The 116,908-nt window shown below is 58.3% G+C and overlaps 4 protein-coding genes across 25 annotated transcripts; 2 read left to right on the top strand and 2 right to left on the bottom strand.

Annotated features, from left to right (window-relative positions):
* Nucleotides 1–17,210: 17,210 nt before the first annotated feature.
* On the top strand, nt 17,211–28,781 carry MAFK (MAF bZIP transcription factor K). 6 transcript variants are annotated; one of them, XM_082360052.1, is made up of 4 exons: nt 17,211–17,348; nt 21,311–21,503; nt 25,220–25,299; nt 26,136–28,781. In XM_082360052.1, the coding sequence occupies exons 3-4, from the start codon at nt 25,264–25,266 to the stop codon at nt 26,568–26,570; spliced, it is 471 nt and encodes a 156-aa protein (XP_082216178.1). In that variant the 5' UTR covers nt 17,211–17,348; nt 21,311–21,503; nt 25,220–25,263; the 3' UTR covers nt 26,571–28,781. The 6 variants fall into 6 exon arrangements, with proteins under 6 accessions (XP_082216178.1, XP_082216176.1, XP_082216181.1 ...); XM_082360051.1 differs by lacking the exon at nt 17,211–17,348 and adding an exon at nt 20,578–20,809; XM_082360050.1 differs by lacking the exon at nt 21,311–21,503 and having other exon boundaries at nt 17,215–17,348.
* Nucleotides 28,589–42,738, bottom strand: TMEM184A (transmembrane protein 184A). 8 transcript variants are annotated; one of them, XM_082360040.1, is made up of 11 exons: nt 42,576–42,738; nt 40,761–40,846; nt 38,694–38,791; nt 38,339–38,594; nt 35,558–35,723; nt 34,964–35,054; nt 34,778–34,853; nt 34,577–34,668; nt 33,634–33,803; nt 32,964–33,161; nt 28,589–32,147 (listed from the first exon to the last, which is right to left on the bottom strand). In XM_082360040.1, exons 2-11 carry the CDS (start codon nt 40,833–40,835, stop codon nt 31,888–31,890), a joined length of 1,482 nt encoding a protein of 493 aa, XP_082216166.1. In that variant the 5' UTR covers nt 40,836–40,846; nt 42,576–42,738; the 3' UTR covers nt 28,589–31,887. The 8 variants fall into 8 exon arrangements, with proteins under 8 accessions (XP_082216166.1, XP_082216167.1, XP_082216168.1 ...); XM_082360041.1 differs by lacking the exons at nt 38,694–38,791; nt 42,576–42,738 and adding an exon at nt 41,855–41,935 and having other exon boundaries at nt 38,339–38,515; XM_082360042.1 differs by lacking the exons at nt 38,694–38,791; nt 40,761–40,846 and having other exon boundaries at nt 38,339–38,515; nt 42,576–42,732.
* Nucleotides 42,739–46,711: 3,973 nt separating this feature from the next.
* PSMG3 (proteasome assembly chaperone 3) lies at nt 46,712–48,720 on the bottom strand. 2 transcript variants are annotated; one of them, XM_082360056.1, is made up of 3 exons: nt 48,650–48,720; nt 47,768–48,005; nt 46,712–47,207 (listed from the first exon to the last, which is right to left on the bottom strand). In XM_082360056.1, exons 1-3 carry the CDS (start codon nt 48,712–48,714, stop codon nt 47,055–47,057), a joined length of 456 nt encoding a protein of 151 aa, XP_082216182.1. In that variant the 5' UTR covers nt 48,715–48,720; the 3' UTR covers nt 46,712–47,054. The 2 variants fall into 2 exon arrangements, with proteins under 2 accessions (XP_082216182.1, XP_082216183.1); XM_082360057.1 differs by lacking the exon at nt 48,650–48,720 and adding an exon at nt 48,205–48,643.
* A 44-nt stretch (nt 48,721–48,764) lies between these two features.
* On the top strand, nt 48,765–116,510 carry LOC309613338 (uncharacterized protein). Of its 9 annotated transcripts, XM_082360049.1 has the most exons (8): nt 49,282–49,541; nt 52,438–52,512; nt 55,138–55,203; nt 104,700–104,866; nt 107,089–107,218; nt 107,318–107,373; nt 107,556–110,281; nt 111,257–111,356. In XM_082360049.1, exons 1-7 carry the CDS (start codon nt 49,398–49,400, stop codon nt 108,022–108,024), a joined length of 1,107 nt encoding a protein of 368 aa, XP_082216175.1. In that variant the 5' UTR covers nt 49,282–49,397; the 3' UTR covers nt 108,025–110,281; nt 111,257–111,356. The 9 variants fall into 9 exon arrangements, 1 of the variants encoding a protein (XP_082216175.1); XR_014235656.1 differs by lacking the exons at nt 49,282–49,541; nt 104,700–104,866; nt 107,089–107,218; nt 107,318–107,373 and adding an exon at nt 48,765–49,275; XR_014235654.1 differs by lacking the exons at nt 49,282–49,541; nt 104,700–104,866; nt 107,089–107,218; nt 107,318–107,373; nt 107,556–110,281 and adding exons at nt 48,770–49,275; nt 112,093–116,510 and having other exon boundaries at nt 111,257–111,383.
* Nucleotides 116,511–116,908: the final 398 nt, after the last annotated feature.

The following is a 116,908-nucleotide window of genomic DNA, read 5'->3' as shown; positions in this document are numbered from 1 at the left end:
CGATGCTAACCCATACGTGCTGGAACTTCAGAGTCCTCTCCCATTTGTGGGTCAAAGGGCAGGTTCTGGGTCCCCCGGTGGGGTCCAGGAGGGAGCCCAGCGGCCGCGAGTGGGCAAAGCCGGCAGAAGGGCGGGGGCCCAGGTGAGGCCAGGCCCTCATCAGAGCAGCACGGAGGGCATCCACCAGCCTCAGTTTGCCGGCCTGCGCAGTGGGTCACGGTGATATTCACCAGGTCTGCTCAGTGGCAGAGGACTTGGGGTCCATGCTGAGACCCTCGCGTCCTCCTCTTACTGGGGGTCTTCATGCCGTCCTGGGGCTCTGCACCCCGCCACTTGCAGCGGGCAGCCTCCCTCGAGGGCAGCCCTGACGGCTCCCTGCAGAGCGGAGCGGGGTCCCTGCGCGAAGGGCGAGGTGCTCCTCACAGACCAAGCGCGTCAGAAAGGCAGCATCGCAGACAAACGAAGCCGGACGTGGGCCAAAGCTGTGAAATGGATTTTACTCAGTAACGACTGCGGCGGGAAAAGCGCTGCGTTTTAAAGGGAGAAGGAGGGGGTGGGCCCAGGTGAAAACTTGCAGCCGGTGACGTCTGGGCGTGACGCTCGCGGACCGAGGCCACCAGGGGCGTTAGGGCAGGCGGCCTCACCGACCTCCAGCCACTGAGACTCGGTCCAACAGCTCAGGCCGTGCTTGCCTGCAGCGTGGAGTGCAGAAGGGCCTGACTTCTGGAATGTGTTCCTCGTCCCCCCTCCACCCTGAAGCCCCCACCAGCCACCATCCAAGGTAGCGCGCCATCTTGGAAGCTCTCCCACCCATCGCAGCGTGGAGTGGAGACAGCCCTACCCAAATTGCAGACGCGGGAGCAAAATCGTGATTGTTATTATTGTAGGTCACTAAGGTTTAAAAAACCTTTTGGGGACATAATTTCAAACTTATGGAAAATTTGCAAGAATAGTACAAAGAATTCCCATATATCCCTCACCCTGTACCCTAAAGGTTAACGTTTTACTATCTTTGATTTATTCATTTCTCTCCGTTCAGATTTTTTTTTCCTGAACCATTTAAGAATTGCAGAAGAGTCCCCTTAACTCCTAAATTCTTGAGTGTATATTTTCTAAAAATAAGGAATTCTGTTATGTAACAACAACAGTACAGTTATCAAATCAAGAAATTAACATCAAAACAATACTCTTCGTTATGCTAAGGGCTTATTAAGACTTTGTCGGGACTTCCCTCCTGGCACAGCGGATAAGACTCCATACTCCCAATGCAGGGGGCCCAGGTTTGACCCCTGGTCAGGGAACGAGATCCCGTGTGCTGCAACTAAGAGTTCGAGTGCCACAACTAAGCCCATGTGCTGCAACTAAGGAGCTGGCAAGCCGCAACAAGGAGCCTGCCTGCCACAAGTAAGACCTGGTGCAACCAAATAAATAAATAAATATTTTTTTTAAAAAAGGATTTTGTCAGTTGCTCCTATAAAACCCCTTATGGCGGGAGGCCATCCAGGACCCTGCAATGCACTCCGTTGCCGTACGTCCCAGAGACCCTTTCGTCTACAGCAGTCCCTGAGTCCTCCTTGTAGTTCACGACCTTGACAGGCCTGCTTCTCCAGGACTGCTATTCTGCAGAATTCCCCTCAATTCGGGTTTGTCCAATGCGGCCTCATGAATAGGTCCAGGTTATGCACTTTTGGCAGGAATGTCGTGGTGTACTAAATTCTTCTCTGTACATCTTATCAGGAGGTACATGATGTTAATTAAGCCCATTACTGGCAAAGTTAATTGGATTACTTGGTTAAGGCGGTGCCTGCTGGATTTCTCCTTTCTCAAGTTACCACTTTGCCTTTGTAACAAAGAAGTGCATGAGAGATAAGTGGAACATGCCTTGAGACTGGACAGATGTCTTCTTCCCCCTCAAACTTTTTTTTTTAATTTTTATTTATTTTATTTTATTTTATTTTTGGCTGTATTGGATCTTTTGTTGCTGCATGTGGGCTTTTCTCTAGTTGCTGCGAGCGGGGGCCACTCCTTGTTGCAGTGTGCAGGCTTCTCACTGCGGTGGCTTCTCTTGTTGCGGAGCATGGGCTCTAGGTGCATGGGCCTCAGTAGTTGCGGCACGCAGGCTCAGTCGTTGTGGCTCGTGGGCTCTAGAGTGCAGGCTCTGCGGCATGTGGGATCTTCCTGGACCAGGGCTCGAACCCGTGTCCCCTGCATTGGCAGGCGGATTCTTAGCCACTGCGCCACCAGGAAAGCCCCCCACCTCAAACTTTTACCAGCTCAGTTTCAGCGCCCTGGATGGCTCGAACCAGAATCAGTGATGATGATGATGGCGATGGTGGTGATGATGATGATGGTGGTGATGGTGTCAGTGATGATGATGGTGATGGTTATGATGGTGGTGATGATGGTGGTGATGGTTATGATGGTGGTGATGGTGGTGATGATGATGATGGTTATGATGGTGGTGATGATGATGATGATGATGGTTATGATGGTGGTGATGATGATGATGGTGGTGATGGTGGTGATGGTGATGGTTATGATGGTGGTGATGGTGATGATGGTGGTGATGATGATGGTGGTGATGATGATGATGATGATGGTTATGATGGTGGTGATGATGATGATGGTGGTGATGGTGGTGATGGTGATGGTTATGATGGTGGTGATGGTGATGATGGTGGTGATGATGATGGTGGTGATGGTGATGATGATGGTGGTGGTGATGGTGATGATCATGGTGGTGATGATGGTGGTGATGATGATGGTGGTGATGGTGGTGATGATGATCATGGTGGTGATGATGGTGGTGATGATGATGGTAATGATGGTGGTTTGTGATGATGAGGATGAGGGTGATGGAGATGGTGGTGATGGTGGTGATGATGATCATGGTGGTGGTGATGGTGATGATCATGGTGGTGATGATGGTGGTGATGATGATGGTGGTGATGGTGGTGATGACGATCATGGTGGTGGTGATGGTGATGATCATGGTGGTGATGACCGGGAAGAGGTGCTCTTCTTTCCCTTATTCTTTCTGCATTCCTGAGCTGGCATTCTAATGTCAGGAAGAGCTGTCATGTCTTCTCCATTTATTCATTTATTTTTCCCATCGGTTTGGACGCTTGGCTTCTTTATTCAGCAGATCATAATCCTTTGCTATTACTATTTATGTGATGCTCAGATTGTCCTAGGTTTGGTCAGCCGGGGCCTCACCCAGCTGGTTCCTGTCTTCTTTCGATGTGACTCTTGAAACACTTCCTTGCTTCCCTCCCTTCCTTACTTTTCAAAGCCACTAAGTTTTGTGGTTGTTTGTTACACAGGAATGAATAACTGATATAGATGGCTCAGAGGGAGGATGGAAAGAGTGAAGGATAGATGAAGGATGGAGCAAGGGAGGTGACACTCAGTGAGTGGAGAATGGTACCCGCCACCTGAGAGGGGAAGACAGGTGGGGGGAGGGACACAGGGGTGGGCGGACCGCTAGGGGATGAGTTTGGGTGGATGCGTCAAGAAATGCCCCCTCTGCATCAGCCTCCTGGCGGCCTCCCCAACCTGCCCCATCAAGGCTGCCCCTGGTGGCTCTGGAGAGACCCTCCTTTCAAACCTTCGAGTGGGAGCTGGGCTGAGGCGGCTGCAGACAGCTGGGTTCTAGGAAGACCGTCAAAGGGAGCCATCAAACCAGGGCCAGATTCCAGCAGAGACTCTGCCCAGTGCTGGCCTTCCTCTGGGGGGCGTCCAGCCGGCCCCCATGCTGTGTGAACTCACTACCATTGTGGGGAGGGGGGGACGTCTAACGAGAGGCTCCATTCTGTGAGCTGTGCCCAACCTCTGACCCAGCCTCCATTCCTAGGATTTGACCCCAACTGTGCAGAAATGTAGGCTCCAGGTTGATCTTCTCGGAGACCCAGTGTCCAACCGCCTGGACTGGTCCGTGCAGCCATGGGGCCTCCAGACAACACACTTCTCAGAAGCTTCTGCAGAAGGACCAAATGGCCCCTTCTGTGATGAAGCAGCCCAATCGGTGGTGAAGGGAAAGAAGCCATTCGTGCACCAGGATGTAGGAAGTGACCACATCTGTCTCGAAGTGGGAAAAGTCTGGAATGAAACACACCCAGTGGTCCCCATGGTTACGGGGGTGGGCGGGGCAGCCATGCAAGCCGTCCTCTCTGTGTGGTTCATTTTTGCAATTATGTGAATGTCCCAGAAAAAGAAGTTTCCATTAGGGAATGAAGAGCAGTGCGCTTGCCCTGTGGGATCCTCCCGCAGGGGCCGCCCAGGTCCCAGCCTCCCTCTCTGTCCCAGGACGGGACAGGCATGGTCCAGGCTGGCATTTACGGTGCGGGTCCCCCCCGGAATGCTTCCTCCATCCTCTTTCTCACTGGACACAACCTCTTCTTCCTTCCAAACCCAGCCTCCCAGCTCAGTCGCTTCCTCCGCGAAGTCCTCAGGGGTTCCCCTGCCAGGGCAGGTGGCGGCCACTCTCCTGCTGGTACCTTCCCACAGCGATTTGCACGCCTTTGCGGCTGTGCTCAAGAGCAGTGCCCCCGAGAGGCAGCGCCTGGCCCTCGCAGAACACAGCCTGCCTGCCTGCCTGAACTTTCTGGGCAAGCCCCGAGGCTGGGGTCGGGGTTATGGAGGTCAGAGGTCAAGGGGTAGATGGAGGGATCTTTCCCTCGGGGGATTCTGGGGCAGCAGCAGGCCAGGGACTCAGATGCACAAGCGGCATCGGGGGACTGTCCCCCACGACGCCGCCCGTCCACCCGGAGGATCGACCGCGCCTGGTCCAGGAGAAAGGAAGACGCTGCAGAGGGGCAGCGAGGGGCCACCAAGCAGCCCACCCAGGATTCTAAGTCCAGTGGGGCCCAGGAATCTGCATTCCACAGTCTCCCCGAAGATGCAGGGTCTCCAGACCTCCCCGAGACCCCACTGCGTTAGCTTCCTGGGGAAGCACCTCAGGCCGGGCGGCAGAACCACAGACCTTTCCGCACCCAGTCCTGGAGGCTGGACGTCGAGGTCAGGTGTCCCAGGGTCGCGCTCCCTCCAAAGGCTCTGGGGGAGGGTCCCTCCGGCCTCTCCCAGCTCCTGGGGGCCCTGGGCTTCTGGGCTCGGGCCGCGTCCTCCGTCTCTGCTGCCGGCTTCCCAGGCCTCCCCTCTCTGCATGTCTCCTTTTCTCTCGGTGGATTTAGGGCCACCCTAACCCAGGATGATCTCAGCTCGAGATCCTTTCCCAAATTATAGCCACAAAGACCCTATTTCCCAACAAGGTCCATTGCCACAAAGACCCTATTTCCCAACAAGGTCCATTCTGAGGGTCCTGGTGGCGTGTGTTTTGGGGCCTCCTTCCCACCGACGGCACCGCTTCCCCTTCCATCCCACCCAGCACCCCAGCCTTCTCGCCGTCTCTGGGACACACCAGGCTCCTGTCTCAGGGCCTCTGCTCGGGCTCTTTCTATGTCAGGAAGCCCAGGTGCTGCCATCCTAGCCCCCAGAACCACAGCCCAGCCCCCTATGGGAACTGCTGCCCCCAAAAGCTCCCTTTAGAACCCTCGCCGCCCCCGAGATCCTATGACTTACCTACCGGTCTCCTTTTTAAGGCCTGCTTCCCACCTGACTCAGCCCCCAGCAGCACCTGGCCTGTGTGTCCCCTGCCCGGTCCAGGGCTGCAGGCCACACTCAGTCATCGTGGGCGGAGTGAGTAGACCAGGTGTGCAAAGCCCCGGAGCAGAGGGAGACCCCAAGCAGAGAAGCCATGATGGTCGGGAGCTGGGTTCAGCCTGGAGGGACACGTCCAGCGGGCAAGCCCAGGCCTCTGACCCCTGCAGTCCCAGGTCATCTGTACTGTGACCCGGAGCCACGCAAGAGCCCTGCCCCCCAGGCTCCGGACCTAGCGACTGCGTGGGGGGCACGCACGTCCGCCAGGCCCCCCGCGGCTCCACGGGGGGAAGGAACCCACCGACGCCAGGGCTGGGGTTGCCGCAGGTGGGAGTCAGAGGTGAGAGGGACCAGCCCAGGCCCCCAGGGGGGTGGGTGCGGAGGGCCGGGCTGCAGCTGTGTGTGTCTAACGTCCTCTGGGCAGGAAGCAGCTGCTCCCGGCTGGGGACCTGGGCCCCAGGCTGGGCTCAGGCCTCCTTGCCCGGGTCAGGGGTCCCCAGCCCAGCCAGGCCCGGCCCTTCCCAGCACTCACGGTGGGGGGAGTGGGACTTGGGTACCCCCTGGAGCAGCCACAGAGGGGCCGGGGGCTGGTCGGCTCCCAGCTACCTGGTCTCCTAAATTTAGAAACTGCCTCACGCGCACTGGAAGCCCCGTCAGCCTGGTGACTGGGCTTCAGCGCCATGAGTCAGTGCTTGTGGGGACTCAGACACCCGCGGCCGGGCAGGGGCAGCTGGGTGCCCATCTGCTCTCACGTGGAGCATTCGGGAGTTTCCTCCGGGAGTGAACAGTCCTGTCCAGAGCGCGTGGCCCTGGAATCTGCCCGTGTGATGCCGCTGCAGGGAGGCCGGGCCGGGAAGACGGGTGCCCCGGGCGCCCCCAACCTGAAGCCGGCTTTGGGGGCCAAGAGCTGGGACTGTGCCGGGCAAATCCTGGCCGGGAGCGGAAGCCCCAGGGGCCGCCTCTGGCCGGAGGGGGGGAAGCGCTTTCCAACAATTGTCTGAAAATAGAACGGGCTGGCTCCCGAGGAAAGGAGTCCCCTGCCACGGGAAGGGAGCACATGGGAGCAGGAAGCCTGCCGAGCAGGGAGGGGCCCCAGGCCTCCCACCCCAGGAGGCCCCGAGGCCTCGGTTTCTCGCTTGGGGAAGTGGAGCTGAGGAAGCAGGCCTGGGGTGCAGCCCGCCCCCCGCCCCCATGCGTCTCGCATAGGGCACGCTTCCTGCCAGGCCCCAGCTGTGTCGCTGCTCGCCCCCCTCATCCAGTGGGGGCCGGAGGCCTGGCACACTCTGCGGAGTTCAGCAGTCCCCCCACCCGAGCACCCAGGCCCCCAGGACCAGGCTGCGCACCTCCCGGGACGAGGCTGAGCCCAGGGCCCACTTCTGGTGCAAAAGCAGATGCACCTCGGGACACAATCCACCTTGGGACACGCTGTTTCCACGCCTTCCAGAGACCGCGAGGGGGCAGGAGGCTCGTGTCACCCACAGAGAGCAGGGCAGAGAGGAGCCAGGTGCCCTGAATGGGGAGCGCGGGGGGTGCTGGACCTTTCTTCCTGCAGAACCCTGAGGTTCCAGGGAGCACAGTTGGAGAACCAGTGCAAGGGGACTAAGGAGTAGGGACCCCCAGGCCCAGCCCCACCCTGCCAGCCAGCACCTCAGCAGATTCCAGGCTCCCCGGAATGGCTGAGGCCCAGCAGGAGGGGAGGGAGGGTATTCGTTTCCTTTGTTGTGGTGGCTGAGGAAGCCCCAGGGGCACCCAGTCAGCTGTGGTGGGGAGAGGCGGTCAGAGGTCAAGGGCATGGGGCTGGCAGAGTTGGGGTCACTGGGGTCACGGCCAACATCAGGGGGGATTGAAAGGGGGCCTGGATGGGGAGGGTCTCTTCTCCAGGCACAGCACTTCCTCTGGGGGCAGCAGACGGAGACCCTCAGTCCCAGCCCCGCCTTCTCTCCCATCCTAAGGCTGGTGCGGCGGGATGGAGGGCACCGCGACAATGACCGCGTCCCTCCCGGCCTGTCCGGGGCAGCCCTGGTTTCACCTCTTCCGTCTCACTGTCCCGACACGCCTCAAAATCTCCCCAACATCGCCGGTGGGGTGGCTACGCAGGATTTAGTTTCCTTGTTTGGGTTTGTCAAGCTTCCTGCAAAGAGCATACATTAGGTTTGAAATTAGAAAAATACCCTCAAGCACTTTTTTAAAAATAAATTTATTTATTTATTTATTTATTTTTGGCTGCATTGGGTCTTCGTTGCTGCAGGCGGGCTTACTCTAGTTGCAGCGAGCGGGGTTTACTCTTCCTTTCGGTGCACGGGCTTCTCATTGCCGTGGCTTCTCTTGTTGCAGAGCACGGGCTCTAGGTGCGCGGGCTTCAGTAGTTGTGGCACGTGGGCTCAGTAGTTGTGGCTCGTGGGCTCCAGAGCGCAGGCTCAGTAGTTGTGGCGCACGGGCTTAGTTGCCCTGCGCCATGTGGGATCTTCTCGGACCAGGGCTTGAACCCGTGTCCCCTGCATTGGCAGGCGGATTCTTAACCACTGCGCCACCAGGGAAGCCCTCATGCACTTTTCTTAAAAGCAAATACATACATAAATAAAAGTCCCAGAGATTCTAACACACATCCCAGTCCCACTTTTCCCTGTTGACACTTTTCTTTGAGAAGCACCGCCACAAACTCATACTACATCATGTGTTCGAACTTTGGCTCAGAAATTAGGGACAGATATTCCCATGTTGTCTTGGTCCACCATGACGTTCTCAGGCTTAGGAAATGCCAGCCAATGGAGGGAGAGGAGGCCCAGCCTCCAGGTGGGTGACATCCAGACTGCATTGGTCATAGGATGGATTATTCACAGCTCGGGTTATTCTCTCTCCTGGTCCGGGGCTAACTCGGCTCAGCTGGGCGGTTCTTGTGTGTGTGCATGGGGGGGCGGGGAGAGGCAGGTGCAGACAGATGGGCTGCAGGCATCCGCGTTTCGTCTGGCCACAGGCTGGGACCTTCGCAGTGGCACCTGCACGTGGCTTGGGCTTCCTCACTGCATGGCACCGGGTTTCCAGGTCAGGAGGTCTGAGAGACAGAGCCAGGCAACACAATATAGTAAGAAGAATGTGTTTGGTCTTCTTCCAGCATTCCTGGCACAGAGCTCAAAGCCCTTGGAATTTCCTGAGGGACAGGGCTGTCTTTGGTTACTCCTAACAAGCCCCTTTGGACCACACCTGAGTTTATGCTAATGAGATGACTCAGGGTGGGGCCCCTAGTCAGCTGCTGGTGGAACCAACCATGTGATGGGAGGGTTGGAACTTTCAGCTGCACCCCACCCACCCCTGACTCCGAGGAGAGGAGGGGCACTGGAGATGGAGTTCAATGGCCAATGGCCAGTGTGGCTGGATCGATCTTGTGTACATAAAAAACCTTGATGAAAACTCTAGAAGGAGAGATCCTAGGAGCATCCGGGTTGGCGTACACAAGGTGTGCGGGGAGGGCGGCTGCTCCAGGAGGGTGTGGAGCTCTGCACCCCAACCCGGCTCTGCACACGCCTTGCCTTGTGCACCCCTTCCATTAGGCTCTTCCTGAGCTGAAGCCTCTGCGATGCACCTGTCCTGAGTATAATGATTTCCTGCGTTCAGTGCTTTGTTCATATAGTGAATTATTGAACCTGAGGTCGGGTTCATGGGAACCCCGGAATTTGTAGTCAGCCAGGTAGACTGTGGGGAGCCTGGGGACCCAGGGCTCAGAACGGGCACCTGAAATTGTGGGGGGACCTCGTGGGACCGAGCCCTCACCCAGGGGAGTTAGTGGTGGAGTTGAATCGAGTCGTAGGATGCCCCGTTGGTGTCGGAGAGTCACAGGATTGGCTGGTGTTTGGAAGAACCAAGCAGTTCCTTTTATGACCTGCCTGGACGGCACGGCACTTCCACCGTCCTCTGTGGGTCAAAGCTGTCACGAAGGCCTGGCCCGGTTTCCTGGGAGAGGACACCCGCTCCACTAGTTGGAGGACGATGTTTTTGGGGCCGTCCCAGGGCACATGGTGCTACAGTCGTGAAATCGTGACTTGGCGATTGGCCCACCGCTGACCACGGCATCCGGTAACGAGCCGTGCCCGTGGGTTGGTGGACGCGTGGGCTGTTTCAGTTTGGGGAGATTACGAATAAGGCCAGAATAAACACCTGTGCACAGGCCTGTCACTTGGACCGACTTCACCGCACCCAGATACCCAGGCGTGGTTCTCTGTCCTCCTTAACTTGGAGATGACAAAGCTGTCTTGCTGGGTTCTTCAGCGGGGGTTGGGGGGGGGTGGCTAATGAATGCATCTAAGTGCCTCACCCTGTGTCTGGGGCAGAAAAGGACTCTAAGCTCAGCTATTAATATCCTTGTTGTTGTGGGAGGGTGGGGGGAGACATGTGACTTGCATTTCCCCCGAGCAGTTCCTTAACATTTTGTGCTGGATGATTCTTTGTTTGCTGGGGCCGTCCTGTGCATTATAGGATGTTTAGCAGCAACCCTGGCCTCGACCCACTAGACGCCAGTAGCAATTTTTTTTCTCGGTAGAACAGGGGGAAGAACCATTCAGAATTTACTCTTACATAGCCCACAGCATCTGCAGGGGAAACTACAGGCGTTCTCCGCAGATCGCACATACACAGCATTATTGGCTTCACAGGTGAGAGAGCCTCTGGTGTGTTCTCTGTAACAAAATCCACATCACCGAGTAAACAGGTACCATTATCGTGTTCACTTACGATTCCAGAAGGAAAGGCACGATTTGGCAAAAAAAAAAAAAAAAAATTTTTTTTTTTGGATCCTAAAGTCAAGTGCAATTATTGAGAGACGCACTTCTGATAACAGTCTTCGTCACTTCTCCAAGCTGTGACTACCAAGAATACAAAAACGTGTCCTGTCTCGGCCAAGTGTCCCCCAGGCCAAATCATCCTAGATGAGAACCCCTGCCCTCCAGCATCTCTAAATTCCAAGGGCAGGAAAGGCGTGTTTATTTGCAGAATAAAAGGTGTGTCTCCTGGGGTGAGGGAGGGAACACAGCACGGGCCTGTACCTGGTAAGAACCTGGCATCAGAGCCGTGGTCACTGCTGGCCCCCACTCGTTGTAATTCACAGGGTTTGGGCCCCAGGCCCTCAGACAAGGGAATGAGCAAGTTCAGTGACACACTGGTGGCCACGAGCACAAGTTTGCCATCACCTGGGTCTCAGGTGTCCCACCTGGAAAATGGGACCAAGTTGCATCTGTGTAGCCGTGGGTACCAGTTTGAGGAGTGGCTGCAGACCCCAAGAGCAGCTAATATGCCCTCTCCAACTGGCCGGCCGGCAGTTGATGGGCTGGAAATATTAGGGGGAACCCCACCTGGGGGGGGCACTTTGCAGAGGACACTGCTGTCGCTGGCAGTCGGGCAGGGGGTTGCAGGGGGAAGGGAGGTTAGGAATCTTGACAGAATTGTTCTCAGGTTGTGACTGGGAATCAGCTATATTACTTAACAATACATGAACATACAATAATCATAATCATGATAACGGGAGTCTTTTCCTTTGAGAACAGTTGGCCTTTTACAAAGAGCTCCCCTCCCCCCATGTGAGCCTCAGTCAATCCTATTCCCAGTTCAAGGGTGCAGAGACAGGCCCAGAGATAACCACACAGAGGAACCTTTGGAAGCCAAACTCTGCTTCCTCCCTCTCCAGGGCCCCTTGCTCCCCTCCTAGATTTGAGATGCCGAGGGGCCCCTTTCCCCTTGGCTAGAGGAGGAGGAGACCCTTTCAAGACTGAGGGTTCCAGACCAGCTCCTGCCCCAGCCATGCCGACCACCTCCTTCACCCCAGAAGCCAGGAGGGGATGAGCAGGCAGAGCCTCCCAGCCACCCCCAACCCCTGCCACAGCCCTGCTCCCCGGCGGAGGACCAGGCTGCAGGAGCACCCCCAGGAGGGGCCTTGGCCCTGGGGAAGCTTTCCCGAGGGAGGGACCAGGGACGGCTGCAGCCCAGCGGGGCCCTGAGAGCAGGTGCGTCGGTGGCACTGTGGAAGGCCAAGGAGGGGACCTGGCTCTGCCCGGCCAGTGCCCTCCTCCCCGAGCCTCACGTCCCCCATCCTCAAAGGGCAGATGTGGTCAGCGCTGGGCAAGGGGAGAGCACCGCTGGCCGGGCCGAGGGCAGGAGTCATTTGTTCTTGGGTCAGCAAACATCCCCCAGCAAAGGCAGCCCCGTCACAGGCGTGGGTTGCCAATACCGGCCCTTCAGTTCCTAGAGAGCCCCGCTGGCCTGCCCGTGGAGGGGTGGGGCCTGCAGCAGGTGCCCCATGGCCCGGCCCATCCAAGGTTCCAGCCCCCTACCTTTCTGGGGTCTGGGGCTCTGGGGGCAACTGTGGGGATCCTGAGGGGTAGTAAGTGCTGGGAGCCCCTCGCGGCTAGAGCTGCCCCTCACCTCCCTGCTGAGTAATAATTGATCTCGGGGCCCCAGTGTCCCTCCCTTTCCCTGGACCTTGGCCAGGGCCACCTGAGTCTGCCCACGGCACGCCCGACCTCCAGCTCTCTGGAAGGAGGGGACGGGGTGGACCCTGGGCCGGGAGTGGGGCCCAGGCTCCTCCCTAAGAACCAGCTCTGCCCAGCTGGGCGATGGGCTGGCCTGTGTACCCCAGGCGTGGGCCCTGATGGTCACAAGACTCTTCCCAGGGCAAAGAGGAGCCGAGTATCTGGGTAAGCAGTGCTGTCTCTGCCATAAAGTGGTCAGAAAAGGACCATTTATGAAGGCCAACCAGGGTTAGGGTGAGGGTTGTGCGAAGGTCTTCACGGCCATTTAGAAACTGCACCCTCACACCAGTCCTGTGAGGTCGGCATAGTTCCCTCCATTTTATTTCATTTTTAATTCGATTCTGTAGTTTTGAAGAGCTAATACATTTCACGGTCTGGCAGTCAGAATGACATAAAGAAGTTGACACAGCAATCTCGTTTCTATCTGCGCCCCATCGTCCCCCAACGGCCAAAGGCAACCCTTTTCCTTAGTTTCCTTTTTATCCTCCCAGGCTTCCTTCTGCAGGTACAGACATGAATACAGTCGCTGGCCCTCCACGGATTCCAAACTCTGAGGATGCTCAAGTCCTTTACATAAAATAACACAGTATTTGCATGAAACCTACGCACATATACTTTCAATCATCTCTGGATTACTTATAACATATAATACAAGTGCCATGTAAATAGTTGCCAGTGTGTTGCAAACTCAAGTTTTTGCTTTTTGGAACTTTCCAGAATTTTTTCCCCCAAATATTTTCAGTCTGAGATTGGTTGCATCCCAGGATATGAAACCCAAAGGTACAGAGGACAGACAGTATACATTTTTATATCCCTCCCTTCCTTACACTAAAGGTAGCACATCACACCCCCAGTTCTGCACCTTGATTTTTCATTTACAACAGACCCCGAGGTCTTCAGTGTCAGTGCGTGGCATTCTCCTGCATTCCTTTTACATGGCTGTGTAGTACTCTGTCATACAGGTGTCCCACAGTTTATTTAGCTGGTCCCTTGATGAGGACAACTTGGTGGTCTCCCATCTTCCTTTATTATAGCCGCTGCCCCAATGCTGAGCTCGTACACCCCCAAATTCACATTTGACCAGGTGCCTGTGTGGCACAGATTTCCAGGAGTGGGATGGCTGGGTCAGAGGACAAGTAAGGTCCAAGGTAAGTATGGAAGAAGCTGCCAGATGCCCCTCCTGCACCTTCACCAGCAGTGTACTCAAGGGCTCTTTCGCCCAGCCCTGCCATCAGAGGAAGTGGTCTGCCTTTTGGATTCTGACAGATGAGCAATGGCGTTGCAACCTCATTATCACGTGCATTTTCTCTTATGACAAACATCTTTCCTGTGTTTGTCATTTAGATGTCTTTTTCTATGAAGGATCTCTTCGTATCCTTTGGTCCTTTTTAATATTTATTTATTTGGGCTGCACCAGGTCTTAGTTGCGGCACATGGGATCTTAGTTGCGGCATGAGGACTTCTTAGTTGTGGCATGTGGGATCTAGTTCCCCAACCAGGGATTGAACCCCAGCCCCCTGCATTGGGAGCACGGAGTCTTACCCACTGGGCCACTAGGGAATTCTCTCCTTTGCTCTTTTTTATTTGTCTTTTTCTTTTACATTTCTAGGAGCACTCTGTACATGAGGAAGACAGTCCTAGTCTATACTTTGTGTTGTGACTTTGCTTATGGTGATTTTTGCCCTAAATTACTTTATGTGTCTGGATTTTTAATCATGATTAGAAAAACCTTTCCCCACTGCAAAGTTTTAAAGGAAGTCACTCACGCATTCTTCAATATTTTAATGCTTTTTTAATCTTATTTATTTTTATCGTGGTGACATACACATAACGTGATATTCACTATTTTAACCATTTTCAGTGTTTCAGTTCAGCAGCATCAAGTACATTCGCATTGTTGTGCAACCATCGCCATCCATTTCCAGAACCTTTTCATCATTTCATGGTTTCTTTTTTAAAATGTTAATTCTTTGATCCATTCAAAATGTATAATACTGCTGTACCGTGTGGGTAAACCGTGGACCCAACTTTATCTTTTACTAAATGGTTATCATGTTGTCTCAACATCATTTATTTAAAAAGCCCATCTTCATTTGATTTTATCAAGCCCATTTTATTTTTTTATTTATTAAAAAAATTTTTTATTTTGTATTGAAGTAAGTAGAGTTTATTTATTTATTTATATTTATTTATTTACTTATTTCTGGCTGCGTTGGGTCTTCGTTGCTGTGCGCAGGCTTTCTCTAGTTGCAGTGAGAGGGTCCTGCTCTTCGTTGCGGAGCACGGGCTCTAGGCGCGTGGGCTTCAGTAGTTGTGGCACGTTGGCTCAGTAGTTGTGGCTCGCGGGCTCTAGAGTGCAGGCTCAGTAGTTGTGGTGCATGGGCTTAGTTGCTCCGCAGCATGTGGGATTTTCCTGGACCAGGGATCAAACCCGTGTCCCCTGCATTGGCAGGCAGATTCTTAACCACTGCGCCACCAGGGAAGCCCCGGGGTAAGTAGAGTTGCTTAACAATGTTGTATTGGTTTCAGGTGTACAGAAAAGTAATTCAGTTATACATACCCATGTATCCTTTTTCAAATTCTTTTCCCATTTAGGTTATTACAGAGTACTGAGCAGAGTTCCATGTGCTGTACAGTAGGTCTTTGTTGGTTATCTATTTTATTTTTTATTTTATTTTTCAAAATATTTATTTAGTTAGTTAGTTGGCTGTGCTGGATCTTAGTTGCAGCATGCAGGATCTAGTTCCCTGACCAGGGATTGAACCCAGGCCCCCTGCATTGGGAGCACAGAGTCTTAACCACTGGACCACCACAGAAGTCCCTGGTTATCTATTTTATTTTATTTTTTTAAACATTTTTAAAAATTTACTTTTTATTTATTTTTGGCTGCGTTGGGTCTTTGTTGCTGCATGCGGGCTTTCTCTAGTTGCTGTGAGCAGAGGTTACTCTTCGTTGTGGTGTGCGGGCTTCTCATTGTGGTGGCTTCTCTTGTTGCGGAGCACAAGCTCTAGGCGCGTGGGCTTCAGTAGTTGTGGCATGGGCTCAGTAGTTGTGGCGCACGGGCTTAGTTGCTCCGTGGCATGTGGGATCTTCCAGACCAGGGCTCAAACCCGTGTTCCCTGCATTGGCAGGCGGATTCTTAACCACTGCGCCACCAGGGAAGCCCCTGGTTATCTATTTTAAATATAGCAGTGTGTACACGTCAGTCCCAAACTCCCAATCGTTCCCTCCCCAGCTCCTTCCCCCCTGCCTCCCGTAACCATAAGTTCCTTCTCTAAGTCTGTGAGTCTGTTTCTGTTTTGTAAATAAGTTTGTTTCCCAAGCCCATTTTACAGTCGAGGAAACTAAGTGAACCGATGCGAACGGCTCCAGCACAGGTGTGATCTCTCTCTCCCGGGTCCACCTAATGCAGCCTCTCCAGGCCCCACTTTCATGGTGTTGATGAGACTATTTAGACAGTGCTCTTAGCAACCAAAGGTTATATGAAGAGACTGCAGTCCAGTTAGGGAAACGAGGACACTGAGGAGAGAGTCAATTACCCTGATCACTCACTGTGGTGTCCTGCTGAGAGGGCCACAAAGCAACAGCCTCTGAGGACAGAGGGTGTGGGCTAAGGGAAGGGGAAACACCTTTCAAATTCCGGCTCTGAAAACATCCTGGAGAGACGGGCTACCGCTGCTGCCGCTGTGTTTATTGGCAGCTGCTCCTGTTGAGGCCGGTGGCAAGCTCCAGCATGCCTGGTTGCCCCACGAGGCCAGGGCGCCCCAGGAGAGCAGGTTGCTCAGAAGGAAGCCCACCCGTGGTACCGACTGCAAACGCAAGACCCGCAAACCTCTCGGCACTTTCTCCCATTCCCTGAGGGGCCTGAGAGGGTGGGAGGCCTGCCCCCCTCTCCCAGAGCCTCCGCATTTTTCCCTGTTCTCTACTCAGAACTCAGACTTGTGGCCTCATCATTATTCCTGAGAAGGATCCAGGAAACGTCCAGGGGCTTGGCCTCCCACCCAAGCGCTGGGGAGGGGGAGTGGGCCAGGCCGTGTGACCGGACGGGTCACCTCCCCAGCTTTGTCCTCCGTCTGCAGCGCGTGGAGGCGCTCCTCTCCCGGGGTGGCCCTGACCTGAGGCCGGGGCACCATGCTGGTTCTGCCTTTGCTGGGTCTGTTTTCCCGTGGCAACCATCAGCTGGGCCTTAGGTGGGCACTGTTCCAGGGGTCTTGGACCCCTAGACATAGAGGCTATGGGTTGAAGCCATTTATCACCATTTTGTGTTGTTCTCTTTCCAATAGAAGAGAAATAGTTCTCTTTACTCATATCTTGGTCAAGACAGGAAATCAAAAGATAGGGGAGCCTATCAGGAGGGGACTCCAGGTGCCCTTTCCTCATTTGTGGGGCCGGCCTACCCCGCAGACAGGGAGGTGTGTGTGTCCCTGGACCCATCTCCTCTTGTGATAAGACCACTAGACCGTCCCCAGACACGGGCTTCCGCTGCGACCACTCCTGGGGAGGGCGGGGTCTCCGAGGGCCCTGGTGAGGCTAAGGGATGCGCGGGGGTGGGCGGTGGGGTGTTTAGGGTTAGGGTTAGGGGAGGCCAACTGGAGAATACGGATGTGGAGTCCAAACAGGAGCCTGCCCTTCCCCAGAGCTGAGAGAGGGCGAGTTCGAGGGAGAATGGGGGTGCTCCCGGCTCGGTTCGACGTATGGGGACGACTGCCGCCACGTGTGGGGCGCAGCGCACGCCGGGGCCGCCACCAAGCAGCGCGCACTGCACCTGCGGTCATAGGTACCGCCAGCCCGCCTTGCACAGGTGGGCGCGGGGGCGGAGCCTCCGGGTGGTAGGAACCTTGGGGCGGGGCGTCGGCGCGCGTCGGCGGGCGGTGCCTCGGGTGGGCGGGGCGCTGGCGCGCGCGCGGCGGGTGGGCGGGGGCGGTGCGCGCGGTGGGCGGGGCGGCGTGACGCGCGCCGACGCCGATCCCGGAAGCGGTGTCAGATGCTGGGGAGCCGGGCGGGCGGGCTGGCGGCGGGCGGCGGGCGGCGGGGGGACTTGTTGTTCTTCGCGAAGTCCGAGCCGGAGCGCGCGGCGGAGGCGGTGGCCGACGGGGAGCGCGAGAGTGATCGCGAGCGCGAGGAGAGCGCGTGCCCGCGAGGAGCCGCCGCGCGCCCGCGCCCCCCGCGCGACGCCAGGTGAGGAGCTGCCGGGCAGGGCTGGGCCAGGGGCCTGGGGCCGGGGGGCCGGGCGGGGGGCGCCAGCCGCTGAGTCACGGCCCCCTCGGACCCGTGACCAAATTGGGCCGGACCCCGGGACCCCTACCCGGCTGGCGCACCTGCCGCCAGGTGTCCCGTCCCGAGCGCGCCGCGCGGGCTGGGGGCCTTCCTTCTGGGGAGGGGGAGCGCGCCCCCGACCCCCGACCCCCACCCCGTGTCCGGAGGCGGCGGGCGCAGGGCGGGCCGGGAGAGGGCCGGGTGGGGAGCGCGGCGTTCCGGCGGGCCCGGTGCCCCCTCCCGGCTCGCCCCACCTGTTTTGCTCTCAGGCCCCGGAGATAAACTCCGGGGGAAGCGGGGGCCACGTGCCGGGGAGCGCGTGGCGACCGGGGCGACTCGGGCCTCGCGCACCTGGGCGCTGCCCGGCTCGGCCGCGCGGTCCCGCCCCGGCGGCGCTCAGGCCCGGCCTGCGCTGCACGCGCCGGGGTCCCCACCGCGCCGAGGGTGGTCAGGGCGAGGAGAAGGGGCCTCGCCGACCAGGTCGCGGTCCGAGCAGCCGACCTGCCGGGGTTCACGGAGGGAGGCCTCGGTGTGGGAGCTTGGGGTGGGGAGGGGGACGGCGAACGCGTCACTTCCCGAACCCCATGGCTCGCGGCTCATTTTTCTCTGTGAATGGGGGTCTCCATCCCTTCTAACTGGAAATGCGGGTCCTTCGGTGCCTCTTCCGAGTTCAGGACACAGATGATGTGTCAGTAGTCTGCCTGCTTCCACACACCTTCTCCGGAACCCGGGAGGGAGGGAAGTGTTGGGCTCTGGCCCCGGGTCTGCGTTGGAAAAGCACATCGCTTTGCCCTCCGTCTCCTGTCTCCCGTTGTAGTATCCTCACGCGCCACGTGTCCTGGAGTCTTCACCCAAGCGGCACTTGCCCACTTTCTGCCCACATTCCCGGAGCACTCGGTGTTCGGGTTGCTGGAAGTCCCCTGATCCCTTTCGTGTGTTAATGATTACGCTCTTGTTTACCTTCCCCACGGCCCTGGTAGCCCAGGCAGAAGTGAGATCTTCCCCCTAACAGTTCATTCAGAGTTGACCAGCACTCACCACCCCCTTGCCAGGTGCCTGGCCTCACTCGGGGAGCTCCCGCGACTCGCGTGCCCACACCCAGCCCATGGTGACAGATCAGTGGCTCCCCCGCAGTGTGGCTTGGCGGCCCCACTGCCCTCCCCTTGCCCCTTGATTGGCATTGGCGAGGTTTTGCCCGCACAGCGGTTGCTGCACAGGTGTCTTAATGAAGTACGGCTGTGTGCCATGTGTGCCGTCTCTGGAGCCCGGTCTCCAAGCCTGATGTCTTCAGGTGATGGCGCTTTTTAAAAAAGTGTTTGTCTAAACGGGTGGGAGGGCCTGGGAAGCTGAAGGTGGGCTGTGCCATGGGTGGGGCACACCTGCAGCTTGTTGCATCCTGGATGGTTGACACCTTTCTGAGAACTTCTCTCCCTGGGTCCAGTAGGAATGTTTGATTGAGTCTGAGCTCGGTAGAGGGTGTCTGCTCTTATGACTTAAAGCTAGATCTCTCGCTATTCCAAAATAAAACATTTATTAACTCAGAACCACAAGTGAGGCTTCTCCCCAGAGCGCATTTGCCTCTTGTGCTCGAGCATAGCTGGCCTTTAAGGGCTGGCTTCCAAGTTCAGCATCGCTCACTTTCAAGGTGGTTGCTAAAAATGGGAGTTGAATCGAGGCTACTGGGGAAGTCGGCTCCGGGGCTTGCTGCGTTCCAGCCCTTTCTCCAGCCCTGCAGCTGAGGCTGCCTCCGAGCGAGCCAGGTCATTTTCCGGACCATTCTTTGTCCACCGCGGTGCGTTCTTTCACTCTGGGCTCTGCCATAGCTGCAGAGTTTGTTTACAATCTCGGGCAACCTAGAATTCCTGCCCGTGTGCTGGCTGTTCCCGAGTCTAAAGGTTTCTGGATGGACTTTCTGGATGTCGGGTCCAGTCCACACGGGAAATGGAGCCCCGGCCAGCTGGGAGCGTCCTCTGTGTAGCTGCTCCTCAGAGCAGTAAACAGTGACTCACGCTCCCCTCTGCTCCCCGCCTCCCTGTTCTCTGCTAATGGAAGATGCGTTGCTCCGGTATTTACTTTTGCTTTTTATAAGTCACAGACTCGTCATGTTTCCTCTTTCTTACAGTTCCAGGAAATTGAAAGTGTCATCTTAAAATTGTAGGATTTTAGAGCAGGTAGAAATGAACCTGTGTGGTCTCAGTCTACACACACACATACACACACACACACACACTCCATTTTATGTGAGGAAACTGAGCCCCGAGCCTCCTCGCCTGCCTGTGGGGCGGGGTCCCGTGTCCGGGGTCTGTGCAGCACCTGCCTGCTTTTCTGCGCTGCCCGTCTGGGTGCCCTGGGCCAGGGGGCAGAGAGGAGACGGGGTGGAAGCCGCCCCAGGCCCCCTCGCTTCAGTGCAGTGCTAACACACCTGCTTATGCAGCAGACCTTTCACCTGCCAGGAGTGGGGGGAGCAGGTAGGTAAGAGGGTCCCCTGCTCTCCATCCAGCAAGGGAGGCAGGGCTTGGACAGAACGACCAGGTCTTGGGCTCAGCCCTCGATGTGTGCTCAGGAGGGGGCACCCACCTACCACAGGGAGGGCAGGGGAGTCTTTCCGGTGATGCCAGGGTTGGGGGAGGGGAGGGCAGGGGGCTTGGAAGTGGGAGGGTACCCAGCACAGATTTGGCGGGGGGGGGGGAGGCCTGGCACGGCAACAGGTGGTCAGGAGAGAGTCGGACTCGGGAGGGACTCTGGGCAGGGGGGCTCCCTCTGCCTGCTCGGGGGGCTGCATCTGAGGGACCGAGATACGAATCCAGACGAGATGCAGGGGGCCTGAGCCCAGGCGGTGCTGTAGGGCCGGAGCATCTACAGGGTGATGCAGGCCGAGCCTAGCAGGTGGGCATGGAAGGAGAGGTGAGGCCTGGGGGGCCATCATCACCTGAGCTGGAGACCCAGGAGGAGGGCAGGTGTGGAGAGAGGGTGAGCCTCCGGGGCCCGTGCAGGCTGTGGGTTCTCCAGGGGCATCCGTGGCTGGACTTGGAGGTTGGGCTGCTTGGAGCCCTGCATGGCACAGCTGGGCTGGGGGAGAACAGAAGCCAGAGGGGGACCCCCCGGGGGCTTGAGGGGAGCAGGGCCTGGCCTGAAGCTGGGTGGCAGGAGCAGAGGGGCACGGGGCGTGGCGGGTGCGGGGCAGCGTTCGGCCTGCTGTCAGCCCAGCAGCTGCCTGAGTCACCTCTGGACGTAGCCAGGATGACACAGCTTCCTCGGGCTGCAAAGGCAAGGTGACCAGACGTCCTCCGAGGCAGGCAGACAGTCACGTCTTGCCGGAGGGCGGCCAGCCAGGGCCAGCCTGGAGGCCGGGTGCGGGCCGGGCTGGTGGGGTGCTCGTAGAGGTGCGGCAGGACACACACCCAGTCTCGGGGAGCTGGGGCCGGGCGGTGGGAGCCCTTCTGGTTCTGGGACCTGTCTTCGGCTTGTTTGTTCGTGGGATGAGTCGATATGTGCTTGTTTGGCAGATAGGTGCCCGCCGTGCGGCCAGCCAGAGGGGCATTCGGCCTGGGGTCTCTCGTGAGAAGGTCCCCAGCCCCCAGAGCGGGGGCAGCCGCGTCACGGTGGCTTCTGGCTTTGGGGTTTGCTCTCGGCTGTGGGAGTGGGAACCTGCCCTCCCTCCTCTGACCTGACACCCTCGAGGCCTGGGAATGGAAGGGCTGCTCTGTCCGCTTGTCTTGGGCTGAGGGGCACGGCACGGGCTGGACAGGAGCAGTGTTTCGGGGGCCCACCCTGCTCGGTATCAGAGACGCGGCTTCTCATGCTCAAGCTCACGATCTGGGCAAGCGGGCTAGTCGTCCAGTCTAGGCGAGAATCTGAAACTCTAAACCCTCCTTTGCTCCTAGGTAATCTAAAGCCGGGGCTGTTCGGGTGGGTCAGTGCTCCTGTCAGCCGCTGGCTTCCCTGATGGAGAAAATGTCCCCCGGGCCCTGGACCCTGGCCCAGCCCCACGAGGGCCGGAGCGCACTGGGGAGGGCCAGGCCGTGAGTCACCTCAGGAGCTAGGTCACAACCGAGGAAGGGATTTGCGAGAGGGAAGGTAAGAAGTGATCCTGGCCCAGGCTCACCTGCCTTCTGGAAGATCAGTCCTGAACTGTCAGACCTGGCCTACCTGCCCTGCCCTGTTCCTAATGGGCCCGGAAGGGGAGGGACACCCCAGCTCCCGAAGGTCCTCCAAACTCTGCGGTCACCTGAATTGCCTCCATCTAGGCTGCTGGGGTTCCCTTTTCCTAGAGAGGAAGCCCTCTTCCGTGTTCAGCTGTACGTGAGAATGGAGTTTCCGGCTTTGGGTTGAAAACCAGCCTTAGTTAGGCTGACGGTCTCCTGGAAGGTGCTCTAGGGTAGAAGTGCTGGCTGCGCGCCGTCTGGCCCAGCAGCTCCTTCAGGGCTTGGGGAGGGGGCGAGCGGGGGGCAGCCCCGCCATCCGGCTCCCAGTCTAGCGCTGGCCACCGAGCTTCGGGGGTGACCCCGCCAGGACGAGCCCGAGGGCTCTCTGCACGTGGCGTCGCCAGCTTCCGTTACTCGGCGGCTGGGACGCAGTGCCCGGGCGTCCTTGTGCGGGGCTGTTGGAGAGGTGTGTGGGGTGACCAGGCTCCGACGCGGCAGCGCTGGCACTGAGCACCCCTGCCCATGCCCGGCTGCTGTCTCCCACCCCAGCCGGCTTCCAGCCGGGTTCCAGCCGAGTCCCAGAGACCAGTCCGTCCTGTGTGAGCTCTGAGGCCCATGAGGTTGCCTGATGTTCCGTGGTTCACAAATACCCTTTTAGGGCGGTTGTTTCAAAACCAGTCGTTTTATAAACTCTTCTTCACACGTACAAAACTCTTCTCCGAACCTCTTTCCAAGAGCGAGCTGTTGTTTTTCTGAAGTCTGAAGTGACGTGAGGTCAATACTTTGTGTGTTTTGGGTGTTGGGCGAGAGGTGAGTAACCGTGCAGCTCCTACCCCTGCACCGAGTCCGCAGCAGGGCCCCTGCCCCGGGCCTGCAGCCCTGACTTTGGTGTGAGCCCGTCGGGCAGGCACCGGGCCGGGAGGAGCAGGTCCCTGAGGAGGGGGCAGAAGCCAAGGCAGTGGGGTCACGATGCTGAGCAGGGCGCTGGGTGTCTGCTCCCGCCCCGGACTTGCCACCTTTCCCCAGGGCGGGGTGCTGGTACAGGCCCTGCAGCCCGGGGGGTTGAGAGCACGGCCCTCGGCCGGAGTGTCTCGCGGCGTCACCTGCGTGGCCCAGCTGAGGACGTTTGGCACTGGGGCCCTTGGTTCTGATCTCCTCGTTTTTCAGAAGGGAAGATCGAGACCCACAGAGAGAAGGGGGTCTGCCTCGTCACCCCCAGCGGTGACCGGCCCCTCGGCTCCATGTTTACGCGCGTTTGCGCCATCTGCTCGGACGCAGAAGGCCTGAGAACTGGGGAAAGCTCCGAGGTCAGACCCCGGCCGGGACCCCAGCCGGACCGCTCTCCCCCGTCTCTGCCGAGGCTCCTCGCCCGTGGTCCTGGGCCCCAGTAGCCCGGGTGGTGGACGAGGTGGGCTCAGAGCCGGTGGACGTGGCCTGAGGGTCTGCCCGGGCAACCTTGACCTGGTGGACAGGGGCGCCTGACGCTCGTGGGACCTGTGCAGAGGGCAGGGGGCCGAGCCCACTGGGTGCTGAGGCCCAGGCCTATGTACATGCTGGGAATGGGCGACCCACCAGGCAGTGTCACGGTGGGCAGGTCCCCAGGGGAGGTGTCCCTGCCCTGAAGGTGCCCGGGTCCCGGCCAGGCCGGTACGTTACTGAGGGTCTGCTCGGGGTCCGAGCGGAGGGCCCCCCCCCCCACCACCCTTCCTTTTCCCACCGGGTAGGAGCTGGTCCGGGTGGGTGGGCGGGGCCTCAGTCTGTGGGAATGTGAGCCCAGCTCTGTAAACAGCTGGTGACTCACCGCCCAGCTATGCCCTGGCGTGCTGGGAGCGAGCTGGAATGATAGCGGCTCCTCCTCGCTCAACGTGGAGAAGTTTCTCATGGCCTCCCAGCCGCCTGGCCCACCAGCCCTCCCGGTGGCTTCTCCAGCCCAGCGTTGACCCCTGCACCGGAGGGAGGGGTGGCCCGTGGGGCACTCTGGGGTCTCCCCAGATGCCAGGGGTCAAGCCACCGTCAGGAAGCAGCTCTTACTTCCCTACTAGGATTGCCCCGAGTAGCGGCTGCATGTCTGTCTTAGCACACATGTAGCTGCGAGGAGCACAGAGGGGCACGGCTCCCCCCGGAGGCCATACTGGCCCTGCTGCCGTCCTGCTCTCCCGCACCAGCGCCCTGGAGAGTGGCTGTGTTGCGGGGGGCGACCAGGGGTCCACAGGCCTGGGTGCTGAGACCCTCTGGTGGTGAAGGGTGGCGGGCCGCGGAGGCAGGGTGGGTGGGTGGAGGGTCCAGGCAGTGCTACAGCGAGGGTCTCAGGGCTGCAGGGCAAGGCCGTCCACCCAGGTCTCCCTCACCTTGAGATGGAGGCTTTGCTGTGGCTCCACCTCTGGCCCCAAGACCGTCCTTGGGTGTTTCTCTGACGTTCTCTCTGCTCAGTTCACCTCGTCTGGCATTTGGAACTTGGGGGGCAGACCCTGACCCTGTAAGCTGGCAACACGGTGCACCAGCGAGTCGGGCCGGCTCCTCCCCATGCCTTCCCCAGCCGCAGGCACGAGGGGCCTGCTTGTTGCCCCACAACCTGTGCTGTCTGCTCAGCCTGCCCCAAGCCATTGTTGCTGTGGGCTTCTCTGTTTCCATGACGACCATCAGGGGTTGGCTACGTCCCAAGGTCGCCATGGCAACTATCAGAGGGGAATCATGCTTGGGATGCTTTGGCTGGCTTTTTCATGAATGATTAGAATGTGTGACACAATGCAGACGCGAAAAGGAGAAGGGCGGGCGGAGGGGCTGGCGGGCGGCAGGCGGTGGCAGAGACGGCTCCCGCCAGACGGTCAGTGAGCTCTGGAGGCGGTGGCTCCCACCTCCCCTGGTCGCAGGCTGGCTGGCGTAGGGAGCCCCCGCCCACGCTCTGGGCCTCAGGTCATGGCTGTGGGGCAGCCTAGGTGAAGGCGGTGATGTCACAGCTGCAGTGCCCTTGGCGGAGGTAGGTCTGCTGGGGAGGGTGGGGCCTGGCCAGGGCGGGCGCGGGGCTCCCCCCACCCGTAATTGGGGTGAGCTCAGCAAGCCAGGGGCTCCCCACCTGGCCTCTCGGGGGGCCAGGTGGGCCCAGAGTGATGAGGTCTTGCCAGGGCAGGGGCTGTCCCTGGGTCCAGTGGCGATTCACAGGGGCTAGGTGTGGCCTTTCGGGAGGGGGCTTTGCTGCCGCACACTTGGACCCCTGAACGTGGCGTCCTGCCACAGGTGCAAACGTCTAGCTCGGGGCCGGAGGCAGAGCAGGAAGCAGCCGCTGCTTCTGCCCGGTGCCAGCCCACGGCGCTGGCGCTCATGGCCCAGGCCCAGTGGGTGGGGGCAGCGTGGGACAGCCGTGTGGCTGCCAGGCCCCAGACAAGGTGTGTGCAGGCCACTCTGCGGGCCGCTGCTGGAGTTGGGGGTGTGGCCAGGTGTCCTCCCGGGCCCCCTGGGCAGCGGCTCAGGCCCAGCCGGGGTGCCCCTGCTTTCAGGGTGCTGCGACTGCACAGTGCAGAGCGGGGAGCTGAGCCTCCTCGGGGCCTCGCTGCAGGGGGTCGTCCCTGCTTTGGGTCACCTGTGACCGCAGCTTGCCCTGTGCCCAGCCAGGAACTCATCACACTCGCTTCTGTGCTCTGTGATTTTCAGTTACCATTTCCAAGCGGTTCTGTCCGGGTGACTGTACCCAGGTTATGACGACTAATCCCAAAGCGAACAAGGCGTTGAAGGTAAGGGGGTGGGATGGGCACAGGCCCGAGAAGGTCCCTCCCGGCCCCCGAAGCCCCTGTCCCAGGACCGCCCTAGAGTTGAGGAAGGAAGTCTGTCACCGGGTGTGGGGAGGGGCCGTGGGCTGGAGGAAGTACCTTTGGGAGAAGTGATGCCAGAGTCGGGGGCTGTGGCCTCGGGAGACGCCGGCTCTGGCGTCTGGGGGTGGAGGGGTGGGTGCCTGCCGGCCAGGACGTACTTATCAGCCCAGCCCCGGACGTGGGCAGGGTGGCGTCTGGTCCCGCAGAGCCCCTGGTGGGGTGCCCGCGAGCGGGTGCTGCAGCTCCGGGCCTGGCGCCGTGAGTCCGCGCCAGGTGCTGCCTCCCTGGGGCTGGCCGTTTCCCCGCTTAGGAGCAGAGCTGGGTCTGGCCAGAGTCGGCTCTCTGTGCATCTGTGGGCTGTGCGCTTCCAGGCCCCTCCTGGGGTCCCGCTGGGTCCATGTAGCCTCGTCCCACCGGCCTTGGCGGGACCTAACGGGCCTGAGGGGTGCAGGAGGAGGGCTTGCCGTCAGCCCCGCACCAGGCACTGGAGAGTCTGGGGGCGGCACGGCCGGGCCGTGGCCTCGTGGGGTTTGGGTGACGGAGGGCGACCGGCTCTCGGCCGGGCGTGGCCAACGGCCCCCCTCAGGGGACACCCTGCCCCGTACCGCGTGCACGCTGCTGGGCGACCCCGCGGCGCCCGTCCCGTTCCCGGGGTGGAGGGCGGGCCGGCCTGGGGCGCAGAGGGGAAGGGAGCCGAGCCCTCGCGCTCGCGGCCTGTGTTGCCGTCCCCGCCCTGACCATGCGCTGCGGCCCCACAGGTCAAGAAGGAGGCGGGCGAGAACGCCCCGGTGCTCAGCGACGATGAGCTGGTGTCCATGTCGGTGCGGGAGCTGAACCAGCACCTGCGTGGCCTCACCAAGGAGGAGGTGGTCCGCCTGAAGCAGCGGCGCCGCACGCTCAAGAACCGCGGCTACGCGGCCAGCTGCCGCATCAAGCGCGTGACGCAGAAGGAGGAGCTGGAGCGGCAGCGCGTGGAGCTGCAGCGGGAGGTGGAGAAGCTGGCCCGGGAGAACAGCAGCATGAAGCTCGAGCTGGACGCCCTGCGCTCCAAGTACGAGGCCCTGCAGACCTTCGCCCGCACCGTGGCCCGCGGCCCCGTCACGCCCACCAAGGTGGCCACCACCAGCGTCATCACCATCGTCAAGTCCGCCGACCTCTCCTCCAGCTCCGTGCCCTTCTCGGCCGCCTCCTAGTGCCTGGCTGAGGGGCGGGGCCCCGGGGTGCCGGTCGAGGGTCCCATGGGGAGCAGACCCCTTCACACCGGAGTCAAATCGCGGACCCGTGCCGGGCTCGGGCCGTGGCTGGAAAAGAGGAGGATCCCGAGAGCCCGAGTGCCAGCTGCTCTGCACACGCACGCGCCCACGCGCCCTGCCTTCCCCTGGGCCCTGCCGCCTCGCCCAGGGCTGTTGCCAGGGCTCTGTCTTGCGCTGGGGGAGTTGGGATGTGTGGAGGGAAGGTCCTTGGGAGGTTCCTGGCCAGACGTCTTCCGCCCCTCCCACGAGCAGCACGTCCGTCCCCTGCTCGGCCCCCCAGCCGGGGCAGGACCCCCTCACCGCCCTGACTGCCCTTGGGTGCCCCAGGAGGAACCGTGCCCCAAGGGTTCCGAACACCCCAGGATCCTGCTTCAGCCTCAGCCAGAGGCCTGTGCCCCGTGAGCGGGTGGAGGAAGGGCTGCATGTGCGTGAGAGCGTGTACGAGCCTGTACACACGAGTGTGTGCAAGCACGTGTGCACGTGGACCTGTCCTCCCGTCAGTGTGCCAGTAGCTCTGGGGGCCTTGGGGAGCGGCTTGTTAATGGGGCTCGGGCGAGCCTTGGGTTTTCCCCTCTGTGTTGGGTGACCTAGGGCTGGTCCCCGTCGAGGAGTAGCAGCCGCCTGGCCGGGGAGGGGCGCCCTGGGGCGGGCGGGCACGTTCTGTGTGGAACAGGCGTGAAGGTGGCGGCGGTAGCCGCAGGCACGGGCCGCGGAGCTGGGCAGTGGCGCCTGTGGTCCTGCCTGTGGGTCCTGCTGCTGGAGGAGATGAGAGCAGGGAGAAGGGTGGGGTTGGAGAAGGAGGAGTGTGGATGGTGGGGGGAGGTGACGATGGGGGCGGCACTGGGCTGGAAAGGTGGCAAGGACCAGCTGCCGGGAGTGCTGGGACGGGAGTGCCCGGACGGTCTGTCGGCAGAGGACACGGGGACTCTGCAACCTTGGTGCTTAATCATTGCCTGGACCCTTCACCCGCTCTTCCTTTCTGGCACTCGGAGCCACTGATGACTGGGGGGGGCCTTTGCTGGGGTGTCCTTTCCCAGAGAGCCGCTGCGGGGCTTCTCACGTGGCTAGGCAGGGGCCGCCCCTTCCTGCCCCACCTGGGAGGATGCCGGGGCTGAGGGGCAGGCGGCCAGTCCCGAGCCCACCACAGGCCAGAAGCCCTGGGCTCCAGCTCGTGGTTTCCTCTTGGCTTGCCTCCCACCATTTAGTAAGCCCCCCAGCAAGCTGCAAAGCCCCTGCGCAGGGTGCCAGCCGCCCCGGGAGGAGTGGGGGGAGGGGGGAGGGCGCCAAGGGCTACAGACAGAAAGCGTCCCCCTGTCCTGGGAGAAGGCGCAGGGTCTGGGGCGTCTGGGTCCTTCCAGAGCCACGGCCGGTGTGTAAAGAAGCTGTTGATACCATAGCCATGGTAGGTAATCCACATTGGATATCAATAAGGACCATGGGGATATTTAAAAGAGAGAAAAGTATATATATATATAAAATTATATACACATTTTATCGTACAGATTTTCATACCTTTTCTTCCTATTTGATACTGTAAGCCTCTCTAGGGCAGAGCTGCCTGGGAGTGTGGGTGGGAGTGGGACCACCGCCCGCACCTGGCTTCTCAAGTTGGCCGCTCGCCGCCCACCGCTGCCCTTGGGCCGCGCCCCAGCCGGGTGCCCCACGGGGTGGGCGGGCAGGCGGGCGGCCTGGGCTCTCCGAGCACCCGATCCCGCAGCCTCCACTGCCCGGGACCAGGCCTGGGAGACCAGCGTGATCCCTCCCCCTCCTCTCAGAGCGTTGAAATTTCATTGTCACAGTTTTAATATATGGATTTTTTAATTTAAGAAAACAGGCACAGCCCCCTGGCTGTGGGGGCTGGTTTCCCGTCCCCCGTGCTTCCGGCTCTCTCGCCGTCCGGGCGACAGGGCCCTGCGTAAGCCCCGCTCCCGTTTCCCGCACCTCTGGCCACTCAGCAGTTTCATTTCAATATTTATTTTTGTGCTGCTTTTATCATGATATAAATTATTGAGAAGAGACCCTATGTCGTGGCCCCTGTGGTGTGACGTGCGGCCCACGCCCGCCCGTCCCCTCCCGGCCACACCTAATTTATTGCTGTACATCTCTGCCGTGACGCTTTTGTACCTTTCAATAAAGAGTTTTCTGGTTTCACGTTGTCTTGCTGCACGGTTGGTGCTTTGGGCCAACCCTCCCTCCTTCCCCGGCCCGGAGGGCTGTGGGCCGCTGCATGCGCCCCCCCCCCCATCCTAGCCCCCGTGGCTGTAGCCCCCCTGGGGGCGGGGTCACCGTCGGATGCTGCTCGTGAGTGGGTCTCCAGGGCTGTGCGAGGAGGGCTCAGGCAGGTGGAGGCAGGCGGGCTCCCTTTCTGAGTGGTGGGTGGAGTTCCCGAGGCCCCTACTGCCCTGATCAGGAGCCCCTGTCGGTGGACGCGGCCCCCCCCTTCCCCGGGCGGCTCTCTTGGCTGGGGCTCTAAGGTGAGCTCGCAGCGGGTGGGAGAGATGGGGTCTGCCTGGGTCCGGGGGCAAAGCCAGTAAGCAGACTCTGCTGAAAGCCAGAGCCAGGGGCCCGGCCAACCTGGGCCTGCTGGCGGGGGAGGGGGTGCCCTGTCCTCGGGATGCTGCCCCCTTCTTACCCCACTGACCTTGGAGGGTCAGGTGGGTCAGCACTTGGCCTTGGCCTCTGAAGGAGGGTCAAGCTTGCAAGGAGGTGTGCTGCTTGTTGGGGGTTCTGAACACTGGCAGCCCTCCCGCCCCACCTCTGCCGGGCTGACCAGGGTGGCACCTTGTAACCAAGGGCCTGTGCTTCAGCGCCAGCCACTGGGCTTGAGCCCCACCCCCAGCTTCCGTGTGGCCTCCGCCGGCTCCTTCCCCCCAAGTCCCCGAGCTCCCTTCTGTGGAATCAGGTGCGGGGACGGACGCACTCGGCACGGCGCGGTCACTGTCACCCCGAGCTGCTCGCTCGCTGTCTTCCCCCAGCTGAGCAGACCCCCGCACCCCGGCCTGCTGCTCCCGGGAGCCCCCTGGGTGTGTCCCTGAGACCAGAGCTGGCAGCAGCCTCTGGGTGCAGGCTGGGGAGGCACAGACCCTGACCGGCTCTGGGCTCCAGGGAGGTTGTTAAAGGGTTCCTGCCCCCAGGCCGCTCAGCTGCTCTGGGGGCCGCCACCCTGCGGCTTGGACCGCTGGGGCCATTTCACAGGTGAGAACACCGAAGCCAGAGCATGTGGGTGAGACAACCGGCCTCCGTGGCCACCCCTGGCCCCACGCAGTGCGGCCTGGAATCCGGAGCCAGGTTTTTGTCAGAGACGGAGAGGTGGCCCGCGGTCCCCTCCTCGGAGCACCCACGCTTCCCCGTCAGCAGGGCCAGGCCCGTGAGGCCGGCAGCCCCTCTGACCTGCTCTGAGGCTCTGTCCCACCTGCAGGTGTGTTGTCCTCACTGCTTGACTTTGTTACGTCAGAAGAGCCTGGCCACGGGCAGAGGGGCCTGTGGGGCTGGGACCAGTGGGCAAGCAGCCCCTCTTGCCAGCTCCGTGACCTCAGCCAAGTGGCTCAACCTCCCTGGGCCCCGGCCACCCGCCCGGGGCTGTCGTGAGGATTGTGTGTGTGTGGCATTGCTGGCCCGGTCCTTGGCACACGGCGGGTGCTCCCAGAGCGCCAGGCCCGCCTGAGAGCACCCCAGGACCGCACGCTGTGTCGGGGTCTCCGGAAGGCGGCCCTGGCCCACATGCCCTCTGGGTACACAGCCTTGGGCAACTCAGGCCCCAAAGCAGGGCGCCTCCAGACGAGGGCCTTGGGGCAGCACCGCCTCCCCTGGCTTACTGCAGGGCCTCTGCCCTGCAGCCTCCAGAAAACCTCCCTCCTGGGTCAGCGGGTCTCTGGGGGCCCCGTGGCCGCTCACAAACCAGCTGACAGACGTGGGGGCCCGAGCTGGGCCTGCCAGCCGCAGAGTGCGCGGTAAGGCAGATGGGGGGCCTCCCAGCTGGCGGCAGGGAGGAGGCCGGCCTATCTTATCAGGCAGCTGGGCTGGGCCCTGGGAGAGGCCGCGGGCCTTGAGTCCCGTGCCCCAGGCCCAGGGAACAAGGGGACAGGGGTGACCCCACTCTGCCCTGGAAACCGTAGGCTGGTTCCGGCCCTGCTGAGTCTCTCTGAGACCCTCAGCGCCTTTCCCTCTCTCCCTGGGTGACGTGGGAGCCAGCGGCCGGGAGGCGTGGGAGGTCGTGGCTGGGTGGTGCCCGGGCCTTCCTGCCGCAGCGCTGCCAGCTCCGCACACCTGCCCACGGGCGCACCACCCGGCACCTTTCCCCGGCTCCCGCCCCACCCTACTGAGCGCCCCAGACACACTGGACGGACCAAGGCTCACAACCCGCTGCCGCCCCCTCCCCACGCGGGGCCCCCCAACGTCCAGGGCCCACCCTCATTCCCCCTGTCCTGTTCCACCTCCTGGGTCCCAGGCTCCCGGGCACCAGCCCCCTCCTCGGGCGGGGCTGGCACCGGGCCTTGAACTGGGGAAGCCAAGGCTCCGGACCGCACAGCCGTGCGCACGGCGGGGCAAGCCATTCCGGCTCTAGTCCGAGCTTGTCGCCTGCCCGCTCTCAGCTGCTACTGTGGCCCGCGGCCCCAGAGTGGACGGGGGCCCTCCCCGCTGCACCCAGACTTCGCACGATGGGTCTCATCTGTCCGCCTCACTGTGGTCCATTCATTAGGGCACTGACCCTGCAGGAACACAGGCCACTAGAATCACTAGAAAACCGAGGCTGTTTAGGCATAAATAAGCGCAGTTCACCAGGAAGCCAGAGCCGCCCACCGGTGGCCCCGGCCCCTCCCAGACTCCCAGCAGCCGCACCGGCCCTTCCTCCACGGGCCACCCCCCTCCTGCACTCTGCGGAGCCCTCCCGCCTGCAAGCCCCGCAGCTCCGGGCTGCCCAGCCCTGCCCGGGGGCTGTCCATCCAGGGAGGCCACCTGAGCCGACGGCCGAGTGAGCCTGGCAGGTCCCTGGGCTTGTCAGGTAGGCTCAGGTGCCCTCTTCTGAGGCCGAGGGCCCACCAGGCGATGGTGCGGCCCCGGGGCGCCTGGCAGGGCTACCAAGCGACCCGCTCCGCTGGCCAGAGGCGGGATGGGCAGTGGGCTCCACGGGCCTAGCAGGAGGCTCCCAGGAGAGGCCTGACCTTTGGCAAGACGGTCGGTGGGTGAGGGGCCCTGTCCTTTCCCAGCGGCCTGGACCACTGACCCCAGCCAGGCGGCCGCGGACCTCGGGGCCCCCCTACATCTCCTCCGCGGGGATCAGCATCCTCTTCTCCACGTTGCGGCTCTTCCTGCCCCCGCCGCAGCCACCATCCATGCCAGGGTGGGTGCTGGGCAAGGGGTCCCTGCCCTGGCCGGGTCCCGGGGCCTCGTGCGTGGCCTGCTGCGTGTACTGCTGGTAGGCGGGCGAGAAGTTGTGGATGGCGTCCTGCACGATGTCCTGCGGGCTCACGGTCTCCCTGAGGCCGCTGGAGATGCTCTGCATGGGCGCCGTGGGGGCTGGCGACAGGCAGCGGGTGGGCTGGGGTGCTCCCTGCGCCCCATCATCTCCCCCCGTGCACCCGGACCCCGGGACCTGACCCTGCTCCCCACCAGCCTCGGGGCTGCCCGGGGCCGGGGCTCCTGCATCTCCAGGCCCTGGCTTCGGCCCGCAGAGGGTGACTCCTAGGACCCCAGAATCCCAGCCCAACTTCTCCACCCCAGCCCAGCACTGGGGCTGTCCCAGCCCAGAACCCCTGCCAGGGGTGGCAGAGAGAGACCGCCGTGAGCTGGCCCCCATCTTCTCTCCGCCCTGCTGTGAACCCTTCACACCCTCGGCCACTCCAGGATGACCGGTCCAGGCTCAGGCCACCCCTACCCAAACGGGCCACTCTTTAGGGACACCAGCACCAGCCACCCCTTGGCCTCTCCGGTCAGGCTGGTCCAGGCACCTGGGTATGGTTGCTGGGACCCCCCAGGCTCAGGCGCTGCGCCAACCCCCTATCACCGAGGGACTCTGGGGGGCCCAAACATCAGGTCCAGCCCATCTCACTCAGAGTTCAGCCCGCCTGCCCGCCGGCCTGCCTGGTCTTTTCCCCCGGACCACGTGCACGTGAGGCACCTGTCTGGAGCTTGGGTCCTCCGTGGGGCCATCTCCCTGCCCATCAAGTCGACATTCCCAGGGCCCGTGGGCGAGACGGGGGAGAGGGACATGGTGCTGGGGGACCCGGGGAGGGCGGGGCTGGTCAGGCCCACCTCAGGCCCACCCTGTGATGGTCCGGGTGCACCAGCGCCACCTTCTCCACCCCCGCCCGGGGCTGGCGGGGCCCCGAGTACCTGGCGAGCGCTCTTTCTTCTCCGAGTACACCTGGCAGGGGAAGGCGTAGCGCAGGGCGACGGAGGCAAAGAACATCTCGATACAGATGGCGAGGTTCTGGTAGCCGGCGGCCACCGTGCCGGCCCCCACCCTGCTCCCCTCGATGACCTGGGCCTCAGGGAGGACCCCACACCTCTCCAGGATGGCCAGCAGCATCCCTGGGGGGTGGTGATGGCCACTCAGGTGCCTGCCCCGGACAGGAGGCTGGACTGCAGCCAGCCCCAGCCAAGAGTCCCCCTGAGGCCGGCCTCATGGGCTTGGCGGGGGTCTGCAGGGTCTGAGGTCCAGAGGGGCTGGGAGCCCCCAAAGCCGGGGCCTTGGCACAGCGGACATCCAAGAACTGCCCGAGCGCCTGTCCCGACCTCTCCCTGGCCCCACCCCTCACCGTCCCCTGAGAAGTGGGGGCTGGCGGTGCCCAGAGCCTGGCCCAGGGCCCACCGAGGACAGGGCTCCACCGCCCCCCGCATGGCCTCTCCCCCACACATCGGGCCAGACCTGCCGGGTGGGGAGCCCACCGTCTACCCCCCGCCAGGGGCTTGATGGCCTCCCGCTGAGAGGGCCGCCTGCTGACCCGGCTACAGCTGGGGGATCTCTCTGGGCTCCAGCCCCTGCCTCAGGAGCCCCACCCACCCTGCCAGAAAGAGAGGAAGATGACGGCCTTGATGGTGAGGAACTTGAGGACAGGCTCAAAGGGCTGCAGGAGCTCCCTGGTGGCGAAGTAGAAAAGGAACAGGGCGTAGAGGGCCAGGCTCACGGAGGAGTTGTAGATGAGGGTGACGTAGAGGTAACCGCTGTGGATGCTGGGGGCCAGAGCCAGGGCCGGTGGTGAGGGTGGGCCCACGCCCCCGTGCCCTCCTCACCCTCCAGCCGTGCCATCGGCCTGGGCCCCCAGCCTGGGCACGGGCAGTGGCGCAGACCTGGACCCTCCCTCCAGGGCCTGCAGATGGCACCCTAGGGGAGCGGCAGAGGAGCTGGTTGCAGGGCGTCGCCTCCAGATCAGGGGGGAGCCCTGCTGGCCCTCCCCTCTCTACCCTCCCAGGCACGGAACAGCCCCCTACGTCGTGGACCCACAATCGTGCGCGGGTGCTTCGTGTGCATGTCCACGGTATGAGCATGTGCACATGCTCACTGTGTCTTCCCATGTGAAAGCACGTGTGTCAGCACATGTGCATGTGCATGTGAGCGTGAGTGCGCGTGTGCACACGTGAGCATGCGTGCGCATGCGCGTGAGGAGTTCGTGTGGACCCAGGGCAGGGGCACGGGCCAGCGCAGAGCTTGGCTCCCTGGGCCCGAGCGCCCTTAAATCCACGCTTGCCCTCCAGTGGCCCTGCTGTGGGGTAGCGCTGGGGAAGGAGCCCATCGCTGCCCGGGCCGCGAAGCCCTGGAGTCCCCAGGGCACATGTGTGACAAGGGTCTGTTTGCCATGGCCTTGCCCCCGGCCCTTTCCCAGGAGGAGGAGGGGGAGGGGATTTGGCCCCTGCTGAGCCCTCTGCTGGGCCCTGCCTACCTCCCCCGTGCCCCCCAGGCCGGGCCCGCCCACCCGCTCCCCGCCCGCACGCCAGCCCGGCCTCACTTGAAGTCCCCGTCGTGGTATTTGCCGAACGCCTGCAGGACGATGGTGACCAAGGCCATGATGGGCTTCACAATGCAGAACTGCAACGTGGCCTGGGGGTGGGGGAGGAGAGTGAGGGGACGGGGGAGGGGCCGAGGAACCCCCAGCACACTGGGCGGTGAGGGGCGGTCAGGGGGTGGCTGGGAAGGGCCGGGCACTCACCTGCTTGCAGAAGCGCAGAAACCCGATGGAGTAGGACATGCCCCGAAGGCAGCAGGTGCCATAGAAGCAGCTGGGCCTGGGGTGAGGGAGTCCCTGAGGTGTGTCCCTGGAGGACACACCCCCAGACTGGCCTGGCTGCCCACCCTGGGCGTAGGGGTGCCTGGTGGGCTCTGGGGAGACGCTCACCGGATGGGTTTTCCCCGAATCTCAGCCATGATGGCACTCTCGCCCCCCAGGTACTGGAAACAGAGGCTCAGGAAGCTGTAAATGACAAAGGCTGCAGAGCAGGGGTGTGGGCAGTGAGCCTGGGCGGTCCACGAGGGCACCCGGCCTGCACGAAGGCTCCCTGACCGCTCAGAACTCCTTGGCGCCCATTTCCTGGAAGACGGCTGGGGTTCAGCTCACGCAGCAGGACCCACTCCTCACGGGGGCTCCCGGCCGGGTTCTGGGACCACACGCCATCCCTGGTGGGGGTGGGGCCTGCAGCAGTCACGGCAGCTCTGACGCCCCCCACCCCGTCTGGGGCCCGTTCCCCCCGCAGGCTCTGGGCAGGCCCAGCTGCAGTGTCGCCCCCAGCTTGGGAGCCTGGGAGTCTTGTATCGTTAGCGCCGCTGATCCCGACTGTCCCGCAGGGGCCTCGCTAAGCCAGACTCAGGCCTGGAGGGTGGGGTGCCCCGGGGCAGGCGGGGGGAGTGCAGGCGCCTGGGAGCCCCTCACTCGGCTCCCCCTGCCAGCCCAGCTTGGGGCCGCTCTGGGCCCCGGGGAGCCAGCTGTGCTCACCTTCGTAGCAATCCCGCACGGAGTCAAAGTAGACGTAGTGCTGGTGGCCCCCCAGGAGGAGGAGGCTGAGCCAGGAGTCGAAGGCGTAGATGGGGACGATGAAGAGCAGGCGGATGATGTGGCGCTGCTCGCTGGGGACGGTGTAGGAGCGCAGGTGCAGGTAGATCTGGGCGGGCGGAGCAAGGCAGGCCTGGGGGACATGGCCCACCCGCCACCCAAGCGGGAGGAAGCAGAGCGAACCTCCCTGGGCCCTGCCCTTAGCGGACACTCCGCACTGGGAACGTGCATTCACTCACGTGCTCATTCATTCATTCATTCATTCAACGAGAATTTCCCCTGGGGCAGGGGGATGGGTGGCAGTCACGGCCCCCTCGTGGACACGACTGGTCTGGAGAGCAGTTTGGCATTTTGACACGGAGGCATTAAAAGGGCTGATACCCTTTGACCCTTTCTAGGGATTTATCCCACGGAACAGATTTATTCAGAAACAAAAGTAGGATTTGCGTTCAAGGACGTTCGTTCGTCGTAGGGACACACACGAGACCCAGCACGGTGGTGGGGCCCGTGACCGAGATGCAGCCATGCAGAGGGCTACCCTACAGCCCCGAATCGCCAACGTGGGGAGACGCTCCGATAGAACGCAACCGGTCACATCAGGATGACAAACCGAGCAGGACCCAGGTGTGTGAAAAAGCAGGGTAAAAATGAAGGGAAAGACATCCCTGGACAAAAGGAAAAGATGGGTGGTTCTCACGTTTATCTGTATGCCTTCCTAGATCGTCCACATTTTCTACGAGGACAAAAAAAAAAACAGTGACAGGGTCTTTGGAAGGAAGAGGCCCGGGGGGGCCGGGCAAACAGGTAGCTGGCTGTAGTCCCAAGCAACTCTGGGAGGCTTCCCGGAAGAGGTGCCATGAGAGGAGGTGGAGAGAGGGCAGGCAGAGGGCAGGCTGTGTGCAGAGACCCAGCTTCTTAGGGCCCAGCACGGGGAGTGGCGGGGGCAGCCTGGCGTCAGAGTCAGGCTCCTTATCAGCCACTCCCTCCCCAGCTGGTGCGGCAGAAGGGCACGGCCTGACCAGCTATCAGGAGACGGACTTCTGCTCCTGGGCTGGCACTACCTGGCTGGGGGCCTTGGCAAGCCACTGTTCTCTCTGTCCTTGGTTCCCTGTCTTTAAAGTGAGGGTCCAGTCTCTCTGTCCCATTGGGCTCTGAATGGGTGGGGAGGGTGGGACTCCTCCATGGGAGTGCGGGTGGGGGCGGGGAGGAGGGTGAGGCCTGGGAAGTGCCACCCACGGGGTCTCCATCAGCCCCGTCCAGGCTGTGGGCTGCCCAGGACGCTGGGCTCCAAACACACGTGCCCAGCTGGCACCCAGAATTACAAAAGGTCAGGGCAGGAGACAGAGGACAAAGCCAAGGCCCAGACTGTGGCTGGAACTGGCCTGGACCCAGGGCGTTGGGTGCCCGTCCCCCTTGCTGCTCCTTGTCCCACAAATCACAGCCGACACCAGACCTAAAGCCATTCTGCCACCAGGGAGGAAGGCACGGCTTCCCTGCAGATGCAAATGCACCACCCCCCTGTCCGGTCTACCTGTCCAGATGCTCCAGGGCAGCTTGGTAAGACTCAGGGCAAATGCTGCCTCCTCCAGGAAGGCCTCCCGGATGGCCCCAACAGGAAGGGACCTCCTCTTCCTGCCGCTCTCAGCTGCACCTGGCCCACTAATATACTTGCCGTGTCTCCCTTATAGTCTGGTTATTTGAGGCCACACCTGGACACGCACCACACGGCAGGCGGCTCTCACTGAGAGGGTATCTGCCGCCACCGCCCTGCCTCGGAGGCCTCTGGCCACCTGCTTCCCTGCCAGCCAGTCTCCTGACCGCCCCCTGCCCCTGGCTCACCCCGCCAACCCAGTCCCTACGACAATGCCAGCCGAGTCATCCTACGGGGCCGCTCTGCTCTCAGCTCCCCCCAGCGACAGCCTCCCCCCACTCCCCAGCAGCCCCGGGCTGAAGGCCGAACTCCCGCGAGATGTCGGAGCCCCTCCTACGGGTCCCAGGTGCCTCCAGCCCAGGCAGCCCTCTCCCCCCGGCTCTGCTCGTGTCTCTCCGGTGCAGTCCTGGGCTCCCGAGCCCCTCCGCTGCCTGAGATACGCGGGACCCCACTGCCCAGCCCTGCACTCGGGCACCACCTCCTGTCACCCGCTCCCTGGCTCCTGCTGCCAGGCCTGGCGCCGCTGCGTCGGCGGGCTGCCTGTCTCCCCAGCTCTGGGCCCCTCCAGCCAAGCTCTGACCCTGCTTCCACTGCCGGAGCCTGGTCTCGCTCCTCACAGAGCCACGTCCCAGCCTCACCAGCTTTCCCGGGGGATGCTGCACCTCTGGAGGGGAAGGACCTTTCTGCTCCCGGCTGCGTGAGCCTGGGAAAGACCCCGGCCTCTCCCAGCCTCAGTCTTCTCGTCCGTGAAAGGGGACAGTACTGCTGACCTCAGCGAACAGGCTGAGGGGCCAACGAAATGCCCCGGGGGAAGGGCCTGGCGCCCGGCTGGAGCTCTTCACTCTGCCTGGAAGAGGCCGCCCACCTTCGGGCCCAGCTCTCTCCCTCCCCTGCCCCCTCCCCTGGCCCGATGCTGCCTCCGCGAGCCCCTGGGCCTCTGGCCCGAAGGCCTCCGAGGTCTACACCCAGGCCATCGCTCGTGGACCCACAGCCCCAGTAGGGTCGGCCAGGGCCAGGCTGAGCTGTGGCTCACGGAGAGTGGGTCCCAAGGGAGCGCGCAGGGGAGGGCTCACCTGGTGGCCGGTGAGCACCAGGGCGGTCCACACGAAGACGCCCGAGACGCCGCGGGCCAGCGCCGTGGTGAGGAAGAGCTGGGAGGTGCCCTGGGAGCTGTTCCCCACGCGGTCCACCTGCGGCCTGGCGGGCACGGCCCGCGGGGGGGCTCCCAGGGGCCCCGAGGCATTAGTCATCTGCAGAGGCGAGGCAGGACGCAGATGGGGGAGGAGGGAGGGCAAAGGTGCACCCAGACGCTGGAAGCAGCCCCAGTGCCTGTGAGGGGGAGAGAGCGGGGCAGGGACGGGGAGGCCGTGCTGAGCAGGGCACGCTGGGCTTCGGCCACCGTCCCTCCCGTGGGGGTTCCAGCCCGACCTTGCTGCCCGCTTGCCTGGGCTCTGGGCAGCCCTCTGTGTGCAGGGACCCAGGTCCAAGGCCCGGGCCTGGGCGCCCTCTTCCCCAGGGTCAGCCACCTGGGTGCAGACACCAGCTGCCTGACTGTGTCCTGGGGCAGTCGGTCCCCACCTCTGGTGTCCCGGGCTTGAGGGGAGCCTGCTTTTCAGGGGCCAAAGACATCTGAGAAAGTCGGGGAGCCCCCGGTGCCCTGCCTGCCCGGGGTGGAGTCCGGGAAGCAGGCCAGACTGGCACAGCCGCAGCAGCAGACGGGGTGGGGAGGCGCCCTGCACCCACCGGGCCTGCCTAACCGCCTGGCGCCCAGCTTGGCCAAGGCCCCTGGCCACCCTAGCCCGCTTGCCAGCCCTGGGTGCCCTGTTCTCCAGCTGCTCGTAACCCACTGGGGTGCTGGGCGCCTCCCGCCTCCCTCCAGACCTGGTCACAGGGTCCGGCACCTACCTCTCAGTCAGGAAGCTCCTGGGCCAGTCCTGGGAGGCCCGGCCTCCAGGGAAGCCTGGCTGGTCATTTGTGTGGCCACATGGCCCCCATGGGCAGCCCCAGCGGGGGTGGGACCAGGCTACCTTCTGGAGGCTGGGCCAGGCGTGGGGACGGGCGGCCAGCACTCAACTCCCGGGTGGCCCACCAGAGCCTCTGGCTGCAGGGAGGTGCCCAGGCGGAGGGGAGGAGCGGAGGGCTGTTCCCTCCCCCTTTGACACTCTATCCCTCCCCCGGCTGTTTGCTGAGGCAGCTGGCTCCCAGGAACCTGCCTGCCGCCAGGTGCCCTCACCTGCCTGCGCCAGAAGGCCAGGCAGCTGCTGCCTGGGCCTGAGATGGGGGAGGGGTCTGCGGTGGGCCAGGGTGGGCTGTGTGCGTAATGGGTACGGGCTTCCAGTTGGGGTGATGAAAGTTCTGGAAGGAGATAGAGGTGGCAGTTGCATGACATTGAGGGTGTATTAAGTGCCACTTTAAAACAGGTAAATTTATTATGAGAATTTCACCTTGGTTAAAAAGGCCCCCGTCCCCAAGAGGTGCATTGGAAACATTTCTGTTTTTTTCTGCCAGGGGGCGGGGGGGGGGGTGGTGGGGAGGATGGGGTGTGGGTGAGTCACAGACAGGCCACTGGGCTCACCCACCCCCAGGCTCCTGAAGGAGCCGGCAGGGTGGGGGACCTCAGCCGTCTGCCACCCTGGGTACGGGGACTAAGTGCCCACACGGTCCTGTCCTTGGTGCCGCCCGACCCTCCCTGCGGCCCTGGGCCGTGGGGTCAAGGACACTTTCAGAGGTGGGAGTCGGGGGCTCCCACGTGTCCAGGGTCCCCCAAGGGTACAGGAGGGTCTTGGGGGAGGCTGCCAGCCCCTCGGACACACCGCCCCGTTCCCCCACCCCTCCGCCCACACCGCCCCCCTGGGGAGTCCCCCAGACACGCCCTGAGGCCCCCATCCTGACTCAGGTAGAGCCCCGGGACCTGGCCCGACTCCCCTCACGGCCTCCTCCGGTGCCGACTCTCCTCCCGCCTCTCAGATGTCACCTCCTCTCTCTCTTCACCTCTTTAAATTCCACAGGCGCGTCGGGAACCCCGCTCCTTGCTCAGCCCACGCCCAGGGCGCCGGTGTCCTCCGCGTGGGCTCCCACTTGGCCCAGCAGGGCTGGCCGGTGTGGCCTGGCCCTTCTCCAGCCGACAAGGGTTCCTGCGAGCCACGCGCCCGCCCCCGAGCCCCGCCTGCCCACGGCGCCCGGACCTGCGGCGCTGTCCGCTCGGCTGCATTTTACAAACCTGGGGCTCTCCTTCCTTCTCTGGCTTCCTGACCAGGTCGCTCCAGAGGCAGCCCCGGCGCTCAGCCCTTCGCCTGCCCCTGCTCTCTGGCCACCTGGGCACGCCCCTGCACCTCGCTGGGGCTCTGCTTTCTCATCGGCAAACGTGAGTTTAGGGTCTGCCAGCCCCTGCCTGGGGTACGGCATTCAGGTCCCTGCAATCCCTGGGGACCTGGGACAGCACCCCCTTGCCTTCCCCCTAGCCCTAGACCCCAGACCCCGAGCAGGGCCACATACCAGGCGCGGCCGGGCGCAGCAGAGGCCCAGGGTGGGTGAGGTGTGCTTCACCCGCTTAGAGGGCACGACTGACATGGGTACCGGGTCTGGGGGAGCGAGGGACTCAGCACCCCGGTCCTGGGAGGGGTCGGGGAGAGGCTGACCCAGCGGCCACCCACGGGGCTCTCTGGCCAAACGAGGCCCCACCCCTGGCGGCTGCTCTCACAGCCGGCACCCACTCTGGAGAGGCGGCCTGGCCGGCCGGGCCTGATTTCCCTGCCCGGGGCTGGACACTGACCAAGCCTCTCGCAGGACAGACCTGCCCGCCCAGATGCGGGCGGCCGGCGCCTCTGACCGCTGTTTACCGTGACCAGGTGACTGGGCCCTGGGCAGCTCCTGGCCGAGCTGTGGGGTGGCCGAGGAGCCGCGGGCCAGTCACGGACCTCAACGCCCCCCTCCCGACACCTGCCCTTCACCCCAGGGACCTAATGGCCTCAGTGTGGCACCAAACCTCCTTCCAGCCTCCCCCACTGTGCCAGCCCCCCTTCTAGGCCGGCCTGCCATTTCCGGTGGCACACGGCTACTCTCCCACGGGGGACAGGCTCTCCCCTCCCGCTTTCCCTGAGCCCAGGCCCTTCCAGCTCTGAGCTGCCCGCTCTGGGCTGGCAGAGACGGGGGCTGGAGGGCAGGGTGGTGGGAGGCGTCCTGACACGCCCCCTTCCCAGGCCGGCCCACCAGGGAGTGGCAGATGGGATTTGGCCCTGGGCTTTGGTGGCGGCCCACACAATGGCCACTGACTCAGCTAATGCCACCACAGCCTGGGCCGGGGTGACTGCAGAGGCCCCCAGCACGCCCCTGCAGCCTGTTGGTGATGAGTCCCGGCCGGGCCACCCGCCAGCCTGGGGACCCCCGAGCCACTCCTCCCCTTCCTCTGGGCCTCCGGGGCCGGGGGGGCTGAGGGTCCTTCCAGCTCTAGTTTGGGGGCAATTTGGGAAGCTGTGCCTCCCCGTGTCCAAGGTGCTGGCCCCTCTGGGCAGGGCACTGGGCCCCAAAGCCGGGCAGGAGCAGGGCCCTGGGTCCGACACGAGGGCTGGGACCCTGGCCTGGTCTCTCACCGTGTCTGTGACTTAGGGCCAACCGTGGGCCTCTCTGAGCGTCAGCTTCCGCGGGTGACGGACGGCTGTGTGCAGCAGGTCAGCCCTGGTAAGAGCGGGGACCCGGGAGGCTTTGCCCACTCCTCCCACAGGCTGCTGGCGCTGGGGGCTAGGCGCGGGGTGCCGCCAGCCTCGGGCACGCGGGTGGCCTTCCTCTACTTCTGGGCTGCCGGGCCCACCAGCCCTGCCCTGCAGCCCAGCGGGGCCCACACGGGGCCTCGGAGTCCTTCTCTCTTCTTTCCGTAGGCCTCCCATCCTCTGTCCTGCCCATGCCCGGCCGAGCCCCTCCCCAGGCCTGTTGCCTCGGTCCCCAGGGAGAGCCTGTGACTCCCCAGGGCCTGTCCGTACCTGCCCGCTGCCCCAGAGCAAGCTGCCCCAGCCCTGGGGGGCACCCTTCCGTGAGGACCTGGGGCAGGGGTGCCGACCTGGGCCTGGCCCGGCTGGGCTGGCCTGAGACCCTTTTTGGTCACCAGGTGGCATCCTGGGGCCTGGCAGGGGGCACGGCCTCTGGGGTTGAGACGGGGTGGGGACGGAGCAGCTGTGAGTCTCAGAATTTCAGGGTGTGGGCGCTTCTCTCCAGAGGTGCACGGGGCCCCAGCCCGGACACCACACCTCTCTTGTGGGTGCGCGTGCACACACACACACACGTGTACACACAGGCGTACACACACACATAGCTCACCTCCCTGGTGGCTCCCTCGGCCATCTGGCCAGGCCCCTGGGGCAGGTCTGTCGCAGGTCTCCAGGCCTGAGGAGGCGACCGGGGTTGTCCGGCCCCGCCGCCGGGCCTCCAGGACTCTGCTGTGCCTCCTCACAGCAGCCTGGGTCAGTCTGATACGATTGCTCCTGGCAAAGCGCTGGCCTTGCCCCAGACCCAGAAAACCCCTCCCTGCCGCCTGCCCCACCCGCCCTGCCAGGCCGGCCCTACCTGCCCAGGTAGCCCGGCCACACCCTCTGCTATGCCCTGCCCAGATTCGGGACCAGCCGTCCCTCCCACCCACCGTCCAGCCGGCTGTCGAGTCTCCGACATCCAGGCGTGGATCTTGTCTGGACCACTGACCAGGTGTGGTTCTGGGTGCTCCATCTCCCTGGCCCATCTGTGTAGGTGGGGGGGGGGGGTCCCACGCCCACTTCATGGTGCAACGAGGGTTAAACAGGGTGATGCAGCATCCGCCGCGCACGGAGCTGGGATGTCCACCCCCCACCCCGTCCCGTTCACGCTGCTCCGTTCTCCTTTCTCTGGTCCCTTCGCCCCTTGATGCCCCACATCGGGGAGCGCCCTCCTGCCCGTTCGCTCCCCCACCTCCCCCGTGCTCCGGCGCCCCCCGTCTTCCCACAGTCCTTCTGGAATTTACGAGTCCCCACACAAGACCGGGGTTGCCCCCTGCTTCCGGCTGTGATTACGAAACCCCGACGACAGTGCCTCTGCCTGCTCTGAATTCGTTCTGATCCATCCGGCCACTCTCATCAGCTACCCGGCACCCGCCCCTGACGTCCGATTTCACTCCAAGGCGCTAAATGAAACAGCCGACGCCAGCTTATCCAGCTGGGCCCCGCGGTCACTGCCTTATTCCGTGGGTTATTTGTCATAATTGGTTCAGGTGGATCCAGGGCTCTGTCAAACCCCGGATAAGCTGCTCAGACTGGTAACCATGGGTGGCCGCCCTCCTGGCCTCTCTTGACCGCCAAGGGTACCCACTGGCCCTTGACTCTGAACTGTAGCCACAGGCCCATGTCCACTTAGGAAAAGGGAGCTAGAGGGAGGGGAACTTGGGGTTCTCTACTTGTAGCTCAGCAGGAAACCGTGTCGGATGAATCATACCACGTTGGTCCAAGGGCATGGCCTTGAAAAAGGGAAACTCATCCACCAGTCTGTGCCGCAGGGGCTGGCAAATCAGCTCCACGTTCGTTATTTACATTTGGCCATAAATTGCTGGAAGTTGTAATTACAGTTTGATCTCTGGGTAAGCACCATATTCAGCCTTTCCATCTAAAGGAATAACAATTTCCACAAAGCCGACAGCTCTGCCTGCGGAAACTGCGGCTTTATAGACCTCTTTATTGGAGAATGTATCTCTCCTCCTGAATTATAGCAGCTGGGAGCAGAGCAACGCGGAAAGCAAAGGGCCAAATGCCTTTTCACAGGAGTCACATGTCTTGATTTATAAGGCAGAGCAGAGCAGTGAGGCACTGGCTTCAGTGACGGAAGCCTTTGGTCTCAGCCTGTATTCTTTAATAGCTACCGGACAGCCTCGGGCAGCTGTGAATAAGTGCCACTCGGGAAGGCGCTGGGGACCCTGGTTTCAATTATACGTCAGTTGCCCCACCATGTTCCAGGCGGGCAACCGTGGGACTGTGCCAGTAACAGGGGCTCAGGTGTGTTTACATCCTGGGGCCACCACTGATCACCTGGGGGTCTGAGCGACTCGCCCTGTCCTGCTGAGCCTCCATTTTCCCCACTGCCTACCTGCCTCTTAAGGGCAGTCATAAGGACTCAGATGGTGTGTGCACTGCCAGGGCCTGGCTCGCAGGAGGCCCCCACACGGAGGCTGAATCAGAGCCAGGCAGAAGCACGGAGGCAAGTCTGCCTTCAGTGTTGACGAGGCGGACGGCCCACTCCTTAGAGAAAGGGGTCCAAAAATGAGTGTCAGTGAGGGCCCGGGTGACGGGGGACCAGCGTGGACTCCAGGCTCTCTGCCCACTTGCAACCCCAGCCCTGCGGCTCGGGGGCAGACACGCCTCAGTCTCCTCATCTGACATGTAGATGAGAGCAGTGGCCTCACGGGGTTGTCGTGAGGATTGAACGCGTTACCACGGCTGCATGAAGGGCTCACCCCAGACCCCACCAATAGGCAGCGTGAGCCCGTCCTGTCGTTGTGCACTTAGGGGCCAAATCAGAAAACCAGAGCTGCCAATCTGAACTTAGCCCCAAGGTGGAGCCCGACCCATGGTTCAGGTTCTCCGCTGGTCAAGCGAGAGAAGCACGTTTCCACGGACAAACACATCTGACTGTTAGATGAGGGGTGTACATAATTACAGGCTGATTCTGAGCAAGGAGGCTCCTGCCCGGTGGTGCTCCAGTGTCATCGGACGGTGCCCTGCCCTTGCCCCCAGCCCAGGCGCCGGTTCTCCAGGGGCTGCCTGCCCCCTGGACCTGCTGACGCCCCGCACATCTCCTTTACTCCACAGTGCCTGTGTCCCCAAACCTGCCATGACCTGTGTCACCTTTGGGGTCCTCACACGTGCATGGACAGGGCCTTCCCTTCTTCTCCAGTTGGTCAGCTGCTTTCTGGCCTTTAAAACTAGTGTCCTCCGGGCCCTCCCAGTGCAGACGCCAGGTGGGACCTTCTCAGGAGAAAGACTGCACTGAGAGCAAGCAGGGAGGGAGGGGCAAGGCTGTGGAGACGTCACACCGCAGTCCCCGAGCCAGATTTGGCCACCGAGGAGCCCCGTGTCTCCCGGGGTGGGTCTGCCTGTTTCCCCTGGTCGGGGGTCGGGTCCTGGGCCCCTCAGGCTCCCCGCACAGGAGCCTGCTCGAGCACCAGCACCCCCTCTGGGGAGTCTGGCGGATCCCGTGTGACTCCCTGGCCCTTCTGATGCTGAGGGCGCCTGGTCACCCCGTGAGCCTGGTGTGCACCTGTGGGTTTACCCGACTGTCCCCAGAGGGGACGCGAGCTCTGCAGGCTGACGGTTCTCCCCTGGGAGTCTGCTGAGGCAATGAGCCCTTGAAGACAGCTTTCCTCCGTCCCACCTTCAACAAACTCACGAAGTTCTTTTCAAGTTGGACCAGCAGTGCAGCCTCTCCCATCACCTGTCCTCAGCAGGGGTTTCTAAAATCAGACTCAGGATTCCAGAGGCTTTTGGTTCCAAGAAAACCAAATTAAAACATCCCTTTCTAATCTCATAAACACTCGGATCCACCCCCGGTGTTCCCCGGAAGGGCGTCCTGGCTGCCCACTCCGTTTCAGGATCCCAGCTGGTCTCTGCTTCCAGACCCCGGCTCTCACCTCAACTCTCCTGCTGCCCCTATTTTCTAACGAGACTAAGAGTCAAACGGCACAAAGATTTACTGGTCTGGTCTCTGGTACGATCAGTGACCCAGGTCACCACATCTGAAGGGATGAGGGACCCCAGGTGGGTCCCAGGCCTGGGCACCTACGGGCCGTCTTCCATGGCAGACACGCTGTCCTGAGGCCAAGCCTCGCCTCACGCTCCCACCTAACCTCGGGATACCTCCAAAGGGCAAACCCAGCCTGACTTGCAAGCCTTCAGTGGCTCCTCGCAGAGCTCAGGATCAAGTCCCAAGGGCTCGGCACACACAGAAGGCCCTGCCACCTGTCCCCAGCCCTCGGGCTTCACGTGCAGCCGGCCCCCAACACCCTACAGTCTGTGCTTCTCCCGCCTCCTGGCCTTTGCTAGACACACCCTCCTCCCGCGTCAGGATCCCCTCGCCACGGAGCCTTCCCTGGGCAGCGGGGCGCTGCCTGGTCTGCCCCACGCGGGCCCTCCCCGCTCACCCTGTGCCCGTGGGGTGATGCACGTCTGCCCCCAGCCTTCAAGGACGTGGCTCCGGAGGCTAGGGTACCAGCACACAGTGAGACCTCGAGCAGTGTCTGTGGAACGGAAGGCTCAGAGAAGTCACGGGAAGAGGGGCAGGATGAGGGCGCCAGCAAAGCCGGCTCCTGGGAGCCGTCCCACAGTGTGAACCTCAGGCCGAGTTTTCACCAAACAGGTTTTCTTCCCCACTATGGTTCACTACAGTGAACATACACTGTGTGCCTGAAGTTTGGCAGCGCTGTTAAGAAGGACAGTGAAGTATTTTGGGATGTGCATTTACTTTTAATAAAAAAAAAATTTCCCCCAACAATTCATCTGCACACTGAGGGCCATGACTCGTTCCGTCAATTCTCAACCATGTGCAACTGTGTGGACCCAGGGAGGACCGCTCACAACACCCCAGGACACATTCCACGCCCTCCCTCCACAGGTGAGGTCAGCCCCCAAACCAAAGTGGGCCCGAGACGTGCATGTTTCTTCCAGCTTCAAGGACCAAAGCCAGATAAAGCCCCTCCTTCTGACTGAGGGAGGGTCTTCAAATCCTTGACAGGGTGTCTGAGTCGCCGTGTGGCCCTGCTGGACGGCACGGGTGGTTACTCCGTGGTCACCACACCTGGCACGTCCGGATCTCCTCCTTCAAGGCCGTCACCCCCTCCAGGCTCTTGTCCTTCACGGCTAGGGCGAGAAGGACTGCTCTGTTGCCAGCTTCCTGAGACACAAACGCCACCAGATTCTTTGCGAAGACATGGATGAGAGGCTGGCGAAGGCAAGGAGAGACCACTTTAACTGCAAGAAACCTGTTTTCTTCTTAATGCCTTCACTGAGTACCCCTGAGGGACCCAGAAGGGCTTCCCGCAGCACCATTAAAGCACCACCCGGCAAGTCCAGCGCGACAGTGATTCAGATTCAACGAGACTCTCCAGACACTCCAGTCATAAACACACTGCTAAAGAGCGTCATTAGATTTGTCTCCTCGGTGTTTTCTGGCTCCTGTCTCTTCCAGCTATCTTTACTCTGGAAAGACCCATGTGGGTCTGCAGAGGTGGGAAACCCTGTCAAATGTCACAGGTGGTCTTCCCTGAGCGGAGTAGGCACTCATCACCATAACGTGCTATGACCGGGTCAAAATGAGGGGAGGCCTGCATTACAGAAACAACTCCTCCGGGAGCGGCAGCCACCAAGGGCAGGCGGATGCCCTCGAATGCACGGAGCCTCCGGAAAATGCTGTCTTGGGCTGGAGGCGGGTCTCGCCTGCCAGACGCTCCACATCCGTACAGACAAATTACAGGCACCGGGAGCCCTTCCCGACCACTTTACCTCGTCCTGCCCGAGAAGGACTTTCGTGGTCAGCACGGGCTTGCCGACGTCACTGGTCACATTGCTGGGTTCCAGGGAGACCAGGGTACCCATCTTCCCGAACTGGGTCACCACCACCAGGATGTGAGTGCTGAAGGCTGTACAGACCACCTGGGTGGGGACCCCACACACCACTGCAGTCTTCTCTTTCGATATCACCAATGGCTTACCTTCCATAGCTGGGACTGCTCGATGGCACCTTCAGTTTACGTTAAAAAGAGAGAGAAAAAAAAAAAAGAGTCAATCGATCAATGGCAGGTAGCCCTGAGGCTCCAAGAATAAGCATTATCGGGCATTAAAACAGAAACACAAGTGGGCCCATTCAAAAGCCTGTGCCTGTTCATCCATACAGGCTTCATTCGCCCGCAACTTTCTGGATCCCTTGACTAGACACATACGTATATACAGACAGGCGAGACGTCAAAATACACTTTCGCCTCTGGAGGCAGGTGAGGACTCCCCTTCCCCACGCGTCGGCCCCCGCCGTCCTGCATCACTGTGACCCCCACCGCATCCCAACGGCTCTCATTTGAGTCTTGGGGGCCTCAGTCATGCCATCGCGCGGGGGTGGGGGGGAAGTAAGCGCCGCAGGTGCAGAAACCCGGCGGAGCGGGTGGCGGCGCCCGCGTCGCCCCTCTAGGGCGCCCACTGAGGTTTCGTTTTCTGCGTTTGGGGAAACCATCGGTCCCACGGGAGAAGCAGCACCCCCAGCAAGGCGGAGGGCGGAGGGCAGAGGGCGGCTGGAGCCGCCCGGGGCCCGTGGGGACGCCCACGCTCTCCGCCCCCGTCCGGCCCTGCCGGATCCCCAGCAGCCCCGCCGCCCACCATGCTGCCCGCGCTCACCGCGCCGCGCCCGGAAGTGACGCGCGTGGGCAATGGAGGCCCGCCCCCGGACAAACCCCGCCCATCGAGCGGCAGGCCTGCGCGCTCGCTCCGCCGCCCCCCCGGAAGTGCAGCCCGCAGGGCTTCCGGTCCCGCCGGCGGCTTCCGGGCCCTGGGCTGCGGGGTTCCGTGCTGCGGGGCAGGGACGGTCCCGGCGCCGTGTTTGCGGGAAGGAGCTGCACCCCCCCCCGCCCCCCCCAACCTGCCGGCCTGTGGCTTCTCCAGAAGGGGGTCCTCGGACCTTCCTGCCGGGGACCCTGCAGCTCTTTGGTTGGGGAACCTCAGGAGTGGGGTCTCGGGCCCCTTGGCCGTGGGCTCCAGGACCCTCACAGAAGCACAGGGAGCTGAGAGAGAAAAGCAGGGCGGGAGGGCAGTTAAAGCGCTGAAAACACTCCACTCAGGACCGTTGACATAGGGCACAGGAGACCTCAGTGTGGGACCCACCGGGCTCATCCCCAAATACCGTGTGGACTGAAAAAACAATGCACGACCTAAAAGTTGAGAGTTATGTTTTATTCGGTGGACAAAACTGAGGACTTAAGACCGGGACACAGCATCTCACATAACTCAGGGACTGATCTGAAGAGGTAAGGGAGGATCCAGGATACATAGGGGCTTTTACAACAAACACCGGGTAGTCGGAACGTCGCAAGACACTGTTCATTAAAGAAAACCAGACACCTCGAGTTAAGGAATTTAGTGCTTTTCTATGTATGGGGAGATGCCAGAGTCTGGGCTCACTGAAATCATTCCTTTGACGTGCACCTCAGCTCTCTGGGGCCAGTATCCTTCGCTTTCCATACTGAGGAGTCCCCTCAGGGTGCAGCGTCCACGGGCTGTGACGGGATGGCTTGTAGGTTGCAACATCCTTTGTTTACTGTTATGGCAGGTGACGTTTTTCACTTAAAACCGCAGGGGCCAGTGGGAATTTACAGCCAAGGAGCAGCATTAGGTCAGTGGGTGGGAAATTACTAAGAGGAAACATCAGGGGTTGGGGGTTTCTAGCCAAGGAAACCTAGCAGGATTCTTGCTGAAGGCAGGCCGGGGCGGTATCAGACCACCTGGGGGTCGGTGGGGGATGAGGAACTGATCCGACCTGGGGGGGAGGGTATCAGATATGGAGGATGGGGGGGCAGTTCTTGCTAAAATTGGAAAATGCAGAAGTCCAAAAAGTGGAGGCCTGGTTGAAAAGAAGTGCAGGGAGTAGAGTTTGGTGTAGGAGAGAATCTTTGTCAGCGTCCCCTGCCTGGCGGTAACAAAGGCGTTTTAACCGCTCTAGGCAGTGCCAGGGGCCTCTGCCCTCAGAAGCCCATCTGGGATATCCTCCCATGTCCAGGGGCATAATAAGAATAGCTAACATTTATTTGGCACTTAGTACGTGCCAGGCGTTCTAAGTGCTTTTTTTTTTTAATTTATTTATTTTATTTATTTATATTTGGGGCTGCGTTGGGTCTTCCTTGCTGCGCACGGGCTTTCTCTAGTTGCGGCGAGCGGGGGCTACTCTTCGTTGCGGTGCGTGGGCTTCTCATTGCGGTGGCTTCTCTTGTTGCGGAGCACGGGCTCTAAACATGTGGACTTCAGTAGTTGCAGCACGCGGGCTCAGTAGTTGTGGCGCACGGGCTTAGTTGCTCCGCGGCATGTGGGATCTTCCCGGACCAGGGCTCGAACCCGTGTCCCCTGCACTGGCAGGCGGATTCTTAACCACTTCGCCACCAGGGAAGCCGCTAAGTGCTTTCTCTATGGTAACTCATTTAATCTTAACATCCCCATTAAGTAGAGTTGTTATTATCCCGGTTTTATAGACAAGATGTTCAGGTTCAAAGAACTTGCCCAAGGTCACAAAGCTGATAAGGGCTGGATCTGGGCTTCGGACCTTTACCCTTAATTACTGGTCCCGCACGCAGCTCGCATGTCCGGGTAAAGGGGAAGACGGGCAGTGCTGCCCTGGAGCGGGATGATTTCTGGTTCCTCCCAGGGATTCTGAGAGCGCCCCCAGCCCCCCGCATATCTTCCCTCTCTCCACGCTGGAAGTGGTATTGGCAGGGTGGGGAGCCTTGTCTGATGCTGCAGTAATTTGAGCCTCGAGGCTCTTCCTGAGGGGATGAACACCCTTCAAAACCGCACACTCAGAAGGCTTTCTCTCCGGCTCCCTGACAGGCCCGTCAGGGCACATGCTACCCCACCCCCAGCCTGGTCTGTCCACATCACTTAGCCCCTTAGGAAGCTTTGGGACCCCTCATGTCCTTACCGCCTTTTCTCATGATGTAATGGCTCCTTGTACAATCCAAGTTAAGTCAAATGAAGCATGCTCATTCCACAATGATTTCTGGCCTAAAAGAAAAAGGCATGTCTACAAGACATTATCAAAATAGACATAAAAATCAAGAGGAAACTTGTTTTTGAGCTTTCTTGCAGCCAGTTCACAGTGGGAAAGGTTATGAGTTTTGTGGTTCCAATACTCAAAAAGGAAGAAACATATCAATTTCTCAGGAGAGTCTAATTTTTTGTTGGTTCTAAATTTAAACACACATCCACCCCACACACACCCCAAAAGCCAATTGCCAATGTATTGCCATGTGAAACCTCTAAAAGGTTCATTTACTTTTATTCACCAATTCATGTATTCTCTCTCTGTAGGCAGATTGGTACAAGACATCTGACCCTCCCCACACCAAAAACAAAAACAAAAACAAAAACAACCCTAAGTCTGAAATAAGCTTATCACTTTTATAAAAGAGATGTTGGAAGAACAAAGTGGGTGATGTTTTGATGACACTGGCGGCTTTTTGGTCTAGATCTTCGATAAAGACTAAGTTTGGAGGAAGCGAGGTGCAAAGGCTGTCCTCGGGTGAGGTGGAGGCAGTCCAGGGAGGAGGCTTCTTGGCGGCCTGAGTGGATGTGTGGGCAGGACTTACACACTTACAGTAGCGGGGAAGGTGCTCACTGCCTGCCGCTGACGTTCTCCAGTGCAAGATGGAAATCGAACTGGAAAGAAAGATCCCTTAAGTGAATTCACTTAAAATGGGAATCAAATAGTAATGATGTCAATGGTGGGGCAGAAGATATTGAGAATTTATCGTGAGAAAGAAAAAAAGGGGATATCTTGAATTTGTCTTGTATTCAAGGAAACTTAGGTTCTGAATGCAATTATATTAATTTGTAGAACCAACAAAGAATTAATCAAGGGTTGATTTGGCAGGCTCATAATTTTCCCGACAAATTGTGTGATAGCTCTCCACGTTCTCCTTCACATCATGTGTGATTTTCTCAGCTCCGTTACAAAGAGGGTCAGTTGCGCTAACATATACAAGGGCACCCTCCATTTCCCCAAGAGCCTCTCTTTCATATTCGAATCCCTTCTTGTGGGAGCACCAGCCTGTCATTACCTTGTCAGATTCGTGGTCCTCAGTTGCACGGCCAGACCCTCCCACTCTGGCCAATTGCTTTGGGCTAGATCTGAACATCCCTCAGTATTATTACACTTATGGGCTTTCTGAAATCTTGCATCTTTCATAAGATTTACAATTTGACTTGATTTGCACTGTACTTCCACAGCCTCACAACATGATTCCCAGGCCTTTCAGTGTTGGGTGCGTGTGTGTGTGTGTGTGTGTGTGTGTGTATGTGTGAGAGAGAAAGAGATTCTGGAGCTATGCAGGGAGGAATGTTTGAGTGGAGCCCAATTATGTAAATGGTCAATTCATTCGTGAAACTCTTTGTGCTATGAGAATATCTATTTTCCTCTGCAGCCTCCTGACCGCAGGTACCCAGGTAGCCAAAACTTGGACCAAAAGGACCTCCTGGGTATCACAGTCTTGGAATGGGTAAGGCTTTGCCAGGGTTTGCCTGAGTCTCGTAGAGGCAACGTCCCTCTTAAGTTTTTGTGAGACATGGTAATAGGTGGAACCACTTTATTTTTTAAATTTAAAATAAGTTTTTAGCCGCGCCTTGAGGCTTGCGGGATCTTAGTTCGCGAACCAGGGACTGAACCCAGGGCCACGGCAGTGAAAGCTACAAGTCCTAACCACTGGACTGCCAGGGAAGTCCCAGAACCACTTTATTTATATAAATGATAATCACTGTCACTTCTCTTGGCCGGTATTTTAAGAGACTCTGGGTAGCAGTTGTCGGAGATTACATTTGTGACGCAGGCCTGAGACACAGCCCATCAGATATTTTATGACATTTAGATTATAGATATTTTGAAGTGAGTGAGGGAAGCTGTATCGATAGGATTTTTTCAAGTGTAGGTGACAGACACAGATGTGAAACCATCTTCTTCCCCAAAAGGAGAACAGACGGGCTTTTCTCTGGGCTGAAAAGACCCAGAGAGTCGCATGATGTCTTTCTCCGCCTCTTAGCTCTGCGGGCGTGTGGGCCCTACTCTCAGACGGGCTGTCGCCTGTGCTGTGGCAGAATCAACAGCCTGCACACCTCAGGAGCTTTCCTTTCCCCGTATTCCCAGTGAAAGTCCCAGGATTGAATCTCCTTAGACCAACCTGGGTCACGTGCCTGTCCTTGAACCAATCACTGTTTAAACAAAAAGTTAATGTTGGGAATTCCCTGGCCGTCCAGTGGCTAGGACTCGACGCTTTCACTGCTGTGGGTTCAATCGCTGGTCGGAGAACTAAGATCCTGCAAGCCATGCAATACGGCCAAAAAAAAAAAAAAAAGTTAATGTAAAAGCAACTTCCCATGCATCTGGGAGTTTAAAAAATAATTCTAACTAATGTATGTCAAAGAAGAAATCGTAAGTGGAAAGTACAAAATATTTAGACCTCCCCACTGGAAACCACTCATCTACTTTCTGTTCCTACGGCTTTGCCTGTCCTGGGCATTTCCTATAAACGGGCTCACCTTCTGTGGCCTTTCATGTCGGCTTCTCTCCCTCAGCCTTCGAGGTTCATCTATGTTGTAGCCTGTGTCAGTGCTTCGTTCCTTTTGGAGAAACCCATTCTTGCTTGTTCAGTAATGGGGAGGATTAAATGACATCCCATTTGCAAGAGGGCCTCGTTTAGGGCCTGGCACATACAGGGCGCTTGATAGAGTCTCCTTCCGTTCATGGGTCATTGGAATCCACTGGCAGTGCCCCACGCACAGGCCCTCGTGTGATCGGTGGCTCCAGTCTCTCCACGCCCAGGCTTCTGCAAGTAGCAGAAAGAGCAGGAGGGGCGATGTAGACCGACCTGCCCGGTCCCCTAACCGTCAGGGCTGTGAGATCCTTGATGCCACCATCCCGTCTCTGGAGAAAGGCCGTGATGATACCGAAGCTGGGTCTTTCTGTAACAGGACGTCAGTTCCTAAGCCGGCACAAGAGCTGCAGAGGCAGCGAGGCCCAGCACGGCGACCGGGGTCAGCCTCAGGGCCGTCTGCAGATCTCCCTCGGCTCGGCAGCCCTGCAGCCAAGGACAGAGAGTCTTGGTGCTTGTGGACCCTGGTTGTTACCCCCAGCCTCGCCACTGGCCTTTCGCTGCCCCCAGCGGGTGCGAGCTGGTCTCGTGGCACGGCTGCATGCCCGGCTGTCGCCTGGGTGGCACAGCGCGTGCGCTCAGCGGCCGCACAGAGCCTTGAGTAAGCAGCAGCACGGGAATAAGGCGGTTCTAACCCGGGGCTCCGGGACTCAGAAGCGACCTTTTACTGCACCTGCTTATCTAGAAAAAGGTAGTGAGCGATTAATTTCTTATAAACCAGGGTTATCCAAGTTGAGGGACGGGATAGGATATAAAGATTAAAGGCAACCCTTTGAAAATCACACTTTATTTTATATTTTATTACAGAAACAAAACCCTGAGACTACGTGAAATTCGAATTTTTCCCGAGGGAAATGAATGAATACCATTAAAACCGAGCCCAGTTTATAAGGGTCCAGGGAGCGGTTCACCCGGAAAGGGCATAAATCCTCTTCCCAGGGAGCATTTAAAGATCATTTCCGAGATGCCTGCCGCCCAGGGTCAGAAGTGAAAGCATCACTTTCCCGTGGAGGCCGGTGGTGCCCTCTGAGGCAGGCGCCCGCTGTGTGGCCTAGGGGTGCCCTGAGCTTTGGAGTTTTATGTCAGCAGGAGTATTTTTATTTAACGTCACATGGTCAACACAAAGAAAATCCTCTATTTTTGGACCTAGTTCCAGCAGGGCACAGAATTGAGAGTTTAGCTTGTCACTTTGTTTTCTGCCGAACTTAGTCAAGCTCAAATATTACAATCTTTTTGTTCCTGGAGTGAGGCTTTCTGCCCTCGTTAGAAATATTGAAAACTGCCTTGTACCCACATCTTGCACTATTTGTTTAGTTCTTTAATAAATGAAACCTTAATCCATGTACAATTTCTGAAAGCCTTTCTTTCAATATTTTAAGAAGTTATTTCCCCTGATAAGAAGCCGTCTTGTTGCCCCCTGTCAAGCCAAACGACAAAGCCTGCCAGGCTGGTTATTGTTCGTACTCTTTTCTTTTACAGGGAGAGGACGGAAAGCCAGCATGCGGCTTTGATAAACGTTTGCCCAATTGGATCGCATTCAAGTTGGTGTGTAAAGCAGTGGGTCCAGAGTGGGGGGTGGGGCTAGGGAGGGGGCAGGATGAAGTGGAAAGAAACCCAAGCCCTGCCCCCAGGCCCTGGCACTAACTTGCTGATGACCTTAGACAATTCCCTTCCCTGCCCCGGGCCTCTGTTTCCTCATCTGTAAAATGGGCAGATTGGCCGGGTGGCCTCCGGGTGCCTCTGATCCATTCCTCTGTGCTCCTGCCCTCTGATGGGGACAGGGCCCTGGGGGATGGACTGGAGTTGGTTTTGTCTGAGCGGGGAGGGAGCGGAGTGGGCTGGGAGGTCGGGGCGGGCCCGCCTTCCTGAAGGCCCATTCTGTGTCTGTGGGCTGCGCCCAGGGCCTGTACCACATGCAGGTTCTGAGAAGGCAGATTGGGCACAGCACATGGACTTTCTGACCAACAGAACTTTCCAGGAACGCCAGGGCCTTCCGTGGGAGGTGGTGATTGCCCTCCTTGTGGAGGTGCTGGGACCAGGTGGTCATTGGGGCTAAGGGCGGTACCAGGAGGTCTGCACTGGGGAGACTGGACTCAAAGTGTGTTTTTGTTTTTTTTTTAAATTTATTTATGTATTTATTTATTTTTGGCTGTGTTGGGTCTTCATTGCTGCACGTGGGCTTTCTCTGGTTGCAGCGAGCCAGGGCTACTCTTCGTTGTGGTGCGCGGGCTTCTCATTGCAGTGACTTGTCTTTGTTGCGGAACACGGGCTCGAGGCACATGGGCTTCAGTAGTTGTAGCATGCAGGCTCAGTAGTTGTGGCTCGCTCGCGAGCTCTAGAGCGCAGGCTCAGTAGTTGTGGCTCATGGGCTTAGTTGCTCCATGGCATGTGGGATCTTCCCGGACCAGGGCTCGAACCCGTGTCCCCTGCATTGGTAGGCGGATTCTTAACCACTGTGCCACCAGGGAAGCCCTGGACTCAAAGTGTTTTGAAGGCCTTTCCAAATCCCAACGTCTGTGGTTCTGTGCGTCAGGGTGGACTGATGACCACAAGGAGATGTGGCTAAATCCCACTAGAGTGTCCCCAGCAAAACACACAGCTAAACTCAACGGGGTCCGGCCACGCCAAGTGCTGGCAGGAACGGGGAGCAACTGGAGCGCCGCTGCCTTGCTGCTGGGAGCGCCGATCAGGGCAGGCACCGTGAAGAGCAGTTTAGCTGCTTCTCGTAAAGGGAAACAGACTCCTACCATATGACTCAGCAATCCCATTCCTGGGTATTTACCCAGGAGAGATGAAAATTATGTCCACACCAACGATTATGTTCACAGTGGCTTTCTTCATAGTGACCAAAAACGGAACACAACCCAAATGTTTCCAGCAGGTGAACGGTTAACAAACTGGGGTCCATCCACGTGATGGATCATTACTCTGGGCACGTGACAGTGTGGATGGACCCCAAAACAGGACACGGAGGGCAGGAAGCCAGGCACAGAAGGCAGCGTGCTCTGTGGGTCCGTCCGTGTGATGTTCTGGAAAAGGCAAGATTATGGATCAGTGGCTGCAGGGTGGGGGTGAGGGGCAGGTTTGAATGCAAATGGGGGGCCCAGGGGATGAGGGATCTGCTGTATCTTGGCTGTGATGGTGTTTGCAGGACTGTGTATTTGTCTACACTCTTGGAACTGTGTGTCATGAGTGAATCCTAAGCTGCGTAAATTGAAGAAGGGCAAGTAAACGATTCAAGCAAAGAGCAGACAAACGATAGGAAATTCTCACCGCAGCCCAAAGCAGGCGCTGCGTTTGAATGAAGGCCCGTCATACCCGTTAGGATGGCTAATGTGCACACACACATGCAGAGGAAGCAAGTGTTGGCTGGGATGTGGAGGAATTGGAGCCCTTGGGCACTGTTCACGGGGTGTAAAATGGTGCAGCCGTGGTGTGAAAACCATGTGGCACTTCCTCAAAACACTGAGCATAGAATTATGATGTGATCCAGCAATTCCACTTCTGGGTTTGCCCAAAAGAATTGAAAGCTGGGTCTTGAAGCGATATGTCAACATGCACACCCACGTTCACGGCAGCATTGTTCACTGTAGCCAGAAAGTGGAAGCAACCCAAGCGTCCGTGCACAGACAGACGGACAAACACGGTGTGGTCTGTCCCTGCAGTGGGAAATCATTCAGCCTTAAAAAGGAAGGAAATCTTGACACCTGCTACAACGTGGATGAGCCTTTTTTTTTTTTTTAACTTTTTTTTTTTAGTGGTTTGAGAGACGGCAATTTTTTAAAATTAATTAATTAATTAATTTTTGGCTGTGTTGGGTCTTCGTTGCTGCACGCGGGCTTTCGCTAGTTGCTGAGAGCGGGGGCTACTCTTCGTTGCAGTGCGCGGGCTTCTCATTGCAGTGGCTTCTCTTGTTGCGGAACACGGGCTCTAGGCGCGCGGGCTTCAGTGGTTGTGGCACGTGGGCTCTAGAGCGCAGGCTCAGTAGCTGTGGCGCATGGGCTTAGTTGCTCCGCGGCATGTGGGATCTTCCCGGACCAGGGCTCGAACCCGTGTCCCCTGCATTGGCAGGCGGATTCTTAACCACTGCGCCACCAGGGAAGTCCTGGATGAGCCTTTAGAATATTGTGCTCAGTGACCTAAGCCTGTGTAGGTGCTGAGGGTTCCAAGGGCCCTGTCCTGTAGCCCACGGTGGGGAGGGGGGCAGACACGGAGCCAGGACTTACAGGTGTGGTGAGCCCCAGGGGGAGCAGTGTGGGGCTGGGGCCCAGGTTCCAGGGCCCTTCGCAGCTGGGTGCTGCCAAGCCGTCCTCAGGAGGCTGCAGCTCAGCCGGGTCCCAGGTGATGTCTGGGGCGTGGGCAGCTGAGTGATGGAACAGGTGGCAAGCGTCTGGCGCTCGGAGGTTTTGGATTCACTTTTTTACACCTAAGTCCCGGTAGATGGAGTCTTATTTCTTTTCTTCTTTCCTGAAATTTACTGATGTTGTTGTTGTCATTGTCGTTAGAATAGCTAACGTGTTCATACCCTACACTATCCCAGTACACAAAGGGGTCCAGGGTGGAGTCAGCCTCTGTGTACAGCAGGTGTGGCCAGTGTCCTGCCCAGGTACTGTCACCTCAGCTCCTCCGTGCGCACAGGTCTGCTTTCCACTGCCTGGGCCTGCACTGCATTGCTGGGGGCTTTCTCTGAAAGTGCTGAAGTCACCCGTCCATCCATCCATCCATCCTTTCTTCCATCCATACATCCTTCTCTCCATGTATCCATCCATCTATCCATTCATCCATCCATCCATCTATCCATCCATCTATCCATCCATTCTTCCATCCATCCAGGGGTGAAATGTGTGCTTGGTCACTCAGTCAATGAACATGTTCTGTTAGGAGCTGGCCTGAGGGGACCCCCAGATGCCCACCAGCTCACTGCAGAGAAGAGACCGATGCTGAGCAAACAGCTGAAGGTCAAGGCAGAGTCAGGGAGAAACAGGAATAACTCCACCCAACAGACGGAACAGGCAAGAATTTCAAAGGAGGTTGAAAGCAAGGTGGAAATACTCCCCTAGGAAAACAACTTTGAAACATAAGATGGACCTATAAGCAAAGAGGTTCTAGAAACACAGGATCTACTGCCTGGTGAAAAGGTCAGTCCTGACACTTTGTCACAGACGTGACATGTTGGGGTGGTGGGGGTGAAGAATTAGTTGGGACTTTTATCAGTTTCCATGGTCACACATTTCTGTACTATTTGAATTTGTAGCATATTTCAGAAAAGAAATAAAAAGGGGAAAGAAGGAAATGTACTCCTGGCCGTTGTAGCAGGGGATTTTGCACTGTGTAGATGCACCCAGAGCGCCCAGGCGAACCCAGGCTGGGATCTGAGTTGGGTCTGGCAGGAATGAGCTGCAGGGCGGCCCCCAGCCCCAGGGAGAGCTGGGTGGGGAGTGCCTGCGTTACCAGAGAACACCTCTGGGGGGCAGCAGAGGCCACAGAACGCTCTCAGCGTGCGGAGCAGGGACAGGGCTGAACCCAGTGTGGGCGGAGGAACGGAGGAGCCCTGTCCTCCCCTGCGCCGGGAAGGGGGCGTCCTCCTTCCCTCGAGCCTTCCCACCCCCGTCCACACTAGGGCAGGGCTGGCCCCCCGCCTCTTCCCCAGAGGCCAGGAGCCAATTCTATTCTCCGTCTCTCTCCTTCTCTGTCTCTCTCTCCCCTGCCCACCCCTCTGTCTCTGTCTCTCTCCCCACCCCCACTCCCACCTGCTTCTCTGGGTGTCTCCCTCTCCCCATCCAAAGAGTCATCTAATGACAAACCTCTTTGTCCTTCAAAGGTGTCGACATCTGTCATTTATGTCACAGGCACTTGCAGAGCTTGTCCTGAGGGCCAGACCCTGAGCTATGCACTGCAGGGCTAGCAGGAAGTCCAAGTCCAACCCCAACCCCTGGGGAGACCGTAGGACACTCACAGTTACCAGGCTTATAAATCAGACCACAGCATGAGCGTTAGAGATCGGGACTAGGAAATATAAGCTGGACTAGACTGTCAAGGCCATAATGAAACACAAAGTGGGTGCATGCTGGCCACTGGGTCCTCCACAGTCGCTGTGATTGGGCCTCAGGTTTAGCTTTGAGCTTCCTGGTAGCCACAGAGAAAAGGGAAACAAGATCAGGCACCCAGGTACCTACCTCCCTGCTCATGGTCAGAAGCACTAGGCTGTCCAGACTCCACAGGGAGGACTGTCCTCTCCCAGGCTTTCTGGAGGGGCCACTGAGGTGTCAGGGCGACACCTGGGCACTCTCACTGCCCCTTGCTGGGATGTAGCCCCAAAGCATCTCTCGGACGGGAGGGTTGGGGGGATGGAAAGCAAGGACCCAGCCTCCCCCGGGGCTAAACCTTGAGGAATCGAGGGCCTTGACATTCTCTGAATAAATAGCAGGGCTCTAGGCCAGGTTAGGTTTATATTTTTATAACTTAAAAAAATTGAGGCACGAAGTACATGCAGTAGATGCACTTGGTGTGCCGTCCTGAGTTTTGACAAACGCATGTGATCGTATAAGCGTGACCGCGGTGCCCCATCTGCCCAGTTCCCTCCTGTCCCCCAGCCCCCGTGACCCCGGTCTCTTCTCTGTCCCCGTAGTTTTGCCTTTTCCAAAACGTCGTCTGAACAGAACCCCATGGAATGTGCTGGCAGGGCTGTTGAGGGGGTGAGCAATGCAGGCATGCGTGTGTAAGTGTTTGCATGTGTGTGTACCTGTGCGCGTGTGTGTCTCCGGTCCCTCCTCATGCGCCGGTGGCCCCATCCGCCCACCACCCTCTCTGGCTGACTTGCCACCTCCACTAGGGATGAGCTCCCTTGGGAATGAACCGCCATCGCTCGTCAGCTGACAGTCCTCCCCCCTTGTTTTCAAGTGGTTCCTAACCGCCAGCCCCCCACGAAGGGCATGGCCCCCACGCCACTCCCTGGGCACTGCTGGGCACTTTTGTAAAGACACACGAGTGACATCGGAAAGTGAGGCTGCGGCGTGGGGACCCCATGGGCACCGCCCCTGGACGGGCCCTTGTTCTGCTGCACCTCGTGTCCGTCCTCCCCGCTGGACGCTGGGGGCGAGCAGGGCCGTGCGGGTACCTCTGTCCTGGCTCTTGGCATGCGGCTGTCCTGGCGAACCTCCAGCGTGAGAGAAGTCAGACCTTCGGGGGTGGGCGGCACACAGTGGGGGCTTTTTAATTCATCCGGGTTGCGGTTCTGCTGAGCCCTCCCGGGGGGGGCCAGTCAGCTGCCACCAGCGATTCCCCGATGTCCCGGCCGCCCGCTCTGGGGGGCAAGCTCTCGGCGTTCCCGCTCAGCTCACCTTCCCCGCTCCCACCTCCACGGCTGGCCAGGAGCCCTGAGCCCCGCTGCCGCTGCTGGAGGAGCCAAGACCCGAGCCTTTCCCTCCCCACAACGAGCGTCAAGCTGGCTGTGTCACGGTCCTGGGAGGACAGCAGGCTTTGCAGAGCGTGGCTGGGACACTGGCGAGGAAGCTGGCAGTGGCCTGCCGCTTACTGTTACGGCTTTCGACACACTGGGCCTCGCGTTGCCTTGGGCCCTTAGAGGGGCTTCTCCATCCGCCGCGTGTCCGGGGAGGCTCCAGCGCCCCTGCACAGGGCGGGGGGCAGGGGAACTCACTCTGGGACGAGGCCCTGCAGAGCAGGCCCCTCCTGGGGGGCCCGGGTCTGGATGCGGGTGTGTGGGCGGTGGCACTGCAGGGCGAGGAGGGCGGTGGGCCTGCCGCCCGCTCCTGCCCACCCCCCTGCACATCAGACTTGGCTCCATCACCAGGAGGCTGTCCGGCAACAGCCTCCTGCACCTTCTCTCCTGTACCGGAAGGGCGTCCCCGCTCCCGGCCTGTCCTCTACCCGGTTCTCTCCCGCCGCCGCATGTCTGGTTTCCCTCCGCAGCCCCCAGGGCCGTGGCCCCCGAGAGCCTACACTCTGGGAGCAGAGTGGCCTGAAACCAGAGACATGAACACCGGGGGATTTGGCTTAAACTCATTAAACCCCGTGAACCCGCCTGCCGAATGATCCCAGCCTGCGCCTGCCTGGTCTTTTAATCTCGTCCGGGCCTCGGGATAATTTGTTTAGCTGTGCCGATCAGTTGAAGGTTGATTCAATTGGACTGGGGTTATTTATTTGTGCCCGGATTTGCTAAGTGTCATTGGAGGTACATGAGGTCTTCATTACGGTGGCGAGATGGCTTCATTAGGGTGACGGCCACTCCTGCCCTCCGCACCACCCCCCCGCCCTTCTCCGAGCACCCAGGCCCCCTCCCGCCTAGCGAGGGCGTGGCAGCCCTGGGGGGCTGGTTCCCTGGTGCAGCCTGGCTTGGGGGGTGAGCACGCGTTGAGGGTCCGGAGACCCAGGTTCTGATCCATGCTCTACGTTGACCACCTGTGTGGTTCTGCTCAGGAAAGGGTCACTCCTAAATGAGTCTGGGTGGCCTGCTCTCCTGCAGTCGTCCCCCCGGAAGGACCCTAAAGGCATCCACCTCCCCAAGCCTCAGTTTTCCCATCCACAGACTGGGAACACCCATCTTCCCTCTTGCCGCCTCCGGGGTGGGCTGCGTAGTCTGCGAGCCCCTGTGACTTGTGCACGCGGGCGCCAAGGTCACAGGGAGGGCAGGTGGGGTCCGCGGGCCGGCGGAGCGCACTGCCCAGAGCTAGGCTCTCTCTCCACGCAGCTGGGAGTGATGGGTGGTGCTGCGGGGCCGCCCTGGATGAGCAGACCTGGCAGTTTGCCGCTCTCCTGCCCCGGGGTCAGACGCCCGGCTGGTTCCTCTTCCCAGTCCTGTGTCCTCCTAGCCCGTCCTGGGCATCGACTCTGGGGCTTGAGCCTGGGGCCGGGCGGGCAGGTGGGAGGCCCCATCCCTGTGACAGGGCTGCCCTCCGGGTCCCCCCCTCCCAGCCAGCAGGCTCTCTGGCACAGAGCAGGCACCGAGGATAAGAGAGTTCTGGGTGGAGCTGGAGGGCCCAGGCCACAGGCTAGAGCGACCGAGGTCAGCGGAGGTGAGCAAGGGGTGGGGGTGCCCGCCAAGGAGTACCCGCCGCACCCCGAGATTGCCAAGAGGGCTGGAGTGCTGGCCGTCCTTCCCCATCGCTGACCTAGGAGCCCAGAGCAGGGCAGGGTGGGCAAAGGTCCTGCCCACGCTCCCCACCCAGGGGCACCCCAGAACCAGCGGGCTTGTCCTTCCATCCCTTCCAGGAGAGGAACCAGAGCCATAGACAAGCGTCCCCCTGGGTGGTATTTCCTAAGCGAATACCCTGTGTTCTAAGAGCTCAGTGTGTCTCAGCAGCTTAGACTGATCCCTTACCTGAACCTGGAGGAATCTGAGGCCCAGAGAGGGGAAGGAGTGCCCCCAAGGTCACACAGTGCACCGGGGGCAGAGCAGGGACCACCGCTGGGGGCCGCACGAGGAAGACACTGGTACTGACCCAGGAGCCAAGCCCTCCATCTGCAGACATCAGTTTGTTAAGGCTCAGAGGGGTTAGGGGACCTCTCTAGAGGGGTTGTCCGGGGCTGCACAGCTGCCCCACTGCAGAACTGACTGTCTGCTTCTGCACCCATCCCTGTACCTCCCTGTGCAAAGCAGGCATCAGGGCTGTTCTGGGAGAGACTTGGGGATCCCCCTGGAAGCCAACCCTGAGAGGAGGGTCTGAGAAGGAGTGCTGTCATTGGGGGGTGCTCTCAGGGCAGGGGGGAGTGAGTCAGGGAAGCGTACACGTCACCCTGTGGACGGCTGCGGCTCCCCCTGCTCAGGGCCCTGGGCGACACTGTGGAGCATCCCTCAAAGCCCCCCCCCCCACCCAGGTACTGGAGGTATTTCTACACCAACTCCATCAGGCGCTGGTGAATGTCTGTGTCCTGGACCATCTCCTCCTGTGATGTCTCATGGTCCTCATGTCACCAGAAGGAGACACCAGATGGAAAAACTGAGGCTCAGAGAGTCTTGACTGGGTCAGAGCCCAAGCAGCCACACGAAGAAGCCTTCCCTCCTTTTCTCCAGCTGGGTCCCACCCCTCTTTAGGCTCCTGTGCTGCCCTTACATGTCCCACCGGGCCGTGAGCCCCCCAGGGAAGGGTTTGTTTCTAACTCACCTGAATGCCCCCAGCCGCCCGCATGCTCTGGGCCCCAGGAAAGGGTCAGTCATGTCCTGGGTCGGTATCTGGATGGTCTGCCTTACTGTGTGTTCCAGTTACCCGTGCTGTACGACAAACCATACAACAATGATTTTACTATAGCTCATGACTTTGTGGGTCAGGAATCCGGGCTGGGCTCAGGTGGGCGGGTCTGCTCCACGTGGCGTTGATGAGAGGCCACCTGGGGTGATGTTTGTCCTTCTGAGACTGGCTTATTTCACTGAGCCTCATGTCTTCCAGGTTCATCCATGCTGTAGCAGGTATCAGAATTTCCTTCCTTTTTAAGGCTGAATCATATCCCATTGTGTGGATGGACCACATTTTATTATCCATTCATCCACTGATGGTCACTTGGGGTTGTTTCGCTTTTTGGCTACAGTGAATAATGGTGCTGTGACTGTGGGTGTACACATATCTGAGTCTGAGTCCCGTACACTCTTTTTTTTTTTTGGCCATGCCACATGGCATGTGGGATCTTAGTTCCCTGGCCAGGGATCCAATCCGTGCCCCCTGCAGTGGAAGCGTGGAGTCCTAACCACTGGACCACCAGGGAAGGTCCCCCGCCATACACTCTTGAGCCCACAGATTAAGGGGAGGGGGTGCAGGCTCCTCATCGACAGGAGGAGGGCAAGGACTTGCAGCATCTTTGGGCCACCACGCCGTGCTGTGCAGAGAGAGAGGTTGCCTGGACACTTTGGGTCACGTAGCAAATCGGGAGGCAGCAGAAGAGATGGCAGATGGTGGAGGAAAGGGGAGCTGGGGGCCCGGTATCTGGGGTCTGGGGGGATGGGTGGGAAGCAAAAGTGGCCTGAGAAGTGAAAGCAGGGACTGGAAGCCTCTGGAGAGGGAGGGGCTGTGGTCCTCAGGTCTGGCCAAGGGGGGTGTGGTTTCAGAGGACACAGGTGGCCTGGGTGTGGGTCTGGGCTCTGCCGTCCAGGAGCTCCGTGACCTGAGCTCTCAAATGTCCTCCCTTGGGGGATGGGGGGAAATAGCACAGCTGCCCTCGCAGGATGTAGAGAGAATTCAATGGGGAACTCCTGCAAGCCTCTTGCCTTGTCAGCCGGGTGATGAGAGGGGCTGTAGACTCACCTCCAAGGGCCCAAGGTTATGCCCACATGGATGGAAGTCGGGAGGGCTGGGGGCTGGGGGCGGGCGGCCTCCCAGAGGACCGGGCAGAGCAGGGCTGGTGGTTCCGTCTGGTGCAGCAGGGCTCACCACCTGCGGCAGCATCCTGGCGGCCTCCCGCTCGAGGCCGTGGTGCTGGGCCGGCTCCCTTCCCGGGACCCCTGCCCTCGGAAGCCTGGACCAGCTTCCTTACTGGGACAGGGCCGATGGGGGAGCCTTCCAGGGCCTTCTGCCTCTTGGTGGAGAGAACCTCTGTGGCCGTACCTGCAGGCAGTTCCCCCAGAGTCCCGGCCACGAGAGCGCTGGGTGTGATCCCCCAACACCACGGGCTGGGGCCGGGAGCCCCTGACTCTGGCGGGGGTGGAGACGCTGGGGCCTGAGAAAACGGCACCGGGAGCGTCCGCAGGCGCTCAGTGTATGCTCAGCGCGTGATGTACGAGGGGTGACTAAGTCACCCAGGCTGGACCTGCCGACCAGCAGTGGGTGTCCTGCCCTGGCACCTGGAGGGGTGAGGCTGTGGGGGGGCACCTTCCGCGGTCGCTCCCTCCCCCCACCCAGCGGAATCCCGCCCGCACCGTCTCCCTGAGCCTGCCTTTCGTTGCACGTCAGCCAAGTTCCGATTCCCCCAAGGCTGCCTCACCAAATATTCCTTCTTTCTCATCACCATAAATTTTCATTTGTTGGTTAAGCTGCACCTGGGGTTCTCAGACATCCACTCGCTCCCTTGCAACTCGCCAGCTTCTCCAGTGTCTCGTCCTCCCCTGCCTCATTCCTTCTTCTTCTGGAGGAGGACGAACCTGGCCACCGGGGGAGCGGCGGGGCGCGTGGGGAGGGTGGCAGCTTCCGGTGCAACCTGTAGGGCTTTGCCTGGAAACGGGGGGCCTCAAGCCACGCTCTCAGCTGGAGAGAAGGCAGCCCGATCTGTCTGTCTGTGCACCCTTTCCAGGCACCGTGGACTAGAAAGATTCGTCAGGCTTGACCAGCGTTTTCCAGCACCTTCCACGTGCCAGGAGCTCTCTTCGTGCCCCGGTGATATTATCTTGTTGAACACTGAAGACCACACCCGCTGTGGTCCCCCTTTTGTCCCCAGACAGCCAGGCTCAGGAAGGCGTGTGGCTGGCCCCAGGTCACCTGGACGGGGGTGAGCGGAGGTGGGATTCCAGTTTGGTTGGGAAGAGGAGACCCGTGGAGAGGAAGCTGCGGCCCAGAGGGCTCGTGGCCTTGGCGTGGCACCCCCGGCAGGGGCACAGCACGGGCAGAGCAGGCGGTCGGGAAGCTCGACGTCCCGCGAAGGAGCAGGAGCCAAGGCTGGGGCTGCGTCCCGTCTTCCGCGCGGCTTGTCCGAGCCCTCGGCCTCCGGGGACTCTCTGCTCACCTGCAGCGGCGCCCAGGGGGCTTATGAGGAGGGCGGCGGGGCGGAGGCAGGAGCCCTCCGGAGACTGGGCACACGGCCAGAGCCCAGGCGGACTGGGCACCTCGGGGCCTGGGGAAGCTGTCACCTAGCAGGGCTGGCAGGGAGCTGCACAGGAGAAGAGGCCTGACTGACTGCAGACCCCAAGCCCAGAGGCACCCCCGCTGCTATTCCCCCAGTTCCTGCCTTTCTGAGATGGTCCAGGGCCCCGCTCCCGCCCCGCAGCAAGAGGGCCGGAGCCCCAGGCCAAGGATGCTGTTCCCTCCCTCCCATCCAAGCAGCCAGCGGCCATCAGGACAGGGAGGGAACTCTGCTGGGCATGGGGATATGGTGGTGACATGATCACAGAGGCCACCGTTTAGCAGGAGAGAGGGAACAAACAGGGAACAACAGGTCCGTAATGTGTGCTCCGGGGGCTGAGCCTTGTGGGAGGAATAATGGGGCCGCCGGCTTGGGTTGCGGGCCTGGGGAGTCTCTGATGAAGGGACATTTGGGCTGGGGCAGCGGGGAGGCGAGCAGGCCATGGGGATGGAGACGAGGAATCAGCTGTGTGAGGGCCTGACGATGGGGGGTGGGGACACAGGTGAGATGGGAGCCTGCCATTCACTGAGCAGCTGTGTCCTGGGCCAGCAGGTGGGGTGGGGCAGGTGCAGGGCCCCTCACTGCACTGTCCCCTCCCCCGGCCCCCACCGGCAGCTCCTCATCCAGGACGCCTGCCCGCCCGGGCTGGAACAGGCCTGAGTCCTGGGGGAGGGACGTGAAGACACAGACAAGCCTCTCTCCTTGGATGACAGTATCACTCGTCACTGACAGGAAGCAGCTCTGCGCTTCCCACAGACCCTGAGGGCTTGGGCTGTGTGTTTTTAACCCATTATACAGATTATTATTCCATTAGTGGAGTCACACAGTGGGGGCCGCGGGACTTTCATCTCCAAAAGGCCTTGCGAACATTGATCACTAAAAATTAATTACAGCATTCTAATCTCCAAATGCCTCTAGGCTGCAATATTCCCTTCCTGTGTCAGCTGAGAGAAACACAGCCCTGGTTACGGGAAGCTCCTGGTGGGGGATCTTTCACAAGGCAGTGGGGCAGGAGTCAGACGCGTGGGGAGAAGGGGTGAGCGGCCCTGTTCCTCCAGCCCCTGGCCCTCCGGCCGCGCTGCACTGGGGATGGAGCCCAGTTCTGTGCTGAGGTCTCGTGCCCTCCTGCAAGGAAGCCATTTGCCAACCTTGAGGGGCTGTGTCCCTCTGCTTCTGCTACATCCCCGGGGGGATTTGAGGAGGAGAGGCTGGGTGATACTGGACGACTCCCCACCCCGGACCTCCATTTCTCATCAGTTACTTGGTCTCTGGGACCCCTTCCCATCCTGATTCCCCCAAATCTGAGAGAAGCTTCTGGCACCCTGCTGCCTTGCCAGGCTGACTCTCTGGTGTAAACTCCAATTCAGCCAGAAGGTTGAACTAATAATGAAGGTTCTCCGGATTCATTATGTTTCCTGGGTTTCTCTCCCCTTGGGAGCCCTTGATGTCAGATGAGCAGATTTGGGGAAGCAGGGTGGCCAGGCGGCGGGCCGTCCTCAGGGTGGACCAGGGCAGGCTCAGTGGGTGTCGGATGCAAAGACCCGGGGGCCTTCTGCCTGGGTGCTGGGTGCCCGGCATGTGGATGTGTGTGTGCACGGTGTGTGTGGCCCCTACAACCCAAGATTCAGAAAGCCAGGGCTGTCCAGGCCTTCAGGGCCTGACGGGTGCTTGGGGGTGGGCGTGCCCGGCCACGTGCCCCAAACACGTGGAGAAGGGGTTGTGCCTGGTCTCGGGGCTCTTGGAAGGGCGCTGATGAAGCACGGTTTTGCAGGCCCCAGGTTGCAGGGGACGGTCCTGGTTAGTCCTGACTTAGCAGAGTGCAGCGGGTCAGGGAACTCTGAACCAGGCCTCAGGTTGGTCCAACGCCCGGGCTGGTGGCAGGACTGGAGTGGACACCTGGTGAGCAGGAGGCCATGGCTGAGGGTCTCCCATCGGAGACCAGGGCGGGGCGTGCTGATTCGGGCCTCCAGAGGAGGGCTCTGATGATGGTGCCACCACGCTGGCAGTGGCCGACGGCTGTCTGTGCCAAGCCCGTGGGCGCGCGGGGTGGGGTTCTGCGCAGTGGCGATCAGCGCGGGAGGCTGTGGAGTGGCGCTGGGAAGGCCACGCAAACCAGACCCCGGTCAAGAGCTGGGAACCCGAGCCTCGCGGACCGAGCCGCAGTGCCGCGTCTGGGGTGAGGGTCGCCTGGCCCCCCATCCTGGCGTGGCCTCCGAGGCGCTGCGCACCCCCGGGTGAGTCAGTCCCTGTCTCTGATTGGCAGCGTCCTTGCCGGCAAGGCCTGAACTCTGAGGTGCTCTAAGAGGTAGAAATCGTGCGTGTAAAACACTGGCCCAGGGCCTGCCTGGTGCGAGGAGGAACACAGCCCATCGGGTACTTAGTGGCTGATCGCTGACTTGTTTATGGAGCGGGCCTTCTCCAGGGCTGGGGAGCGTGAGTGTGCACGGCTGCCTTCGAGGAGCGTCCCTCCTCGCTGAAGGGACAGACGTTCGACAAGCAGCTCCAGTCTAGTGCACTCAGTGCTGTGACGGGGAAAGAGGGGCTGTGGGTGCCAGAACAGGGGGTGGGGTTCTCAGGGGAGAGTTCCATGAAGAGCTCTCCCAGCTTAGACCTAATGAGTGAGTAGCTCTTCTCCAGGTGAAGCTGTGTAGAGAGTTCTGGAAGGAGGAGGCGGCGTGTGCGTAGGCCTAGGGAGAAAGAGTATGCGCAGACCGTGAGCTGGTAACGGTGGTGACTGTGACGGTGATGATGACGATGGTGATGGGGATAATGGTGATGATGAGGGTGACGACGATGGTGATGCTGGTGGTGATGGTGATAATCATGGTGATGGTGGTGATAATGGAGTGATGATGGTGATGGGGATAATGGTGATGATGAGGGTGGTGATGATGGTGATGATGGTGGTGATGATGAGGGTGACGATGATGGTGATGATGGTGGTGATGGTGATAATCATGGTGATGGTGGTGATAATGGAGTGATGATGGTGATGGTGACGGTGAGGATGAGGGTGACGATGATGGTGATGATGGTGGTGATGGTGATAATCATGGTGATGGTGGTGATAATGGAGTGATGATGGTGATGGGGATAATGGTGATGTTGATTGTGGAGATGATGATGGTGATGATAATAGTGATGGTGATGATGGCAGTGATGAAAGTGTTGATAATGGTGGCGATAGAGGTAATAGTGATGGTGGTGGTGGAGATGATAATGATGATGTTTATGGTGATGATGGTGATGATGGAGGTAATGGTGGCGGTGATGACGATGGTGGTGACGGTGACGACGATGGTGATGACGGTGACGACGGCAGTGATGATGAGACAGCAGTAGCAGCAGCCTCCTCCACCCCTGGTCAGGGGTCCAGGTCAGCTGAGGGGACCAGAACAAGAGTGCTGGCTCGTTAGGGACTTGGCTGACTTTTCCTCTGCTCCTTTGCTGTCTGATCCCTCTGCCTTTTCCACGGTCCCGTGCAGACTGTACCCCCTGGGTTCCTCCTGTCTGTCTTCAGACAGGGCTTTGGTTTGTGCTATGTCCCATCCCAGGGATGAGGACCATCCAGGCTTCAATGTCCCTCAGCTGTATCCCAAGTCCTCCACAGATGGCCACTCCCAGTCTGGTCAGTTGAGGGGGGTGAGTTTCCATCTTGGAAGGGTAGGCCACCTCTCCCTGGTCCCCTCACCAGAGCAGCCCCTGCAATGAGGTGAAAGCTGGCAGCTGCTGGACCGCTGTTTCCAAGGCTGGCTGCAACCAGGGGCCTTATCAGGCAGGACTCATCCCTCTGACTCTCCCCTAAGCCCACCCTCCTGGACCCAGCTACATCTTCCCAACTTCTTCCTTAAGAGCAAGTAATTGGGATTTGAAATTAAGATCAATTTGGAGGTTCTAGAAATCCTGTAGGGACCCCATGCGGCCATGGTGCAGTTTCTATTGGAAATGAACCAATCTGTGAGCTTCTGCCCCTAACTGGCCCCCAGCCCACATGGGCACTGGTTGGGGAGCCCACGCTCCCCTTCCCCCCGTGACAAGGAGCTGGCCGAGAACACAGGACACAGACCCTTCCCGGAGGTGTGGCCTGGTTATTCTCCCCACGCTTCCTAGTCTCCTCCAGACCCTCCAAAGGCGTCCATGCCCCGCCCTGGCCTCCTCCCTCCCACCACACCCTGCACCAGGCACTCAGTGGGTACCAGGCATGGGGCTACGCTCACCTTTTTTACGGGTGACAGAACTGAGGCCCACGAGGCAGACCTCTCCAACCTCTGAGCCCGGATGCTTAGCCACGAGGCCACGGGCCCAGCTCACCTCCGCCTCCCACCGTGTTCCAGCCACATGAGCTCCCCCTCAGTTCCGCTCCTGTGTACTGGCACAACGTTCTGACACTAGCAAAACAGTCAGCCTTTCATGTTCCCTTGATGCCTCCCATCTCTGGGGCTGAGCCCTGAGCTGCCTCGAGGCCCTTGGGTGGGGAGGAGGGAGGACCCCATCCGGAACAGACGGGTGAAAGAAAGGTCAGCCCAGGGTGCAGGGCCAGCTCACAGCGAGGGGGATGGTTGGGACAGCCCGGCTCTGTGAGTGAGGACATCCTCTCGGTTCCCTTGACTCCTATTTAGCATTTCAACGGCCAGGCTGGCACTGATGTCCTTGAGTCTTGCTGATGAGTGAGGGCGAGAGATTCCTGGATGGGGTGCAGTAAAGGGGAGTTCTGGTCCTGGTGACGGTGGAGAGGCAGGGAGGTGGGGAGGGGGCCGGGGGGAGTAGCCAGGACCTCTGGCGTCCAAGGGGCTTTGGGTGTGGGGACACACGAGAACTTGGGGGCTTCCGCCCTGGTGCAGTGTGGGGAGACTGAAGGCCCCTCGGCTGTGCCCTGCCCACTTCTGACACAACATAGGCAGGAAGAAGCCAGGAAGCTGGGCAGGACAGGGTCCTGGCTCCGCGTGCCCTGTGTGGGTGTTCGGTGCGCTTGGAAGTCCCGGAGGCTGCAGATCAGCAGGGAAGGGCCATCAGGGATGGAGAGGCCACAGCCTGGGCGGACGCTGTGACCGGGGCAGACGGCCTTGCGAGAGGACGATGCGGAGCCGTCCTCGTGAACGTGGCAGCAGCGCGGATGCCCGGCCCTGCCCGCAGACGCCTCGGCAGGACCGCAGGACCTGATACGCTCACCAGCTTGGCAGGCAGCTCCCAGCTTTTAATGTGTGGGAGAAGCGACCTTTTATATTTCAGATCACATGAAGTTAATTTGCACTCCAAGTTCAAGAGAGCTCCTGAGAAGGTACAAATGTGATTTCTTAGCAGCTGTTCCTGTAGGACTCAACATGACAGAAATGATGAGAAGTGAGGATTCATTTTTAGAGAGAAAGAGACACTCTCTCCCCAGAGCCGGCCCTGGATGGCGGCATCAGATGGGAGGAGCTGCGGGAGCGTGGGGGGCCACCTGCGCACCTCGTACGACGTCGCTGACCCACAGCTGTCCTGTTGCTGCTTGAATACCACCAGTGATGGAGGGCTCACCACCTCCAGGGCAGCCACATCTAATGCTGGTCAGGTTGGCTGTGGGACGGTCTCTCCAGTGTTGGTCAAATCTGCTTCTGTTGATTGTGTTCTGCCCTCTGAAGATGTACGAATCACCCCCCCCCCTCCTCCTGCCTGTCTGGTGTCTGAAGGTGGTCAGCTCATCCTCCCCTTCTGCTGACCACCTCCAATTCCTTAACCGTGTGTCCTAAGCTGGTGTCCGGGTCCTCCCATCCTGTCCCTGGGATGTTCTGATCTGCCAATGTCCCTAAAGTCAGCCACTCGGAACCAAACAGAATGTTCCTTTTTCTGACCAACCGGCCAAGAGTCCTATCACTTTCCTGCTTCTGGACACCGCACCTCCAGCCAGATGGCCAAAGATCACCTTGAGCGTGACCTTTGAGGTGCGCTGCTGGCCTACCTGGTTGACATCCAGGGAGAAGCCACATGTGACCGGTTCCGTGCCAATTGCTGTGGGAGGTTGGGCAGGGGACGTGGCTGCGGGAGCGGTAGGTCTAGTCCAGGCACCAAGCTGACACTGATGCGGGCTGTGGTTTTAGGGTGAACCCAGCTGTCACGTCTTCCCTGCCATCCCGCCCCATACCCATCTGGGCCCTGATGATTGGACCAGGGCTGGTCACCTGACTTAAGCTAGACCAATCACATCAGCAGTTGGGGTAGCAGGTCAGTCCCTGCAGGTGGCTGCGGGGCAGCTTTATTCCCATGGGGTCTGGGAAATCTGATGTCCATTTGCAGAGAAAGAAGAGAGATGGGGTGGGGGAAGCCATGCGGAGAGAGAGGAGTAAAACGTGAAGCACGTGCAGAGAGGTGGGGGTGGGCGCACACCCCCAGAGCCCCCCTGTGACACCCGCCCTCCCAGCCACGAAGACCCACAAGGTCCCACGGGGAGGGAGAAGGGTGCTGGGGGTCTGGCCCTGCGCCCTTCCTGGTGCCAGGATTCTCCAACATCCTTGGGACCCACCTCAACCTTGAGGAAAGATCCAAGGCAACCCAAAGCCCCCACCTCTCAGGGTCCCACCCTCCTTGCTGCCCAGGGTGACACAGGCCAACAGACAATGAGGGGCCGACAGCCCATTGCCTGGGGCTCCTGGAGGCTGTGTCATCTTGTAACTTTTGTAATTTTTTCCCGCCACTCCTTGGGGATGTTTACTGGCTACTGGCCCTGTACCTGCCCAGGTGTGGAACCCGCCAGTTGGGGCCAGGGGAGGATTGTCCAGGTTGAGGCAGCACAATTCAGTGCTTGGCCAAGAGTGGTTAAGACCAGCGTGGGTTCAGCCTTTCCTGGGCCCTGCTCTGGCGTGAGCAAGGGGCCTGCCCTCTCTGAGCCCCCAGTCTCTCCCCTGCAGAACGGGGACAGTTATGTCCCCCACCTCACAGGCCTGCTGTGGCTGCTCTAGGAGCTCTAGGAGCCAGTGTCAGTAGAGCGCCTGGCACAGAACCAGTCCCGTGGAAGGCAGGTCCACGATGGGAGGATGCCTTGCAAGATGGCGCACTCACGTGGCTGGCAGGGGGTGCTGGCAGAGGGCCAGAGGCCTCAGTTCCCCTCCACGTGGGTCTCCCCCGGCCCCCACTGCACCACCCCTGTGCTCCGGTGGCAGGCACATCGCCTTTTATGATCCCAGTCTCAGACGTCAGACAGCAGCTGTTATGAGCGGAATTGTGCCCCCTCCAAATTCGTGCGCCGGCGTCCTAACCCCTAGTAGCTCAGGATGCGATTGTGGTGGAGACGGGGTCTTTAAAGAGAGAATTAAGGTAAAACGAGGTCATGTGTGTGGGTCCTAATCCAGTCTGACAGGTGTCCTAATAAGAAGGGGAGATTAGGACACAGACACACACGGAGGGACGACCACGTGAGGAGACGGGAGAAGACGGCCATCTGCAAGCCAAGGAGAGAGGCTTGGGGAGGAATCACCCTGCCCACACCTGGATCTTCGGCCTCCGGAGCTGAGAGGAAATAAATGTCTGCTGTTTACGCTGCCGGGTCTGTGGTATTTGTTACAGCTGCCACGCTGACCGAGAGCATCTCTCAGCTGCACTCTATCCATTAAGGCGATCGGAGGCCCGCCCAGGCTGAAAGAGGGGCCACAGGTGACCCCACCCCTTCGTGGGAAGGTTCTGGAGGAGCAGGTGGTCCGGGAATATCGATGGTGGGAAAGACCGTGTGGTACACTGACGCACACGGATTGCCCAGGAGCGGGACTCAGGCAGGTAGTGCGGAGGGGCAGGCAGCCGCGAGGAGGCCTGCTGCATCATAGACGCGGGACGAGGGGGCGCGGGGCCGAGCGGGGCCTCGCCAAGCCGCTTAAGCTGCCGGCTGCGAGGGTGGTTGACAAGCGGGGCTGGGCCCAGGGCCCAGCGTGTAACATCTGAGAGCACAGTCCCGTGGCCCCGGAGGCAGGAGGCGCAGCCGGAGAGCAGGGCGCTTCGCATACTCTGCGAGGCAGAGGACGGGGAGGTCCCTCCGAGGACTGCCCGGCCCGGCCCGGCCCGGCCCCGCCCCCAGGCACCGGCCCCGCCCCGGCTCTGCCGTCTCCGCCCCCGCCACGCCCCCCTCCCCCCGGCCCCGCGCCCCCGGCTGTGCTGTCTTTGCCACGCACTTCCGTCCCCCACGAAGTCCCTCTAGGCCGCCCGCGGCAGCCTCAGGTTTTGTGTGCCGTGCTGGGCCACGTCTCAGTGGGTTTTATTCCTCTCATTATGCTATTTAACAGGCTATTACAGCCTCTCAGCGTGGGGAGGTGTTGTCAAAGGGAGAGGCTGGAAGACAGTGACTTAGGCGAAGGAGGGGCTCTGGGCTGGGATTTCCCGGAGCAAAGCCGAGGCCCCGGGGTGGGCGGGCGACCGGAAACAACTGCTGAGAGACCCTCGGCGGGGTCTCCTCCAGGTCCCACCTGAGTGCACATGGGCTCGGGCAACGCCCAAGCTGAGCTCGGCTTCAGGACTGGAAAATCAAGACTTCTCCCCTCTTTTGTCTGTTTCCTCTTCTCCCAGGCCCCTTGGGTCACCTCATTCATTCATTCACTCACTCATCCATGACAGGGCCCTTTGGTGCCAGAGGACACAGAAATGAATGAGACAAAAAAATCCCAGTCTCCTGGCACCGACCAGACACAGCACAGACGCGTGCCCTAAAGCACCACTCTTGTTTCCTTTCTTTTATCTTCAAAATCGATTCGTTTTCAAGCAGTCCAGCAGTTCAAATGGTTAAACACAGAATTACCCTAGGACCCAGCAATTCCACTCCTTGGTATTTGCCCACAAGAAAGGGAAACACATGTTCACAGCAGCATATTCACAACAGCCAAAAGGTGGAAAGAACCCCAATGTCCATCAGCCAATGAACAGATGATAAAATGTGGTCTGTTCACACAGAGGAATATTATTCAGCAAATAAAAAGGGACTGAGGTCCTGATACGTGCTTCAGCCTGGTTGAATCTGAAAACGTGATGCTCAGTGAAAAAAGCCCTCCACACAAGGCCCCAGAGTGTGTGATTCCATTTATGTGAAACGTGGTGAGCAGGGCTGGGAGGGGTGGGGGAATGGGGTGATGGCCGAGGACTTCAGGAGTGCTTTCTGGGGTGATGAAAATGTTCCAAAATTAATTGGTGGTGGTGGGTGCACACCTCTGGGCAGGTACTAAAAACCTTCGAATTATGCGCTCCGAGTGGGTGATTTGTGCGTGAGTTATAGCTCAGTAAAGCTGTTGGAAAATCACAATGCCTACCTTCACAGGGGTGTTAAGGGTATTAATTATTCTCTGTAAAATATTTAAAATAGTGCCTGGCACGTGCTAAATGCTCAGTAAACGTTAGCTATTTAAAAATAGTAAATTCCTTTTAAGCACTTGAAACCCCGGGCGCTGGTGCCGCGCCTCGCCTCCTGCTGTCCATCGGAGACACTCTCCCCTTTGATTTCTTTGAGTATCTGGGTTTCATAACCAGCTCCTCTGCCCGTGTGTGTGTTTTTTTTTAATGAAGTTCTATTTTTTTTTAAAATTTATTTATTTTATTTTTGGCTGCCTTGGGTCTTTGTTGCTGCATGTGGGCTTTGTCTAGTTGCCGCGAGTCGGGGCTACTCTTTGTTGCGGTGCGCGTGCTTCTCATTATGGTGGCTCTTCTTGTTGCAGAGCATGGGCTCTAGGCGCGTGGGCTTCAGTAGTTGTGGCACACGGGCTCTAGAGCGCAGGCTCAGTAGTTTTGGCGCACGGGCTTAGCAGCTCCGCGGCATGTGGGATCTTCCCGGCCCAGGGCCCGAACCCGTGTCCCCTGCATTGGCAGGCGGATTCTTAACCACTGCGCCACCAAGGAAGCCCCCGTCCGTGGTTGTAGTATCGCCTTTGAGGGGCACTGGCATGGCCACCTCCCCACCCCCCCACCTTCCCCACCACCCCACAGGACCCAGACTCTCAGGTTATGTGGCCTCTTTGGGGGCGGCCCCCTCCCTGTCCTCCCCCACTCACTCGTCCCAGACCCCAGCGCCCCTTCCCTTCTCGCGCATCTGGACGAGGCCGGCAGCCTGCCGCACACACGCTCGCAGGCTCGCCCCCGTGCTTTGCTTGCTCCCCGAGACGTAATTTGGACAGACAGGTGCCCTGGAGGCTGGCGCTGGGTTCGGCTCCCGGGACCCGGGCTGGGGGCCGCCTCCACGAAGCTCGTGGCTTTCTGACCCAGAGGATAGCCTGGCAAATCCATGCGTGAACTTTTGCAGATACCAGGAAACTGGCAGAAAGGCTAATAATTTACATGACATTAAAACCGTCCAACTTTGTCTGAGTAAATTAGAAGGATAAAATGAGATTTATTAAGGGCAAAGCCAGAGCAATCCAACAAGAGAAAGAGTCAGAAATAGAAAAGGCAGGAGTTTGGAACGATGTTAACCACGGAGAAGTACTGGGAGGTGGTGTCTGATGAGAAATGACATGTTAATCATCGTAATGACCGCCTCTCCCCGTCGCCCCGGGGAGCCCAGAGCAGCCCAGGGGCTTCGGCTGAGCCATCCTGCCCGGCTCTGCGAGGCAAGAGGGCAGCCTCTTGGTCTGGTCTGGCAGCTGGTGGCACCGGCCAGGGGCTGGGGCCTGTCACAGAGCTCCAGTTCCCAGCAGAGACCAGAGACCCAGCCAGGTGAGCGGCCCTTGGAGCCCCAGCGGCATCTTTACATGTCCTGAGCACCTACTGTGTGCCAGGCAGGGGCCGCAACACTGTGAAATACATTTGTTGAGCACTCACCGTGCGCCGTATTCAGGAAGTGCTGCAATGACTGTGTAAGTCAGGTTTGTGGGTGCTCACTCCTAGTTTGTGGGTGAGTAGCCAGGCTCGGAGAAGGTCAGCAACTTGCCCAAGGTCACACAGCCAGGAAGTGGCAGAGCCGGGGCCCAGAGCTGCTGCATTCTGGACCCCACAGTTCTCCCGGCCGTTCAGCAACGGTGTGCAATGCCTGCTGTGCACGGAACCGAGGGTGCGGGGCGGGCACGGTTCCTGCCCCCAGGTGGTGTGGCCCAGAGGCCGAGAAGAATGAGCCAACGGGTAGTGATGCTGCATGCGACGACTCCTCTGCTGGGGTGACCCCAGGGGCTACAGGGGTGCATGGGAGGTCCTTGAAACCCACCCTGTCCTGGGTGATCAAGAAGAACGGCCGGAGCTTTAGCCGAGCCACGGGCGTGTGATATGGCGGAAATGCTCCAAGCCGATGAAACAGCAGGTTCAAAGCCAGGTGTCCTTGGAGAGCTGCAAGTCATTCCTTCCCAACTGAGCCTCTGGCATGAAGGGACAGCGGGGACAAGTGTGGCTGGGGGGGTGGGGAGAGATGTGGCGTGGAAGCCGTGCCAGGGAGTTTGGGTTGTATCTTACGGACACTGGGGACCCCTGCCCACTCACGCCCCTGTCTGAGGACGAGGGTGAGGAGGAGGGCCCCTGGGAGAAGAGAGGGGCCTGGCCTGAGTGGGCAGCAGGCCAGTTGAACCTCATGGGCTCTGAGCAGGGTCGCCAGGCAGCTCAGGTGGCCCCAGGCTGGAGTCTCCCTGACGGTGCTGGTCACCGTCCCCGGCTCCCAGGGCGCCTCACAGCCCCATTCTGCAGGGCCTGGTCCCAGCACACCGACACAGCTCTGGGCTTCCTCACAGACCCCACGTGTGGGGCTGTCCCTGGGCTCAGGCTGTGCCGGCTGGTCGTCCAGAGCTAGCCGTGCCTGTGTGCCCAGCCTGGACACCCCCAAAGGAGGGGACGGTGGGGCCCACACCCCTCACACGCTCCTTTGTCTTTCCAAGGGCCTGGCCATGCAGTGAGTGTGGGCTGCCAACAAGCTGGGGGAAAGGCTGAACCAGCAACTTTATCCGCATTTGCATTTGAGGAAAGTGAGGCTCAGAACAGGGTCGGGAGCTGTGCACTGAGAACTTACGTCAGGGAAGCCACGTGGGCCCGATGCTCTGGTTGGTTTTCCCCACACCCTTAATGAGGTCCCCGTCAGACCAGCTGAGGCTGACCCGGGGAGGCCATGCTGGTGATGAGGGAGAGTAGAGACCTCCCAGCACCCCAGAATTTGACCAGCCTCCCAGGGTGGGGATCTACACGGGGACAGGCCCCGGGGCCCCCTAGGAGCCTCAAAAACAGCTGCCCCGGACCCAGCTGTCAGAGAGAACACTGAGGAGGTGGGGTGGGGTCTGCTGGGCCACGGCTCCGGGAGTGCAGGGGGGGGGGGACCGGCCCCACTGCAGAGCTGCCTGAGGAGCTCTAATGATGGCTCATGTCAGAGCCGGCCCTCGGCTCTCACCGCCCTGCGTCTCCGGTGGCACCACGCCAATTAAGGATGAGTTGAGTGTATCGTTAGTTTCCGAATCGTCAGGATTCCAATTAAGGGCCTCTTAGATCCACTTGAGCGGCTCTGCTGATCATCCAGGCTGGAGAAGTTGGGCTGGGATGGAGGTACCTGCTGTACGCTGACAAGCTGTAATGGGGCTTTGCCAGACAGGGGGCTGGATTAAATTGGCACAGCGAGGCTGAATTCCTGGCTCCGCCTGCGTGCCGAGGGCCTTGGTCTCCTGACCGGTTGGTGCGAGTGTCCTTCTCCTGGGGGTGATGGGCCAGAATGACTGGAGGTCCCCTGGGAGGCAGTTCCAAATGTCACATTCCCATCAGACCTGGCCCTGAGGGGCCATCTGGTCTACCCCTTCATTGACAACGGGAGAAACGGAGGCCCCTCAAGGCCACAAGAGACCCTAGAGGTGGACCTGATCCAGACCCTCAAGCAGATTGGAATCCCCTCCACTGTCCCAGCCAAGTGGCCATTTACTTAGGCTTCTTTTATGACAACAAGACCACTCCTCCTCCCATCAGGGCTTGTTCCCTGTGTCCATTGGGGTTTTTATCTGCAAAGGAGGTGACTTTGGCCACGTGCAGATCTGGAGGAAGAGCTTTCCAGGCAGAAGAAATAGGAAGTGCAAAGGCCCTGGGGCGGATCAGAAACGTGGGTCAGAAATGTGGCCCGGGGGACTTTCCTGATAGAGTGGTGGTTGAGAATCCACCTGCCAATGCAGGGGACACGGGTTCGAGCCCTGGTCCGGGAAGATCCCACAAGCCGCGGAGCAACTAAGCCCGTGCGCCACAACTACTGAGCCTGTGCTCTAGAGCCCGCGAGCCACAACTACTGAGACCACGTGCTGCAACTACTGAAGCCCGCACGCCTAGAGCCTGTGCTCTGCAACAAGAGAAGCCACCGCAATGAGAAGCCCGTGCACCGCAATGAAGAGTAGCCTCTGCCCTCTGCAACTAGAGAAAGCCCGTGCGCAGCAATGAAGACCCAACACAGCCAAAAATAAATAATAAATAAATAAATAAAACTATCAGTAATAAGATAATTAAATTGAAAGTCAGGTTTGAAAAAGAAAAAAAAGAAATGTGGCCCGTGTGGCCACTGGAGCAGGAGGAACTGAGGGCAGGGAGGTAGAGAAAGGAAGCCCCGCAGGCTGGGGTGGGGAGGGACGTGAGAAGCCACGGGGCTCTAAGCTGGGGAGGGACGTGATCTGTGCTCTGAAGGCTGGAGCTGCCTCCTCACTGGGGAGTGGAAGGCGGGAGAACCTGGAGATCCCGGTGTGGCCACTGGCTGGAGGGGGCACTGGGGCTCCTGGACTTGCTCTGGCCTTGGGGGCGTTGCTGGGAAGAGGGTATGATCAGAGGTTTTGGCCTGAGCCACTGCCGAGGAGCACAGAACAAGGCGCTCTGTTTGAACACATCCCGTTTGAGCAGGTCTAGGGTAAGGGCAGTGGATCTGAAGGTCTGGGGAGGGGCGGGGGCCGGAGCTGAGAAGCGAGCGGGGCCGAGAGGTAAACCATCCACACTGCAGTGCCGCCTCCACCCAGGAGCCTGAGATCCAGCCCGGCAGGTGGGGGTGGTGGTGGAGTGGCCTGGTTTGGACCCAAGCTCAGTTCCTCCCCACCTGAGTGTGGCCTCGTGGGGGTCCTGTGTCCTCCTGGGGCCTCAGTTTTCTCACCTGTGAAATGGGAGCACACCCCTCCTTTGCAGGCAACCTCTCTCTGGCCACCGGCGTGGTCCCCCTCTCGTGGGCGTGGCTCCCTAGCTGGCCAGCTCCTTCTGCCCACGGGTGGCTTCGGGGGCAGGTGCCAGGGCCCCCCCCCCTTTGCAAACTGCAATGCCCCAAGTGCTGGGCGTGTGGGTGCTGCCCCCCCCCCCAACTGTCTCCTTCTCCCCTGCGCAGACACACCCGGGGGAAGGGGCTCCAGGGCCCACGCTGACATCCGACCTCCCGGGTCACCAGCCTGGGACCACCTCTCATTTGACTTGCTTTGGATGAGGACAGGTCTCACCTGAGCGTCCCTTATGGCCTGTGACCTGGGACTACTTGCCCCAGGTCCCACCCTCCCCACACCTCGGGGGGCTTGGGGTTGCTGCTGCTCTGCGACCTCCGGGGTCAGGAGGGTCTCGACACCGCAGGGTGCTGCGCCTTCCCTGGGGAGGCCCGGGCACTAAGTGTGATTTAAGCCCAGGTCTGGTGTAGGCAGTCGTGTCCTGAGGCGGGGGTGGGGCTGTGGCTCCCGGGTGAGAAGCCCTCTCCTCGCTGCAGGCGGATGAGGGGAAGAGGCCCTGCTCGGGGCAGAGACACGGAAGGGGTTGGAGCAGAGCCGGGCCTGCGGTTGACCTGGGAATGGAGGTCAAACCGCTCCTGGAACCATTAGGAGCATTCTCCACTGGCTGAGGGGCGCAGACAGTGACGTGATGAACACCTGTGAACCCAGCACGCAGGCTGAGCAGACGTAACGTTCCGATACGTGCCCTTTTCTCAGATCTTTTTTCAGCATGGCTCAGTCCCACAGTGTTTCTGTGTGTTTACAGCACATGCTTACATCCCAGCAGCCTGCAGAGTCGATGTTTAAACTTGACGTAGATGGTACCTTGCGTCCCTGACATTCAGCATTGCTTTTCTGCTCAAATATGACCCTCCCGAGACTTACCCGAGTCGGTCCATGTCTGGTTCGTCCGTCGGTCATCTGTTTACATTAACCGCGGTCCAGGGCTCCCGCGTGCACGTCGTTCATTCATTTCCCGCGAAATACACACGGTGCTCTTCGCAGTGCTTCTTGACCACGTGCCAGTCCCAACACACGCGGGCGAGGGGTTCCGGTGCGCAGCCAGGAGCTCACCCGCTGGGTCCCCGGCAGGTGCAACTCCAGGAGAAACGGCCGGACGGTTTTTCGAAATGATGGCACCATCTGCTGTCCCGCCCCTGGGAGAGTTCCCGTTGCTCCAGAACCTCACCAGCGCTCCGTTCTGTCGGACCTGAACGTCTGCCCAGCTGGTGGTTCTGAAGTGGCATCTCCCTGGGGATCTAATCTGCGTCTCCCCGGTGGCGCCCACAGTGGAGCCTGCCGCCAGACTTCCTCCCCTGGGACCCTGGCGCGTCCTGTTCCCATCCCCGGCCGGCTCCCTGACTGTCCTTCTTTATGGACGTGCAGGAGTCCTCCGCGTAGCCTGGGTGTTAATCCCTCGTGGGTTATGCGTGTTGTAAGTATCTCCTCTGTGTCCGGTGGTCTTGTTGCTGTGTTTACGGTGTGCTTTGTCATGCCAAGTTCTCTAATTTTGCTCTGCTTGGATTCATCAATCTTTCCCGTCATTTTTTGTTGGTTTAAGAAGTCTTTCTCCACCCAGAGATGGTAAGAAAGTTTTCCCTGTGCACTTAGGCCTCTAACCATCGGGGTCGCATTTCATAGTGATGTGAGGTGGGGCCTCACCTGGTGATTTCGGTCCAGGGTCTGATTTCCCAGGCCCCCTCATTGCTTGGTCCCTCTTTCCCCTCTGATTAGTATAGCCGCCATCTCCTTGTGGTAAGCGGGGTGGTTTGAGTTCCTGGAAGCCCTAGGGGAGGGGAAATGTGGAAGGGGAGAGAGATGAGGGGGCCTTGAGGGAGCAAGGAGGCCAACTGAGGTGGAGGCGGCTGGGACGCTGGGACGATGTGGCAGATGGGGAATTCCTGGGGGAGGGGCTCTGGGGATGCTAAACAGTTAAATGGGACACTTTTGAGGGATGGGCAACACCGGGATGTCTGTGTTCTGTGATAGAAGCTTCCTTGGACCCCGAAACCTTGTGATGAGCCTCCTTTGCACACAGAAGCCTTGTGTGAGGGTCAGGCCTCCCGGGGGGCGGCGGGCAAAGCACAGGCCCTGGAGTCAGGAGGCCCAGCCGCCCTGCCAGCTGAGACCCTGGCCTCCTGCAGGCTGTGAAGTGGGGTGGGGGTGGAGGGCTCCCTGCCCTTGACCTTGGCCCCAGCCTCACCGTCCACCTGCTGGAGGGGGTCACCCAGCCCGCTGAGGGACCAGGGCTTGCTCAAGGCCACACAGAGTTACAGGAGTGAAGACCAGGCCTGGGACTCCGGGCTCCCAGCTGGGGCCCCCTCTCGTGCAGGACAGCTACCCCAGCCCTCGGGGAGGGGACACTCGGAACCCCTGGTGACACTGCCTCCCAATCGCCTTCCCCACCTTGGTCCCCCCTGCCCCCCGCCCCCCGCTCAGCCACCAGCGCCAGTCCTCACACCGCGGTGCCCAGCGGGGCTGGCAGCTCAGATAGGAAATCAGGGGCTGCCTGGGAGGCTGGGCGGGCAGGAGTCCTGGAGCCCTGGGGTGGGGGCGTCTGCTTCCTGGGGCTGCCCTAACAAAGCACCACAGGCTGAGCGGCTTAAACAAGAGATTGATTTTCTCCCCGTCCTGGAGGCTGGACATCTGAGATCAAAGTATCAGCAGGGCTGGTTCCTCCTGAGGCCTCTCTCCTTGGTGTGCAGATGGCTGTCTTCCCCCTGTGTCCTCCTGGGGTCGTCCCTCTGTGTGTCTGAGTACTAATCGCCTTTTCTTATAAGGACTCCAGACACGCTGGATTAGGGCCCACCCACGTGACCTCATTTTACCTTAATTCTCTTTAAAGGCCCCGTCTGCATACACAGTCACATGCTGAGGTGCTGTGGGTAGGGCTTCAACGCATGAAGTTGGTTGGTGGGGGACACAGTTCAGCCCATAACGGGGGGGGACAGAGGAGGGCCACGGGAGAGGATGGAGGGGGGGTCAGGGGCAGCGGGCATCTGGCCCCGTTACCTGCACTGAGCCTTTGGAGGGGTGGGCGCTCTGGGGTACGAGAGGGCTGTGCCGGTGTGATGCCTGGGGCATGGGGCGTGCTTTGCGGGTGACGGGGGTGTCGGGGCAGAGGCCCCTCCACTGGGGCCTTGGGCAGCACCCGGGGGACCTTCCGGCCCCTGGGTGGGAGGCGCATTCTGTCCCCTGGCCACACAGCAAAGCAGAGAGAGCCCTGGAGGCCATGTGACCACAGGGACCGAGGTGACTTGTGGGGTCTTTAAGGACGTGGGCCACACCCGAGGGCCATGGGGCAATGCCCCAGGGCAGGCGGTGGTACACACAGAAGAACTCAGACCCACGTCTGTGGGGAGAAGCGAGGGGAGCTCAGACGGACAGACGGACAGCGGCCGAGTTCCCGCCATGGGGGAAGCAGTGCCTCAAGGCCGCCCTTCAGCCGAGTCACAGAGATTCATAAATCGTCCTTTCCTTGCGCACCTCAGCCTGGGGGCCAGTGTCTGTGTTTTATTGCTTCTCCCGGGGGCCACGTATTTTCCCCAGAGCCTGGGATTAAGTCACCAAGAAAGACCAGGGACCCCAGGCGGGCTGGAAGGGGAGGGGTCCCGGATGCCCATCGTCTCCCCACCTGCTCTCTCCCAGGCCTGTAATTGGATCTGGAGCCTGAGAGCTTTGGCCTGGGGATGGGTGCGGATAATGGGACCCCAGGTCTCAGGCTCTGGGCTAAGCCTTGGGTGGGGAGAGGCCGGGAGGGCCCCTCGTGTGGCCTGCACCCCGGTCCCACGGGCCCCCTCTAGGCTCCGAGCCCCTCCAGCTCCGTGTGGGCCCTGGGTGGGCCTGCCCGCCCGTCGTCAGGGAAGATTAGGTGTGAGGCGGGCCTGGCTGCCTTTGAAGGCCAAGGCCGCTGAGCCCCTGGTGTTAGGCCTCTGCTTCTGAACTTGAGGGGATCTGGCACCAGCGTCTGGGCGGGGCGAGGTGGGGGAGGGAGGGGCAAGGGCAGGGGTCAGACCCACGGTCACTGCCTCACACCCCCTTTCACCACAGACCCCCGGCGGTGGCCCAGACATGGACTTTGTCTGAAAAGTGCAATATTTAAAAACAAATTAGAATCAGCTGCCAAGATTTAAAGTGGAGAGGTTTTGCATTAAAATCTGATTGCTAGCTTTTCTTAGGAGACAAAGAGAATCCGAAGGCCAAGTGACACTGGGCTCCGTTCAGGTTTTGCTCAGACCCTCCAGGCCCAGCTCCCTCCAGGGAAAAGCCACCAAAGCCCCCACACCACCTGGCCCTGCTCCATTGTCCCCTGCCTCTCTCCCCGTGCTCTTTCTGCTTCAGCCGTACCGCTCCTGGCTTCCTGCAACTTTGAGGCCTGCTGCTGCCTCAGGGCCTTTGCACTTGCTGCTGCTTCGACTTTCCTCCCCACCCACTCACACCCCATTTCACTGGGCTCTTTACTGTCATGTCGCCTTCTCTTCTACTTGGGATTGCTGTCTGCCTACTGTCCGCCTCCCTCTCCTCTGCTCACTCATCACCAGGTGACACACGGGGCTGAGGGCTGACTGGCGGTTTCTCCGTGGGGCCTGGGCTTCCTCACAGTGCAGGGGGCCGGGCGAGCATCCGGAGAGAGTGCCAGGCACAAGCGGTGTCCTCTCTGTGACCCAGCCCAGAATATACAGACTGCTTCTCTGCACCATCCTGGCTGGTGGAGACATGGGTCCCCACCCAGATTCAAGAGGAGGGAGCACAGTTCAAAGGGGAGGAGTAGAGTCCTGACCACCACCAGGGACCAGGAATATAGCCGTGGCCATTTTTAGAAAATACAGCCAAGCACATCTTTGAATCCATGGTGCTCAATGAGACCTTGGCGCATGGATGGCCGCCCACCCGCTGGGGCCCCTGTGGACAGGAGCCCGCGGGCCAGAGCTCCTTCTTCCTGTGGCCTGCCAGGTGTCTGAGCTGTTGTGCCCACCTTTAGCGAACCCTCATTCCTTTCCCACCTCTCGGGCTCTCTGGATACTAGGTCCCTCTTGAAGTCCCTTTGCAGCCGGGCCCCCCTCTTCCCCCACCTCCAGTCCTTGCAATCACGGATCTCTTTTCTGTACTAATAGCTTGGACTTTTCTAGAACATCATATAAATATAATCATATAGCATGTAGCCTTATGTGTCTTTTTAGGATTTTAAGCAAATCCGGAATAGGACTTGCCTATTCTGGACATTTCATATCAATGGAATCACACAATATGTGGCCTTTTGTGTCCGGTTTCTTTCATTCAGCATCATGTTTTCAAGGTTCCTCTAGGTTGTAGCAGGTGTCAGTGCTTCATTCCTTTTTTTGTGGCAGAAAAATATTCCATCATATGAATAGACCACATTCTATTTATCTATCCATTCATCAGGTGATGGACATTTGAGTTATTTCCACCTTTTGTCTAGTGTGAATAATGCTGCTGCAAACGTTTACGTACAAGTTTTTGTTTAAACAACTATTTTCTGTTCTTTTGGGGTCTGTACATAGGCGTGTAATTGCTGGGTGACATGGTAACTCTGTGTTGAACATTTTGGAACTGCCAAAGTGTTTTCCACAGCGACTGCACCATTTTACATCCCACCAGCTTTCACGAAGTTCCAATTCTCTACATCCTTCCAACACCTATTCTTTTCTTTTCTTTTTTATTATTGTGGTCAAACTAGTAGGTGTGAAGTGGTACCTCACTGTGGTTTTGATTTGCGTTTCCCTAATAACTAATGATGTTGAGCATCTTTTCATGTCTTGTTGACCATTTGTATATCTTCTTTGGAGAAATGAATGTCTATTGAGATCCTTTGCTCATTTTAAAAATTGGGCTGTCTTTTTATTCTTGAGTTGTATGAGTTCTTTATACGTTCTGGGTACTAGACCCCTACCAGATATGTTTTGCAAATATTTTCTCCCATTCTGTCGTTTCACTTTCTTGGTGGGGTCCTTTGACGCACAAAAGTCTTAAAGTATGATGAAGTCCAATTTATCTATTTTTTCTTTTGTTGCTTGTGTTTTTGGTGTCATATCTAAGAAACCATTGCTAAATCCAAGGTCATAAAGATTTGCCTCTGTTTTCTTCCAAGAATTTTATAGTTTTAGCTGTCATGTTCAGGTTTTAAAATTTATTTTGAGTTAATTTTTATATATGGTGTGAGGTAGGGGTCCAGCTTCCTTTTTTTCGCGTGTGGCTCTCCAGTTGCCCCAGAACCATCCGTTGAAGAAACTATTTATCCCCATTGACTAGTGGTGGCCTGCTTGTTGGAGATCAGTTGGCCACAGACATATGAGTTTTTTCTGGACTCTCACTGATTGTTAGGTCTATCCTTACACCGGTACCATGTTGTTTGATTACTGTAGCTTTGTAGTAACTTTTGAAATCAGAAAGTGTGAGTTGAATCCTCCACCTTTGTCCTTCTTTTTCAAGATTATTTTGGCTATTTGGGACCCCCTTGCAATTCCATATGAATTTTAGGACTAGCTTGTCTATTTCTGCAAAAAAGGCCTTGGAATTTTGATAGGAATTGCATTGAATCTGTAGATCAATTTGGGGAATATTGTCATTTTAACATTATTAAGTCTTCCAATCCATGAACAGGGGATGTATTTCCATTTATTTAGATGTTTTATAGATTTTATAGATTTCTATGTTTTATAGATTTCCTTATATCAGTTTGTACCTACTACCTTGGTTTATGTAATTTATTATTAAGTATCTGATTCTTATTATTAAATATTTGATGCTATTGTTAATGGAATTGTTTTCTTAATTTCCTTTTCAGATTGCTCATTGTTAATGTATAGAAATACCACTGACTTTTGTGTGTCGATCTTGTATTCTGCAACTTTGCTGAATTTGTTTATTAGCTCTAACAGTTTCTTTTGTGTGTATGGATTCTTTAGGATTTTCTATATATAAGGTTGTGTCATCTGTTAATCGAGGTAGTTTTACTTTGCATTATTTTTTTTTTGAGATTTATTGGTGATGTTGTGTGTATCAATAGTTTATTCCTTTTTATTGTTGAATAGCATTCCATTGAATGGATATGTCACAATTTGTTTATTCACCTGTTAATGGACATTTGGGTTGTTTCCAGTTTAGGCTACTGCAAATTGGGCTGCTATGAAGATTATTGTACAATTCTTTGTATGGACATATCTTTTTATTTCTCTTGGGTAAATACCTAGGAGTGAAATGTTTTGGTCATATGGCAGGTATATATTTAACTTTCAACTTTTAAGAATCTGCCAAACTGTTTTCCAAAGTGGTTGTACAGTTTTGTATTCACATCAGCAGTGTATGAGCATCCCAGTTCCTCTAAGTCTTCACCAACGCTTGATATGATTGGTCTTTTTAATTTTTGTCATTCTAATAGGTGCTGAGAGGTATCTCATTGTGATTTTAATTTGTATTTCCCAAATGATTATTAGCTTTGAGCATCTTTTCAGGTATTTATTTGCCATTTGTATATCTTCTTTGGAGAAGTATCTGTTCATATATTTTGCCCATTTTAAAATTGACTTTTTGGTTTATTATTGTTGAATTTTGAGAATTCTTTACACATTCTGTATATAAATTCTTTGTCAGATATACAATTTGCAAATATTTTCCCCCAGTCTGTGAGTTGTCCTTTCATTCTCTTTACAGTAACCTTTAAAGAACAGGAATTTTTTACTTTTGATGATGCCCATTTTATTAATTATTATTTTTTGGATCATGCCTTTGATGTGATATCTAAACGATCCTTACTTAAGCAAAAGGTCACAAAGATTTTCTCCTATGCTGTATTCTATAAGTTTTATAATTCTAGGTTTTACATTTGGGTCTATGATCCAATTTGAATTAAATTTTGTATGTAGTGTGAGATATGGATCAAAATTTTTTGTTTGTTTTTTTTAACATATGGATATCCAAATATTCCAATATCATTGGGTGAAATGATTGTCTTTTTTTCCACTAAGTTGCCTTTGTCCCTTTGTCAAAAATTAGCTGTCTATGTATGTGTGCATCTATTTCTGGACTCTCTGTTCCATGCCTATTTGTCTATATTATACCAATACCTCACTGTTTTCATCACTATAGTTTTATAATCTGTCTTGAAATCAGGTTGTGTTAGTGCTCCAACTTTGTTCTTTTTCAATCACTTTGCCTCATCTAGGTCTTTTGCATTCCATATGAATTTTACAAATAGCTTGTCAATTTCTCAAGACAAAACCAAACCAGACCTGGTGCAGACTTGCACTGATCTATGATAGCTGGCAGTTGTTATGGTTTATATTGTTTCCTCTCCTGCAGGCTGAACTTTCCAGGAACTTCTGCTTTTCCCTGATGCGGTCTGTCCATCACTGTGTCCACTCTCTGAACTTACATACTCGCGTTTGTTGTCCCCCATATAGAGACACCAGGCCCCTTGCATTACCCACTGAGTTTCCTGCGGTGGGGGGATCATCCCTTATTCTCCACCATCTATGAAGAGCCCATCGGAGTTGGATATAGGGAAGAGTTTTTCCTAAGGCTTTGATCATATTTCCAGACAAGTTCATTACTTTGTGGACGAAAATTAGGATGCTAATGCTGTGAGTTCCCATCCCCCCATGCCTTATTCACCTGTTTACCCATCCATGTTCCCATCCATCGAACCATCCACTTTTCACCCATTCATCCATCCATATTCCCATCTGTCCATCCATCCATCCAGCCAGCCACCCACCCATTCTTCATCTCTTCACCTATCCATACTCCCATCTATCCCTCCATCCACCCCACCCATCCTTCATCCATTTACCTATTCATCCAACTATTCATCCTTCACTCATACATCCTTCACCTATTCACCCATCCATCCACCCACCCACCCACCCATCCTTCACCCACATCCTTCCCTCTTCTACCCACCTTTGTGTTCCCCTACCCGTCCCTTCCTGATCACCAGCCATGCTAGACACTGGGGTTTAGAAATACCTTCCAGGACCTAAGTTTCTCTGTCTTTAAACGAGCAGGTTGAATGAAGTGATTTCCCAGGACCCTTCACACTCTGTTTTTCTTTGACTTCCATACAAGGACAGTCAAAATCCGAAGCTGACAGGGTTACACGACTTCCACAGGAAGGATGAGGAGCTGGGCCAAGTCAGAGAGGGGTTTTCACGCCCACTGACTCTGGGACAGACACAGATTGCCACTTGCACCTATTTGTGCCAAGATCCCAGGAGCTCAGGCCCCCATCACAGGGCAATGCAGTGGGTGCCCTCTTGGTGCAGGTGGCATTAACTGGGCATCCAGGGGTGCCCCTCACTGTCTGTGTCCAGTGGGAGCCTCCAGGTTCCCCGAGGAGGCAGTGGCTAAGAACAGAGGACAGAGAGGTGAGCAGTGGGGGCCACTCAGGCCCGAGGGGCAGGGCAGGGGCCTGGGGAAGCCTCAGGTTTGCTCTACCCTCTGAGCTGACATCAGCAGTGACCTGAAGCCCTGCTCTGGCCGCCACCGTACCTCCCCACCTCACCTGTGCACACCCAGGGCTGTTTGCACCGATACGTGTGTCCCTGGCTAGACTGAGCATGTGGCATGCAGGGCTGGCGGGGCTGACATCCCAGGGGGTGCCCTCCGAGCTGGCGGGAAGGCTAGGGCTTGGGGCCTGGGGGAGGCAGCTGACCCCGATCCACCCACCGTGGCTCCGCCAACACTGGGTCCTGGGGCTCGCCCTGACCCCCTGGCAGCCTGGGCCCACTTGTGACAGCATACAGTCTGGAGTTAATAACGGAGGTTTTTGTCTTTTTCACAGTTTTCTTGTTTCTCTGTGGCCTCTGCCCACTGAATCGGGGCCCCGGCTGCCTCAGGGGGGAAGCAGACACAGCGAAGAACAAAGAAATCAATTGACTTTCTGGATGAATTTTTAAAAACTCGCAGCAGAGGCAATATTCTGAAAGCGCAGAGGATTTCTTTTGCAAGGGCAAGGCTTTTTGAGAAAGAAAGCGTTTCTGAGTGAGAACAGAGACTTTATTGCATAAGCCATGGATGGGGGAAACCGTGTGAGGGCTTTTCCTGCTGAAAGGGGCAGTAATTGGACCGGGGGGAGGCAGAGAAGGGGGACCTGAGACCCCCTTCCAGCCCCTGCCTGGGCGAAACCACTTGGAGGCAGCTGCTGGGCAATCTGGGTGAGTTTGGGGATTCTCAGCGCGCGACACCCCTGCTTGCTCCGTGTCTTCATGGGGAAGCCCCACCCGACACCATCACGGTGGCCCCTGGGGGACCGCTCCCAACCACTTCTCCTGCAAAGATACTTTATCACTGTTATTATCATTATTTTTGGTTCACAAAGCAAATGGTTTGTGTATTCGATATCTCTTGCTACATAACAGATCTCCCCCAAATTTAGTGAAGTAAAACAATGCGTAGTATCTCCCATAATTTCCGGGGTGAGTCATCTCGGGGTCGCTTAGCTGGGTGGTTCCAGCTCAGGGGCTCTCACGAGGCTGCATGTGAAGGCTTGACTGCGGCCGGAGTCTCCCTGTCCAGGTGGCTCAGGCTCAGTAGTGGCCGGGGCCTCGGTTCCTCCCACTTGGCCCCGGCTCAGGCCGGGTGTCCTCACGGCACGGCGGCTGGCCTCCCAGAGCCAGTGACCCAAGATGGCAGGGAGGGGAGGTGCAACGCTTCACGGCCCTGGGAATCGGCCCATTCAGCACGGGAAGCGCCGGCGCAAGGGCGCAGGTAGCAGGAGGGGCGTGTCCTCAGAGGCTGCCAGCGCATGAAGCGCTTTCCGGATTCCAAAGCGCTCTGCACCCACAGCAGACAGGTGCACACGTTAGCTCATAGGCCCCTCCCTGAGATAGTCCCATTTCTCCTACGAAGGGACTGAGGTGGGGGCTTTGTGAGTCACTCTGGTCCTTGTTGTGCCCCAAGCTGGGCCTCCAGGGTTTATGGGGCCCAGGAGGGCATCCTGGAGGAGAAGAGCAAGACCAGAGCTAAGAAGGATGGGCCGTTTGTGGGTCAGCGAGGGGCAGAGCACTGAGAACTCCGCCAGAGCCGTACAGAGGGCCTGGGACACCCGGTTGAGATGTCGGCCAGCAGGAACCGCGTCCCCATATGTCCCCTCCTCTTCGTCCCCAGCGCCCAGCCCAGGGCCTGGCGCCCGGACAGTCTGTGGAATTGGGGGCCATCCCAGGTTTTGGAGTGGTGGCAGGGGGGCTGCTTTGTCGCCAGCTCCTGTGGGAGAGGCCTGGAGGCAGGGAGGCCCAGTGGAGACTGAGAAGCCCCCTCGCCTGGCAGGTAATGCTGGGGCTGGCCCTACCTCACCGTGGCACCCCTGTATGATTCGGGGGCCCCCTCCCTTCTTGGGCCATCGGTGAACCAGGGTAGATGCCTTCTGAGGGTATGACCAGCCTAGGGGACCCATGCCCCAGTCTGACCTTGGGGCCGAGGCAGGGGCCTGTGAGGTCCCACGAGGGGCTTGGTGGCGACACAGAGCCTGTGCTGAGTGCCCCCCAGGTCCCCAGCTGGCCCCCAGATGTGCCCAACTCCTTGTTTCTGGGCCAGACTTCTCTCCCAAGGCCACCTCCTGCTGCTCCACGGTCTCTGACAGTCTCTGCTTCCCAGCCTTCCTGGGACCCCCCAGCCCTGCAGCCACGGGGCACACACTCACTCTCTGAGCCTCAGAACCTCCCCTGGGGCCAGACCCCTGGCTGCAAGACTGGCGCCACGACTCAGCAGTAGGGGTGCATCATTAGGCAGTGCTGTGGCCTCCCACCCCCTCGGTAGCCAGTGGGGGCCAGACAGTAATTTGGATAAGATTCTGAGGCCACAGAGCTGAGCAGGAAGCTGGGTCACTCCAGTCGAGTCCTTTACTTCCCCTCACCACACTCCTGCCCAGACTCACAGAGGAAAGGCAAGATGCTTTAGCCCTTCAAGTCTCACTTTTCCCATCTTTAAAATGGGCACCACAGTGTCTTTTTTTTTAGAACTTTTTTTTTTTAAGAGATTTATTTATTTACTTGTTTGTTTGGGGTTTTTTTTGGCTGCGTTGGGTCTTCGTTGCTGCACGCGGGCTTTCTCTAGTTGTGGCGAGCGGGGGCTACTCTTTGTTGCGGTGCGCGGGCTTCTCATTGTGGTGGCTTCTCTTGTTGTGGAGCACGGGCTCTAGGCGTGCGGGCTCAGTAGTTGTGGCTTGCGGGCTCTAGAGCGCAGGCTCAGTAGTTGTGGCGCACGGGCTTAGTTGCTCCGCGACATGTGGGATCTCCCTGGACCAGGGCTCGAACCCGTGTCCCCTTCATTGGCAGGCGGATTCTTAACCACTGAGCCACCAGGGAAGCCCTACAGTGTCTTTTGAAGGGTAAACACGTTAAATATTCATCAAGTCCACTTTATTTTACAATCCGTGCTTTTTGTGTCACATTTGAGAAATGTTTGCCAAACCCAAGGTCCCTAAGTTTTTATCCCACGAAAAGGCATGCTGCAGACTAGAAGAAAATATTTGCAAAACATATATCTGATGAAGGACTTGTATTCAGAATATATAAAGATCTTTCATAACTCAGTGATAAGAAGACTCAGAGTCCAGTTTTTTAAATGGGCCGAGTATTTAAACAGACATTTCAGTAAAGAAGACGCGGCAGATCAGCACATTGAAAAGATGCTCAATATCATTAGTCATTAGGAAAAGGCAAAGGAGAACCGCAGTGCGGTATCGCCTCACACCTCCTAGAAAGGCTAGAACGAGAAAGACTGACCACAGCGGGTGTTGGTGAGGGGGTGGTCAGCTGGAGCAGTCGTCCACTGACAGTGGGTGTGGTCAGCTGGAGCAGTCGTCCACCGACAGTGGGTGGAAAGCGGGGCAGCCACTTCGGGAAGTGAAACATACACCTGCCCTCGACCCAGACCCAGCTGCTCGGCTCCTAGGTTCTCACCCAAGAGAGACGCACGCATATGTCCCACAGAAACGGTGCACGATGTTCCCAGCAGCTCCCTGTAACCGGGCAGATCGAGCACCCCCTCCCTGGGTTGTTGGCAGGATTCGTTTCGCCGGTGAATGCTGTTACTTGGGCTAGCACGTGGCAAGCACTGAACGATTATATCTCCCCGTGTCGTCTTCATCTTGCCCAACTCTGTCAGGGCGCAAATGTGGAAACTGAGGCCGGGAGTGGGGTGGGGTGTTCACTGGGATTGGCCACTGGGTCAGTGGCAACGCCGGACCCGGCAGCCAGGCCTCTTACTGTGGCCAGTGGATGCCCAGTTCCCTCTTCTTCCTTCGTCTTGGTGGGTTGCTGGACCTTCCCGGGAACAGGGGAACGGGGGTGTCTCCAAACTTCCTCTTGGCTGGATTGAAGCAGCATTACCTGGGCAGACAGAGCAAATACCCTTCCCTGAACCACCCAGCTAATAAGCTCCCCATTACAACCGAATGAGGAGAGCCCTTGCTGGCGTGGGCTAAGTTAATCCAAACAGAGCGGCATCCGATGCTGAGGGCTAAGTTAATCCAAACAGAGCGGCATCCCATGCTGAGGGCTAAGTTAATCCAAACAGAGCGGCATCCCATGCTGAGGGCTAAGTTAATCCAAACAGAGCGGCATCCCATGCTGAGGGCTAAATTAATCCAAACAGAGCGTCATCCCATGCTGAGGGCTAAGTTAATCCAAACAGAGCGTCATCCCATGCTGAGGGCTAAGTTAATCCAAACAGAGCGGCATCCCATGCTGAGGGCTAAGTTAATCCAAACAGAGCGTCATCCGATGCTGAGGGCTAAGTTAATCCAAACAGAGCGGCATCCCATGCTGAGGGCTAAGTTAATCCAAACAGAGCGGCATCCCATGCTGAGGGCTAAGTTAATCCAAACAGAGCGGCATCCGATGCTGAGGGCTAAGTTAATCCAAACAGAGCGGCATCCCATGCTGAGGGCTAAGTTAATCCAAACAGAGCGGCATCCCATGCTGAGGGCTAAGTTAATCCAAACAGAGCGGCATCCCATGCTGAGGGCTAAGTTAATCCAAACAGAGCGGCATCTGATGCTGAGGGCTAAGTTAATCCAAACAGAGCGGCATCCCATGCTGAGGGCTAAGTTAATCCAAACAGAGCGGCATCCCATGCTGAGGGCTAAGTTAATCCAAACAGAGCGTCATCCCATGCTGAGGGCTAAGTTAATCCAAACAGAGCGTCATCCCATGCTGAGGGCTAAGTTAATCCAAACAGAGCGGCATCCGATGCTGAGGGCTAAGTTAATCCAAACAGAGCGGCATCCCATGCTGAGGACTAAGTTAATCCAAACAGAGCGGCATCCCATGCTGAGGACTAAGTTAATCCAAACAGAGCGGCATCCGATGCTGAGGGCTAAGTTAATCCAAACAGAGCGTCATCCCATGCTGAGGGCTAAGTTAATCCAAACAGAGCGTCATCCCATGCTGAGGGCTAAGTTAATCCAAACAGAGCGGCATCCCATGCTGAGGGCTAAGTTAATCCAAACAGAGCGGCATCCGATGCTGAGGGCTAAGTTAATCCAAACAGAGCGTCATCCCATGCTGAGGGCTTAATTAATCCAAACAGAGCGGCATCCGATGCTGAGGGCTAAGTTAATCCAAACAGAGCGGCATCCCATGATGAGGGCTAAATTAATCCAAACAGAGCGGCATCCGATGCTGAGGGCTAAGTTAATCCAAACAGAGCGGCATCCCATGCTGAGGGCTTAATTAATCCAAACAGAGCGGCATCCGATGCTGAGGGCTAAGTTAATCCAAACAGAGCGGCATCCCATGCTGAGGGCTAAGTTAATCCAAACAGAGCGTCATCCCATGCTGAGGGCTACGTTAATCCAAACAGAGCGTCATCCCATGCTGAGGGCTAAGTTAATCCAAACAGAGCGGCATCCCATGCTGAGGGCTAAGTTAATCCAAACAGAGCGGCATCCCATGCTGATGGCTAAGTTAATCCAAACAGAGCGTCATCCCATGCTGAGGGCTAAGTTAATCCAAACAGAGCGGCATCCCATGCTGAGGGCTAAGTTAATCCAAACAGAGCAGCATCCCATGCTGAGGGCTAAGTTAATCCAAACAGAGCGTCATCCGATGCTGAGGGCTAAGTTAATCCAAACAGAGCGGCATCCCATGCTGAGGGCTAAGTTAATCCAAACAGAGCGGCATCCCATGCTGAGGGCTAAATTAATCCAAAGAGAGCGTCATCCCATGCTGAGGGCTAAGTTAATCCAAACAGAGCGTCATCCGATGCTGAGGGCTAAGTTAATCCAAACAGAGCGTCATCCGATGCTGAGGTCTAAGTTAATCCAAACAGAGCGGCATCCCATGCTGAGGGCTAAGTTAATCCAAACAGAGCGGCATCCGATGCTGAGGGCTAAATTAATCCAAACAGAGCGTCATCCCATGCTGAGGGCTAAATTAATCCAAACAGAGCGTCATCCCATGCTGAGGGCTAAGTTAATCCAAACAGAGCGGCATCCCATGCTGAGGGCTAAGTTAATCCAAACAGAGCGGCATCCGATGCTGAGGGCTAAATTAATCCAAACAGAGCGTCATCCCATGCTGAGGGCTTAACTAATCCAAACAGAGCGGCATCCGATGCTGAGGGCTAAGTTAATCCAAACAGAGCGGCATCCCATGATGAGGGCTAAGTTAATCCAAACAGAGCGGCATCCGATGCTGAGGGCTAAGTTAATCCAAACAGAGCGGCATCCCATGCTGAGGGCTAAGTTAATCCAAACAGAGCGTCATCCCATGCTGAGGGCTAAGTTAATCCAAACACAGCGGCATCCCATGCTGAGGGCTAAGTTAATCCAAACACAGCGGCATCCCATGCTGAGGGCTAAGTTAATCCAAACAGAGCGGCATCCGATGCTGAGGGCTAAGTTAATCCAAACAGAGCGGCATCCTATGCTGAGGGCTAAGTTAATCCAAACAGAGCGTCATCCCATGCTCAGGGCTAAATTAATCCAAACAGAGCGTCATCCCATGCTGAGGGCTAAGTTAATCCAAACAGAGCGGCATCCGATGCTGAGGGCTAAGTTAATCCAAACAGAGCGTCATCCCATGCTGAGGGCTAAGTTAATCCAAACAGAGCGTCATCCCATGCTGAGGGCTAAGTTAATCCAAACAGAGCGTCATCCCATGCTGAGGGCTAAGTTAATCCAAACAGAGCGGCATCCCATGCTGAGGGCTAAGTTAATCCAAACAGAGCGGCATCCCATGCTGAGGGCTAAGTTAATCCAAACAGAGCGTCATCCCATGCTGAGGGCTAAGTTAATCCAAACAGAGCGGCATCCCATGCTGAGGGCTAAGTTAATCCAAACAGAGCGGCATCCCATGCTGAGGGCTAAGTTAATCCAAACAGAGCGGCATCCCATGCTGAGGGCTAAGTTAATCCAAACAGAGCGGCATCCCATGCTGAGGGCTAAGTTAATCCAAAGAGAGCGGCATCCCATGCTGAGGGCTAAGTTAATCCAAAGAGAGCGTCATCCGATGCTGAGGGCTAAGTTAATCCAAACAGAGCGTCATCCGATGCTGAGGGCTAAGTTAATCCAAACAGAGCGTCATCCGATGCTGAGGGCTAAGTTAATCCAAACAGAGCGGCATCCCATGCTGAGGGCTAAGTTAATCCAAACAGAGCGTCATCCCATGCTGAGGGCTAAGTTAATCCAAACAGAGCGGCATCCCATGCTGAGGGCTAAGTTAATCCAAACAGAGCGGCATCCGATGCTGAGGGCTAAGTTAATCCAAACAGAGCGGCATCCCATGATGAGGGCTAAGTTAATCCAAACAGAGCGGCATCCGATGCTGAGGGCTAAGTTAATCCAAACAGAGCGGCATCCCATGATGAGGGCTAAGTTAATCCAAACAGAGCGGCATCCGATGCTGAGGGCTAAGTTAATCCAAACAGAGCGGCATCCCATGCTGAGGGCTAAGTTAATCCAAACAGAGCGGCATCCCATGCTGAGGGCTAAGTTAATCCAAACAGAGCGTCATCCCATGCTGAGGGCTAAGTTAATCCAAACAGAGCGTCATCCCATGCTGAGGGCTAAGTTAATCCAAACAGAGCGGCATCCCATGCTGAGGGCTAAGTTAATCCAAACAGAGCGTCATCCGATGCTGAGGGCTAAGTTAATCCAAACAGAGCGTCATCCCATGCTGAGGGCTAAGTTAATCCAAACAGAGCGTCATCCCATGCTGAGGGCTAAGTTAATCCAAACAGAGCGGCATCTGATGCTGAGGGCTAAATTAATCCAAACAGAGCGTCATCCCATGCTGAGGGCTAAGTTAATCCAAACAGAGCGTCATCTGATGCTGAGGGCTAAGTTAATCCAAAAGAGCGGCATCCCATGCTGAGGGCTAAGTTAATCCAAACAGAGCATCATCCCATGCTCAGGGCTAAGTTAATCCAAACAGAGCGGCATCCCATGCTGAGGGCTAAGTTAATCCAAACAGAGCGTCATCCCATGCTGAGGGCTAAGTTAATCCAAACAGAGCGTCATCCCATGCTGAGGGCTAAGTTAATCCAAACAGAGCGTCATCCCATGCTGAGGGCTAAGTTAATCCAAACAGAGCGGCATCCCATGCTGAGGGCTAAGTTAATCCAAACAGAGCGGCATCCCATGCTGAGGGCTAAGTTAATCCAAACAGAGCGGCATCCCATGCTGAGGGCTAAGTTAATCCAAAGAGAGCGGCATCCCATGCTGAGGGCTAAATTAATCCAAAGAGAGCGTCATCCGATGCTGAGGGCTAAGTTAATCCAAACAGAGCGTCATCCGATGCTGAGGGCTAAGTTAATCCAAACAGAGCGTCATCCCATGCTGAGGGCTAAGTTAATCCAAACAGAGCGGCATCCCATGCTGAGGGCTAAGTTAATCCAAACAGAGCGTCATCCCATGCTGAGGGCTAAGTTAATCCAAACAGAGCGGCATCCCATGCTGAGGGCTAAGTTAATCCAAACAGAGCGGCATCCCATGCTGAGGGCTAAGTTAATCCAAACAGAGCGGCATCCCATGCTGAGGGCTAAGTTAATCCAAACAGAGCGGCATCCCATGCTGAGGGCTAAGTTAATCCAAAGAGAGCGGCATCCGATGCTGAGGGCTAAGTTAATCCAAAGAGAGCGTCATCCGATGCTGAGGGCTAAGTTAATCCAAACAGAGCGTCATCCGATGCTGAGGGCTAAGTTAATCCAAACAGAGCGTCATCCGATGCTGAGGGCTAAGTTAATCCAAACAGAGCGGCATCCCATGCTGAGGGCTAAGTTAATCCAAACAGAGCGGCATCCCATGCTGAGGGCTAAGTTAATCCAAACAGAGCGGCATCCCATGCTGAGGGCTAAGTTAATCCAAACAGAGCGGCATCCGATGCTGAGGGCTAAGTTAATCCAAACAGAGCGTCATCCGATGCTGAGGGCTAAATTAATCCAAACAGAGCGTCATCCCATGCTGAGGGCTAAGTTAATCCAAACAGAGTGGCATCCCATGCTGAGGGCTAAGTTAATCCAAACAGAGCGGCATCCGATGCTGAGGGCTAAGTTAATCCAAACAGAGCGTCATCCGATGCTGAGGCGGGCTCTTTTGGGCAGCCTGGATGGCAGCAGAGAAGAGGGAGAGCAGAGGGAGGCAGAGCGCTGAGCCTCCGCACTGAAAACTGGAGCCTTCAGCTCCAGAGTGAGGACCACAGGCAGCCCTGGCCTCGTCTCCTCCCGGGAGCCGCTCACGCCCGGAGCCGGGGGTGGGAGTGGGGGCAGAGCCGGGGAGCTGGGGCGCAGCTTGGGCCACTGCAGCCCCGCCCCGCCCTGCTCGCCCTGTTCTGATGGTACTATTGCGGCATCACAGAGCGCCCCGAGCTCAGTGGCCTGAAACAACAGTGGTTTATTCTGCTTCCAAATCTGCACCTTGGGCGGGGCTGGGCGTGCACTGGACGCTGGTCTCTGCTGCCCGAGGCACTGGGTAGGGCATCCTGCCCGGGTGAAGGGGCCTCGTTCCAGACGGTGAGCTCCAGTGGGGGCAGTCTGTGGGCAGAGGAGGGTGTCTGCGTCCCCAAGACAGAGCCAGGTGGCGGTGGTATCGCCGTTTGTGACCAGCGTCAGGAGTCACAGAACATCACTTCATCACGCTACGTCCGGGGACCACCTCAAATGCAGGGCTGGGACAGGCTCCACCTCTCCGTGCGGCAGCGGAGGGTTCTGGAAGGGCGTGTGGGACATGAAGGTAGTGAGGCGACCATTTTTAGAGCTGCACCTGCATGGACCCCACACTCTGCAGGCAGAAAGGACCCTGATTCACCCAGCCCAGAGCCCCCCAAGGATTCCAGCCCTGCCGGATGCTCTGCCCCATGGCCTCTGAGGGCAAAAGCTAAACCGTGCGTTAGCTTTCCAGACCTGCAAAGGCCAAGAGCTTGTTAACTTGGAGGGTCTGAGGGGGGAGGGCTCTGTTCACCTGCATCAGAGGCTGCAGCACTTTCCTGACGATGGAAAGCCTTTCTCTTTCATTTGTATTCATTTATTTATTTTTGGGCTGCGTTGGGTCTTCGTTGCTGCGCGCGGGGTTTCTCTAGTTGTGGCGAGCGGGGGCTACTCTTCGTTGCGCTGCGCGGGCTTCTCATTGCGGTGGCTTCTCTTGTTGCGGAGCTGTAGGTGCATGGGCTGTAGGTGCACGGGCTTCAGTAGTTGTGGCTCATGGGCTCAGTAGTTGTGGCTCATGGGCTCAGTAGTTTTGGCTCGCGGGCTCAGTAGTTGTGGCTCATGGGCTCAGTAGTTGTGGCTCATGGGCTCAGTAGTTTTGGCTCGCGGGCTTAGTAGTTGTGGCTCATGGGCTCAGTAGTTTTGGCGCACGGCCTCAGTAGTTGTGGCTCATGGGCTCAGTAGTTGTGGCTCATGGGCTCAGTAGTTGTGGCTCGCGGGCTCAGTAGTTGTGGCACACGGGCTAAGCTGCTCCGTGACATGTGGGATCTTCCCGGACCAGGGCTCGAACCCGTGTCCCCTGCATTGGCAGGCGGATTCCTAACCACTGCGCCACCAGGGAAGCCCGAAAACCTTTCTCTTTAATGTTTGATTTTCTCCTTCCATTAACAGACCCCTCCCTTCCCCCCACCCCCATTCACCTGGTCCATGAGCTATAGGAGGTCTGAGCTGGGCAACACCGGGAAACAGAATTACACACTGTCCCCAAGCAATTGTGCTCCAAGTTCAGAGTCGCCATGGTGTCCCCATATCTGCCCTGGGACTTCCCCAAAACATCAGGGGTCCTCCGGGACCCTGCCTGTCCCCGTGAGACTTTGCTGAGGCTCGGAGCGGGAAGCGGGCTCTCCCCCCGCACACACCTGGCGGCCGTGCGGCTGGGCCTCGGCCACACCGCTCTCGCCTGTTGTCAGCAGTTTGCCCTGTCTTGCCAGGCACAGACGGACAGGACCCGGCCTGGGCCTTAAGCCACCAGCAGGGGCCTCCTCGACCACTAGGGGTGTGCACAGCTTGGCAACGCGAGCGCCGTGCGGGGCTGAGGACCGGCTGCAGTCCCGGCACCGGGGAGGGCAGGGCGGGCCGGGCCTGGGGCGGCAGATGGCCAAGACCCCACGTTAGCCTCCGCCCAGAGGTCGTTCCCGGACAGGAGCCCTGCTGCGGGGGCCACCTCCCGTGGCCCGGGCGCGTGGCCGCTCCTACCTCCTCCCACTTTCCTACCCACGGGAAGGGCCTGCCACCGACCCTGCCCCCACAAGCTCCAGGTGAGCCCCAAGCGACACATGTCGGTGGCGACCCCAGGCTTCTTCCAGGGGAGAAGAGACAGGCCCCAGTGTCCCTTGGCTGAGCCCCTGCGCGTCAGACCGGCTTGGCCCCATCAGAGTCTCCAAGTTAACAAGTTCAGGCCTGGTGATTGATTATTAACTAGATTCACAAAGTTGATGAAAAAAATCGGGATATAAATAAATATTCCTGGAGATATTCCACCCCCTGCAGGCATGAACTTTGAATAATTGGAGAGAATTATGCTGAGGACTAATCAAAACTTTTTTTTTCTTTCACTAATTACCTCTGGGTTTCATCAGTGTCAGAGTCTAATCAACTCCAGACATCCTAATCGACCCTCGGGAAATGTTAGGGGTGGGGAGGGCTTCGGTGTCATATGGAAGGGGGACGGGGAGCCAGGTGAGGGGTGCCGGGGGTCCTGGCGGCAGATCCGCCCTGGTCGGGGGTGGGGACCGGGGGGAGCTGCCTCACAGGCCGCCACCTCTGCTCAGGATGAACGAAGCCCATGGTGCACTGCGGGCCAGCTTCCCTCCTCTGCACCCTTCCCGGGGCTTGTTGCCTTGTCTGCCCTGGCGTTCCTCGGTTAGATGGATGGGGCCCAGGATGGGGGCTGGCACTGGGGCGGCCCCCAGTCGTGGCGAGAGGCGTGTGAGGGCCGTGCTGGGGCCCAGGGCCAGTTCAGGATTCTGGGCATCTCTGGGGGGAAGGAAGCTTTGCTCCCCTCCCCCCCAAGAAAGTCATTTGCATCTGTTGAAAAATTCCTCCAGCGCTTGGGAGGAGAGGCCCAGGCCGCCAGTGGCTGATGGCTTGATCGCAGCGGTTTTTTCCGGCGTCCTGAACGCAGGGGCTCAGGAGCTGTGACAGCTGGGCCGGCGCAGCCTCTCAGCTCCTCTGAGCAGGGCGCCCGCCTCCTTGGCCTCTCTTGCTGGCTGGGCCTCATTCGCAGGGCCTGGTTCTGTCTCCTTCCTCCTTCGCCTCCTTGTTTCCCGAACCCAGGAAGGCCTTTAACCAATTTCAGAGGGAAAAATCAGTCGTGTGGAAATCCACCTCAACTTCCTCAAGAAACCAAAACCCCACCCTGAACCCTTCAGGCACTCACGCCCCCCATCCTTCTCCCCTTCCTTGCAAAGCGCCCAGGAGATGCTGCTGGTCACGGTCATGGTCACCGCCCTTCCAGGCCCCCTTTGCAGTCTCCGAGCAGGATGAACGGGCCCTCCCCGTTCCCCTCGCAGCCAACAGCCTGCGGACCCCACAGAGCCTTCCGCAGCCAGAGGGGGATGGGCGCAGCCTCGCGGGGTTGGGCCCTAGGCGGCAACAGCCTCGTGAGTCCCCAAGCCCCGAAAGGGTCCTGGACTTGGGGTCCCGAGACCTGGCTGGGGGACTTGGGTGCCCTGCACCCTCCCATCAGGGGGCCCACATAGACCCAGGATGGCTGAAGGGGGGTGTCGGGGACACTCTTCTCTCCCTGGGGCCCCCGGTGGTCACAGCTCCCCGCAGCAGGCAGGTCCCGGCCGTGGTGGTCGGGCGGGCAGTGCCATCCTGTCCTCACAGCCCCTGAGGGGCCGGTTCTGACCCCCCATTTCCTGGAGGCGCCCAAGGCTGTGACCGCAGCGCAGCTCCCCGCCCCGCAGCCCATGGTCGGCATGGACCCCAAACCCTTTCTCCTGCAGCAGAGGGACAGGACTGTGGGTGGGAACTGGGGCTCCCAGAGCTTCAAAGCCGAGGCTGCTTCCCTCCCAAGCGGAGAGGGGCGTGGCCTCTCCCCCGCTCTGATCAAAGTGGCTCAGAGGCTGCGGAAGGGGGTTTGCTCCTTTTCCTCCCAAACTTTCCTGAAAGGGGGTTGAGATCGCCTTTAATTACAGAGCAGAGGGGTGTGGGGGGGACGCACCAAGGAGCATCCTGCCCAGGGAGGCAGGGGGCCCAGGGTTGGGAGGACAGCGGTGCCCGGAGGGACCCTGGGAGAGCAGGGGTCCTGGGAGGTGGAGTCCGGGGAGGGGTCCTGGGGTCTCTGCCTCTGGCTCTCTCCTTGCTTCTCCAGGCCTAGCCTCCACCTTTCCCTCCCCACCTGCCGTGCAGGGGTCTCAGGTGTGCCGCTGAGCAGGGTGGCCCAGGGTCCCTGTGGGCCCAGGGTGGGGCTGGCTGGGCCACCCCCGTCGCCTGCCCGTCCTGGTGCTGGCTGACCAGCTGGACCCGCAGCCCCTGGCAGGGAGGGAGGTGACGTCCCGACTGCCTCCCGTCTCCCGAGGTCCAGAGGGGTTCAATAGGCCGGGACGCCCCTGAGCCCGGGCCACGTCGCTCCTTCCTGCCACCCTGCCACCTTAGCCAGAACCTGCAGGTCGATTATTTCTGATTCCAGGCAAAGACAGCGTAGATGACCCCTGACCTGAGAGAGTCTGGGTTCTCTTTCTTTTGTCTTTAGACACGTCAGGGGTTAGCATCCCCTGCTTCACCGGAGGGAACCCCAGGTAGAGCCCCCTGAGTGACACGGCACCAGAAGCTCCAGGGCCAGCCGTGGATGTAGAGGGGACCCCTGCCCTGTGCCCGGCACTGCGCGCCGACCACCTTCCACGTCCTGACGGGGCTTGTGCGCCGGGGGACTTTCCCGGGGAGAGTGGCTGACTCGGGATTCACACCCAGACTGGATCCCCAGCCCGCACCCCCGTGGGGATGGGGGGCTGCTGCGGCCGCCGGCTTGGCAGGAGCTGGTAGGAGGTAGCGAGGTCTCCCGACTCCTCCCTGAGGGAGGCCTGGATCTGGGGGTCCAGCTGCTGCTCCGTCCCCACCTCCCCGGTCCCCAGGAGGCCCATGTTCCTGCCTCTCCCTGACCCTGGATTGCTGTGTGACTCTGGGCCCCGGCCTCCCATCTCTGGGCCTGTTTCCCTTCTCTCATCCAGATTGGATTCCACGAGCCCCAGGCCCTTCAGGCCCGGACACCGTGTAACTTCGGCTGCCCAGGGCCACCAGAGGCTGTCCCCACTCTCCCGGGGACCTGGGCTCCTGCTGGGCCCGCGGCTGGCCTGGCCTCCTTGTCCGCAGCAGGAACATCCATCACGCCTCCGTGATAGATTATCTGTCCCTCCTCCTCCCGCCCTCGCGCTGTTTCGGCTGCAGAATAATGTTTATCACTTCACACTACATGACACCCTCCCTTCCTCCTTCCTTCCCTCCTTCCCTCCCGCCACCGCCAGCAGATATCAGAAGATTTTCTTGGGCTATTTTCATGATTTTAATTTTCCATTCCCCATCTCCTCTCTACCCCCTTATTACATTTTGGGCTCTTTTTGGGCTTCTGGAATGAGCCTACATTTTCCCAGTGATACTTTTTAATAAAAACCATCATTTATGATTATTTTAGTCCCCCACAAGCTGTCAGCCTCCTCATTTGACTTCCTATCAACGTGGTGCCCTGCCTGCTTTGTCACCACGCAGATGGGCACGTGCGCTCACCCTTTCAGCCTCGGGATTTGCTCCAGAGACTCAGGCCTCCCTTGGCCTTGGGCCCCTCCTGTCCACCTGCCCTGTCCTGTCTCAGCCCAGCCCTGCCGCCCTCCGCTCTCAACGGCCCCTGGTCTCCTGAGTCTTCTGTTTTCCTGCAGGTGAGTATCACCTGCACACCTTTCTCAGCTCCGTGTATTAGAAGGGACTGAGGTCACAGAGAGGCGGGGCTGCTGGCGGAGTCCGCCCGCTCCTAACGGCTCAGGATCGCCAAAGACGGTGGTTTTCCACAAAGATCCGTGTCTAACCTGCAGGCATAACCCAGTGAGACAGGGACTGGCCCATCATGCCCTCCAGCATGACCTGGGACGGGGCCCTTCCTCTGAGACTCGGTTCTCCCTTTAAAATACAGACACACGTGGAGCTGTGGATCATTCATTCATTGGACATATACAAATTGAGGGCCTACTAAGTGTGGGAAGAATCACACACCTGTCCTAGGGTAGGAACCAGCTCAGATGTCACCCTCCTGCATACCAGAGCCCCCACCCCACACTTATACACTTACAGAATGGAGCCCTGGACTGCCTCATGGTTTTGCTGTGTGACCTCGGGCGAGTTACTGACCCTCTCTGAGCCATCCTCGCTTTCCTTCTCTGGGCTCCCTACACCCCTGACATTAATCTTGTCCTCATCAGCCCCCAGGGGATCCTGTTTCCAGCAGCTGCAGCCTCTTCCCAGCTCCTGGCCACTCTTCCCCCCGCCTGCCACGCCCAGGCGTCCATGACCAGCTGGGCCCGGGAGACCACGTCCGTGGCAGGGAGAGGCCATGTGGGCCTCTCACCCTGGCCAGGCCCTCGCTGGCCCCTGCTCCTTGGCAACCTTTGGAGAGGGGTCCCTGTTGGGTCTGCTGGTGGATGGGCCGCAAGGCCCAGGGCCACTGTCCAAGTTCTGGCCCCAGGTTGGCCAGACAAGTGAGTAATGGATTCTCCCTCCCAGCCCAGCTTCTCCCTTATCAGCGGTAGGAGATTGCTATGAATATTCATAGGACTCATGAATATTCGTGCTGCTAATGACACGCTCCTCTCCACCCCCTTGCCCTTGGGCACCTCCATAGCTTTCCAGGCTCCCTGCACCCTCTTCTATCCTTGACCCCTGCCTGAGGGGGCTTTACCTCCATTGCAGTGAGGCTGGCAGGAGACGCCGGGTGGGAAAGACCCCTGGCCTGGTGCCCAGGGGGTCTGGGTTCCTGTCTCCACTCTGACCCCATTCTGCATGGAAGGGCTGGCTTCCCCTGGGCCTCAGTTTCCCTTCTGACCTCCATGGGCACCGAGGGTCCGGCCAGGCTGGCTGCCCCTGGAACAAACACGTCCTCTCTGATTGCACTTTCTGGGCGAGTGCTCCATTGTGTGGGGACAAAGCTGGGGGCTTGGCTTCTCTGGGGGTGAGCCAGGCAGGCCTCGGGTTACCCAGGCGGGTAACCAGAGAGGCCTGGGGTCCGATGTCACGGGCCCGCGGCCAGGGCCTGCTCAGCTAGCTGTCCCTTGGGACCCGGGAGACACAGGTGGGTGGGTGCACTTGCCAGGAGGGGTGGGGTCAGCTGACAGGACAGCAAAGGACGGACAGAGGGCCAAGAGCTGCCGAGCAGGCAGAGATCCTCTGCTGCAGCCTGTGTTCAGTACCCACGTCCGCAGGGGAGACCCGAGTGATCGCCTCTAAGATGAGGTCCATCTCGAGAGATTCACTCTCACAGTGCCGTAGAGACACCGGAGGGAAATAGGGGACGAGGGGCAGAGATACCGCAGGAGAACTCGGGTCTGGCAGCTGCGGAGGGGGTGGGGAAGGGGGCGGGAGGGCCTTCGAGGTCCGGGTGGGGGTGAGCTGGGGCTTCCCTCTGCCTGGAGGGAGTCAGGCTCCACAGCTTACGCTGCGTGACCTTGCGCAGGCCGCCTGGCTCTGCATCTCAGTGCCCCTCTCTGTGCATGCCTGTTCCCGGCCGTATGCAAGGCCAGCTACCCTTGCCCTGCGTGGGAGGGCCCCACCCTGGGGCATTTGGCCACTCGTCCAGAGGGGAGCCAGCTTGGGGAGCCGTGACACACCGCAGAGCCCAAAGCTTTGGGATTCCAAGAGGGCAAACCCTGCCTCTGCGTCTGCCCAGGCTCCCTGCCGCCCCAGACCTCTGGGGGCGCTTCCTCTCCCGGCACCTCCGCCCGTGCTGAACCCCGATTTCCCGGCAGCTCCCTCTTTGCTTGTCTGACTCTCACTGGGCTGGAAGCCGTGGACATCCAGGGTGCCCAGCCCCGTCTCCTGCTGGTGGACTCCCCCGGGGCAAGGAGTAGCTCCTGGCCTGCAGGCCTTTTCCAGGGGTGAGGGTCTCTGGCAGGAGCACAGGGGTGGCCAGCTTGTCAAGGAGAGTAAGCCCTGACCAGCACCTTCCACGAGTTCCAAGACACGAGGCCCCCTCTGTCCACTGGTCACCAGCTAGACTCCACGGACAGCGACCTCCTTTGCACGTGAGCAAAATAAAGGCTCTGGGGGTCCTGATCCCTCATCCCTGTGTTTCCAACACACACTCTGACCCCTGTCCTGGGGCCCTGCCCTGCTCCCCGCAGCCTGGAGTGGAGGCTCGCAGCGGTCCGGCGCTGGCCCAAGGTCGTGCAGGGAGCAGGTGAGGCCAGGCCCCCCCCCCCACGCGCAGTCTGCACCCCGTCCCACCTTCCCGGGTGGACGACAGACGGCGGGGCCCTGCCCATGGGTCTCACTCAGGCTGACCCCGTGTGAGCTCCTTCACTGAGACCCAGCCTTCTCTGTGCTGTTTGCCTAAATTTGTTCAACCCCGTCTTCCCACAGGAGCCCCACGGCCACTGTCAACATCTGTGGGGCTACAGCCGAGGAATGCCTGATGAGGGCTCGGCGTGGCCCCGCCATGGGGCACAGGCTGGGACAGATGGTCCATCATTACCCATTTTTATTCATTACAAGCTCCGCGTGCCGCGACTGGCCAGCCAGCTCCAGGCTCCTTGGAGGTGCCGCGGGCCCAGCTATTCTGGAAGGAAGAAACGGCCCTTCATTTAGATCAACGTGCCTCCCGGCCTCCTTTGAGCCACAGACGTTCCCGGCTCGCGCGGTCCCTGGGGTGCTGGGCCGGGCGTGGAACAGGAGTGCAGCTGCCACCTGCCTGAGGGGACTGGGAGAGGGGCCGGCACAGGACAGGAACAGGGGGCCCCTGGGGACCCCGGCCGGGGCTCGGGCGGGCAACGAGGCTCCAGGACCCCCAGGAGCCAGCTCCGGGCTGAGGCCGCCCGGAAGCCCCTCCTGAGCCCTCTCCCTGCTGGCCTCCAGCCTGCGGGGCATAACCTGCCTCAGAAGGAGCCTGTCCTCCATCTCTGCCCTGCTGGCCTCGTAAGGGCCTTGGGGCCCGCAGACCCCTGGTGCCGGGGAAGCTTGTGCTCTGGGTGTTGGTCTGGTTGGAGCTCCACAGCCATCTGCAGACGCTCCAGACCCCAGCCTGATCCCTCCCGGGGGCTCCCTGAGCCTCTGGGGTCCCATAGCCTTGGGTCCCAGCCCAGCATTGCCTCTGACTTGCGGGGATGCAGGGTAAATGCCCCCATCCCTGGACTTAGCCCCAACTGCAAGATGGGGACACGTCCTCCTTGAATGCCGAGTGGTGGGCGGCCCCAGAACCTGCGCTTCTACTCATGCTGCAGAACTAGGACCAGTTCTGCTTTAGGTAAGTCCCTTGCCACCCGCAGCCTCCACGAGGGGTGATCGTGTCCTGCCGGACCCCCAACAAGAAGGGGGAGAAAGTGCATGGGGGGCAGTGACCCGCCACGTCAGACAGTCCTGGGAGGGGTTCACTGATGCTGCGGGACGACCGGGGGCCCCAGGCTGCGTCGGGCGCCCTGGGAGCCCGCGTCTCCCTGCGGCCAGGACACCGACTTCCCTCCAGCTTCAGTGTGCGGCCTGTTAGCCCAGGAGATAATGGGACATGAAGGACAAGATTTCTAGTCAATAAAAAGGCGCCGTGGAGGCTTTTTATATCTTGCTTCTGTCACACTGGGTAGGCGTTTTTTTTTTTTATCTGCTGCCCACTTGATGGTCCATCATAAAGCTGGGTCCCTGCCCTGCTGGCGTCCATCACAGCCTGTCCCGGGCTGCTGCCCATTAGCCCGCGAAGCCCAGACCCCCAAGAGGTCAGCTCCAGGGGCGCTGGTGGCTGCACAGCCAGGAGAGCTGGGGACGCCTTTGCAGAGATGCAGGGGAGGCGAGGAGGTGCGGGTGGAGGTCACGTGGGAGGGGGCAGGCAGGGCTGGGCCGAGGACTGAGCCGAGGCCAGGAGGCCTCAGAGGTGGGCCCGCCACAGGCTGCCCTGAGATGGCCCGAGGAGCCGCCCTGTCTGGGGCAGGATGGGGTGCTCAGCCCTGCTCAAGACAGAGCCAGGTGGGACATGTAGGTGCATAAAGCCAGCGGCTGCCAGGGCTGAGTACTGAGCTCCCTGACATTGGAGGAAATCAAGCACATCCTGATGCCCCACTGGGCCAGGAGGCTTGAGTGGGAGAAGAAAGGCCAGTAACACAAGGGACGGTGTGTATTTTTCTCAAAAGTAATTGGGGGGGGGCATGTCCTGCAAGGAGGTGGTGGCGGGGCCGCCTCCCACACTAGTTGGTGCTTTAGTGGAGGCCCAGGGGCTGGGCAGCCTGGGGGGATCTGAGGCCTGCAGCTGTAGATCCCACGCTGCCCTGCAGAGGCGTCGACATGGACCCAGGAAGGGGTGGATCAGGGTGGCTGTGAGGAAGGCCACCCCCTGGACTCTCGTCCACACGCCTCTGACCCACGGATCAGGCCAGAGGGAGGGCGCTCGGCCAGGAAGGACGGAGGCGCTGGCCTCATTCCTGGAGGAAACGCAATCAATCGTTCACTGCAGCAGGGCACCTCCTGGCCCAAGTCACCTACTTGTGCCTGGTTTTCCATCCTGACGGGGGCTCAGGGTAAGTGGCCTGTCCTTGGGGGCAGGGGGCCCTCTGGGAACGGAGAGCAGCTGACACCGAAGCAGGAGATGGGACAGTCGGTTGGCTTGGAGACTGCCAGGGGGAGGGGCGGAGTTGGCCTCTGTTCCCTGGACCCACTTGCCTGTCCCTCCCCTGGGATCCCCCCCCCCCGCCCCCTCCAGCCAGGTCAGTTCAAGTCTTGTGAGGGGCACTGGGGCTCCGGGGCACTGGCACAAGCCCCTTCCTGCAAGGTGATCCCCGACCAGGAACCACGACCCCAGCCCAGGTGACGGGCGTGCACGGGCACCTGAACCGGCCCAGGACACCCAAGCTGGGTCTGAAGGGCAGAGGCCTGGAGGTGAGGGGGCCACACCCTCAGAAGGGGACGAGCGCCCGCTGAACCCAGACCCGCCCTCCTGCGCCCGGGCTCCTGCGCCCCGCGGGCTGGGCTGCAGCGGGTCTCCCAGGGAGAAGGGTGGGCATCGGGGTCCCCACCGAGCAGGGCAGCAGGGCTACACGCTGACGGCCCACCTGTGAGGAAGGGCACGCCTGTGGCTCGGTCCCGAAGCACCTACTGTGACACCTACTGTGAGTACTTTGCCCAAAGGTGACACTGCTCTGACTGGCCCTGACCCCAGGGGCTCACGTGAGAAGTGGGGGAAGGGCCGCTGCTGCAGCCGCTTTCATTGTGTCGGCAGGGGTCCACACGTGTTCAAGGCCACGTCCACTTGTGGCCTCCGACGGCACCTCCATCTTGGAGTCCCTGGAGGGACCTGGGGGCCCCCCCGGGGCCATTCCCTACCAGCCTCGACGTCCTTGATCTTCCCTTCCAAGAAAGAAATCCTGGTGGCTGAAACGGTTTTTAAGAAATAAAATACCTCTCAGTCCACTTCAAAGCTCGTAAATGTCATCTCTGTTATTTTCTGGCCCAGTCCTTCAGTGAGTAGGAAAAATCCCGGGGGGGCTCAAGTGACTGGGGCCTGGAGCTGTGGTCCCCGGCCTCTCACGCTGTAGGAGAGCAGCCCCAGCCCTCAAAGCACGAGGGGGTGTGAGCCCCTTTGGGACAGCTTTCCCAGCCCCACCTCTGCAGCCCCGGGAAAGGCTGCACCTGTTAGTTCCCAGAACTTGGAGACGCAATGGACCCGACCCAGGTGTGAGGCCCCCTCTGTCTGTCTGTCCATCTGTCCTTCCTGCCCGCATCCAGTCTGCAAACATTGGTTGGTCCTTGATGGTGGCCCTGGGCCGCGCCTCTCAGGGACACAGACCTGACATCTCAGGGTCCCTGAGGGCAGGGCGCCTCAGAGCGGGCCCGAGCTCCGCTGTTCTCTCCTGCGGGCCTCACGTGCCACGACAGCCCCGGCCGTCGTAATCCACATTCCTAATCGTCAAGAGGGACAATTCTGGGGAAAAAAAAAAAAGAGAACGAAAAGCACCGTCATTCGGCCAGGTCTTTCTTCTACACACACGTACATTTTTTCTTTGCAAAATTGCGATTGAATTTACTATGCAGTTCACACTCTGTTGATTTCTCCACCCAACAGCATATCGTGTGGTTTATCCCAGACGCAAGATGCCAACAAAGACGTGCATTTCTGCAACCTCTGGCTTCCAAGGAGGCGACATGGCCCCCATTTCCTCCGATCGGTGTGCAGCTGGAGAGATGGCCCTGAGGAGCAGGTGGGGAACACAGGTGCGAACAGAGGTCACGCAGGTGAGCCGGCGAGAGGCCGGAGCTGAGGCCACGGGGGAGCAACGCGGTGTCTGGAGGCTGGGAAGGTCTCTCTGCCTTCCTCGGACTGAGAAATGCCATGGGGGTGGTGTTGCGAGGCCTGCAGGTGCCCAGCCCCAGGATGGGGAAGAGCGGCCATGGTGCACGTACGACGCAGCGCCGCTCAGCGAAACAGCAGCCAGCGGACACACACCTTGGACGGGGTGGGAGGAACCAGACCCAGGGAGGGCATACTCTGCGACCCCAAGTGCATGAAATTCCGGAAGAGAGTAAGCCAACCTACGGTGGAAAAAGTCGGAGCCAGGGTGGCGTGGGGGGCCGGGGCACGTGGGCATTTTTGGAGTGAATGTTCTGTCTCTCAATGGGGGTTTGGGCTGCAGAGTACACGTTAGAGCATTCGATGGCCCCCCTGATGTTTCTACATTTCATTATCAATTTTACTCCAAAGAATTTAAAAATCCATAACGAACATTGAACTCTAGTTTGTGCTGTGCGCGCTGCCTATTTAGGGGTGTCGTGTATGGACATCTGCAGCCGACTGGGAAAGTGGTAGATTCCTGGGGGCTGGAGAGAAAGGTGATAAAGCAAGTGGAGCCAAACGTCTGCTGTGGGCGTTTGGGTGTCACTATAAAATTATTTCAACTCTTCTGTATGTTTGAAAATTTGCAAGATTACATGTGAAAGCCAATGAAAGAGCCCAGGTGCTGTAGACAAGCGGCTGGACCGTGGTAGCTGTTCACTGACCGTGTGTGTGACCTTGGACTAGTTTCTTGGACTCCTGGTGCCTCCGTGTCGCCATGGCATGAAAGAATTAACGAACATCAAGTACTTACACACAGTAAGTACTGGTGTACAGTAGGTGCTTAAAAAGTGTGCCCTTTGTTGGTAGCAATTCCATTGCTGGTAATATTGAGTTATCAGGGCTCCTACGTGTGCTTTAGGCAGCCAGAGAGGCTGAGGGATAAGCCAAGGGTTTGCACTGAGTTCAAGAGTAAAGGGCCCCAAAGAGCCAAAACGATCTTGCAAATGAAGAACGAAGCAGAGGGCTCACACGTCCCCCTGTCAGACTTCTACAGTGACCGGGACAGTGGTCTGGCAGAAGGATAGAGACATGTACACCGATGGGGTAGAACTGAGGGTGCAGAAATAAACCCTTGTATTTACGGTCACTTTATTTTTGACAAGGGGGCCAAGATGATTCAATGGAGAAAAAACAGTCTTTTCAACAGATGGTGCTGGGACCAACAACACGTGCAAAAGAATGAAATTGGATCCCTTTTTCACAGCATCTGAAAAATAACTCAGTGGATCAAAGACCTAAATGTAAGGGCTGAAACTATAAAACTCTTAGAAGAAAACATAGGAGTAAATCTTCACCTTAGGCAAAGGCTTCTTGGATACGACATCAAAAGCACAAGCAACGAAAAGAAAAAAAAAAAAATTGGACTTCATCAAAATTAAAAACTTTTGTGCTGCAAACAATTCCAACAAGAAAGTGAAAAAACAACCTATAGAAAGGGAGAATATATTTGCAAATTATGAATCTAATTAGGAACTTGTGTCTAGAATATATAAAGAACTCTTACAACTCAATAATAAAAAGATAAATAGCTTCCTGGCCGTGGACAAGGATCCTAGTAGATATTTCTCCAAAGAAGATTTACAAAGGCCAAGAAGCTCATGAAAAGATGCTCAACATTATTAGCCATTGGGAAATGCAAATCAAAGCCACAATGAGATACCCTTTCACTCCCACTGGGATGGCCAGAATCAAATAGACAGATAAAAACAAGTGGTGGTGAGGGTGTGGAGAAATTGAAACATACACACTGCTGGTGGAAATATGAAATGTTGCATCCACTTTGGAAACAGTTTGGGAATTCTTCAAAATGTTAAGCACAGAGTTACCATATGACCGGCAATTCCACTCCTTGGTATATACCCAAGAGAAATGAAAACATATGTTAATGTAAAAACTACGTAAATGTTCATAGCAGCATGTTTGTAGTATCCCCAAAGCGGAAACAACCCAAATGTCCATCAGCTAATGAATGGATAATAACATGTGGTCCATCCATACAATGGAATATTATCAGCCAATCAAAAGGAATGAAATTGTGACATATGCTACAACATATATGAATCTCAGCTTTGAAGCTCCTGCAGAAGTCTTCTGGGCAGGCGTTGGGCCAGCACTATGGCATGGCAGTGGAAATGGGAAGAGAATGATGAATTCAAGATTCTACAGAGGCCCGTGTCGAAGGATGCAGGCGTGGAGCCTCCCTTGCCTTTCCTCTCCACATCTTGCCATCTCTGTAGAAGTTGGAGAAGAGGGATCTAGGATTCTAAACCACGTAGGCCAAGTATTTGTCAGAAGGAGAAGCAGTGGAGTAGGAAGAAGGGAATCTAAACTTTCACTGTAGACTTGCTGCCAACTAACATTTGACTTGGGCAAGAAACTGCACTTCGTGGGCCTCAGCTTCCTTGCGGGTAAAATGATGCTGATTCAGATGCTTTCTCAGGCTCATTCAGCTCGTTTTCCACTCTTTTATTCCAAATGCCTACATCACAGGTTAACATGATTTTAAATAAACTCCATATCTGAAAAAAACAAAAAACAAAAAACCCCTGCATTTTACCACTAAGACAATACCACTAAGTGAAATTAGCCAGTCACAAAAGACCACATAGCATATGATTCCATTGATTTGAAATATCCAGAATAATCAAATCTACAGAGACAGAAAGTAGGTTAGTGGCTACCTAGGGTTAGAGGTGGTGGTGGAGAATGGGGGTGACTGCGAACGGGTACTGGGGTTTCCTTTTGGGGTAAAAAATGCTCTAAAATTAGATGGTTGCACAACTCTGTGAATATACTAAAAACTATTGACTAGCACACTTGAAATGGCATGTAAATTATCCCCCAATAAATCTGTTAAAACAAAAGAGAGCCTTGGGTTCAAGTTCTGACTTGGCTCTCTGGGGCAAGTCTCTGTCATTCCAGGAACGAAGTTCAGTCTGATATGTAAAATGGGGCTGGAAAGATTTGCCTTCCTGGGTTATTGCAGGGACCAGATGAGATGACAGGTATGAAACAATTTTTCATTTTAACTTCTGTATTTAAATTTATTACAAAAGGAAATGTATGCACATTGTACAAAATTCAAATGGCAGATGTGGGTACTCAGTGAGAAGTCTCATTTTCTGGGGCGATGGAAGTTTCAATATCTTGATTGGGGTGGTGATGACACAGATGTATACATTTGTCAAAACTCGTGGAACTGTACTCGTAAGAAGGGTGAATTTCATTGTCAGTAAATAATACATTAAAAAAACATCTTTAAGTAAATCCGTCTCCTACCCTCTCTCCATGTCTCCTAGCCCTCCAATTTTGCTACAGTTTTGCACACACAAGCAAGTAAAATGTTATTTTGTTACACCCTTTTTGTACTCGTAATAAAAAAAGTACTACATACACTGTTCCTCTCCTTGTTTGTTCCCCTGAAGACCATTCTGGGAGATGGACTCAAATCAGTCTGTGCTTATCCAGCTGCACGCGCCTCCATGTGGAAGTGTCCCAGCGCTCCACCGCCAGCCGATATTTAGGATGTTTCCAATCTGCTGCTATTACAAAGAGTGCCTTCAGTGAATAACCTTGAATGCAGTAATATATCATTTTTCACGTTTGTGAGCAGTCTCTGGAGGACAGATTCCTAGAAGGAAATGCTGGGCCAAAGGATATATGTATTTGTAATTTGGACATTGTTTCAGATGTTCCAAGAGTGCCTGCTTCCCTATACCATTACAACATGGTGTGTCATTAAACTTTACTCTTTGCCCATTGGATGAATGAAAAATCATCTTTGAGAGTAATTTTCATTTTCATTTCTGTTGTTAAGTGTGAGACTGGGCACTTTTTGTATATGTAAGTGTTATTTTTATTTCCTTTTCTGTTCATAATCTCTGCTCACTTTTTTCCCTCTTGGGTATTTTTTTAATTGATTTGTAAGAGCTCTTTACATATGGGGATATAGGATCTTTGGATATAAGTTGGACATATTGCTTCTTTTATGGCTGTTGGGTTTTATGGTGTTTGTTGTTGTTACTGTGAAGTTCTGGGCACAGGAAGAGACAGTCTCCATTTTCCTCTGGGTACCATCTCCCAGGATGGGGGTGGGGAGGGCTCTTCTCCACATTAATCCCAGCCACTTGTGTCCCTCTGCTCTTTCCCTGCATACCCTCAGGTGACTGACTGACCTGCCTGGGTCGGTTCCTCCCAGCCAGGCCATCGTTAGAGGAGAGAGGAGCCATGACAGGGGTGCAGAGAAATGTGAGACCCTCATCTATTCTGAAACTGCACTCAGTCACCCCTCCTGTGCTGGTCGGGTATGTGGCACCTGGATTCAGAGGTGGGTCAGACTGTCCTGCTCTGCTGAGGTCACAGTCTGGTGGAAAATCCAATGTGGTGCGTGCTTGGCCGGGGGAATCTCAGAGTGTCCGGAGGAAAGTGGGGGGCGGTGGGGAACACAGGCACGGGGGCGGGCCCTAGCAGCTGGGGAAGGTGGTGGCCCCATAGCCCCAGGCCCGAGGGCCCTCACTTCCTAGCTTGCCTCTCCCCAAAGAGCACTGGGGTGCATCCAGATATGGCAGTTGGTTTGTTACAATAAAAACAAGAATCTTGCTGACCCAGTTCCTGTAGAGTTCAATCCTGGCCTCCCTGTGAAGTGGGAGGTGTTAATAGTACTCATTTCTAGGGTGGCCGTGAGGATGAACTGAACTGATGCAAGCAGCAAGCACACGCTTGACACATGGAAGTGAATTTTATAATTCCATATGGGGGTGCGTGGGTGCACGTGTGTTAGGTGTGGACTTGGGTGTATTTGATTTGGGGGTGCTAGGAGCAGGGTGCCAGGCTATACCAGCTACAGCTTAAGCTGGGCTTCTGTGAGGGTGGAGCACCCCGTTCCCGACCAGATAGATAATGCCTCGCGGTGGGGTGGGCTTGTGGGTGAGGTTGCGGCTGCCTATAGACATGAGGTGTGTGGGTGCAGTGTGTCTACAACAGAGGCTGGGGGGGGATTCTCAGGGGGAGAGGAGTGTCTGAGAGGGGAGAGAGGGAGAGGGAGAGAGAGAGAGAGAGAGAGAGAGAGAGAGAGAGAGGGAGAGGGAGGGAGAGAGAGAGGGAGGGATCTTGCCTCACAGCAGACGCACCAGAGAGAGAGCCCTCCGCCTTTATTTAGCCCAGAGAGACTGGGCTCCCTCCTCCCTCCGGGTCTGCCCTGGGGCCCCCCATTCCCAGCCTGAGGCGGGTCTGGCCTTTCTGGGGGGCAGCAGCCAGGCTCTGCCCTCTTAGAGCAAACAAAGGCATATTTCCACGTATCAGGATGCTGGAGCAGGAAAGGCCTGGGTATCCGGCAGGAGTGCTCCCCTAAGGCAGGAGCGCCGCTCCTGGCGAACCAGGTCACAGACTTGCAAGGCCCTGGCGA

The sequence above is a fragment of the Balaenoptera borealis genome, assembly GCF_965194805.1.
Source record: "Balaenoptera borealis genome assembly, chromosome: 16".
Taxonomy (NCBI): domain Eukaryota; kingdom Metazoa; phylum Chordata; class Mammalia; order Artiodactyla; family Balaenopteridae; genus Balaenoptera; species Balaenoptera borealis.
Note: the sequence above shows the minus strand (reverse complement) of the source record. Positions and strands in the feature narration are given on the sequence as shown.

Coding starts and splice junctions, on each gene's coding strand:
- PSMG3 (XM_082360056.1), bottom strand. CDS start 48,714: ATGGGCGGGGTTTGTCCGGGGGCGGGCCTCCATTGCCCACGCGCGTCA. Junction 48,006..48,649: donor TCACTTCCGGGCGCGGCGCG/GTGAGCGCGGGC, acceptor CGTAAACTGAAG/GTGCCATCGAGCAGTCCCAG. Junction 47,208..47,767: donor TCCTTCTCGGGCAGGACGAG/GTAAAGTGGTCG, acceptor TGCCTTCGCCAG/CCTCTCATCCATGTCTTCGC.
- LOC309613338 (XM_082360049.1), top strand. CDS start 49,398: ATGTATGGGGAGATGCCAGAGTCTGGGCTCACTGAAATCATTCCTTTG. Junction 52,513..55,137: donor GTATCACAGTCTTGGAATGG/GTAAGGCTTTGC, acceptor TTTCTTTTACAG/GGAGAGGACGGAAAGCCAGC. Junction 104,867..107,088: donor AGTCTTCTGTTTTCCTGCAG/GTGAGTATCACC, acceptor GGTCTCTGGCAG/GAGCACAGGGGTGGCCAGCT.
- TMEM184A (XM_082360040.1), bottom strand. CDS start 40,835: ATGTCAGTCGTGCCCTCTAAGCGGGTGAAGCACACCTCACCCACCCTG. Junction 33,804..34,576: donor TACCACGACGGGGACTTCAA/GTGAGGCCGGGC, acceptor TCTGGCCCCCAG/CATCCACAGCGGTTACCTCT. Junction 33,162..33,633: donor CTTCCTCTCTTTCTGGCAGG/GTGGGTGGGGCT, acceptor ACCACCCCCCAG/GGATGCTGCTGGCCATCCTG.
- MAFK (XM_082360052.1), top strand. CDS start 25,264: ATGACGACTAATCCCAAAGCGAACAAGGCGTTGAAG. Junction 25,300..26,135: donor AAGCGAACAAGGCGTTGAAG/GTAAGGGGGTGG, acceptor GCGGCCCCACAG/GTCAAGAAGGAGGCGGGCGA.